This window comes from Megalobrama amblycephala, linkage group LG15 (genome assembly GCF_018812025.1).
Source record: "Megalobrama amblycephala isolate DHTTF-2021 linkage group LG15, ASM1881202v1, whole genome shotgun sequence".
Classification (NCBI taxonomy): domain Eukaryota; kingdom Metazoa; phylum Chordata; class Actinopteri; order Cypriniformes; family Xenocyprididae; genus Megalobrama; species Megalobrama amblycephala.
Window position 1 is genome coordinate 25,611,645 of NC_063058.1, and position 115,191 is coordinate 25,726,835.

General features: G+C 37.5%; 3 protein-coding genes across 4 annotated transcripts; 2 read left to right on the top strand and 1 right to left on the bottom strand.

Moving 5' to 3' along the window:
• Window positions 1-18,005: 18,005 nt before the first annotated feature.
• LOC125247888 lies at window positions 18,006-19,852 on the bottom strand. The gene has a single exon (XM_048159428.1). It carries the CDS (start codon window positions 19,732-19,734, stop codon window positions 18,079-18,081), a length of 1,656 nt encoding a protein of 551 aa, XP_048015385.1. The 5' UTR covers window positions 19,735-19,852; the 3' UTR covers window positions 18,006-18,078.
• Window positions 19,853-47,743: 27,891 nt separating this feature from the next.
• LOC125247569 (NACHT, LRR and PYD domains-containing protein 12-like) lies at window positions 47,744-103,352 on the top strand. Its single transcript, XM_048158934.1, has 5 exons — window positions 47,744-47,993; window positions 48,080-48,253; window positions 57,514-57,687; window positions 87,589-87,635; window positions 100,799-103,352. The coding sequence occupies exons 1-5, from the start codon at window positions 47,908-47,910 to the stop codon at window positions 101,314-101,316; spliced, it is 999 nt and encodes a 332-aa protein (XP_048014891.1). The 5' UTR covers window positions 47,744-47,907; the 3' UTR covers window positions 101,317-103,352.
• A 6,081-nt stretch (window positions 103,353-109,433) lies between these two features.
• On the top strand, window positions 109,434-112,375 carry LOC125247577 (voltage-dependent T-type calcium channel subunit alpha-1I-like). 2 transcript variants are annotated; one of them, XM_048158947.1, is made up of 3 exons: window positions 109,434-110,309; window positions 110,613-110,702; window positions 111,806-112,374. In XM_048158947.1, exons 2-3 carry the CDS (start codon window positions 110,664-110,666, stop codon window positions 111,998-112,000), a joined length of 234 nt encoding a protein of 77 aa, XP_048014904.1. In that variant the 5' UTR covers window positions 109,434-110,309; window positions 110,613-110,663; the 3' UTR covers window positions 112,001-112,374. The 2 variants fall into 2 exon arrangements, with proteins under 2 accessions (XP_048014904.1, XP_048014903.1); XM_048158946.1 differs by lacking the exon at window positions 109,434-110,309 and having other exon boundaries at window positions 110,362-110,702; window positions 111,806-112,375.
• Window positions 112,376-115,191: the final 2,816 nt, after the last annotated feature.

Sequence of the window (115,191 nt, forward strand, 5' to 3'; positions counted from 1 at the left end):
CTGAAAATCCATGTTTCTCTGCTGGAGTCGAGCTGTTTCTGTGAATTGCAGTGATCCATTTGCTTCTTTTTTCTGTAGCTTTCGGCAGTCTTTAAATGTATACCTCCGGTTTTGTGTCAAATGTGTTTTGTTTGTTTTTCGAGGCATTCACACTGAAAACCAATGCTGCCGCTCAGTCTTTGTGCCACTCAGTGGACGTGACCGCAGTCGTAATGGTCGACGGTGACGTCATGTGCATACCCTCTACATAGCTAGCCACACCCCTCAATTCGTAACTTTACTCCCTAGATGTCGCCTGCCACATACATGTAGATAAAAAATTCAATATACAGATAATTTAATTTGTGATCCAAACTTTATGTAGGGTGGTCACAATATACTCTATAGGAGACCATCTTACTCCACGACCTCGACAAATCAGTGTGGAGGTTGGAAAAAAATCAGCAAGCCCCGACATGGAGGTTCAGTTTTGTGACACACTTCTTGTCTCTTGGCTGGCCAATCGATGTTTAACTGGGCAACAGCATGAGTTATGACCTCCATAAGCTCCTCGTATGCTGGAGTGTGAAGTGGCCAGTCTTCAGCATCTCCAGGATCCACGTTACAACGTCCAGTTCCTCAGAAGCAGATAGTAGAAGCACGGGTGTTTCATACAGGACAGAAGAACCTGAAATGCCTGCTTCCAAATCCCAAGAAAAAGCACTGGATCCAGCAGGTTACGGAAAAGATAACCAGAACTAACTACTTATGTTAACTAGAACTAAATTTAATACAGCACAATCTAGTTAAATTTAATTAACTTAAAGTAAAATACATTATTATTATAATACATAAAATATGTTAAAATATATTGTATTATTTTATTTCTGTTAGTTCTCACTGTTCTCAAAGTGATGACTGTCATCTGATCGTGTAAGTGATCAAGAGTCATCCTAGACCTGTGATTTTTCATGTTCATAACATATAGTTTTGTGTCAACAGGAGCTCACTACACCCCAAAAGAGTATATACAGGTGTTTGTATACTTCAGATTTAAGAATATTCTGCAGTCATGTGGAAAAACATAGATTTGCTTGTGGAAATGAGCAATGTCCTGCATCCCACATGCACAGGGAACACAGACATTGTAAGCCAGAGAATAAAAAAACCTCAGTTCAGAGGTACACAGTAAAGTTACTCAGTGCACCTTTAACATGATTGTACATTCAGGAAATTAATCTAATAAGGAACCTGATGTACCAAATAAGTACAAGTCACTTATTTGGTATTTTAAATTCAAAAGCATTTACGTAAAATATTCAAAATAAAGATTTTTGTCAAATAAATAGTGTAAAATAAAATGGAAAAATTACTGTAAAATTATTATACTGTATACTGAAAGTTGTAGTAAGAGTATTGTACTCTAAAATAAACTGCAGTAAGGGCATCATACTGTAAAACATTTACAAGTGGGCAGTTACAATATTGCTGCCAATAAGTTACTGCAAATATACAATAAAATGTCTAACAGTGTAGGTAAAAATAACCTTATAATTTATAATTTATTGACTTATAATTTATTGACATTTTATTTCATAATATTAACTTCTTGTTTATTGATCTGTATAGGCTAAAATTAATGTCACATTTGCAGAAAAAACAGCACTCTTGCTCGTATTATTAAGACAAAATATCATAAAGGGGCATTTTCCCCCTATATCTGGAACTTTAGGGGCATTAAAACTGCATTCTAATAGGGTTTTTGTTTGTATGAATTATATATATATCAGACCTGCAAAATGTTCAGGAGAAATTTTTGACCATTCTACTTTAACCCTCTGGAGTCTGAGGCTGATTTGGGGCCTGGAGAAGTTTTGACATGCCCTGACATTTATGCTTTTTTCAGTTGTTCATAAACATATTAACCCTTTCGCACGTAAGTTTCAAATATTCTGTCTGACCCCCCAGCGTGAGTTTTTTAAGGCGACCGTTATTTAGAACGTATCACTTTATGGTTTCCATGGTGACGCGTCATTGCTTTCATTTAATTATTCATTTTTTATTCAAAATATTCACAAATTTGTTAACTATAGCATGAAATATCTAATATTCCGATTGCCAAATATGTGCAAGTGAATGTGTTTTGCTGTTTAAACACCTTTATAACGATCGCGTTAGTTGAGCCATATGAGCGATGGGCGCTGCCATGTTAGTTTGCGCCGCACAGAGAATCGGATCTGTTGGATTTACAACCCGTGAATTTATCCACTTCTCCCGAAATACATGAAAGTAAGTGTGCCGGTGAACTGGGGAATAATAGAGTAAGCTTTTAAGTTACTTTCACAATGTGTATCTGATATGAATTAAATGTGTTGTCAAGTTATAATGGAAAGGGTTGTTATTTCCGCTTCTATAGACATAATTGTGTATTTTACAAACTCTAAATATATTGTTTTGTTAGTACTCATGTGCATTTAAATGTCTGAAACCTGAAATGAACATTATTTGGTTGAAAACACTGCATATATGTGATATATGAAAAGCGCTGCGCGCGTCCATCTCTGGTTTAGCGCCAGTTAAAGCGCGCACGCACATTTGAATTTGGCAGTTGATCACGTAATGCACTGAACGTTCTAATCACACCGGTGTGATCGTACGCTCCTGGGGCCAGCCAAGACTGATCACACCGGTGTGATCATACGTGTCAAAGGGTTAAAGGAAAAAGTGTCATTACACTGTATTCAGCACAAACTAGGCTACCATAATAGGTGAGGAACATGTATGTACATGTTTGTGTTCTTGAAGGAATAACGTTTATGTGTGGTTATTGAAAAAACAAAAAACTTAAGTCTGAAATGTGAAACTGAAATAAGGCCAAAAAAAATAATATTATATATGTGTTCACAAGACTTCTGGGTATTGGAGATTGTAGACTAGAGTTTTTGCTTCAAAATTATGTAAAATTATCCTGTCTACTCCTTCATATAAAACAATAGAGAGATTTAAATTTTCTAAGACACTTTTTGTCAAGAAACACAGTATGCGTGGAGGCGTGAATCATCATGAATAATGCTGTAATTTACACCTGAGAAGACAAAAGAATCGCATAATGAGTTGTAATGACCTGCATAAATAACAAGGCCTTTCAGTCAGGTAGGCTGTGAAAAAACCCTCTGTGATCATGTCTCATGGTGTATATCAAACATACAGAAAAAACAGCAATACTGTGAAATAATATTACAATTTAAAATAATGGTATTCTATTATATTCTTTAAAATACAATGTATTTCTGTGATGTAAAAAAGTGTCTGAACAATTATGTTACCTCTATGGCGTTTCATATAGGTTTTTAGCTTAAAAGCATGCACATTTGGAGAAATATTGATGGATTCTCATATGTTTGTCAATTTTTTATACAGAGGAGTAATATTTATTCAATATTTTTTGTCATGACTATGAGTGCTGGATACTGTGTTTTCAATTCATACTTGCAGCCGGAGGGCTTTCTGTACACCTTTAGTCCACAAATGCCTCCTAAAGAAGAACAGGCATACCATGTGACATTCCAGGAACTAACAGAGGCTTCCAGATATCTCTAACTATGGCTATGAAAAACACTTTTGAAGATAATAAATACACCATTGAGACGATGTATGCATGTATTGACTGAATTTGCGTCTGAATAGCACTGGCTCCAAGGACGTGGCCACATTAGCGGATAATGAGCTGAATCACTGACATGGCTCTCTTTTCATACAGATTACATAAACAGAGAATATTTGTTTTTGATTTGACTTAAACAATTTAAAACCTGACATTTCAACGTTTCTTTAGACATAAGTGTAATTTTTGTGTCATTAGTATTCACTAAGTTACAGTTCATTGTCTGAGAACTATCAGATTGGACTTCATTCAGAGGGAGACGAGAGATCACGCATCATGTTAGTTTTCTTTATTTTGCAAAAAGCACAACATTTTGTTTTTACTCTGAGTGTACACAAATAAAAGAAGATATTCCACAGATTAAAATGGTGTATAACTCTTTTGTTTACATAGTCTTGCTTTAATGGACATTAAAGGTGCTCTAAGCGATCCTGGGTGGAGTAACTTCCTGTTGACGTTCGAAGTGTTGTCAAACAAAACAGAGGCTAGCTAGACCCTCCCTCCTCCCCCTCCTCCCCCTCTTCCTAGACAATATCTACATCATTATAAAATTATTCTTACTGTAGTCAGATAATGAGTCGCTAGCTGTCAAAAGCCATTTTTTGTGTTGTGTTGCAGTCCAAGATGGAAGTAATTGACTGTTGTCACTATGACAGTCGCATCAGCACCAAGCTTCAGACACGCCCTCTGTCCCCGCTGTCATCGTGGTAGAGAATCGCTATACTGTTTGGTGTTACTGTAACTAACCAAGTGTATTATGGGGCACTGATTTTTCCTTGTGTCATTCAAACTATCACTTAGTCCCAATTCGTATACTATCCGTCCTACATTGTATTCGAAATTAGAATTAGTGTGTCCCAAATCGTAGTATGTTGAAATGAGTATCCCAAAGATACCTGGATGGTCTACTTTTTCCAGTTAGAATCGAAGTGCAGACCTGTGCACGCTCTAATGGCTAATATTGCCCATAACACATTGTGCTGTGGACGAGGATTCAATTAGAACTACAAATACGAATAAAAAGAGTTAAAAAATTACAAACATGATGGATGTGCGAGACTAGGGATGGGCAGATTGATATGAAGTATTGATATATCGATACTGGCGTTGAGTATTGAAAGTATTGATACTCAAATTAAAATATCGATACTAAGTTTTTGTGTTTTTTTTTGTTTTTTTTTACCAGTGATTTTGTTTAACAATAAATTTAATGCATACAATATGCATTGAATTGAACAAATAACCTATGTTAGCGAATAATTTGTAGTATTTTCCTGCTCATCTGAACACATGAAAATGCTGCAAGTCAGAACCAACCAATTACAGAGAGCATTCGCTCACTGCCGACACTATATTCAAACAGGGCTGCGTTTAGCATCATAAGAAACCACTGATGCTTTTGGGAATTGCAGCCCAGAACAATGCTTAACAGAAGACAGAAAAATATAATATTATTATTATTAGTTATTTCACAATAAAAAAGAGTAGCCTACATAGTTTGTGCAATTATATTAATTTAAATTGACTGTTAAAAGTTCATATTGATGTTCTGTCAGAATACAAATGTTTAATTTTATGGGTGCAACAGCCTGTCATTGGCAGCTTATGAAAATGAACCATTACTAGAGTGATCATAGTTCAGCTAGGCATATAGTAGGCTTATTTGTAGATTTTCCATGGTTTACCAAGTAAACATTTTAACCATGTGTAAACTAAAATATAATCTAATAAACTGCAATTAAGGCATATTATATGTTAAAATGCCTTTCAAATATAATGTTAAGTTGGTATCATAACCCATTTTACTCTTAGTAATTCAATAATTGAATAAATGTTAAAATCTAAGTTCATATTAGAGGTATCGATATTGGCCTTGAAAGTAACAAAATAAGTGGTATCGCCCATCACTATGCTAGACCAATGGTTAAGCAGATAAATGGGTTTGAGAGATCAATAATCAGTATCTTAACCTGATTAAAAGATATTCATTAAATGTTATCCACATTATATTTCATCATCGAAAGCATTGTGAACTTGGTCATTAACTTTTAAATGCATCATTATGCAAAGATGACCCTATGGAAAAAAACAGCATATGCTGGTTAGGTATGATTTGAAGCATGGAATGTGGTTTGAGCTGGTTTATGCTGGTCCTGAGCTGGTTTAGTGCTCAAGGCTGGAACTAGTTGCTTAGGACCAGCTTTTGTCTGTTAAAGACGAACGCAATTATGACGAAGTAGTATGTCCCAAAGCTTGCATACTCTTCTGCTACACACTCAAAAGTATGTACTTTTTCTTCACAAAAACAGTACACACTTTTAGGGCATAGTATATGTAGGCGAATTGGGACGCTGACACGCCCTCTGTCCCCGCTGTCATCGTGGTAGAGAATCGCTATACTGTTTGGTGTTACTGTAACTAACCAAGTGTATTATGGGGCACTGATTTTTCCTTCGTGTCATTCAAACTATCACTTAGTCCCAATTCGTATACTATCCGTCCTACATTGTATTCGAAAGTTAGAATTAGTGTGTCCCAAATCGTAGTATGTTGAAATGAGTATCCCAAAGATACCCTGGATGGTCTACTTTTTCCAGTTAGAATTCGAAGTGCAGACCTGTGCACGCTCTAATGGCTAATATTGCCCATAACACATTGTGCTGTGGACGAGGATTCAATTAGAACTACAAATACGAATAAAAAGAGTTAAAAAATTACAAACATGATGGATGTGCGAGACTAGGGATGGGCAGATCGATATGAAGTATTGATATATCAATACTGGTGCTGAGTATTGAAAGTATTGATACTCAAATTAAAATATCGATACTGTTTTTGTGTTTTTTTTTGTTTTTTTTTACCAGTGATTTTGTTTAACAATAAATTTAATGCATACAATATGCACTGAATTGAACAAATAACCTATGTTAGCGAATAATTTGTAGTATTTTCCTGCTCATCTGAACACATGAAAATGCTGCAAGTCAGAACCAACCAATTACAGAGAGCATTCGCTCACTGCCGACACTATATTCAAACAGGGCTGCGTTTAAGCATCATAAGAAACCACTGATGCTTTTGGGAATTGCAGCCCAGAACAATGCTTAACAGAAGACAGAAAAATATAATATTATTATTATTAGTTATTTCACAATAAAAAAGAGTAGCCTACATAGTTTGTGCAATTATATTAATTTAAATTGACCTGTTAAAAGTTCATATTGATGTTCTGTCAGAATACAAATGTTTAATTTTATGGGTGCAACAGCCTGTCATTGGCAGCTTATGAAAATGAACCATTACTAGAGTGATCATAGTTCAGCTAGGCATATAGTAGGCTTATTTGTAGATTTTCCATGGTTTACCAAGTAAACATTTTAACCATGTGTAAACTAAAATATAATCTAATAAACTGCAATTAAGGCATATTATATGTTAAAATGCCTTTCAAATATAATGTTAAGTTGGTATCATAACCCATTTTACTCTTAGTAATTCAATAATTGAATAAATGTTAAAATCTAAGTTCATATTAGAGGTATCGATATTGGCCTTGAAAGTAACAAAATAAGTGGTATCGCCCATCACTATGCTAGACCAATGGTTAAGCAGATAAATGGGTTTGAGAGATCAATAATCAGTATCTTAACCTGATTAAAAGATATTCATTAAATGTTATCCACATTATATTTCATCATCGAAAGCATTGTGAACTTGGTCATTAACTTTTAAATGCATCATTATGCAAAGATGACCCTATGGAAAAAAACAGCATATGCTGGTTAGGTATGATTTGAAGCATGGAATGTGGTTTGAGCTGGTTTATGCTGGTCCTGAGCTGGTTTAAGCTGGTCAAGTGCTGGAACTAGTTGCTTAGGACCAGCTTTTGTCTGTTAAAGACGAACGCAATTATGACGAAGTAGTATGTCCCAAAGCTTGCATACTCTTCTGCTACACACTCAAAAGTATGTACTTTTTCTTCACAAAAACAGTACACACTTTTAGGGCATAGTATATGTAGGCGAATTGGGACGCGGCACATGTCTGCTTTTATTTCTATTGGTAATAGACTCTATGCACGATCACTAACAGGTTTTGTCTCAGCCAGCTCAGTTACATCCGGCACAGTGCCAGAAGCCGTTTTCATAAAGTAATTTACATGTTTACATTATCTACGTGTACAAATAAATGCATATTCGTCCATTCACAATTTCTCTAGTAAATATTAATTTAATCAATACATTGTGCTGTTCTTTTGTGAAAGTGTGAATGCACTGAGGAATAGCCAAGGGTATAAAACCTACAGGGATAAATTAAGTCTGTCTCCAGTGTTTACTCCAATATTTTTCCCATGCATTTATTAAAGGTATATTATATAAATATTTATAAGTATATTTATATAAATCTCATTTGTTTAAAAGACCTCTGAAGAACAGGCGAATCTCAACATAACACCGACTGTTACGTAACAGTCGGGATCATTAATATGTACGCCCCCAATATTAGCATATGCCAGCCCATGATCGAGGCATTACACAAGGGCAGCCAGTATTAACGTCTGGATCTGTGCACAGCTGAATCAACAGACTAGGTAAGCAAGCAAGGACAATAGCGAAAAATGGCAGATGGAGCAATAATAACTGACATGATTCATGATAACATGATATTTTTAGTGATATTTGTAAACTGTCTTTCTAAATGTTTTGTTAGCATATTGCTAATGTACTGTTAAATGTGGTTAAAGTTACCATCGTTTCTTACTGTATTCACGGAGACAAGAGAGCCGTCGTTATTTTCATTTTTAAACACTTGCAGTCTGTATAATTCACAAACACAACTTCATTCTTTATAAATCTCTCCAACAGTGTGTAATGTTAGCTTTAGCCATCAAACTCATTCAGAATCAAATGTAAACATCCAAATAAACACTGTACTTACACGATTAGACATGATGCATGACGGACACTTTGTAAAGATCCATTTTGAGGGTTATATTAGCTGTTTGAACTTTTTTTTATGTTGTTTAAGGCAAGCGCGAGCTCTTGGGGTGTGGAGCAAGAGATTTAATGGGCCACACACCCTGAATCAGCGCATTTATAATGATGCCCCAAAATAGGCAGTTAAAGTACACATGAAATAAAAATTTACCTTATTTATTTTGTTAGCTCATTTTGCTAGTTTTGTGGTGAACAATTCATCCGTGCAAGTCAATCCACACAAAAAAAATTGTTTGACTTCGTAATATTTAATCAAAATCTGAAAATGCTCCTCCCCTCTACAACGGTGCCCCTTCTCTGATGACATCAGTTTGACGGCTTGGGGTCTAAATGATGGCTCGCGTTAAACCACTCCCCTCCAGCGGTTAGTCTGCTATGAGCGAGAGATGGAGAGGAGGAGCGCTAAAGTAAAACTCTGCCCTCTATTCAATATTCTGTTTCACTTGGAAAAATACGTCACTACACTGGTGAAAAGTCGTTTGCAACTTCCGCGGACTTTAAAAAAATTAATAAAAAAAAACTATGGCGTATTTTGAGCTGAAACTTCACAGACACATTCAGTGGACACCTTAGACTTATATTACATCTGTTGAAAACATGTTCTTTGGCACCTTTAAGGGCATTGTGCTGAAACGAAGTAGATATTCTACTAGAATAAGGTGAGTAATAGCCCCTTTCGCACAATGAGGGACAGTAATGTTTGGCGAAACTACCGTCTTCCACTGTTAATATTTAAACTTTAATTAAGCAATATTTTATATTTTAACAGTATATTTATAACAATACATATCTAGAAAATACTTGCATAATTATTATTTATTTATTTATTTGTACAATATATCAGGAAAGAGCACTGCCGCTAGTACACTTGCTATACAGAAGTGAAGTCGCTGGCTGAGATTCTACCAGAAATATGTTGCAGTGTTTGTACATAGTCTATTAAGTATCATTTAATGTGAAATTCATTTATAATTCTGGTTATATGTCATTTTAATGGGACTGTGAAGTACTGAACAAGTAGTTTAAGGGTGTTTTCACACCTATGGATCGCTTGTTTTGTTCCGAAACAGGGACTAAATTTGTTACAATGTTGCATTTCTTCTTGGTTCGGTTCGCTTTCACATGGCAACATTTCAAAGCGTACCAAAATGCGTTTAGGCAAGTCACATGCGAGTAAAACTGTCCTCTTATTGGTCAGAGTTTTCTTTGCGTCATCCATCAAAATAATGATTGACAAGTTCGCTCCATGAGATTAGTGGCTTTATTTGTAACTGTCGAGACACACGCAAACACTTTATAAATGTAGCCGTCTTTCCTGCTGTTAAATTATATAACGTACTACATTCATATTAATACTGCGGCAAATTCAAACGCGCGCTCTTTGTCTCTCTCGGTCTGTCTCTGGTTTCCCAGTGCTGTGTAGTAAGCAACCTGTTGTCAGCGTGTCGAGAGAGACTATATACATTTTATAATGAAGCAGAGCAGGAAAAAGGCTTTGTCGGGACAGCATTCTCACACGGAGAAGTGCAGTTACACAACAGAGGCGCTCGTTGGTTTACATCTGTGGTAAATAATGTGCTCACTCACAGAATCAGACACTACCACTTTTTATATCACATTTTCCGTTATGAATTATGATGTCATTTGGTTCGTTGGTCCGTTAACTGGGTCGGATTGCTTTCACATCTCAAGCGAACCGCTCCAGAGTTCGTTTGAAAGCGTACCGAGACCACCTCTTCAGCAGGTCTCGGTACGCTTGTTTGGTCCGCTTTTGGTGCGCACCCGAGTGCGATTGCTGCTTTCACACCTGCCCAAACGAACCGCACCAAAGGAGAAAACGAACTCTGGTGCGATTCAACCGAACTAAATGAGGCAGGTGTGAAAGCACCCTAAGGGTGCGTTCATACTTGTCATGTTTGGTTCGATTAAAATGAACCCTGGCGCGATTGCTCGGTTAGGTGAGGTTCATTTGAACATATGTGAACGCTGCCATCCGAACCCTGGTGTGCACCAAACAAGTGGACCTGAGACCACTGAAAAGATGGGTCTCGGTCCGCTTCCAAACGAACTCTAGTGCGGTTCGAATGATATATGAACGCAACACGGAGCAAAGACATGTAAACGAACCAAAAACAGGAAGACGAGACCCTAAAAAGGACAGAATCCTCACGCATGTCGGTTTTTCTTGTCATAGTCGCGAGTTTGCCCATCACAGGCATCAGACGCGCGTCTCCATGCAGCAGATCATTGTGTGTGTGTGTGTGTGTGTGTGTGTGTGTGTGACGGATGGATTCCCGCCGCTGTTTTGACTCCTTTACACATTTTATAAGCTCTTAAGAAGTTCCCAGCTGGCCAAAATACCATCACATGCAGGCTATGCACCGCTACGCACACACAACGAGCACATTTACCTCAGCAAAACAGCATTGTTTTGGATGTTCGGTAAGTTCCGTCTCAAAATAGGCAATACGTCATAAAATCTGACCAATCACGTTGTGAATGTATCCCTCAGCCTTAAGGTTCGGTATCTTTTGGTTTGGTGATAAAATTGCCAATCTGGGGTGAGTTTCCCGAAAGCATCGTTAGTGAACCATGGTCGTTAGTCCCATTGAACTCTATTGGTAACGACGGAACTTGCGACCATAGTTCGCTTTGGGAAACGCACCCCTGAACGCTAATCGGACCAGAACTAAATGTTTGTTTTTCTTCTTTGGTCCGGACCAAATGAACCAAACGAACCGAACTACAAGTGTGAACGCACAAGAGGTATTTATCATAAGTAAAATACAAAACAGACATTTTGATATTTCATTCCAGTCTTTATTGATACATATAATTAATTTCATTTCCCCCCCCCCTTTTTGTTTATAAATAAATCCAAATGTTAACTTCCTTGATTTAAGTTTTTCTCTTTTTAGTTAATTTCCATTCTGTATACACTGCAAAAAAATGCTGTTCTTATATGGCATTTGACTTGGTTCTAGTCCAAATATCATACTTCCAAACATTTGCAGAAAAAAAAGAAAAAATATCTTATGTCATTTTACTTATCTAGTAAAAGCACCTGGGTATTTACACTGTTCAAAAAATGATCATGTTGGATATCTATACTGATATGGACTGGGTAATGTGTTAGGAATGAAAGGATGCCACATCGTCTGATGGAAATGAAAAATATCACAGAGGACTGAATTCAAAGACCCCCCCCGAAAATCAAAGTGAAAAAATCATGTGGCACCAGGGCCCATATGTATAAAGCCGCTCAGAGTAAAATTTTAGTCTTAAGTGTGTCAAAATTCTAAGAATGACATAATTTTACTTTTAAATTTTACAATTTATTCTTAGACTTTGGAACCTTTTTGAATCACACTTATTCTAAGTGTCAAGACTAGGTCTTAGCTCCTAAATTATTTAGGAGAGCTGGAGAGGTGTCTTAACCTAGTTAAGAGTAACAAAATGGCAGCAGAGAGGAGACACACGCTTTCCAATGAAGATATGATGTATTGGAGTTATATGATGACATGGAGTTGATATTATGATATAAACTTGATTGTCAATTCTTTTTGTAACTGACCTAATAAGAAATGTAATAACTTTAAAAATAAATGTAATAAATATCACTTAGACAATAATTCATATGTTTAATGCATTTTAATACATTTAAAGGTGCTGTATGTGATTTCTTAAATTCGTTGTTGAACACTGTTGATATTTGAAACCAACCCAAAACACAAAACAAACACACCCATCTCTTCATTGCGCACCTCCAAAACTCACACTCCAATCCTAACCACCCTGCTCCGGTCTCGAACCCCAGCCCGAACGCTGCTGGCATGTGAGACGAATGCACTACCAATGATGTTTAACACCTCATTTTACCTGCAAAACTCTCAGAGTCTGGCCTCTGTTACACAGGTAATGAAAGTGGGTGTCTATTTATCACAGCTGACGCAAAACAAAATGCTTCACGAAAAATAAAGCGCAGATGATGAACGAACGACAAGGAAGCACAAAAAAATGAACATGCAGTACACACGAGTAAATACAAATGAGTTTCTTGTTAATCACAAACAATTTTGCTTAAACCATCAAAATATGAGAAAAAATATTTTTATTTTTATATTATTTGAATGTTTTAAAATATGACATAATCAGTTTTTAATATTTCATTGGTTCTCTCTTGTTTTTGCATGTGTTCATAATTTCTTTGCATGACAGCCTGGCCAAAAATAATTTGAAATAATTTGAAATTTCATTTCATTATCACACATGAAACAACTGACTCCAAGCACAGCTACACGATATGCTTACATCTTTTAACACATTTTTTCAAATATTTGATTTAAGGTTGAAGATGTCAGTTTTCATATGGCTGGACATCACAGTTGGTCACTACTCTATGGCAGTTCATTGACTTTTCCAACTGACCATCAAACCATGTGGCAAAAGCAAACCACTTTTATGTTGACTGTGGGCTTCCCTGCAGTTGTTGGAGCCGTTGATGAACTCATGACACATCATTGCTCTGTAAATACTAACTGTAAATAAGTAGACATATATCAATAGAAAAAGATTCCACACCATCAATACTAATTAGTGACAATGCAAAATGCACAATGCACAATGCAAAACTATTGCTTTTAAATCAATTTAAATATTAAAACATTTGTGGGGGGTTTTTTTATTATTGTTTTTATTGGGGTTTTTTTATAATAACATTAAATGACTGGTGTTGTGCTGCTGTGACTTCACCCTTCCAGGCTCGCTATCAGAGGTTGAGGGCGGCCATTTTGAGTTGACATCATTGTAGTCCTTAGTTCACAACACTTCAGTACACTTTACTAAAAGTTGCTTTTAGCTTCTTTATAAAAGTCTCCTAATTTTAGAAAACTCCTACTCTTTACTAAGAATTTTTTGACACTTAAGTCAAAACTTAGTACTATTCTTAAGAGCATTTCTGAGAAGTTTTATACATACGGGCCCAGATCTGGACCAGGGCATCATTGAGCTTCTGGACAGTCTGAGGTGCAACCTGGCGGCGTTGGATGGACCGAAACACAACGTCCCAGAGGTGTTCTATTGGATTTAAGTCAGGCAAGTGTGGGGGTCATTCAACAGTATCAATTCCTTCATCCTCCAAGAACTGTCTGCATTCTCTCGCCACATGAGGCCGGGCATTGTCGTGCACCAGGAGGAACCCAGGACCCACTGCACCAGCATAGGGTCTGACAATGGGTCCAAATATTTCATCCCAATACCTAATGGCAGTCAGGGTACCATTGTCTAGCCTGTAGAGGTCTGTGCGTCCCTCCATGGATATGCCTCCCCAGACCATCACTGACCCACCACCAAACCGGTCATGCTGAATGATGTTACAGGCAGCATAACGTTCTCCATGGCTTCTGCAGACCCTTTCACAACTGTCAAATGCTCAGCGTGAACCTGCTTTCATCTGTGAAAAGCACAGGGCGCCAGTGGCGGACCTGCCCATTCTGGTGTTCAATGGGAAATACCAATTGAGCTCCACAGTGCCGGGCAGAGACATTCACACCAGTGTCCTGTTTTGGGGTTCGTCTCATTGTTGTCCATCTAGTGCGCCTGTTGTTAATTTCATTAACACCAAAGCAGCTGAAACAACCCCCTCTGCTCTTAACTGAGCAGATCAATATCCCAGGAGTTTAACTGACTTGATGCTATTCTCTGATTAAAAAGTGTTCCTTTAATTTTTTTTGAGCAGTGTCTGGGTTACTGTAGTCAAATAGGGTTATAGTAGGGATACTCTCTCTTTATATATATATATATATATATATATTCAGTTTAAATGTATTTATTGGCAATACACAATGTTTAGATTAAAGTAAGACTACTAGCATGTTTTTTCTTGTCCATGCAGAATGAATAATTAGAATAAATTAGAAAGTAAAATAACATCATCCCAAAACAGCATTCTCATGTAATCAGATCATTTGTATTCATACATTAATATTTTTTCATGTAACAAGCTGTTATAATACAGATATGTTGTACATCATGCATAGAATGAAAACCATTTTTTAAATTCAAAGTATTTTAAAGGTTCATGAAACCCTAACCAAATTCTTCTAAAATGTTAAAAGAGTTAAGTGTTGAAAACCAATAGAAGTCAATGTTACCATCCATTAATTTTGATTGTAGGAAGAATTCTAGTTAATTTTAAACCTTTTTGTGCTATTTTCAACTTCCGGGTTTCCAGGTCTTTGTGTCAACGTCAAAGGATGTGACGTTTTCTTGTACTACAGTACATCAATGACTTATCGGTGTCTCTTAATTATTCATGAGACTGCGAGTCCTTATCCTATGAGAAGACACCTTGGATAATTATTCATGACAGCACACACTGATTTCCTATGATAGATGCTTCAAACAGTGAGATCGCATACAGTAAGTGAGAGATGCTTTAAAGCAGTGGTTCTCAAACTTTTCTGGTCGTGCCCCCCTTTAAACCTTTAAAAAATCCCCTCCCCATAAACATATACACACCTGACTACCAAATAATTTCACTTAAATTATAGAAATGCAAGAATTGAAAAACGTAATGAAAAACACCTGCATTTGTTTCACTTTGTGATGTCATTCAATCATTGAAAAACATAACAGTAAGACAAAATAATAAGATCAGAATTGTTAATTTAAATACATAAAGTAAATATTTCAGTGATGCTTTGGATGAACAATATATAACATTTTTTGACAGTGCCTCAAAAGCTTAGCTTCTTGTACGTCTACCACTGTAACGCGTACAGCAGCGGAGTTCCGTCCGCTCGAGCAGTGCCCCCCCCCCCACCTATATAGTATCATTATACAGTGGGTACAGAAAGTATTCAGACCCTCTTAAATTTTTCACTCTTTGTTATATTGCAGCCATTTGCTAAAATCATTTAAGTTAATTTTTTTTCCTCATTAATGTACACACATCACCCCATATTGACAGAAAAACACAGAACTGTTGACATTTTTGCAGATTTATTAAAAAAGAATACTGAGCAAAGGGTCTGAATACTTAGGACCATGTGATATTTCAGTTTTTAAGTAGAAGCACCCTTTTAATCTAATACAGCCATGAGTCTTTTTGGGAAAGATGGTGAGAAATAAGATTCTCTGGTCTGATGAGACCAAGATAGAACTTTTTGGCCTTAATTCTAAGCGGTATGTGTGGAGAAAACCAGGCACTGCTCATCACCTGTCCAATACAGTCCCAACAGTGAAGCATGGTGGTGGCAGCATCATGCTGTGGGGGTGTTTTTCAGCTGCAGGGACAGGACGACTGGTTGCAATCGAGGGAAAGATGAATGCGGCCAAGTACAGGGATATCCTGGACGAAAACATTCTCCAGAGTGCTCAGGACCTCAGATTGGGCCGAAGGTTTACCCTCCAACAAGACAATGCCTCTAAGCACACAGCTAAAATAACGAAGGAGTGCTTCACAACAACTCTGTGACTGTTCTTGAATGGCCCAGCCAGAGCCCGACTTAAACCCAATTGAGATCTCTGGAGAGACCTAAAAATGGCTGTCCACCAACGTTTACCATCCAACCTGACAGAACTGGAGAGGATCTGCAAGGAGGAATGGCAGAGGATCCCAAATCCAGGTGTGAAAAACTTGTTGCATCTTTCCCAAAAAGACTCATGGCTGTATTAGATCGAAAGGGTGCTTCTACTTAAAAACTGAAATATCACATGGTCCTAAGTATCAGAGATGTATAGTAACGAAGTAGAACTACTTCACTACTGTACTTAAGTACCAAAAGGCGGTATCTGTACTTACTAGAGTATTATTTTTTCTCCTACTTCCACTTTTACTTAAGTACATATTTCGATGAGTTTAATACTTTTACTCCGATATTTCTTTATGTGCTGCATCGTTACTCGTTACAATTATAAAAATGTTACGAATCATTCCATTCCAAACCACATTACCACTGCCAGAACGGTGGATGGCAGGTTTGATGAAGCTGGCACGTCATTGAGCGAATCAACGATTAAGAAGACTGCGCGTGCTCCCGTTCTGCCTTTTGATCAGAGCGTGTTTTATAGGTTAATGGTAGTATAGATTTACACTGACATAACTAATGCATTGAAATGTTGTTGGCGGCCGCCAAAGCCTTATTTGTTCGGTGAGTGATGTAGAATAGAATGACTGCTGCGCTTGTCAGGGCGCAATAAGAACGAGCAGCGAGAGAGAGAGAAGCGCCCCGGCCGCGCGCGCGCATTCACCGTCTTAAAACAACACGAGCGCTGTCTTGCTCTCAAATTGCTCTCTGTTTGTTTACATAGTTAATGTGCACTGTGAAGTAACATATACAAACTGAACCTGTATTTTTATTAACTAAGATTAACAAAGATTAATAAATACAGTAACAAATGTATTGACCATGGTTAGTTCATGTTGGTTATTAGTCTAGCCTAATACATTAACTAATGTAATGTTAACAAATCAAACCATATTATAAAATGTTACAAACAAATCATTTACTCAGAACACCTCTTGAAATGAGAATATAAGTGTGCTTACCCCATTTTTAAATAAGAGTGGTTAGTAAGATTTAATCTTAATGAACTACAGTATTTCAGGTTATTTATATGACAATGTGTGAATTGACTACCTAAACCCAATTGAGCCAGTTTAGACTGGAGAGACCTAAAAATGGCTGTCCAGTGCAAAGCAACGTTGTTGTTAGCTACATCCTGTTAACCTGATTCAGAACTAGAGAGGATCTGCAAGGAGGAATGGCAGAGGATCCTTTTGTTTTTACATAAGAAATACAAATCCAGGTGTGAAAAACTTGTTGCATCTTTCCCAAAAAGACTCATGGCTGTATTAGATCATTTGAAATAATAAAAAAAATGATGTTCAAACTTTTGACTACTTTCTTAATAACTACATAACACAATACTTTTACTTTTACTTTCAGTACTTGAGTAGTAAATTTTTCTACTAAATACTGTTAAACACTTTAGCAAAGGGTCTGCACTTCAACTTCTACTCAATACTTTTTTTAGCACTTGTACTTTTACTCAAGTCTGGGTCTCTAGTATTTTATACATCTCTGTGATTCAGACCCTTTTCAGTTTTTCTTTTTTAATAAATCTGCAAAAATGTCAACAATTCTGTGTTTTTCTGTCAATATGGGGTGCTGTGTGTACATTAATGAGGAGAAAAAATGAACTTAAATGATTTTAGCAAATGGCTGCAATATAACAAAGAGTGAAACATTTAAGGGGGTCTGAATACTTTCCGTACCCACTGTATGTAGTAGCATATAGTATCATATATGCTCTGCATGCATATATGACACTTAAAAATATGAAAGTATTTTTAAGTATCATATATGCATGCAGAGCATCTTTACAACAAAACCAAATGTTTAGTTTATAGTTACAGTAACTGTAGATAAAGTACTAAAGATGTAATACATTGCACACTTTTTCTTGAAACGTAGATGCTGTTTCTTGAAAAAAATTCTTTGCCATACCTAACAGGACTCTTGCATCAAAGGCTGTTTCTTTGTTTGTTATTTCAGGTTTGTACATTTTCAAATCCTCTGGAAGCACTTCTCCTTTGTTAACCTTACTGATGATCTCTGCCTTCTTCCTGACGTCTTTTAGAGACCGAATGCGATCTAGAAATCCAGGTTTGGCTTCTTCTTTCTCAGACTCAATCATCAGATCAATGTAGTCAGGGGTGGACAGAGGATTGGGCTTGAGGGCAATTTCCTGCAGATGCTCCAAGGTCTTCTGAGATTTTTCTATTAGTATGGCCACAATATACTGGACAACCTGAAACTCCTTTTCAAGCTCTTCAAAGATCTTTTCTTTTGACATGACCTTTCCATGTGCATCCTCATATCGCTTTTTTAAATCCTGATAAGTTTCCTTTGTCTTTTCTGTGACATAATTCCATTTGTATTTCTGATTATAGTGAACACTCCAAGCACACTTTCCAGGACAGACCGTACACTTTCCATCTTTCATGACTTTGCACAAATACTTATCTTTGTCATCTGCACGACTGCATGCCCCATGACATGTGTATTGACACATTTGGCAGTTGGTTAAGTAGTAGCCAGTGTTGTTTTCCATCTTTTTGGGGACAGTTACTTCTAATTCATATTCAAAATTCTTGTTAGCATCCATTTCTGCTTTGTGTTGCTCCAGAGCAGCTTTTGTCTTCTTGATTTCATCCAGTTTTGTCAGACCAACATTGATTTGGGGCGTGAGACCTTCCACAAGCACTTCCAGCTGTTGCCGCTCTTTTAGGACCTCGCGTGTCAGAGACAAGCTCTTGGTTTCCAACTTGTTGAGGGATTCGAAGAATTTTTTCATGCTAGAACATCCCAGCTTCCAGTACATTTGGTCAAAGTTGTCACAGTCATCTGCTGCAGATTGATTATTGGTAGCAAACACAGCAGAGTTGTTGAACTTGAAGTGAAGAGGCTCTCCAGAGTTAGTGGTGGAACAGGGCACCTGGGAGACTGTGATGGCCTCAAGAACTGGAGGTGTTTTCCCATCTGCAAAGGTGACCATCACAAGGATGTTTTCAGCAATATCCTTCCCAAATATGGAAAGAATGGAGTCAAAGATGTATTTCTGTGTGTGTGTCAGACGGGCAAGAGAAGCCTGTACTACAAAACACACGGCATCAATGCAATCGATCCCTCCATGGGCAGAAAACAACTCATGAATTTGCTTTGTGATTTTCTGGTCATGTGAAATTCCTCTGGTATCACCAAAGCCTGGTGTGTCCACAATAGTCAGAGAATACGGAATCTGGAAACCATCCATGTAATTGATTTGATATGCCGTGATCTCTGAAGTCTGACTTTCAGCCTGAGATTTCTGCTTCCCTTCATCTATTAACACAAACCGGAAGTCATCTTTCCATTGCATTCCAAGAATGTAGTTGATCATGCTGTTAATTAGAGTGGTTTTTCCTGCTCCTGTGGCTCCGATCATCATAATGGTCTTGTTCTCTTTTACTGTCTTTTTCCCAAATGTGCTGCTTCTGCAAAATCCATCACTGTTCTGCCATGTTTCATCCAGGTTGAGTTTAAACATTGGCAAGTTTTCATTGCTTCCATCGTCTATTTTTCTGCTCCAATTGTTCTTTATAGTATTTGCAACACTTGAGCCCTTTCCATTGCTTTGGTCTTTTTTCGTGGCTTTACTGCTTGTGCTTTCTCTTGCTATTTTTTGATTGTTGTTAACAGCAGACTGGCACAGTCTAGTTGTCTTTTTTGGACTTTTTTCCACCTCTGCTGGTTAAAGGAAAAAATTGTTTGTACATCCAATTATTAATACAATATACAAAAGAAGTGAGTACAACTCTGTGCAATATCATTAAAAATGTCAAATAATTCAAAATAATATTACCTATCAATGAGAGTTCTAATTCTGGAATCAGATTTTAAGGTTAGGAATATGTTATAAAATTAACATTTCTGTTCTGCTTATCGATTCCTGTGTGCCTATTTAAATGTGATTTTAAACCATTTAAGCACAAGAAGATGTGAAAAAGAACTCAATTCAGCTTAATGCCAGCTTCGACTCCTTCCCTCCATATGCCAATTTGATGTATCCCAGTCTTTAAGCAGAAGAAACTGAATTAAATTCTGAATTATATCCATCCACATTCTGCCTTGTGCTGCAATTAAACCACACCATGTTGGTTCATCTGAGCAGAGGAAAACTGTCCCCTGACTGAGCCTAGTTTTTTGTCTCCATTCTGTCTTCTGATGGAGTTTGGGTTCCTTGCATATTTTGTTACCAGGTCAAGAATATATGATTATATAAAGACAATTCTATTATCTCGATACCTATCGGGCAATCAAAAGTTCGACATACATTTGCGGTCTTCACGCCTACTTGAACACTTGAGCCAAATACAGGAAATATGTCATTTAAGTAGACAAGTAGTCAAGTGCAAAGACTGCAAGTGTGGCTATTTGGACAAGGCTTAAGTTTTGATGGCTTAACATAGTAATAACATAGTGAGGCAAAATCTCACAATAAAATAAAAATTAATAAAAAAATTATTGTGTTTTTATAATACCCCAACCCTAAAATTATAAATAATTAAATGACGCAATATTAATGTAAGCATGCCCAGTAGCCATAGCTGTATTTCCTGTTCTAGCTCCACTCGCCCCTTAAGTCTGCAGCCAGACCCTATCAGCTTATAGTGGTCCTAAAAGCAACTGACAGGCAAGTGTGTCAGTATGTATGTTATAACTATAATCATTGGCTTCTGGTAACGGCCATACGCAAGTCTAGTTCCAGTCAAAGAGTGACGGCTGAACAGACAAGTAAAAAATAAATTAATAAATAAAAAATTAAGAGATTGTTCGTTAAAAACAAGCAAAATTATCTGCCAATGGGGTAAGAACAAAAACAATCAATTCAAATGGAAACAAGATTATTTCTCTTACCCCATTGGCAGATAATTTTGCTTTTTTTTTTAAGTGAAAACTTTTCTTTCTTTCTTTTTTTTTAGAAAACAAGATGTGATATCTTATATATCTTGACTTTAGATATTTGGACTGGAAACATGACAAAAATACAAAAAAAAAAAACTTGTCTTTGTTTACTTTGTGTCTGTTCACATTGGGATTTAATAAATACTGCACATGAGTTCAACTCTGCTCGCCTTCAGTGGACTTTGATGACAATACACTACTGTTCAAATGTTTACCATCTTTTTTAAAAGAAGATTGTTATATTCACCAAGGCTATACTGTTATATTGACTTATTTGATCAAGAATAAAGTTGAAAACAGCAATATTATAAAGTGTACTTAATGTAAAATAACTGATTTTGTGTGTATATATTTATTCCTTTGCCTTTAATGAAATTCATCACGCTTAAAGTTCTAAATAAACTAGTATATATATATATATATATATATATATATATATATATATATATATATATTAGTATTTAAATATATTTTAGTCTAGACATTCTGATAATGTACTCACCTGGATGATGTCCTGTTTTTTTCTGTGTTAGTGGCCAATGGCTGTTTGTCTTGATTAATGAATTAAAAGGAAAGGTTTGAATATTAGTCAAATGAATAAAACCCCAAAAAAGTATGTGTCACAAGTCTGTTCAATTTAGCTTCATTTTTATGGACTTTCAGTTTGTTTTCATTGACATCATGTGACCTTTTGTTCAGTTTTCCCACACCTCATTTGTATTCATATGTGTCAACTCTCTTTGATTAATTATCCTTGTTTGTGCTTCCTATTTAATTTAAACACTCACATTCAATCTCTGTCCGGTCACGTTTATGTAAAGAGTGTGTGTTGTTCTGCTTCTTGTGCTCTTCCTGCCTTGTGAGTTTTGCTGCCTGTTCACCTATCATTTGGATTATAATCATTAAAGGGGTGGCTGATTATGATTTCACTTTTTTAACTTTAGTTAGTGTGTAATGTTGCTGCTTGAGCATAAACAACATCTGCAAAGATACGACGTTCAAAGTTCAAAGCAAAGGGAGATATTTTCTTATAAAGAATTCACTGTTTAAGGACTACAACAAATGGCTGGTAGAAACTACAACAAGCTTCTTCCTGGGTTGGTGACATCACTAACCCTAAAATTTACAAACTCCACCCTCGAGAACACACAACAAAGGGCTGAGGCCATGTTGGGCTGCTTTAGAGAAGAGGAAGAGTTGTTGTAGTAGAGTGTTGTTGCCATGTTAGCACTGTGTGGTAGTATGTTTGTATATTTTATTCTTTGTTGATGTGTTTTCCATTAATAGTTTCTATAGTTATTTTTATGTTGTAGCAAAGACATAAACAAAGGGCAAAGCTGTCTGGCTCCAATAGCCAGTTACCTAATTGCTAATTCAAACTATAGTTTCAACCCTTAACACTCTGGAGTCGGAGGTATCACCAATTTTTTTTCTTACCAGCGTGAAAGAGACTCAAAATACTCTGTCAATGTTGCACATACAATTAAGAGTTATACACCATTTTAATCTGTGGAATATCTTCTTTTATTTGTGTACACTCAGAGTAAAAACAAAATGTTGTGCTTTTTGCAAAATAAAGAAAACTAACATGATGCATGTTCTCTCGTCTCCCTCTGAAGGAAGTCCAATCTGATAGTTCTCAGAAAATGAACTGTAACTTAGTGAATACTAATCACAAAAAAATTGAGACTTCTGTCTAAAGAAACATTGAAATGTCAGGTTTCAAATTCGTGTAAGTCAAATCAAAAACAAAACTTCTCTGTTTATGTAATCTGTATGAAAAGAGACACATGTCAGACGTCCGTGAGCCAGCTCATTATCCTGCTAATGCGGCCACGCCCATGGAGGGAGCGCTATTCAGACGCAAATTCTGAGGCAATACATGTGTACATCATCGCAATCGTGTATTTATTATCTTCAAAAGTGTTTATCTGCATATTATAGCGATCTCTGGAAGCCTCTTTTAGTTCCTGGAATGTCACATGGCCTGTTCTTCTTTAGGAGGCATTTGTGGACTAAAGGTGCACAGAGCGCCCTCCGGCTGCAAGTATGAATTGAAAACAGTATCCAGCGCTCACAGCGATGACAATAAATATTGAATAAATATTACTCCTCTATATAGAAAATTGATATAAACATATAAGAATCCATCAATATTTCTCCAAATGTGCATGCTTTTAAACATATTAAGAAATTATGGTCAATATAAGATTTTAAGAGTCAAAATGTGAAGCTTGAGTCTTAGCTCTTTTTAATGATGTATAGTTTGTGAACCGCACATTAACATTTAGGCTATATAATATAACAAATATATTAGCCTATATGAAATGCCATAGAGGTATGAATGTTCAGACGCTTTGCATCACAGAAATATATTATATTTTAAAGTATATTAAAATAGAAAACCATTATTTGGTTAGAGACTTAAGGCTTCTTTTAAAAAAATGTGTCCAATCTTTTGACTGGTACTGTTTTTTTTTGTCAAGAGTGGACACTAATCCTCTTATCAGCATGATCACAGAGGGTTTTTTCACAGCCTACCTGACTGAAAGAGCTCATTATTATGCAGGTCGCTATGCGAATCTTTTGTCTTCTCAGGTGTGAATCACAGCATTATTCATGATGATTCACATGCCTCCACACATACTGTGTTTCTTGACAAAAAGTGTCTTAGAAAATTGAAATCTCTCTGTTGTTTTATATGAACAAGTAGGCAGGATGATTTTTACATCATTTTGAAGCAAAAACTCTAGCCTACAACCTCCAATACCAGAAGTTGTGTGAACACAGATTTAATATATATATTTTTGGCTTTATTCCAGTGACTTAAGTTTTTTGTTTTTTCAATAACCACCCATTAACATTATTCCTTCAAAAACACAAACATGTACAAACATGTTCCTCACATATTATGGTAGCCTAGTTTGTGCTGAATACAGTGTAATGACACTTTTGTCATTAATATGTTTATGAACAACTGAAAAAAGCACAAATGTCAGGGCATGTCAAAACTTCTCCAGGCCCCAAAAATCCTCAGACCCCAGAGGATTAAACTCAATCTTCTTTTTAATCCCACCAGCTAACTTGGCGTTTATGTGATCATTGTAAATTGTTCTTTGATTAGAGCTTTGATTAGAGTATTTTAGTTTATTTAAGTTGATTTGGCTACAGGCATGCTTATCATGGTTCTTTACTGTAGTAAAGCCATGGGTTAGTCTTTGTAATGTGCTCATATTTCTGGTGACAGATATTTGGCTACACTTGTTGTATAAAGACAAAACTAACGGTGCTATACAGTCATTAGCGATCACTACAGATCCACAGTCTGTAATCAAATAATCCGTTTGGGGAATCATTTGTTTGAACGATTATATGAAATAAATGGATGAAACTTTGTTTCTGTGGTCTTCTGATTAATATCCAGTAATTCAGTTTGTTTATTTTATTTTTTTTAAATAAAAATAGCGTGTGAGTACACTGCTTTGTTAATAGACAAACCAAAAAAATGAATTGTTACTGTTATAAATTAAACAATTACTCTACAAATATGCTACAACACAATCATGTATTCTGCTGTACTAAAGCTTTATTAAGGATAAAACCGCATATTAAAACCTAACATAAACAGCAGTATTTAGGAATAACAATTATCTAAAACATATGAGGCAACTACAAACAAAACAAATATACTATTCTGAGACATCCTGTAAGAACTGTGCTTGCACAGGTTCTGCTCGATCTTCTTCACTAATATTCTCTGAGTCTGATTCAGGCTCAAATTTATAAGGCAATATTGACGCCATTGTTTACAATACACCGGAGCACATACAACTGTAATGGTAAGGGACATAAAGTTTCCAGGCAACGTGCACTATGGGGTTAGCAAATCACAACACATTTGGGCCAGCTAACCAATCTGAGCCCATTGCTTATTTCTGAGGGAGGGGTTTCATAGAACCAGGAACTCAACAGAGCGTTTTTAGGAGAAGGGAAACAGTGGTGTAGAATAAGGGTAAAATAGAGGTAAAATATGTGAAAAATTAGTTTTTTTTAAAAAAAACAAAGCATGAACACATGTGACAGTGCACCCCATAAACACAATCAAGCCTTTGAAAATAGCTGATCAACCACCCCTTTAAAAATTTGGGTTAGAACTATAATCTTAGTCCACCACCATGACAATGTATATTGTTTTTTGTGCATTCTATATTATACTTTACAATTTGGTCTTTGATTCTTCAGCCTGCAACTACTGCTATATTGTAACTTAATTCAGTATACTTTTCTTAATTAAAAATTTTGTTAGGAAAAACATTTAGAATTTTTTCAACTTTACTATACAATATGTTAATCAGACTTTTTGGATTTGGACATTTTTCTTATTTTTATCAATGCAGAATCAGTGGGCTCTATGTTTAAGGAGACAGATTTACTCACTTTTGTTTCTGTTTCACAGTTTAGTCCTGTGCCAGATTCTCCTCCACTGCGAGGTCTCACTGTGGTTGACAGTCTCTGTCCTCCTGTTCTCCTGTCATTGCTCAAGTGCTGCGTCGTTTTGCTCATCCTGTCTTGAGTTCCACGATTAGCCATAGTCTGTAGCTCTTGGTCTTTTGTCAAAGTCCAGTTCGCTGGCAGCTCTGCTTGCAGTGTTTGTCTTCTGTTTTTACATTAAGCCATTGTCAAACTACTTGCAACAGTTTGCAAATTTATTGGTGTTATACTAGGAAATACACAGTATAATTTATTTATCAGTTAAAAGTAAGTGAATACTAGTTTTTATTTATTCCTAAAATCCCTTAATTCAACAAGGACAAAACAAAGATGAGTGTCATCCATACACTTTTTTAAAAATATATATATAATTGGAAAAGTGTATATTCTGAGTATCTAAAGTTAAATGACGAGAAAAATACTTGCTGTTATTTCAGTTTCCTCTTGAATCTGCTCTTCATCCGTAGCTGCATATAGCCTCTGCATTGATTTTATATATTTATATATATAGTGCTCCTCCCCATTAAAAAACAACAACAACAACACTAGGCTTGGAAAGTTTTACTTTCTTTTCTTTTTCCCCCCCCAGGAACTATAAGGCTTTATAAGAATTGGCCTGGTAACAGCAGACTGCTAAAAAACTTGTGTTAGAAAATTCTAACTAGATGGGATTTATTAAATGTCATCACAATTCAAATGATAAATTAATTAAAAATATTACTGTGCAAAATATTACTAATTTAAGAAATATATAGAGGTGCAGTTCTAAATATATTGTAGAAGGAATGAATGTGCTTAGCAAAATTAAATGATACTTTGTCACAAGTCAGTGAACTGTGTCTTCAGTTGCAATCCCCATTTTGTAAAGGTTCTTGTTCTTTATGTTCTATAAATGTTATGCACATTTATAGAACATAAAGAACAAGAACCTTTACAAAAGGTTGCTTTTCCTCAATGTTGTGATTGCATGACATCATTCATTATTGGAAGATGTTTATTCAAAATTCATTCCTGATTTTTTTAAAAAAAAATTTATAATGGAACTGTTACAGAAGTAGACTCAGACATAGAGATGACCATAAACAGGAAGCTTTATTGACAATAGAACTGATTGGGGAATGCAGGTAAGTTGGCAGTCAATAGATACTTTATCTGAGATGGATAGAGTGATAATGTGGATGCTTTTCTCTTAAATGACCAAGATATCGCGGATTGACAGAAGGAAGGCAGATTGGAGGCACACACCTTGCTGGATGAATGGTGCAAATAGAATACAGGTACACACAGGACGCTCGAGGAAGGGAAAGATGCTAGAGAGAGTCACTGGAGATAACGTTTGAGAAAATACTGGAGAAATATTTTCTCATTTTATCAGCTCCTGAGCTCGTGAATCAGTATATCGTGTACACAAATTCGGGCACTGGAAAGGACAGTAAAAGATGCTGGTTCACTACACATTACACTTATGACTCTATTTACGGTGACGTGACAACGTCCTCATTGTACAACATCAATACTGGTATTATGAACAGCAGCAGAGCTGACATCTTTCTGACATTATTTGTAATGTTATTTAAAGTACATTATGAGAAATTCTTTGCTTGTTACATATATGTGCAATATTTCAGCTGTAAATTATAAATGTTAGCTAATTATGTTCATTACATGTCTAGCGATGTATGTTTATTATGGCTGTGAATCTTTGGGTAGACAGTGAATCGATTCGATTCACGATTCATGGGTGTTTGACTCGATTCAAGAATGATTTTTGAAAATTCAGAACGATTAAATTCTATTCACATTAAAATTCAATGTGATTCGATTTAATTGGATTCTGCATTTTTATATGCAGAATCGGCATTTTTATATGCATTCATGTGAAAGGTGTGAAAGTTTCGAATTTGACCCAATTCAAAACTTTCACACCTGCTCAAAAGCATTTTTTAAATTCATGATTAAAATTGCATTGCATAACGTGTGCTTATACAAACTGACAACCACAATCACCTTCAATTATTTAATAATTTATCAACTAAAATAATTTTTTTGCAATTTCAAGTAGGCTACATTTACATAATACGACTAACATGATGGTTGTATAGATGTTACGATTGGATCCCCTGGACCAGATCTTTCGGGCCACCAGAGGGAGCCCTCGCCCAAGTATTAGTGTCTTTTGGACTTCATTTCCCATACACCCATATTTCCCATATACCTGGGACTGATCACACCTGCACCTGCCACCAATCACCTCATTACCACACACTATAAAACACGCACTCACACGCAGTTCATTGCGAAGTCTTGATCAGCCATGGTTATCATTTCTGAGCGTTTATTCCTGATTGTTTGCCTGTTATCGATTGGACTGTTATTCTGGACTGTGATTCTTGCTGCCTGCCTACTTACCTGCCTGTTACTGTTTATCCCTGTCTGCCGCCCGCCTCAACCACTTGCCTGTTTTCTGGTTTATGATTGCTGTACTGCCCTTGTTGTTGAATAAACTGAAAATGCATCAATACTCTTCTGAGTCGTTACAAAAACTTTGTCTAAAATTAAGAAACACTTAGAAAACAGTAATAACATTGAGTTTACATGTGATTCATTTAAAATACTTAATTTATTATTCCAATATCCACATATGATACTAAATCCAACAGAAAAAAATGTTTTCCATTTGTAACATTTTTGCATTTGATCACCGCACATTATAAACAAGACACGATTCACTGAATAAACCTTAGCCAACAATACAAACATATTTATAGAAAACAGTTGACAATGAATGGAAAGGACCCATAAGAGCAAAACGAATCGCTTATTCAAGAATATCAAGCGGGTGGATAATTCAAAATGTTTTCTGACATTTTGGCAAAAAAAAAAAAAAAACACAAGCAAGAACAAATTTTAAACCTATCATGTCAATTTTCATTTTACAATAATCTTCCCTCTCTCTCTGCGCATGCGCGTTTGTGTATGAGAGAGAGCAAAGAATGTACACTAACAAGAAGCAACACTCAATAGAAATTTCCATTGCAATACCAGCGCCCAGCAGCAGCCCTGCGTTTCCTCCATTTTGTGATGAAAGCGAGTTGGCAGTCCACTAGTTTCTATGGCAATATCAGCTGCTTTGTTAAAAAAAAAAAAAGTACATTAAAGCTGAAATCCAACCTGAATGATGATAACACAGAATAAAATACTATGAATAGTGATCATCAAATCCTTTTAACAGTTTATTTTACAGAGTTTGTGCTTAAGTCTTCCACTTTTTCACAAAACCTTTGCTCTCTAGAAACACATTCAGTTTGGGTTAAAATTCTTTGAAGTTCAAGTATTAGCATTATAAACACTGAATTAATACCAACATATGAAATTAAATTAAGGACATGCATCAGAAAAATTGGGAATGTTGGACAATAAATATATGACTATAACAGCTTGATTTTGCAGTGTTGTCTTATGTTCGTTAAAGCAAAAGTGTCCAAAAATGAATTATGGGATAATGGACACAGCAATGCATCATGTATTATAAGATCATTATGTTTGTAGTGTGATCCATTAAAATGTACAATATAGCCAATGTATATACACAATATATATTTCAATTCAGACCTAGATATTATTACTATTACTCCACTAGGTCTGAAATATACAGGGAGTGCAGAATTATTAGGCAAGTTGATTTTCTGATCATATTTTTTTCCCAAGCACATTTTACCAATTCCAATCCACATCAATCTTAATAACTACTATTAATATTGTTTTTAATCATTTATAAGTGATATATAATTGTTCATGAAGGCTGGAAATGAAAAATGCCTTATATTCAGGTGTGCAGAATTATTAGGCAAGTTTTCTTTTACAGGCAAAATGAGCCAAAAAAGAGATTTAACTCAGACTGAAAAGTCAAAAATTATTAAATACTCATGAGAAGGACGCAATACTAATGCAATACTAGAAATTGCAAAGTTAAAGCATGACCAAGGGACAGCAAAATGCTCATTGGGTCAGCGGGGTCAGACAAAAACAGGTGGAAAAGAAAAGACACGTTAACTGCAAAATAATTAAGAATTATGTGTGAAACCATCAGGAACCCTTTAGTCTCCAGCGCCACCATTTTCCAGAGCTGCAACCTACCTGGAGTCTCCAGAAGTGCAAGGTGTTAGGATCTCAGAGACTTAGGTTAGCTAAAGAATCCTAAAAAATGACCTGCACTTGATAAGAATCACAAGCTGAAGTGTTATAAAATACATGAAGACTGGGTTTTAATAGGGCTTATAGACAGACAGCTTGAGAATGACTCCTGATGGACCAGCACCACATCCTCTTGTACCACTGTTTGAAGAATTTATCCAGAATCTGGCAGTAAGGTGTTTGAGTTCACTTTTAGTCCATCTCTTATCCTGAAATGTCTGTCTTGCAGAGATGGACTAAAAATGATCTTCCAAAACTTACTGCCAGATTCTGGAAGATAAATTCTTCAAACAGTGGTACAAGAGGATGTGGTGCTGGTCCTTCAGGAGTCACTCTCAAGCTGTCTGTTTATAAGGCCTATAAAAACCCAGTCTTCATGTATTTTATAACACTTCAGCTTGTGATTCTTATCAAGTGCAGGTCATTTTTTAGGATTCTTTAGCTAACCTAAGTCTCTGAGATCCTAACACCTTGCACTTCTGGAGACTCCAGGTAGGTTGCAGCTCTGGAAAATGGTGGCGCTGGAGACTAAAGGGTTCCTGATGGTTTCACACATAATTCTTAATTATTTTGCAGTTAACGTGTCTTTTCTTTTCCACCTGTTTTTGTCTGACCCCGCTGACCCAATGAGCATTTTGCTGTCCCTTGGTCATGCTTTAACTTTGCAATTTCTAGTATTGCATTAGTATTGCGTCCTTCTCATGAGTATTTAATAATTTTTGACTTTTCAGTCTGAGTTAAATCTCTTTTTTGGCTCATTTTGCCTGTAAAAGAAAACTTGCCTAATAATTCTGCACACCTGAATATAAGGCATTTTTCATTTCCAGCCTTCATGAACAATTATATATCACTTATAAATGATTAAAAACAATATTAATAGTAGTTATTAAGATTGATGTGGATTGGAATTGGTAAAATGTGCTTGGGAAAAAAATATGACCAGAAAATCAACTTGCCTAATAATTCTGCACTCCCTGTATTTTTCGCTGCAAACATAATGATCTTAAAAGTATTAATTATTAATTTACTATTAATAAATGAGTAAAGTTGCATAAAATGGAAATACTCATTTATTAATAGTAATACTGTTAAAATAAAACATATATAAGACAATACAACATTTACTGTAGGAGCCATACAATTTACTGGTGACTTAATTAAAAAAAAAACTGTTCTATTGCGCTCCTGATTTGGCACTGAAATTCACCGATTTTGAGTGCGTAAGATGTGAAGGATTCTATGGTTCAGTTAGTATTTTCAGCCCATAATAGAGTACCCCAGGGATGACATGTTTTTGTAGGCCAACCCGGAAGTTAGCGGAGCACGGGTTCCCTCGATTGAAAGCCTATGCATTTTTCCCATAGGCTTTTGGAAAATCGCAGAAAATAAGCTCTGTGTTTAACAAAGGGTTATGACACTTACACGTTTTGTCTATCAAGATAATCTAACACAAAACACATAAAGTTAACACAACATTTATAGATTTTGAAACCTAAATAAAGTCGTCAGACATAAAAGGCTATAAACGGACTACAGCACACCATGGTCGAAGATCAACGTCGTCACCACCAAGCTTCCTCAAACTTTTATTTAGAAAACAACTTCATTTAAAAACATGCTCGCTGATTATGATCTGCACTGTTATTAATACTTATCCACTTTTTTATGAGGAATACTGTCCAAATGTCCCGTTTTTAATGATGACGTCTAAAGTCCCCGCCAAAGGAAGTAGTCCCTTTTAGCAACTTGTTAGCAACCGCCGATTTTAAGACACAGTAAAAGTTTAAAAAATCACAAGTGGGTTATAACTGGTGTGTTTTATGTCATAGATCAAAACGTGAAAGTATTTAGAGGCTTTGTTAACCACAGACCTTATTTCAGGCGATTTAGCAAAAACCCATTCAAAAAAACCCATAGACTTTACGCCGTTGGAACCGGAAGTCTTAAAATGCTAACTCGCTTCCGGGTTTTGCCTACAAAAATGCGTCATCCCTGAGGCACTCTATGGCGGACGCGCTACCGGAGCGCCATCTAGTGACTGTTACCCAAAAAGTATTAAAGTGTCGCCTCTTAGGTTCTGAGCTCTTTGCTGAGACAATGGTATGCATAAGTAACTAGCGTGCTAGTTTTCATACAAAATAATTAAGCTATAGCTGTGTCTCATTTCGAAGGCTGCTTTCTCCGGAGGTTGCATACGTGATTGAGGCTGTATCATTTCAGAAAAGTAAGTAGGACACTCCGAACGTGACCTTCAAATGTGTCCTTCTTTCACAGGAATTCAGAGGATGCATAAGGTGTAGATAACTGCTGTAGATAACACCAGATGCAAAGAATTGTGGGCTAACATTCGTCATTTATTTGAAAAAAATAAAAACTAAATGGCAGCGTCAGCAAATGAACATACAAGCGAAGATGTGTTTAAATGTAAGAAGTTTCATGCTTGTTTTTGTTTTAAACTTTGTTCTTCTTAATATCCTCCTCCGTCTCTGTAACAGATATGTTGTACATAAGCTCCTCAAGCATCAACCATAATAAAACAAGTAAATACATTTTCTTTTCAAACTACTTTCCAAATTTATAAATAATTTTCATTCATTCGACCGTTGTGAGAGCGCAACGATGCTGCCGTGAACACGCTGACATACCAACATGATACTTCCTGTTTACTTTCCTTGCGAAGGACGTCTCGTTTAATTCTGGTTAAAGACACTCCGTAAACCGCATCCTTCACAGGATTCATCCTCTTGAGGATGCAGCCTTCGAAATGAAATGAAATGAGACACAGCAGTCTCTTTTTATTGACAGGCGTATGCATTTGTCAGTCATCCCCTCTTGCTTTTTGGGGAAATGAACCCAGCACTACGATTGGTCGAACTCTTTCTTTTGCTGATTTGAGTATTATGTGTGCACAGAGTAGTTTAGAGTGACAAATCGTACCAGCGTACTTTGAGGTCAAAATGCGTACCCGCTACACAAAATGCGTATGTGTTTGCAGGTCTGCTATCGGTCTTTGTAATGTGATGTCACACTCATGAAAACCGAAGTGCATTATGGGTGTCGCCACCATTTGTAGGGTATCAAAACAATACCTGTATCAGAGCAGAGTTGTTGTTTTTTCCTTTCATTGGAAAAATGGCACACTTTTGTTGTGTGAAAAGCTGCAATGATACGTCACATGATAGAAGATGTCAGAAATTTACTCCGAGACAAGATTTTGTTGGTTTCCTACTTGAAAAAAGGCTGTATGGACAGTATATAGAGGCAATAACAGAGGCACCGGATGGCGCGGTTGCAGCGGTGAGATGCAAAAACATCACTTTCCCCAAGATATCTCCATTTGTGTATGCTTGCTCTCTACATTTTCACAAAGGTAAGTTAGTATGGAGTTATCTTACTGACAAATGTTGAGAGCACATTATTGTGACATGAGAGCACATCAATGTAATGCGCGAGAGCAAATCTCTCTGCTTGTGCACGGATTTCCTTTGCTCTCAAATATACAGTGCTCTCTTATATACTGCCTCTCGCCAGATACTGCGTGCTCGCAAATCTCTTCGTGCTCTTGCAGAAATTAATTTGCTTCTGGATTAAACGCTGTCAAAAGTTATCAACCAATCAGAATAGACAACTGATCCATGAAAATGCTATGTGGAATCTTATTGGCTGAGAGTGAACTGCATTAGAATAGACATTATAAAGCTGTTCTGAGAATGTTGTTCTAAGAACGTTTTCTCTCAATGTTATGAGAATGTTCAAGTAAAAATAACATTGTAAGGATGTTCCATGAACGTTATTCTCAAAATGTTTTCTCTCTATATTACGAGAACATTAATTTAGTACAAATTACATCATAATTTCATGAAGGTTTATGATAACATTATGAAAACATTCAGCAAATAATAAAAGGATGTTCCGGGAATGTTATCCTAAGAACGTTTTCTCTCAACATTATGAGAACGGTTAAGTATAAAATAACATTATAAAGATGTTACAAGAATGTTATGAGAATGTTTTCACTCAACATTATGAGTATCATCAGTCAAGTACAAATAACATCATAAGGACGTTCCAACAATGTTGTTCTAAGAATGTTTCCTCTCAACGTTACGATAATGTATTTTGACTATGAAAACATTATTTCAAGAATGTTTTTTTTTCTAACATTTACGTAACTTTTACATAACATTAGTGAAAGTTATGGGAATGTTCCCTGTTAGCTGGGAGTTTGCAGTTTCATCAGCAGAAGTCAACTTCAGTAATCACATGGAGTTTGTTGGCTGCCCCGCATACACATCCAATACACCAGCAATTATACTTTACACAAGTCAAATACATCATTACTTCAGTTTAAAAGGATCCTGATTGGATTGAAGAAATAGACAAAATTAGAAGTTAGACATAAGCATGACATAAGCATGTCTCCATAGATTATACAAATGACACTAAGACCCTGAATTAGGCAGAAGTAACCCGAGGTCACAGAACTGCATTGAAGCAGCACTGAACTTCAAAATCCACCCCCTTAAACCCTCTTTTAGACCAATGTGGGATCCCATACAGAACATCTGGTCAATCAATTTAGGCCACTTCAAAGTGTTACTTGTTTTAATTTTCTGATAAAATTGACAAATGTGTGTAATGGTCTGAAGGTCAATAGCACAGGATATTCTGTTCCAGTTAAGTGCTTGAAGGGAAAACATATTGTCTGTTTATCCAATTATAACATGATAGGGGAGCATGGGTCAGTATTATAAGCAGGGCTTGACATTAACACCCGCCAACCCGCCAAATGCGGGTAGATTTCATCTGTGGCGGGTAAGACAGCCACTCCCACTAGCCACTTTGGCAGGTTGAATATAATTTCAGTTTACAGCCAAATGATTGTCGAAGATCGTCGTAGCACAAAATTACAATCCAATCACACAATTCGTTATTTACGTGCAGTTAGTGAAGGAGGGATAGGCGGAATTGCGCTGAATGACACACAACAAAAGCGTTCTCCTCGCGCCTGAATAGTCAAATACACGTGCATACAGATGTCTAAATGTCCATCGTATGGAGTATCTCGCGTGAATACAGTCGGTTATGGCTTAAGTGGACGTAAACAGGTGGGTAATAACTGGATATGCGTCAGTTACGTCCATGCATTCAGCAGCCCAATTAAATACCTGTCTGTCATTAATGTTAATCAAACAACAAAATATGTTAAATAAATGTAGGCTATATGTTAAATAAACCTACTGTATCTGAAAAAAGATTATTTTTAATGTACTATTGTTTTTGTAATTTGCTTCTTTGTTCTTTTATATAGCCTAACACAAATAACTTATCTCATATTAGCCCATGCTCATATTGTCCACCTCTTGCCCACCTGTACATACCAGCTGATATACAATGTAGTCTTGATTTGGGTGGTCAATCTGCATTTAAAAGTTTGAAAGGGTTTTAAATCTTCTAAATCAAGTAAAATGACTCAAAATCAAGTAATTTAAGCATAACAAAGTCAACTTTAATCATATAAAATGTAATTTACCAACATCAAAATTGTGGCCAGTGAAAATGCTGAGTGGCTAGTAACTTTGGAAAACCTACTAGCCACAGTGGCTGGTGAGCAAAAAAGTTAATGTCAAGCCCTGATTATAAGACTTTGAAACAGCCTACGAACTCCTTTTGAGTGTTGAAGCTGACTTCTACTGATGAAACTGTAAGCTAATCTTCTAAAATTTTCTTCAATTTACTTATTTTAAACTCCACCAACACCGGTGGGCCCAGGTCGGTGTCATTCAAGTCGCTGAGAGTCATTAAAGGCAGGAAGCGCATTGTGTGTACTTGAGTTAATGTACGCAGTCTAAGTGTGACACTGAATTAGTTTTTGGTGTGCAAAACACCCTTCATGCAGTTGAATTGGAACACTGAGTTAGTGTTTGGTGTGCAAACAACCGCACAACAGTGAAGAGACACTAGAAGGGGCATGTCTAGTGTAAAGTCACAAACCTCACTCTTCATTTCTTCCACTCCAGATAGGGGTACCCCGAACTTAGTGATTCAAACAATTAGGGATTTAGATATGTGTTAAGATAAATAGAATTAGGGTTGGTTGGTCAAGGATGCACCAGGAACAACCCAAAAAATAAAGTTGTGACCCTAATTGGCTTGGACTAGTATATGTAACTTTGTAGCATACATTGCAGTTTCATCACACAGAAGCCAAGCTGTGTTGTTCAATTATTGCAACATCTGCCTCTTGCTGTTATGATTTCAGATTAGTTTCAACTGTGATATGGCTGACAAATTGAGTAACTTTTGCTCAGTCCTGATACAAATAATGAGACGTAACGCTGTAAGCAGCTTTGCTCTGAAGCCCTCACTTCAAAGGCATTTGCATAGCTTATTAAGGGAATTGTTAATATGGGTTTTAATTCTGATTGGGAAGTTAAACAACAACCTGACTGGCTACAAAAAAAAAAAAAGGAAGTGACACTTCGAAGTGAAATCAGCATCTCCGTAAAGCTTGTCAGCAGAAGGAAGCATGAAGTGCTCTAAAATTTCCTGGTAGATCGCCTCTCACAAATGTCTCCATGGTTGCAAGGCACGCTCCCTGTGCAAACGGGGTCACAGACGCTGCGTAATATCATTGAGCCTGCTGCACCCATGATACGGCAGCAAAGTTCCTTGATTATTACGCCACAATGAGAGTATAGTTCCTAGCCATATCGGCCTAGGAAATCGCAACTTTTCATTTTCCGTTCGGTCTTAGTACACGATGTAACTACAGAAGAGTCAAGTTTTAAATAGGAAAAATATCAAAACTCTTTGGTCATTTTTGAGCGAGATGCTAATGGTCTAATCAGATTCAATGAACTATGCTAAGCTATGCTAAAAGTGGTACCGCCAGACCCAGAGATCGGCTGAATGGATTTGAAAATGGTAAAACTCAACTGTTTAACTCTAGGGGAGTGGGAAAATGAGCCTATTTTCAAAAAAAATGATGTTCCTTTAAACCATTTAAAGCCAGTATGGTGTGCTGCTGATGATAAACTACAGTTTGTTTATAAAACTGGTGTTAAGGTAGATGATGCACTTATCTATCTCTTGCATAAATCATAAAGTCGCTGGACAGCACAGTCAGAATTACGTTCTTTGACACTTCTTTAGTCTATTTAATCCTATCCAGGCTTCACTACTATGAAGTAAGATGGAAAATGCTGGAGTACATCAGAGTATGGTTAAATGGATAACTGATTATCTCTCTAATAGATGTGGGACTGTGTGTCTCAAGTAGTGAAGTATAGTACTGGAGTCCCTCAAGGAATGGTTTTAGCTCCATTTTTGTTCACTTTTTATGCATCAGACTTTCAGTATTAATCCGAATACGGTCATCTCGATATTTTCTGATGATTCAGCAACTGTTGGCTGTATAACGGACCATGATGACAGTGAATATAGGGAGCTATCAAAGAGTTTTGTGATCTGTTGTGAGATAAACGGTCTCAGTCTAAATGCTAGTAGGACAAAGGAAATTGTGGTTGATTTTAGCAGATTTCCTCAGCAAGTGGTACCAGTAAATATATGAGAGTCAGAAATTGAGATTGTAACAACTTGTAAGTATCTGGGTGTATATTTGAACAACAAGTTCGACTGGTCTGACAACACTATACAAGTCTATAAAAAGGGTCAAAGTCGTATTCATTTGTTAAGGTGACTGAGATCCTTCGGTGTATGTCATGTACTATATAAGACCTTCTATGACTCTGTAGTCTGATCTGTGATCTTGTCTTCTGTCACATGTTGGGGAGGGGGACTGCTGGAAAAGGAGAAGAATAAGTTAAACTTATAAAAAAGCCAGGTTCTGTTGTGGGGAGTGTGTTACCACATTGCAGGATAGAATGATTAGGAAACTGTTTTTTTATGATGAATCATGGTTGTCATCAGCTTCATGAAACAGTTTGAGCTCTTGTGAGTACTTAAAGGAACACTCCACATTTTTTGAAAATAGGCTCATTTTCCAACTCCCCTAGAGTTAAACAGTTGAGTTTTACCGTTTTCGTTTTCCATTCAGCTGATCTCCGGGTCTGGAGGTACCACTTTTAGCATAGCTTAGCATAGTTCATTGAATCTGATTAGACCGTTAGCATCTCACTCATAAATGACCAAAGAGTTTCAATATTTTTCCTATTTAAAACTTGACTCTTCTGTAGTTACATCGTGTACTAAGATCAACAGAAAATGAAAAGTTGCTGAAATGAAAATACTCTCATTCCGGCGTAATAATCAAGGAACTTTGCTGCCGTACCATGTGTGCAGCAGGAGCAATGATATTACGCAGTGTCTCACAAATTTCTCCATGGTTGCAAGGCATGCTCCCTGTGCAAGCAAGGGGTCACAGGCGCTGCGTAATATCATTGCTCCTGCTGTACTCACGGTACTTGATTATTTTACAAAGTGTCTTGATTATTACGCCAGAATGAGAGTATAGTTCCTAGCCATATCTGCCTAGAAAATAGCAACTTTTCATTTTCCGTCGGGTCTTAGTACACGATGTAACTACAGAAGAGTCAAGATGTAAATAGAAAAATATTGAAACTCTTTGGTCATTTTTTAGCGAGATGCTAACGGTCTAATCAGATTCAATGAACTATGCTAAGCTATGCTAAAATTGGTACCGCCAGACCTGGAGATCGGCTGAATGGATTTGAAAACTCAACTGTTTAACTCTAGGGGAGTTGGAAAATGAGCCTATTTTCAAAAAAAGTGGAGTGTTCCTTTAAAACTCAAGATTGAAAAGAGTGTTTTAGGAAGTCCTTTTTACCAACTGCTATTAGATCGTACAACCAGCGTTATACAAGATGATAGACTATATTCTAGGATTACTTGGTTGTATGTAATCATAATGCTTTGCGCAAAATTAATACTGGAGAATAAGTGTTGTTGCTTTTTTTGAAGTACCATTGTGTCTTAATATGCATTTCATTTTTAAACATTTAAATTGAGCCTATAATATTGGTTAACCATTTGACTTTAGGAAACCACAAACAATGCAGAAAGAATATTTTATCCCTGACATTTACACTATTTTTTTTATAATGGCTAATGTGTAATGACTCTGTATTCCGCACAAACTGTGCTATAATATTATGTAAACAGCATGTGTACAAGTTTATATTAAAAAAAAAAGATTTTTGCTTGGTTAGTAAAAACATTTTTTTTACGTCATTCGAAATAAGGCCAGAAAACACATACTAAACATATATTTCAGTACCAGATGTAGTAGACTAGTGTGTTAAATACAAAATTATTGAAAATCATCCTGCCCACTCATATAAAACATGTCAATGCCATGAATATTCACACCTTGAAAGAAAAAAAAATACTATTAAAAAAAATTACTATTAATGTGGAATGTGACTGTGGGACAGGCAAAGAAGAGTGAGAGGAGATTAAGAGAATGGGTATTTGTTTGTTTTCATTTTATTTACAACATTTTCCACAATATAATCCAACTATAAATAATGAAGGTCAAAGGCACATTGAGCACACTGATCTGACTGAACACAGAGACTTAACAGTTACATACCTATGTGCCATTCCTGGATTCAGTTTCTGTTTAACTATAGACACAAGTAAACCATTACTGGCATTTCCAAGGTGTTTTCCCATTTCCCAGACATTTGCGTTGTGGCACAGAGCTGGTACAGCGCTCTCAGAGAAAAACAGTTTGAAAAGACTCATAGATAGCAGGACTCATTTGTGCTCCAGATTCAAGTGCAGGCAGGTATCTGGTCAGTCTAAAACAAAAAAACAAAACAAAAAACAACAACAACATAAAGCAAACAACTGAGCATGATATCAATGATATCATGATATCAATAATGTAACACCTACAGTGCCCTCCACAAATATTGGCACCCTTAGTAAATATGAGCAAAGGTGGCTGTGAAAAAAAAAATCTGCATTGTTTATCTTTTTGATCTTTCATTCAAAAAATTCACAAAATTCTAACCTTTCATTGAAGGAAAAGAATTGAAAATGGGGGGAAAGCTCATTATGAAATAAATGTTTTTCTCCAATACACGTTTGCCACAATTATTGGCATCCCTAGAAATTCTTCTGAGTAAAATATCTCTGAAGTATATTCCCATTCACATTTACTTTTTTTAGCACACCAGGGTGACTAGGAGCATGAAATTGTGCAGCCATGACTTCCTGTTCCACAGGAGTACAAATATGTGTAAACAAAAAGGCCAAATCCCCTTAATCATTCATCACAATGAGAAAAAACAAATAATATAGTTCTGATGTGCAGCAAAAGATTGTTGAGCTTCACAAAATAGAAAATGGGTATAAGAAAAAAGCTAACGCATTGAAAATCCCCATTTCCACCATCAGGGAAATAATTAAGAAGCTTCAATCAACTAAAGATGTTACAAATCTGCCTGGAAGAGGACGTGTGTCTAAATCGTCCTAATGTGCGGTGAGGAGGAAAGTTTGAGTGGCCAAAGACTCTCCAAGGATCACAGCTGGAGAATTGCAGAGTCTTGAGTCTCAGAAAGCCTAAAAAAATTACCAAACAGCACCTACATCCCCACAAGTTGTTCGGGAGGGTTTCAAGAAAAGTCCTCTTTGCTCATCCAAAAACAAACTCCAGCATATTCAGTTGTCAGACATGACTGGAACTTCAAATGGGACCGGCTTCTATGGTAAGATGAAACTAAAAAAATAGCTTTTTGGTAGCAAACCCACCAGATGGGTTTGGTGCACACATGGATAAAAAGTACCCCATGCCCACGGTTAAATATGCTGCTGGATCTTTAATGCTGTGTGCCTGTTTTTCTGCTGGAGGTCCTGGACGTCTTGTTCAGATACATAGTATCATGGATTCTATCAAATACCAACAGATAAAAACTCAAAACCTGACCACTTCTGCTAGAAATCCAATAATGGTCAGTGGTTGGATTGTCCATCAGGACAATGATCCAAAACAAACATCAAAACCAAAACAAAAATGTGTCACTGAGCACAAAATGAAGCTTCTGCCATGGCCATCCCAGTTCCCTGACATGAAACCTAAAGAAAATGAGTGGAGTGAACTGAAGAGAAGAAGTACCAACATGGAGCTGGAATCTGATGGATCTGGAGAGATTCTGTATGGAGGAATGGTCTCTGATCTCTCCTCAGGTGTTTTTCAAACTCATCAGGCATTATATAAGAAGACTCAGAGCTGTTATCTTGGGAAAAGGACATTGCAATAATTGGGTGCCAATAATTGTGGCCAACATGAACAAGAGAAAAACATTTATTTCATAATGAGCTTTTCCATCCATTTTCAATTGTTTTACTTAAATGAAAGGTTAGAATTTTGTGAATTTTTTTAATGAAAGATCAAAAAGATAAACAATGCAGATTTATTTTCACAGCCGCCTTTGCTCATATTTCCTAAGGGTGCCAATATTTGTGGAGGACACTGTATATTATTAAAGGGTTAGTTCACCCAAAAATGAAAATTATGTCATTGTTTACTCAACCTCATGTGTGGCAAAAAAAAAAAAAAAAAAAACTTTATTCAACAGTATCTAGTGATGAGTGATTTCAAAATTTGAAGCTTAATGAAGCAGTGTTTTGAAATCTCCCATCACTAGATATTGTTGAATAAAGTTTTTTTTTTTTTGCCGCACAAAAATAATTCTTCACAGTTTTGAATGGTGTCTTACTCCAATCTGTACAATCAAAATGATGGAGTATTTTAAGTTCCTGTTATCAGGACAAAAGAGTGAACACACCTGTGCATTTGTCGACCCCAGAGGGTTAAAGCTCAAAGGCCAGATTTACTAAAAGCTTGTGCCACCGCAAACCCTCTTTTGCCGTTAAAAAACTGTCAGGATTTACTAAAGACATGCAGTGTGAAATTAGTGCTGAAGAGGCAAGGACACGGATATTTTTGCGGCTGAACTTATTGCCTATGCATTTGTAGTTTTCCTTTTTTAGACACAAAATTTATGGAAGGAGAGTATTTAAATGAATCACGCAAGGTGACTTACTAAGATAAACCAGACATTAACCAACAGATTGCGTTGGTCATTATGGAAATGATCCAGCTGTGTCTGTGTTCTTTAATTTGCACGTTGTCAGTAGATCACAGGCAGAATTTTCCACTCCCATCTGCCCTTTTTAGAATTGCGCTCTCACGCTAATTTGCCCTTTTTAGTAAATCTGGCCCCTAATCTGCTACTGCATTGCTGGAGAAAAAAACTTGGAACAGTTCTCAGCTATTAAGAACAAAGAGATTTGATGATGCCGTTCCTGTCATTTACATGTCCAACTGTCAAGTAATGAACTCCATGAACCCCTGATCAACTGAGCGCTAGAGTCTCTAAAATTATACTGTGTTCCAAATTATTATGCAAGTGACATATCAGTAGAATTTCAGTACAATAAACATTCAGATTTTATTTTTTTTAAGAAAGTATTTGTTTGTTTATTTATCCATGTCTTTTTAGATAACTGGTATCAATCTCAGACAAAATAATTTGCCAGGTGTACTTAGTTAACACTCTGGAGTCGGCGGTATCGCCGGTGATACCACCTCGTTTTTTTTTTCTTACCAGTGTGAAAGAGACTAAAAATACTCTGTCAATTTTGCACATACAATTAAGAGTTATACTCAATTTTAATCTGTGAAATACCTTCTTTTATTTGTGTACACACAGAGTAAAAAGAAAATGTTGTGCTTTTTGCAAAATAAAGGAAACTAACATGATGCGTGATCTGTCGTCTCCCTCTGAACGAAGTCCAATCTGATAATTCTCAGAAAATGAAGTGTAACTTAGTTAATACTAAAGACAAAAAATGAGGCTTATGTCTAAAGAAACAGTGGAATGTCAGGTTTTAAATCGTATAAGTCAAATCGAAAACAAAAATTCTCTGTTTATGTAATCTGAATGAAAAGATAGACATATCAGATGTCTGTGAGTCAGCTCATTATCCACTAATGTGGCCACGCCCATGGAGCAAGCGCTATTCAGAGGCAAATTCTGAGGCAATACATGTATTAGAGTCTTAGATCTTTTTAATGATGTATAGTTTGTCAACGGCGCATAAACATTTAGGCTATAGCCTATATAACAAATATAATAGCCTATATGAAATGCCATAGAGGTAGGCCTAACATAGATGTTGAGATGCTTTGCATCACAGAAATAAGAATTATATTTAAAGTATATTAAAATAAGAACCATTATTTGGTTTGAGACTTCTTTTAAAAAAATTATAATAGTAATGCGTCCAAACTTTTGACTGGTACTGTAATTTAACATAGGCCTATACAAAATTTTCTTTACATGATTTTCAATAATACATGCATGCATGATATCATAAAAATCATTTTTTTTGTCAAGAGTAGACATTATATTAATGTATTCCTGTTATCAGCATGATCACAGAGGGTTATTTCGCATAGCCTACCTGGCTGAAAGGGCTCATTATGCGGGTCTTTGTTTTCTCAGGTGTGAATCACAGCATTATTCATGAAGATTCACGCTTCCATGTATACTGTGTTTCTTGACAAAAAGTGTCTTACAAAATGTATATATCTATATTGTTTTATATGAATGAGTAGACAGGATAATTTTTACATCATTTTGAAAAAAAAAAAAAAGTCTACAACCTCCAATACCCAGATGTCTTGTGAACACATATTTTGTATTTATTTTGTGCCTTATTTCAGTGACTTAAGTTTTTTGTTTTTCAATAACCACACATAAACGTTATTCCTTCAAAAATGTACATGTACATACATGTTCCTCACATATTATGGTAGCCTAGTTTGTGCTGAATACAGTATAATGACACCTTTTCCATTAATATGTTTATGAACAACTGAAAAAAGGGCATGTCAAAACTTCTCCAGGGCCCCAAAAATCCTCAGACCCCAGAGGATTAAATGGAAACCCTAATTAAAGAGGTTGTTCCACATTATTAAGCAAGTCACAGTTCTCATGCAATATGAGGAGGAAGAAAGATCTTTCTGAAGATGAAAAGCATGGAATTGTGCTGATATTGTGTGAAAACTGAATGGAAATTGAATTATCATAAGATCTGTAAGTGATTTAGTGCACAGCAGAACTTGGTCAGATAAAGGCTTATTAACCTGTTAGCCAGCACCCCTGCTTTTGGAAAATCCCAAGAAATGACATACCAAAACTAAAACAGATACAGTTCATGAACCCTTTGCACTAAAAGCATAAGTAAGGTCTCATTTGAAAGCAGACACTTTGCAGTTCATGGTAAACTCATAATTAAGTATTAATTATAGTTAAAAATAGCTTCAAAGTTTTGAAAAGTTATTAGAAATTTATTTTTATGAAATATATTTATGAAAATAAAAGTGAAGTTGGCCTTGTGGCAATCTAGAAATGCACTGCAGCTGAAGCCACATGTCTGACCATGTTACATTTCAAATCTGAAGATGACAAGTTTAAAACTCTGAGTTTTATTACATGTTTTTCAAGACCATGTCATGACCACTTTATTTAGAAAAGACTCTAAAATGTTAACTGATGTTTATTGTCATCTATTCAAGTGTATTGTCCATATTGGGTTTGTGGTGCTAACTGCCCCATTCAGTTTCAGTCTCCCCTGAACACATTCACACCTCTCCATCCTGCTTATGGCTCTAATTATTCTTTTCTTTTGTCTATATTATAATTACTGATGTTCTATTCAAGATGATTTAATCCCTCATTTCATTCACCAAACTTCTCACTTCACCTTCTTTCAAACTGTATCTAATGCCCTTCGTGGAAAAAAAGACAGAAAAAAAGTGAGCTTTACGATTCAAAATGATTTATTTGCATTAGCTCAGAACAGGTGCATCCCTGGGCTCGTAAGCATGTTAGCTAACACATCTTAGCACACCAACAAAACACGACAATGTATAAGATTAAAGCCACATTTTTACTCCAAACTTACTAGGTTTTAAATAACCTTCTGTGATGTGATGTGGCTTCGGATCAAAAATCAGACAGAAAATATATCATTGTATGCTATTCTGCACAATGAGAAAAGCTATCTTGATTAGCATTGCATTATATAAATAATCTACTATTATGAATACCTGACATGGCGTGAAGAACACAGATAAACCACATATCGTCACAATCGTGTATTTATTACTTTCAAAAGTGACGTTCTGTATGTTTATATCAATGATTATAGAGATGTCTGGTAGCCTCTGTTAGTTCCGTGTATGTCACATGATTGCCTCTTGTTCATCATGTGTTATTTGTGGACTAGTGTGCACAGAGCGCCCTCCGGCTGCAGGTATGATTTGAAAACACAGTAGTCAGTGTATACAGCGCTCATATGATGACAACAGCATGTTTTGGGTAAAAATTGAATAAATATTACTCCTCTGTATAGAAAATTGACATAAACGTATGAGAATCCATCAATATTTATCCAAATGTGCATGCTTTTAAGCTAAAAGCCCTGAGGGATGTTATTTTGTGGAGTATTTTCATGACGATCTCACAGGAGTTTTTTTTATCAATGGCTGAGGCTGACGCTCATATTTCAATAAAAAGGTAACGACTCCGTTTCTCATATTCATAACTCCCAACGCATATTAACAAATAACGGTCACTATATGATGTTGAGAGTAAAATAAAGATTAAAAATTGAAGCTCGAGTCTTAGATCTTTTTAATGATGTATAGTTTGTCAAGGTAATTACATTAAATCTAACAGTAAATTTGAGCTAATTTAAACAAAGAAGCTTTGGTGTGTCGGCGCACCAGTACAGGTTAAGGAAAGTTCCTGTCAAAATATTAATTGTATTAAAAGGGCAGCTATAAAAAAAAGCCAGTGTTGAGCAGCAAACAGGTATTTGAAGCTGCTGGTATCTCTGGAGTCTTGAGAACTTCTCCATGCAGGCTGGCAGTTGTGCATAAAGACGCATTTCAGCCACCACTAGCCAGAGCTCACAAAGAGAAACATTTACAGTGGGTTTAGAAATACATGAAGACTCATTTTTGAAATAGTTTTATTCACTGACGAATGCCGTACTATAATGGATGGTCTAAATGGATGGATTTCTTGATGGTTGGTGAATGGCCACCATGTTCCAACAAGACTGCGACATCAGCAGGAAGCTTGCGGGTGATGATTTGGGCTGGAATATTGGGAGGTGAGATGGAAGGTCCCTTTAGGGTCTCTGAGGGTGTCAAAATGACTTCTGCAAGGTATGTGTCGTTCATAACTGGCCATTTTCAGCTATGGTATAAAAAGAAGGATAGTGCCTTCTGAAATACAATGCACTATGCACTATCCCATGATGCAAAAAACACCACAGCAATAAAAATTGTTTGAAAATGTATTTCTACACCCACTGTAAATGTTTCTCTTTGTGAGGTTTGGTTAGTGGTGGCTAAAATGCAAGGTTCTCAAGACTCCAGAGACACCAGCAGCTTCAAATACCTGTTTGCTGCTCAACACTGGCTTTTTTTATAGCTGCCCCTTTTAATACAATTAACTTGTTTGACGGAAACTTTCCTTAATAAGCCTTTATCTGACTGAGTTCTGCTGTGCTCTAAATCACTCACAAATCTTATTATATTTCAATAATCTGCATTCAGTTTTCACACAATATTAGTTTATGCCTTTTGCACAATATTGCACCATTTCATGCTTTTCATCTTCAGAAAGATCTTTCTTCCTCCCCATATTACATGATAACTGTGACTTGATTAAAGGATTAGTTCACTTTTAAATAAACTTTTGCTGATAATTTACTCACCCCCATGTCATCCAAGATGTCAATGTCTTTCTTTCTTCAGTTGAAAAGAAATTAAGGTTTTTGATGAAAACATTCCAAGATTTTTCTCCATATAATGGACTTCAATGGGCACCAAACGGTTCAAGGTCCAAATGACAGTTTCAGTGCAGCTTCAAAGGGCTTTAAACGATACCAGACGATGAATAAGGGTCTTATCTACCGAAACGATCTGTCAATTAAAAAAAATAATAAAAAAGTTTAAGTTTTATAAGCACAAATACTCGCCTTGCTCTGTTCTGTGATGCGCCTTCATGACGTCACATAATATCTTCGTCTGCCCGATGCTTGAGAGGTGTGTGTCGCCGCAGCAGTTTCTTCCTCTGTGTATTTCGGTTCAAAAAAGTAGGGCAGGGCGAAAAACTCATCTTCTCCTTGAAGTTCAAAAGCGTCCAACATTGTTGTTTTACCTTTTTTTGTAAACAGCGTTTGACTTGTAAACACTCAGTACTTCCGCCTACGTCAAGCGTGACCTTTTCAATGTAATTGCGTATTAAGTGACGTCACAAACGCGCATCGCAGAACAGAGCAAGGCGAGTATTTGTGCTTAAACTTTTTTTTTTTTTTAAATGACCAATCATTTCACTAGATAAGACCCTTATTCCTCATCTGGTATTGTTTAAAGCCCTTTGAAACTGCACTGAAACTGTCATTTGGACCTTGAACCGTTTGGTGCCCATTGAAGTCCATTATATGGAAAAAAATCCCGGAATGTTTTCATCAAAGACATGGACATCTTGGATGACATGGGGGTGAGTAAATATCAGCAAAAGTTTATTTAAAAGTGAACTAATCCTTTAATAATACGGAACAACCTCTTTAAGTAGGGTTTCCATTTACCTAAGTATACCTGGCAAATTATTTTTTCTGAGATTGATGCCAGTTATCTAAAAAGACATGGATAAATAAACAAACAAACACTTTCTTAGAAAAACTAAAATGTGAATGTTTATTGTACTGAAATCCTACTGATTTGTCACTTATGGCACTTATTTGGCACAATAATTTGAAACACAGTGTAGACGCATTACCTGTCACCACACCAATTAACATCCTCTCAGTCTTGATCAGAAGAACTTCCTTTTAGGATCTGTTCCAGGTTATAACCCCTACCTGATTTTAAAAATGTAATACCATTGTTTTTTTTCCTCTACACAGGCTACATAGCTGTAATCTCACTGCTCAGTCCTGTGAAAATGTATCATCAGCTATACAATTGTTAAACTCTGTACTGAGAGAGCTAGACATGACTAACAATTGCCTGAATGATTCTGGGATAAAGCTTCTTTCTGATGGACTGAAGAGTCCAAAGTGTAAACTGGAGATACTGAGGTTTGAGTTTGAATGCTTTCATTAGTTTTTTAAATCACTTCTAAGATTTATTCTGTATGAAATTATTTAGTTTTTTTTCTTTTCAGATTTCCCATATGTAATCTCACTGCTCAGTCTTGTGAGAGTTTGTCATCAGTTTTACAATCCTCAGTCTCTGTTCTGAGAGAGCTGGACCTGAGTAACAATGACCTGCAGGATTCAGGAGTGAAGCTGCTTTCTGATGGACTGAAGAATCCTAACTGTCAACTGGAGATACTGAGGTACTAAAAATATATCTTCACCTGATGAAGGTCCAGTTACCAAAATTATGTTTTTAAAGATATATATTTTATATGTGACCCCTCACGGAAACCAGGGACACAAGTCGGCAGCACAACTATTGCGCAAACTGAGAAAGAAGCGGGTTTTTTTTTTTCAAAATTGGTGATTTTAGTTTTTTTGCAGAATCTGTTAGTTGAGATCACGAAGAAGCATCTCTGTGTTTTAGGTAGCAGTATTGGTTTATTTAAAAGCGTACATTTTGAGGTTGAAATCGGCTTGTTTTTCTGGGATTCTATCTCACAGTAGGGGCGTGTCATTGTCTGTTTGTATTTCCATACTGGAATCGGATACGCCAGCTTTTGTTTCTTTTGTTATTGCCGCCGCCCTCCAAGGGAAGCGTGGCTACTTATTTATGCAGCGCTCTGGCCGGCTCTAGCTGATATCAAAATTTAATGAAGATGGACGCCGCAAAGAATTTCGCAGACGAGCTGAACCGTGGCCGTTACACCAAAAATGTTTTGAAGTACAACATACGGCTGGATTCTTTAGCTGTGGAAAAAAGAGTGTCAGGACATGCGAATTATTGGACATTTAGAGGCAAACAGACGCATAGTAGTGCAAACTTCAGAGATGGTTACATCCACAAAGAAGACCCCGACAAAGAGAAAGTGTGCCCAAACAACTTATTTCATTGGAGGCAACGAGATCTTTTCTGTTTCTTATGGGGTGAGTTTCCATAAACATCAAAATTTGTCGTTTTGTGTTCATTCTAAGAACACGTAGGCTACACGTTATCTCATGTGTCTTTTGCTATTAGCTAGCTCAGGAGTTTCGTTTTAATTGTAATCGTTAGCATCGTATCACTTGCCAAAAACCCCCATTACTATAATGGGCTTTTAGATGGTAATGTTAGCATCTGCTATTAATTTGAATAACGCTTCAACTGCTTGAATTGACTGGTGTGAATGACTTAGCTCATGTAAACCTTACTATTCTTGAATTGAATGTGACGCTAATAATTTTAGCCAGTTACTACTTAATATTCTTAACAAGGATTTAGTAATGTAATAGTAAATGTATCAGATTAAATTCCTACGTAAGTAAAAGTATAAAGTATCCGTAGCCGTAAAATGTGCGTTATAAGTCAAAAGTAAAAGTATTTATTGAAGAGTTTGATGTACAGGATTTTTTTAATCCTTTGACTCAAACCAGGTCTAACCACTAACTGAGGTCTAAACCAGGACTATACAGTTATCACAGAATCCTGTTAAAAAAGTCCTAATGTCAAAAAAGATAAATTACTGACATTTACAATGCACATTATCCTTTATTATTAATAGTATGCGGTCCGATTTTTCCCGTTGCGTCTGTTGTTGCTATGCAACCATGCAGCTTTACAGGGGGTATGGCTTATCTAAATGAGATGTAAATGAGCCCTTTTGTCACTCCCAGCAGGTGAGAACAGGCGAGAACTGCAAAATTAGAGGTCATTTTCTGCCCTTTGAGCATTTTTGAGTGCCTACCTTCAAATGGCCACAACTTCTCCAAATATTATCAGATTTCCATGTGTTACACATCGTTGGAAAGGTTGGAGACTACACTTTCAAAATCTGTGAATAACTCAAAATGCCCCAGAACCGACTTGTGTCCCTACTTTCCGTGACTGGTCACACATGCTAGTTCTAATGTGCGGGATCCTTTTTCCTCTTTTTTTCATAAAAACTAACAAAATGCAATTACTATAAATTATTGTTACATTTTGCCACCGTTTGTGGCATCTGCTCTCAATTGAATGCCAGAAAAGACAAAAACAACATTTGCAGGCATGATTTTTTTCCCATATTATTTTATTAGGGGTGTCACTGTTAACCCATTAACTCATGTGATTAATCACTAACATGTTAAAATATTTTAACGCAATTAATGCAAATAATGCAAATTTGCTTCTTAAGACGACAAGTTTTTTCAGCCCTAGTTAGTGGAACAAAATCATGAAGAGGATGTTCATTCGGAGCCATTTTTTGTATTAATTTGATGGTGGATTGCTCTCTCCTACTTTGCAAATCAGGTAGATGTACTGATGTTTTTATAATAATTCATGCTCACTTTTGCATGATTACCAGTAAAGCTGCTTGTTCTTTCATACAACCAACTAACAGCACATTTGCATACTCTAGACCAGTGTTTCTCAACCCTGGTCCTGGAGGACCCCCAACACTGCACATTTTGAAAGTCTCCTCTGTCTGACACACTCATTTCAGGTAGTAGAGTTTCTTCTAATAAGCTGATGAGTTGAATCAGGTATGTTTAATTAGGGAAAAAGACAAAACCTGCAGTGTTGGGGGTCCTTCAGGACCAGGGTTGTGAAACACTGCTCTAGACAGTGTCTTATCACAGAGCAATACATACTGACTAGATGTAACGTAACAGCATGACAACAGCGTTGGAGATCCACTTGCAGGCTTTATTAACAAATGTAGTCAGACAAGCAAGGTCAACACCAGCAAACAGTAACATTACGGGCAAGACAAAAGAGTAATTCACAATACAGGTGAGGGTCAGGGCAGGGAGCAAAAGATCAAACAGTGGGAAATCAGTCCAGAGGTCAAAAACAAGAACAAGCCAAGACAACTGGGTAAATGCTTGGTAGTGCAGCACAGGCTTACAATACTTCGCCGTGTGTGCGTGAGAGAGTGCATCTTAAATAGTCTGTCTGATTGGTGAGTGACAGGTGAGTGACTAATCAGTTCCTAGGTGAGGGATTATGGGAGATGGAGACCAGTGGGTATCTGGTGTTGAGTAGGAGAAACAACAAGGATTGGATTCATGACAGAGCCCCCCTACAATGCTACATTAATATTTTTATTATCATTACCAGCCATTTGTTTCATTATTTTAACTTCATTTATTACTGTAAATATCCCAATTTCAGCCTTACTGGCCATTGACAATTGGCCCTTGGCCACTGAGTTGTATTTACCGTCACATCCTTGTGGCGGTGGTACACATGGCAGTAATAGGCATTTTGGTTGACCACCTGCTGTGCCATGATTAATTGGGGGGGACCTAATGCTGATGAGGTCTAATGGAGTTTTTGAACTACTGCAATGTGGTCTTTCTAACTTTGTCTGTCTGGAAACAGCTGCTAAAAATCTACAGGTTGTGATATAGACTTCCGGTATGGCGGCGAGCTGAGTGAACGCACGTTAACCTGCTCTCCTACCCTGTTGGCTAATTCCTTCATAAATATTGGACTTGAACGAGTACAATACCTCTATTTCGATAGATAAGCTTAGGGGGATGCCGTTGTCACAGAAGAAAGTCGGTCAGGGGCGAAATAAAACTCTTCAAGCTAAATTGTCGGACTTTACGACGGCTAACTCTAGCAAGAAAGCCTCAGCTAACTTCGAAGCCATGGATTCCGACGAGGTTAATGCTAGCTCGACTCCTGAGGATAAATCGTCGGACAGAAGCAATGACACGGCGGAGGGAGAGTCCGGCCATATGGCAGCTACCATTCTGAATGCTATTAACGACATGAAAACGGAGTTTTCCACCAAGTTTGATGGCATATTGTCTGCTATTGAAAGTGTCAGGAAAGACATCACTGACTGTGCAGAACGAGTCACGGAGGCAGAAACAAGGATTTCGACAACTGAAGATAATGTCGCCGCGCTCCAAACAAAAGTAAGAGTCCTAGAAAACAAAAACAAGGACATGGAGGAAAAACTACTGGACCTGGAGACGAGATCAAGGCGCTCCAATTTGAGGCTGGTCAATTTGCCTGAGGGAGCGGAGGGTGACGATGCGTGTGCCTTTTTGGAGAACTGGCTACCGGACGCGCTGGAACTGCCGCTGGGGTGTACAAAACTAACTGTGGAGAGGGCTCATAGAATCGGACCAGGAGCACACAATAACCCCTCACCCCGAACGCTGATAATGAAGTTTCTGAACTTCAGGGATAAAGAACTGGTGACGAGAGCAGCCAAGACAAAAAGAGAAGTACGTTACAAGAACCATACAGTGAGATTTTACCAAGATGTGGCGGCAGGTGTTCACAAGAAGCAAAAGCAGTTTGACGAGGCGAGACGGCAACTTCGTCTAATGGGGCTCCGATACGGCATCATCCCTCCTGCCCGACTACTAGTGACTTATAAAGAACGGTCGCACATCTTTAACAACCATGTTGAGGCAGAGGACTTCATCAAACGGATCAGGTCAGAAGAGGGACCGGTCTGAACTATTAGAAAATGACTTGGAGCGTCGCGGTTTACAAACAGTTTACAAGATTGAGCCGATTATAGTATGTTCAAGGTTTTTTTTCTCAGAGTTTATAGTGACTGTTAAAGCTATGTCACTCTCCTTTCTCCGAGTCTAAGCTCTATACGTATTTCTTTTTTTTTTTTTTTTTTTTTTTTTTTTTTTTTATAATTTTACTCTTTATAAACAATAGTTAAGAGGCAAAATGTATCTTTGGCAATTGCCACTGCGTTAATTTTAAAGTAATTGGGGTTATACTATCGTACTTCATTTGTGTTCGGATTCTCTTAGAATAATATAGGGCCTTCAGTTTATGGTAAAATGAGGTTTATGAAAGAAAATGTATAATGTTCAATTATGGTAACTTGGGAGGGTAAGGTTAGTGTTATTAGTTAATCATCGTTTGTTAGCTCAGTGATACTGTCTTAACCTTAGGTTAACAGTTAACAGCTTTCTGGAAGTTTTAAGATTACAAGGGGAAAAATTCAGGCTAAGTGTCCTGAATATGGGTGTTGGGGGGTTATAGTGTTCATCAGTAGTTTTATTGATTTTAGTCCCCTTTTTTTTTTTTTTTTTTTTTTTTTTTTTTTACAGGCTCCTAAAATGTTTGGAGATTATAACTATACAAACTATGCAAAATGTCTAGTGAGATAAAAATTAAAATTACATCATGGAACTGCAGGGGGTTACGAAACCTTAAGAAAACCAAACAGGTCATGAACAGGATAAAATCAATGCAGTCTAATATTGTGTTTCTTCAAGAAACACACCTGATGTACAATGAGGATCTGAAAATTAGGAGGAGGTGGAGAGGCAAGGTCTTTTCTGCATCGTTTAATTCTCAGGCTAGAGGTGTCACTATGTTGGTGCATGAGTCAATACCACTCCAGGTGAATAAGGTTATCAAAGACAAATTTGGACGATATCTTATCATTCAAGGAAATTTACTAAAAGAGCAAATTATCTTGGCGAATATTTATGCACCAAATACAGATGACCCCAATTTTTTTCAAAACCTATTTCTTATTTTGTCCACTCTTCCTGGTAAATGTGTGGTGGCGGGCGATTTTAACTGTGCATTAGATCCGGTGAAGGATAGGAGCTCTGGAGCTGTAGAGTCTCACATTCGTAGTAGGGTAACGATATATCATTTCATGAAAGAATTGAACCTAATAGATATCTGGAGGGAAAAAAACCCTGCCGATCTAAAGTTTTCGTGTTATTCCAGTATACATAAGTCCTATTCAAGAATTGACTTCTTTTTGATATCTGCAGAGCTAAGGCACAAAGTCAAGGATTGTACTTATGATGCTATCCTAATTTCAGATCACGCTCCCAACTCATTGGTATATCAGGACTCAAAGCTAGTGAAAGACGCTAAGATTTGGCGTTGCAAACAAAAGTGGCTGACTGACCCCGGTTTTGTCTCTTTTCTGGATGAACAAATCAGGTTCTATTTTGAAACTAATACAACAGAAACCTCAGCAGGCATGAGATGGGAGGCGTTCAAGGCTTATATTAGAGGCCAAATAATCAGCATCACGAGCTCTAAAGCTAGACTGACTTTTGAGAAGGCAAAAAATTTAGAGACAAAAATAACAGAAATGGAAAATGAGTATTATCGAACAAGGTCAACAGAATCTCATCAAAATCTATAGCTGCTTAGAGCACAATACAACGAATTATCTGCATCAAAAGCGGTAGCCAGTCTGTTGCGACTTAAACAGTCCTTCTATGAGCAGGGTGAAAAACCTGGGAAAGTTCTTGCATGGCGTCTTAAGCAGCTACAGAGTGAAAAAGTTATAACCTCACTGCAGAGCGATCAAGGAGAAATATCGTAGATCCAACAGAAATTAATGAAACCTTCAAGAAATTTTATGAGGGTCTCTATAGTTCCGAAATGATTAATGCCAATTCAGAACTAAAAGTGTTTTTAAATAGTATTAATATACCCAAGATACCAGAAATTCTTAGGACGAATTTGGAGAAAGATATAACAGTAGAGGAACTATCTACAGCAATTGATAGTATTAAAGCAGGGAAAACTCCTGGACCTGATGGTCTCCCAATTGAAATCTACAAAAAATGTAAAAATAAATTGTTGATTCCAATTTTAGAAATGTTTACAGAGTCCTTCCGAAACGGTATCTTGCCGTGGTCTTTAAGAGGAGCATTAATTACTCTGCTTCTGAAGGTAGATAAACCAACTAATAAATGTGAAAATTGGAGACCTATTAGCCTGCTAAATGCAGATTTGAAAATACTTTGTAAGGTTTTAGCAAAAAGAATTGAAGACATAATAACTACGATAATTGGGAGGGATCAGAATGGGTTTATTCGTGGCAGACAAGGCTTCCACAATGTCAGAAGGATCTTGAATATTCTTTATCATCAAAAGGGGGCCCCAGACACTGCTTTACTGTCACTCGATGCTGAAAAAGCATTTGACAGAGTGGAATGGTCTTATTTGTTTGAGATTCTGGCACGCTTTGGTTTGGGGGAGACGTTTTGTAATTGGATAAGATTACTCTATAAGGAGCCATATGCACAAATTTTGACTAACAGTAATACCTCAAAAAGTATAAAAATAAAGCGAGGGTGTAGACAAGGGGACCCTTTGTCTCCATTGTTGTTTATTATGGCAATTGAACCTTTGGCAATTGCAGTGAGGTCACATGATAGCATTTCTGGAATATCCATAGGACAGACGGAGCATCGTTTAGCTTTATATGCAGATGACATAATTGTTTTTCTCAAAAATACCAACAAATCCATCCCGGCCCTGCTAGACTTGATTAGGAAGTTTGGCGAGATCTCAGGATATAAAATTAATAAGTCTAAAACATCCATTATGTTACTAAACCAAGTAGACAGGGAAAATCCAACTAATGTACTTGCACAATTTAAGGTCGTCAATCGCTTCTCTTATCTAGGTATTCAAATTGTTCCACTGCTTAACAATATCATAGAAATTAACTATAGACCAGTTATGCAAGGGATCTCAATTTCTTTAGATAGATGGGCTGCTCTACCAATGTCGTTAATGGGGAAAATAAATACTCTCAAAATGAATGTACTTCCTAAACTGTTGTATTTGTTTCAAAATTTGCCTTTGCCACTGCCAAGCAATTTATTTTCTCAGCTGAAGACACTTTTCATTAAGTTTCTATGGAACAATAGACGCCCCAGGCAGCGCCTATCACTGTTGTACTTGCCGTATGATAGAGGAGGGCTTAAATGCCCAAACCCACTTTGGTACTACTGGGCGGCGCAACTGAGAACAATGATGTTCTACTTCTCTGAGGAGAATGTGCCACTGTGGAGAGAAATGGAAGGTGATGCATTGAAGCTGCCTTTGCCCATTTACCTGTACTCAGCTAAGCTATACTCAAAAATAACACAAAGAACCCTATGGCCAAAAATATGATTAGCGTGTGGCAACAGGTTAAGAAATATCTCCAAGTATCTGACTCGCTCTCAGTATTCAGTCCGATATGGGGAAATGACCACTTCCCCCCAGGAAGAGGTGAGGGGGAGTTTAAAATTTGGGCGGAACAGGGGTTACAAAAAATAGGAGATCTTTATAGTCCTGATGATACACATCTGATGTCTTTTGATGAAATTGTTGTCAAGCACGACATAGCTCGCAGTCAGTTCTTTAGATATTTGCAACTGAGAGATTTTATTAGAACTCAACAAAATCAGTCCCTGTCTATTCCTAGTCTATCAAAGCTCGAAGAAATGATGGTGAGAGATTGCCAGGAAAGGGGCATAATTTCCAAAATATATAATGAACTGGTTGGTGAATCTTCAGAAACGTCAGTACGTAAACTTGAGTCCTGGAGAGAGGACTTACAGGAGAATATCTCCATTGAAGAGTGGGAGAGGGCGTGTACCAAGGCACAAATACAAACAGTGAACTCCCGTTTGAAACTTCTGCAGTACAACTGGTTAATGCGTTCGTATATGACCCCAGTTAAACTTAACAAATTCAATAATGACATACCAGATGTTTGCATAAAATGTGACAAGGAAAAGGGCACACTCTTCCATTGTCTGTGGCAGTGTTCTCAAATAAAGGATTTCTGGGGAGAAGTGAAACAGTGTATTGAGGAAATATTAGAGATAAAACTACATTTAGAACCAAAAATGTTTCTATTGGGTATCTACCCAGCTAACTGTAACATAAGAAAGAAGCATAGATTATTTTTAGATATAGGTCTGTTGTTGGCCAAAAGAGTCATTGCAATTGCTTGGAAAGAGGTGGATAGACCAAGGATAGGTAGATGGCTTTCAGAATTAACAGCAACTCTGCCCTTAGAAAAGATCACGTATACAATCAGGGGAAAGCAACCAATTTTTGATAATATCTGGGGCCCCTTTAATAACTTCCTTGCTAATAAAGACTTGTCTTGTTTGGGGGAGATATCTGGGGACGATCCATAAGTAACCTCCTGCAGTTCATTTGGGGAAAAGGTGTACTGTCTGATTTTTAATTTCTGATTCATGTGTAGTGCACACTGGTGAGAGTGGTTGTGCACGGTAGGTTTTGTAATTTCTCCATTTTGATTTACTTATGTAGTGTTTGTTTATTACTTTATTGTGTATTTCAATTTCCTTTGTCTTTAGTTATTTATATTTATTTAATTATTTGTGTTGTGATGTCATGTTTTGGTCAGTTGATGGACAAGGTTCCGCGGGGTTTGGGGCAAGAGGTTTGAGTTCTAATGGCTATATGTAAATGTCAGGTTGTTTGAAAATAAATAAAGATATTGTTGGAAAAAAAAAAAATCTACAGGTTGTTTTGTTGGTTTACTTGTCCAGATAGGGGCCCCAAAAGGGAAAACATCTGTGGGCCTTGCATGGACGAACACATATGGGTTTAGTGTGGGTCCGCACAGCCATGTTGGCTGGGTAACAGCTACTGCCATTGACTGTGATGATGACATCTGATTGCCAAACTAATATCATGTGGACTGTTGTCTGTGTTTGTCTGTAGATTGTCTGGCTGTATGGTGACATATGAAGGCTGTCATTATGTGTCTTCAGCTCTAAGTTCTAACCCCTCACACCTGAGAGAGTTGGATCTGAGCTACAATCACCCAGGAGATTTAGGAGCGAAGCTGCTCTCTGATGCACTCAACCACCCAAACTACACTCTGGGCAATCTCAGGTATGCTGAGCAGGAATCTTCTTTTTTTTTTTTTTTTTTTTTTTTAAGATGTACATATTTGTCTAGTTTACTCATGAAACTCTAGAGGGTGCAGGCTGATATGTCCTTTACATGTAATCTGCAAGCAACCACATCATTACTACAAGACACAAGTTGATTGGCCTTTTGCTGATCCTGCAGCCAATGAAATTGCTTAAATAGTATTTTTCAGTGTTTGCTGCAATCTAGTCCTGCAGAATGCTTTCAGATTTCCTCCACCTCCCCCAGCTCCACCTGCCTAGATCTGCTATGGAATTTATGCATGTCTATTTATGTAGCACATATCTTACATGCTCACAACAGTGTCTGTGTATCTATTAGCAGTAGCCAATCTCTGTCTTTCTCTGTAGTAGCAATAATCATCAGCAGCATAACAGATCTAGTCTGCCAAGACGCAATACATTAACATTGCCAAACTGTTACATGTTAAACAATGTGCTAAACCTCAAGAGTTGTCATGACTGATATGAAAACAACTTGTACTGACAGATCTTAAATATGCCAGTGTCATTGTTTTGTCTCAAGATACACACCAGTAATGTTTTTTTTCTAGTGTATATTTATAAAAGATACTTAAATATCCCTATTGAACTAAGGCCTAATTCTGGCTATATGACTATATCTGACTATATCCGTTTTTTTTTTTTTTTTTTGACGACCCGCTTACATTATCTTTTAAAAGTGACCCGTATCAGACAACATTATTATACGTTTTGCTTTTTGCACTATCTTTAAAGGTCAGCAAAACATTGCTTTCGTAAGGTGGAGAAAAAAGAGTAGAGCCATTAGTGTCATGTGATCGCAGTTCGTGTCCACCTGAGTTGACGTCATTTGCCTCCGTCCCTTTTTCAACGACATACGACTCACATTTACTGGGGAATATCTGATTTGACCGCTTACATGGCAGATGCAAATGCACATATCAGATTTATTTCCACATACGAGTGAGGCCTGAAACCGATCAGAGAATATCAGAATTCATGCGTTTTTTTCCTGCTTACATGTTCACGTCATATCCGATCTGTGCCACATGAGAGGAAAAAAAATCGGTAATGTACACAGGTTTTTTAATAAAAGTATATTATATAAAATTATATTTCTTATAATATATTTACAGATTACCTTTTAATACCAACACAATATTTAAAATAAAAATAGTAGCAACAACAACCAAAGAAAGTCAGTGGGGAAAACATTAAGCATGCAAGCAGGCTAACTTCACGTTTTGATCAACTTTAGTAGGCTACAACACTTCGGAGGGGTGCTGACACAAACGCATCGTCCTGGAAGAACACACACACAGAGCCGCGCATCCCTTGTATTGTGTGGAAGCGGGTTTTTAAAGGATGTGATGCCAAGAGAGGAGCCAATCCACTTTCCCAGGTGATTAGCTGCTGGAATCTGGAGCAACAGAGTGAGAGAAACTCGAGAGGGAAAACATACCCACAAATCAGAGTTTAATATTATATATGCCCGAGGACGTAAGATCACCCCAATAAGAAACAAACTCCAGTGTTATTACAAGGAAACAAAAAAATAAAGAAAAACTATATCAGCCATCAATGAAAAGTCACACACCAACTGACTGGGAAAGAACATCAGCAATAATATTGTCAGCTCCTTTCTTGTGCTGTAATTTCAAATTAAATTCCTGCACAATCAATGACAGTCTCATCAGACACTAATTGTGATTTGACATGCGTGAAAGAAAAGTCAGGGCATTATGATCCCTGAACACTTTAATTGGAAGAGAACTGCTGCCCACATAAAAAAAAAAAGTTTAAGTGCTAATAGTAAGCAAGCGTTTCTTTTTCAATAGTACTGTAGTTTTGTTGAGGTTTTAAAAACTTCCTGGAGAAGTAACACAGGGGGTGGTCAAATTCCACTGGTCATCATCCTGTAACAGCACTGCTCCAGCTCCTACAACACTGGCAAATACCTCAAGTTTAAAAGGGCAAGTGAATTCAAGGGGTGGCCAGAACAGGAGCAAAACACAACAAATCTTTTGCCACTTTAAAATCATTTTCACATTTTCACCAGATAAAGGTTCTAAATTAACTCAATAAGTCAGTAATTGGAGACATGACAGAAGCAAAATTCTTGCAAAATGCTCTGTAATAGCCTACTATTCAATATATGCAGTCTTCCATATGGGGCATGTGGAAGGAATCAGGTTTTGTGACACTGTTAACCTTGTGGTAGTTGTTACAAATTCTATTGGTACCATCCAGGGTTAGGTATAAGGATACAAGGTTAGCTGCATGGGCTGGAGCTGGAGACAGCAAGCCCCTGATCCAGCTAAATACTTCACCTCCTCTTTCATAATCTCCCATTTTTACAGGATTTACACGATATAGTGATGTTGACGTATGGAAGCTGATCCCTCAATTTTTAATAATGTGCACTATCACAGTAGTCTGAGAGGGAGTATCTGCCAAACAAAGAAATTATTCTTTAATCAACAAAATAATATCTCGACGTTGCTGATCAGGAAGATAAGACAACATTTATTCGATGTTTAACAACATTACTGAATTTCAGTCTTGCAATTCGTTCAAAATTGTTAACTGCATCATCTTTTTCGCCGCGGCCAGTGGGTGTTACTACGGTAATAGATGGGACATCAACATCCTCAGCAGCATGAGCTCTCTTATAATAAGGCTTCAGCATATTCACATGACAGACTCGTGTTTTTCTTCTGCAATCTGGAGTACGCACAGCATAATCAGTTTCACTAAGATGACTCTATTTCATAAGGGCCACCAAATTGATGATTCTCACCTTATTGATGAACAGGAATCGTAGTTTGCGAGTAAAGCTGCAAATTCCTCCATTAACGTCAGCTGCCTTTGTAATAATTCCTCTGATACGTGCTATTGAAAATCGCTGTGTGGCATATAAATAGCCTATATTAGGCAGCATCTTAGCGAAAGTGCATTTCTTCATGTTTTCTTCCATTCAGAAAGCTGCATCGTATATGATGCAAGCATGCTCCGGCCCGGAACGTTAAGTGCAGTATGAGTGCAGGCAAGAGGGGGAGTGGGGAGGGGGGACAATCGGGCTCGGGCTCGGGCTCGGTTCAAGGCAACCGTGCCTAGTGTGAGTACACCCTAAACGAGAAGTACAATAAAAAAAAAGATAAAATAAAATGCATTCATAAAAGTGGGGCATTCAGATATACAACAAAAATATAAAACATGTTATAAAAGCAGTTCCATAAGTAAGTGGTATAGAAAAAATTAGAAGTAAATCAAATAAAAGCTTCCCTAAAAAAATATGTTTTAAAGCCTTGCAAAAAGCAGTGCGCACACATCTGAAACAGTGTCTGTTAGATCACAACACTGGGAATAGAGTGCTATGAATCATTCTTCACACACACAGTAACTGAAATTTAAAACTGTTTAAAAAAATTGCTCAATAAACTGTTGCATAGGAGTGACTCTGTGTTGCTTTAAGCGCATCATTCTGCACACAGGATGTGCATAAGTGCCACTCTGTGTTGGAGCCTTTATAATACTTTTGCACAATGAAAGAATAGTAATAGTCTTTTGTCCTGCCTATAATGTTGTTGCTTCATTAAAAAGTTGTGCTATACAAATGTTTTTAATTGTGTTTTAATTGTGTTTAATTGTGTTTTAAGTGTGTGTGTGTGTGTGTGTGTGTGTGTGTGTGTACACTACTCACAAAAAAATTAGGGATATTTGACTTTCAGGTGAAATTTCAGAATGCACCTAAAATGCACTATAACCTTTAAAGGTGAACTTAATTTGACCTTCTCTAAACTTTTGAATGCACATGTCCAACTGTTCAATGTTTTAGTACTTCTTGCATAATATGCTGTTCTCTAACAAGGTGATTAACCGCAAAAATCACAACAACTGTCTTGATCCATGAATCGAGCACTAAATGTTCCGGTTCAATGAAAATTTGTATTTAAACAGTCCTCTTCATCATGCTGTTCACATTTTGACATCATGAGACCAAGACGAGACTTAACAATTGATCAACAGTACCTGGCCATTGCGAGGCTTCAAACAGGATGTTCTCAGAGAGAAGTTGCCACTGAGCTTAGTGTCACAGAGTGTCATCAGCAGGTTGCAACAGAGAAGCAGAGAGACTGGAAGAGTCACAGAAAGGCATAGAAGGGGCATCCTTTGGCCACATCCCATGCTGATGACCACTTCATTGTGAATAGTGCCCTGCAGAACCAGATTATGAATGCCACTCAACTCCAGGCAAGTTTAAGGGAAGTGAGAGGCACCCGAGTGTTCACGTCAGACCATTCGAAACCGCTTGCATCAGCATGATCTGGGTACTATACAATCTGCAAGGGTACCTGACCCAGGGCCGGATTGGGACTCATTTTCAGCCCTGGAGTTTCATGCCTTAGACCGGCCCACTTTAATTCACGACTGACTATATTAAAATAATGCAATTAAAACCTCAGTATATAAGTCTGCAATAGTGCACTGTTCTCTACAGTAAATAATTGTATTTTTCAAAAATATCTTCAAATACCCATGATAGTACAAATGATAGTACAAAAAAATGCTAAAATTTGATATAGAGTTATTTTTATAGTTATAATAATTATTTTATAATGTGAACCATTGATTAATTCTATAGCCATCTAGTGGCTGTAGTTAAAAAAATCGTTATTTTAATTTTAATTTAATTAAGTGTTTGCTTTCCAGTAGATGGCAGTAATCGTCCACTAAAACCAGGCACATTTTTCATGTCTATCACTATAAATGAAATTTAGAAATGTAGATCTTTATTAAAGTGGATTTAACATAAAATGCTATTTTATATAAATGTATATACTTAAATTATTACAAACTGAGGCACAATAAATAACACAAAATACCATAAATCCTACAAAATTGCACAACTTTACAAAATAAAAAAAATATTAAAGTAGGCTATTACGTTTGTTTAAAAAAAAGTTACATGTTACAAAATTACATTTTACTGTCTGGTTATGTAAGCTAGTTGGACAGAAAAATGAATATTGTTGGCCAATGTGTAATAGCATAGCAAGCAACATAACATAAGTGATAGGCCATATTTTATTATTTGCCTACTATTATTACAATATGAGTAATAGCTGCATACATGCCTTTATCTTTTGCATGTTTTACCCACTTCCTTTTTATTTATTTACGTTACTTAAATCGGCCACCATAAGCATTGGTCTCCCTGAGCATTGGTCCCCCGCCGGACACCACAAAAGCCTCCCAGTCAGTGCTTATCTTTCCTCGTCCGGCAAGGCTTACCCGTCTGATGCAATGAGCATTGGTCTCTCCCTAGAGCATTGGTCTCCTCAGAGCATTGGTCTCCCCCTAGAGCACTGGTCTCCTCCCAGAGCATTTGGTCTCCTCCCAGAGCATTAATCTCCTCCCAGAGCATTAATCTCCTCCCAGAGCATTGGTCTCCTCCCATAGCATTGGTCTCCTAGAGCATGGGTCTCCTCCTGGAGCATTGGTCTCCTAATAGAGCATTGGTCTCGTCCCAGAGCATTGGTCTCCTCCCGAAGCATTGATCTCTTCCCGGAGCATTGGTCTCCTCATGGAGCATTGGTCTCTTCCTAGAGCATTGGTCTCCTCTCAGAGCATTGGTCTCCTCCTAGAGCAGTGTTTCTCAACCACGGGTCCATGGACCCCTAGTGGTCCTTGACATAATGCCAGGGGGTCCTTATTAAATATCTGAATGACTTTTATATATTTTGACATTTGACATGTTCCCATAAATGAAGGTATGTCAACTAATGTTATAGTAAATTACAATCGATTGCATTTGTTCATCACAAAGACATTAATGATACCAATGAGCCAATTTTATTCCGGAATCCTTGAGGACGGTTCCAAAGATGACGGGGGTCCATTACTCAGAAAGGTTGAGATTCACTGTCCTAAAACATTGGTCTCCCACGATACCCTCTCAGTACGATGCTGTGAGCATTGGTCTCCCAACGGATGCTGTGAGGGCTCTCCTGGCTGGCCCTTACAATTCCCCTCACCCAACCATCGACCAATAGGACTCACTCACCCGTCACTGGGAGCTGCTCCTGTCGGCTGAGTGGGCCCCTTCGGTCGGTCGTTCCTGAATCACACTGCCCCTTGTCTTTCGGTCAGTAGGGCTAACTCATTCAATGCCGTGAGCATTGGTCTCCCGTCAGATGTAGCCAGAGCCCTCCTGATCGGGCGCTCCAAATCACGTGCTCCCTGTCTATTGGCTGGTTGGGCCCGTCCACCTGGCGATGTACAATCCTGTCAGAGGAAGCACGGACCCCCCCGGCCGGACAGTTTAACTCCTGCTGCGCCCCAATTATTAGGTGGTAGGGCTTTACCCATCCGATGCCGTGAGCATTGGTCTCCTGGAGCATTGGTCTTCCATCAGATGCTGTGAGAGCTCTCCGGATTGATCGTTCCAAATTCAGCATCTCCTTGTTTGTTGGCCAGTAGGGCCCGTCCGCCCGGCGCCGTGAGCTGCTCCTGCCAGAGGCAACAAGGGTTCTCCTGGTCAACTGACCAGGCTTCTTTTTAACATGCCAGCCTGCCAATTCTCACCATCTTTTGGGAGTCTTTAGTCTGGCGGCTGTCCTTTGCTCTCTTTGCTTTTTGGGGGAGTACTCTGGGTTCGGGCCGCGGGACCCAGCACAACCGAGTGCGGCGCGGGACAGTTTTGATGGGTGAATGCGGATGCGGGCGGCAGATATTATTGTGTGCGGGTGGGAAAATAAAATCATTTGCGGGACCCCGCAAAGTGGAAATATCTAACAAAATAAAATAACTAGAAACAAATAAACCTGATTTACAGGCGCAGGGTCGGAGTTAACTCTCGCATGGTTCATAGCCAAACAGCTATTAGTAAGTTATTAAAGAAAGGAACATGCAAAACTAAAAACCAAGCAAAGGAAAATTGATTTTGGAAATGTTTTTCAGTAGTATGCGACAGCGATGGAAAGCACCTCCTTTTGCGAGTTGTGACAAATGCAGAAAATACTCACATACAGCGGGCACAAGTCTGGAACTTCAGGTCTGAAGCGTATGTGTGCACCGTTTTGAAAGGCCAAACATCCCTGAATTAGCAAGTCAGTCGAAAGTGTCAAGTGCACTAAAAGATATAACAACAGAAAAATGTGTTGACTTCGTTTGTGCCGACATAAGACCTTATGACACCGTTCTGGCCAGGGTTCCAGGGTTTACAATGCAATGTATTTTAAAAAAACAACCAATACTTATACGTTTACCCGCGGGATTTTGCGGGCGGGAGCGGGAGAAACTTGTTGTTTGCGGGCGGGAGCGGGAGAAAATAAATATATTTTTGCAGTGGGCGGGAGCGGGACACAATTTGCGGGACGGGCGGGAGCGGGACGAAAAAATCTCCCGCGCAGGTTCATTGGGTTCGGGCCAATATTCTGAGTGGGAGCCCTCCCCTTGGACAGCACGCCAAACACGCATAACTTTTGTTATATTGAATTATATGTACATGTGAATTCTTGAAATTATGTTTTATTAACAAAATTCAGGAGGAGCAGGTAGATAATTAACTAATTAGCCAGGTGGAGAGCATTCAGTTAATCAACTCAACCAATGACTAGAGGTATAAATACCAGACTCACTTTAATTTGAGAGTACTAGTCCCTCTACCCCATCTATTTTTACTATTTTTGCACCAGGGGGAGTCCTCTGGGTTCGGGCCAATATTCCGAGCTCAGAGCCCTCCCCCTGGACAGCACGGCAAATACGCATAACTTTTATTATATTGAATTATATGTACATGTGAACTCTTGAAACTCATGTGAACATGTGAACTCAACTTTTTGTGAGTAGTGTATGTATATATATATATATATATATATACATACACATGTATCAGAGGTCGCGTTAACCGAAATTTTTTTTGCAGTGACGGAAAAAGCTGAAGGCTGTCTGTCATTTTGACAGATTACACTGAGGCTAATGTAATTTGTAACTGTAATTCCCACCCCTGTCGAGTTGGTGGCGAGTCCGCTCCAGTGTGGCAGCAAAGCGCGAGTTCAGTCTCCAGAATAAAATGAAAACAATGCGTTTGATTATACACAGGCGAGCACCTAGTTTAAGTCTATTTAATAATAATAAAGTTATAATCCTTTTACTTGCATAATAAAGTTTCTAATCCAGTTTCTTTTGTTTTAAATGGTTCATTTTTTTTTTTTTTTTTTGCTGACTATCAAGTTTATGGTCAACGAATGGCTTTTCTGAGGTATAATGTTACATGACATTGTTTGCAACACTGATTGAGCTGATTAAGACGTGATACAGATTTCGGTAAAAAGCTACCATCTTTAAACATTTTCTGATGTTCATTCATGTTTATTTCGTTCTGTAAAATAGTAAAGAGAAAGGGATGATCACGTTCACTCACGATCCACGAAAACTGAAAAGTGATGCACAGTCTTTGTTCAACTTTCTTTTCATAATATAAATAAATGCATAGCCTAGACCTATTTGCTTATTCTGTAAGCTCGTGAATAAAAATGAAAATGTGGACAAAACAGAAACTATTAAATGTCTTATTCAAAAATAAAAATAAAAATGACGGGTAACAATTGATTATGACGGAATTTTTACGATCCTGCCTGGAAAATCCAGCCTCACCACTGTACCAGCGGATGAGTCTGGTCGGCCATTGAATCAATTCGATTTCTAGGGCAGAGCAAATCCGAGCAAACAGGAAGCGGAGTAAACTAATCAGAGAAGGGCGGATATGACGTTAGCAAAGCGACAAGAGAGTCAACAGTGAAAAGTAAATAATTAATGTGTTTTTGGTCATTTAAAACTGAATTCACGGCTGAATAGAACAAACTCTCGGGTCTCCCGTGTGCAATCTTTGTTGATATTGAAGGGACTTTCGCCACACTAGAGTGACGCTGTTTGCACGGTACGGTTTGGAGTTGACTCGAATCGCGACGGAGGGCGGACTGATCAGACTGATATATCTTGTAGAAGATATATCAGTCTGGCCTTGCCAGGCAACACTGAGTCCGAAATTTTCGCATGCGTTTTTTCGTATTCGTGACAGAGACCTTTCGTATTCATGCACAGAGACCTTGCACACTGAGTCCGATGCGTATTAATGAATCTGTTGTGAAAAAAAAAAAAAAAAAAAAAAAAAAAATCGCAAAACAATACAAAAAAGAAGTCTTCAAGCAGCGAGCATGATTTAGTTGTCCTCTCTCTTCTTTAAAAGAGAAAAAGAAAGAGGAAATATTGGGTCCATCCAATCCCGAGATTGCATAGAGAGAAAGGAGGGTTCACCTCATCAAGGAGCTGCATGATTATCCCGAGTGTTTCAAAGTTTACTTCAGGATGTCAGTGGCTCAGTTTGATGTTTTGCTACTGGCACAATCTGAATTTATTTTCTGTCTTTGTATTTCGCACATTGTTTGTCATACAGTGCTACTGCTTTGTGCTGTAGATGACGTGGATCAACTTGATCAACTTGTCAGATGGCATTCTGGATTTTTGCATTTACGTACAGTGGCTCTGAATTGTCAAAACATCTCTCAAAATGCGTGCCACGGATGCGAAAAACGCAGAAAATCTAACCTGATCCGAATATTTTTATGACAGACGAAAGTTTCGGAGGCAGTGTGCAAACGTTAACTATACATTTGATTGACATAACGTGAGGTCGAATTTATTTTTTGACGCGTGAAATTTCGCATGCAAATTTTGGACTCGGTGTGCAAAGGCCTTTAACCTCACTGGATAGTTTATTTCTATATATGGCTCCCTTAGAGCTTAGAAACTGCCACTAGAACTGGCGCCACATGTCTTTCTGAGTTGTAGGCCCTGCTTGGGCCTCCTTCAAGACCATGATGGCATAGGTTTGTACTCGTCTTGCTTAAAGAGTAAAAGGTGTTTTACTGAGTACATTGCCAGGTGGTATGGTGGCTCAGGTTGAGTTAAACTAGTTAACCTCACTGGAGAAGTTTGGTTATCATATTTGTCTCCCTTAGAGCTTAGAACACTGCCACCAGCTGACGCCACGTGTCTGTCTGGAAGTCGTAGGCCCTCTTTTGGGCCTCCTGCAGTGCATGATGGCGTATGTTGTACTCCTTATGTTTTAGAGAGTAAAAAGTTTTTTTTACTGAGTACACTGCTTGTTGGATTGTGTTAGGTAGACTGTTATGTGGGCACTCTACAGTCTTATCTGCTGGTTTAACTCGGTTTCATTCTGAAAGAGTTCCATGTTTGTGGGTTTTGCTTATCAGCAAGCAAGCTGCTCTGGGTGTGCGGCCTTCACAGGCCTCTAAGCAGATTGAGCATGTAGTTCACATGTTGGCCTTTAGCAAGGCTGCTGGGATGTATTTCTACACAATGTAGAATTTGTGTCATGTTGCAGGCCCCTTTTTGGGTCTACAGTACAGTTTATCTGTTAGGTTGAGCTCTGTACTCCCCTCATTTGAGGGTTGTCCTGCATAGTACTTAGCTCCTTAACTCTCTGGAGTCGGGTAACGCGCCGGCGCGTTTTGCAGGATTTTTTTCACATTGCAGCAAAACAGACTTAAAATACTCTGTCATTTCTTGTCATAGAGACATAAGTAATATATCAATTGAAACTATATAATGTCTTCTTTTATTTGTGTACACTCAGAGTAAAAACACGATGTTGTGCTTTTTGTAAAATAAAGAAAACTAACATGATGCGTGATCTCTCGTCTCCCTCTGAACGAAGTCCAATCTGATAGTTCTCAGAAAATGAACTATAACTTAGTGAATACTAATGAAAAAAAAATAGACTTATGTCTAAAGAAACATTGAAATGTCAGGTTTTAAATTGTGCAAGTCAAATCGAAAACAAACATTCTGTGTTTATGTAACCTGTATGAAAAGAGAGCCATGTCAGAAGTCCATGATTCAGCTCAATATATGAGACATGATCACAGAGGGTTTTTTCACATAGCCTACCTGACTGAAAGGCCTCATTAATATGCAAGTCATTTCAGGTCATTATTTATGTGATTCTTTTGTCTTCTCAGGTGAGAATCACCCATTATTCATGATGATTCACACCTCCACGCATACTGTGTTTCTTGACAAAAAGTTTCTTACAAAAACTAAATCAATATATTGTTTTCTATGAAGGAGTAGGCAGCATAATTTTAACATAATTTTGAAGCAAAAACTCTAGTCTACAACCTCCAATACCCAGAAGTCTTGTGAACACAGATTTAATATACTTTTTTGCCTTATTTCAGTGACTTAAGTTTTTTTTGTTTTTTCAATAACCACACATAAACATTATTCCTTCAAAAACACAAACATGTACATACATGTTCCTCACATATTATGGTAGCCTAGTTTGTGCTGAATACAGTGTAATGACACTTTTGCCATTAATATGTTTATGAACAACTGAAAAAAGCACAAATGTCAGGGCATGTCAAAACTTCTCCAGGCCCCAAATCAGCCTCAGGCTCCAGAGGGTTAAGCTTGTCAGTGATTGAAGGCCTCTCTGAGGCCTCCCTATTGAGGATCAGCCCCCAGGCTGGTACTCCACTTGTTGGGTTCCTTTGGAGTGCACAGCCTCCTCAGTGCAAATAATCAAGCGCTGAGTAGATCCTAGGATTAAGCAGAGTGTTATTCCCCTCATTGGTAAGGGTAAAAAGCGCTAAGCTGAGTCCTGCTCTCCAGGATGCCCCTCTCTTCACTCTGGTCTGAGTTGGTTACTGCCTCTTTGCAGTCACTCTTAGTGGATATCTTCTCTGAAGAATGTGATTTGAGACTCTGTGATCAGACAGGTTGTTGGCCAAGACTAGGTTGCTTTAGTGAGACCAGGTCAGCCTCCCTGGTGGCATTCAGGGTTGACTCTGTTTCCCCTGACAAGTGACTGGCTAGGGTTTCTTCGGGCCCCCTGGCTACATTCCCTTAGAGGTACCCTCTTTTCTATGAAAAGAAGTTTGGTCCCAGAAGACTTTGAGCGGCCTTGGTAGGCCTTCTGTGGAAGGCCTCTTTGAGGCTTATAGCTTGGGCTGTTGGCCATAGGGAATGCTGTCACTGACAGCCAATGTATGACGTAGGGGGAGTGGTTCTGGCATTTTAGTTGAAGCTGCTAGTTCTGATGTTTGTCTAGCCATTTTTTGGCATGCACTCCCCTCAAGCATGGCGGCGTGGGTATATCGTTCCCCATATGCGTTTCAAACGCAGTGTAGAGTTCCCTTTCGAAAGGGAACGTCTCAGGTTACGTATAGTTGCAAGAATAAGTATGTGAACCACTTGCAGAATCTGTGAAAATGTGCAAAATTTTAACAAAATAAGAGAGATCATACAAAATGTATTTTATTTTTTATTTAGTATTGTCCTGAATAAGATATTTTACATAAAAGATGTTTACATATAATCCATAAGACAAAAAAATAGCTGAATTTATTAAAATGACTCAGTTCAAAAGTTTGTGAACCATTTATTCTTAATACTGTGTGTCATTACCTGGATGATCTATGACTGTTTTTTTGTTGTGTGATGGTTGTTCATGAGTCCTTTGTTTATTCTGAGCAGTTAAACTGAGCTCTGTTCTTCAGAAAAAATCTCCAGGTCCCAGTTTTCCACCATCTTTTGCATATTTGAACCCTTTCCAGCAGTGACTGAATGATTTTGAGATCCATCTTTTCACATGGAGGACAACTGAGCGACTCAAACACAACTATTAAAAAAGGTTCAAACATTCACTGATTCGCGTCTTAAACTGTGCTTAGTTTAAATGGAAAAGAGTTAGATAATTCTGAATGAGATATTAGATTAATAGGCATAAGTTCACTTTTCTGTAGATTGACTTTATATCCAGAGATTTTACCAAAGACATCTAACAGTCCAATCAGTACTGGTAAGCTTGTAAGTGGGTGAGACAAGTATATAAGCATATCATTTGCATAGAGAGAAACTTTGTGTTCAATACCTCTTCTATAAATTCCTTTAATGGCAATCTGCTCATGTATAGCTACAGCTAGTGGTTCAATTACTAACGCAAACAAAAGGGGTGACAATGGACAACCCTGACTTGTTCCACGCAGTAGAGAGAAAAAGGGAGATAAGTTATTATTTGTACATATTGCCGCAAGAGGGGATGTATAAAGAACCTTAAAGGGCACCTATTATGCCCCTTTTTACAAGATGTAATATTGATCTTGGGTGTCCCCAGAATGTATTTGTGAAGTTTCAGCACAAAATACCCCACAGTTAATTTATTATAACCATTTGAAAATGTCATTTTTGGGGCCTGTTTTAAAAAGAGCTGTTTTGGTGTGTACCACCTTAAATATAAATGAGCTGCATATCCCCGCCCTGCCTTTGGATGAGGGCGTAACTTGCATACCTATGGCAATAAACAGAGGGTAGAAGCAGAATGGCTGAGAGTGAGAGACCCGCTGTTTTGTATGGCATTCAGCCGTACATGTATGAACCGGAATCAGACCCAGATGATGAAGAGACTCCGGCAGAAGAAACACAATTGAGAATGGAGCAGGACGTCTCTGAATGGTTATTTGATACATTTATGTACTTATAGAGTTTTAATCGCGTCCCCTTTGCAATTATGGATGTGCAACACACACACTGTGATAACGTTCGCGCAATTTTTTGAAACTACAAACACAAATACTGTAATAACGTTTGCTAAGTAAACATACACAGTTTTTAATACAATATCTTTAAAAAATATATATATATACGTGTGGATACATACTATACAAACAAGGTTTAAATTATATACACAGACATTCTACGACGACGACGAACAACAACTTTAGACGCATTTGTTATTGAATTGGCTGACATCCACTGAAATGACTATTTGCTTCAAAAAACATTAAATACACTTATTCTTCTGGAGGTGACGTTGGATCGCGAACAGTAGGCAACGATCCACACTTGAGGATTAACTTTGAAGCAAGACCTGCTTTGAATTGACCCTCGTTCTCAAAACAGTCAGTCAAAAAATGATTCGCGCAAACATAAACGTATTTTGGAATTTTGAGTGGCGCCTTTCCTTCGTAAATAAAATTCATCCACTGCGTTTTCAGTGGCTCTGATGTCGGAAGTAAGTGTAAACTACTATATTCATTATTACATCCCACAACAGAACACTTATGTTTCTTAGGAGACATTACCGGCTGTCGTTGAAACAATGGAGGATGGTTGACAGATCACCGAGGTCGGGGTCTATGCCAAAACCAGATTGTCAATCAAACCACGTGGGTGGGGCTTAGCGCAATTCTACGTCACAGTGAGAGCAATCTTAGAACAGGGCGTTCTGAGACAGTGCTTATGAATTATTGAGATTGTAAAAAAAACACTGGGTGGATTTTTCTCATTCTAGGGTGGTTTTGCTCACACACTGCCAACACACATTTATGGTCAAACACCATGTAAAAGTGAATTTTGCATAATAGGTGCCCTTTAATCAAATGAGTAAATTTTGAAACAAACTCGAATTTCCTCAAAACATAAAACAGATAGTCCCACTCCACCTGGTCAAAAACTTTCTCAGCATCAAGTGATAGAAGTACTTCAGGGACATTAGATGGAGTGGGGTCATAAAGAATATTTAAGAGTCGACGTATATTAAAAAATAATTAAATACATTTTTGATAAATCCAGTTTGATAATTGCATATAATAGAATGCAGAACAGTTTCTAACCTATGGTCCAGCATTTTTGCCAGGATCTAACTGTCCACATTAAGAAGAGAGATAGGGCGATAAGAGCTACAATCAAGAGGATCTTTGTTTTTCTTGAGAATGAGCGATATGACTGCGTGTTGCATAGTTGGAGGTAGGGTACTAGAAGAAAAAGATTCCTCAAATACTCTTAATAAAAGTGGAGATAATTTATTCTTTATTCAGCAGATCACGTGCAAAACTTGCCACTCCCATCGGCGCGTTTGTGGAATTGCGCTCTCACGCTAATTTGCCCCGTTTAGTAAATTTGGCCCTTAATGTGTTAAACTATATAACATGATGAGGTTTCTGTCGATGAATGTATCCAAACAGTTGCTCCCCTGTCTAATAAAACACATAATATACAGTACTAAAGTGTCTTTGACGTTTCCATGGTTTCGACAAAATAAAACCGGAAATTGAGGGTAATGATGTCATTGATAGGTGACACACGGACATGGTCTGTGTCCTGGTTAAAATTTACGGTGACCGGGAGGGGACATGTTCGGTTCACTTAGTTTTGTCGTGGCCACGACATATAAACTCGTGGGAACGTGATAATATGTCGTGGCCACAAGATATTAATTTGTTGGAAAGTGATAATAAGTCGTGGCCACGACATCATTTTGTCGAGGTAACGACATCCTTATGTCGTGGCCACGCTATGTAAAATCTTGGCCTCGAGATCATATGGTGAGGGAACGAGATATTTTTCTCGAGGCCATGACTTCATTATGTTGAGGGAACGACATCTATTTCTCATGGCCACCAGTTAAATGTGTAAACAACCTGTGCTTCCATAGCAACCTGGAATTAGGAATGATAAAATAAGGGCGGAATTAAGAAATTATTATATTAATATATTATTTGAATGCTGTCTATATAGTCAACATCGCGCGCAATGTAATAAGCTATAAATAGCCTATTGCGCGTGATGTTGCCACTATAGCATTCAAATGAAGTTTGATATTATCAATTTGATAACAAACTTCATTTAATGATAAAAGAATATGTAAGAACATTAAATAATAAAGGCCCATAAGAATACATTTATCCATCTTATCTCACAGCCTTTTAATCTGATCGTGTCTTTATTATTATTTTTTTATGATTTGTACTTTATTGATTTTCTTATTTGCAGACAGATGTGGTATAAACAATCAAGTACGAAACATATAAACAATCCACAAACACATACATACAACAAAACAAGCGATAAATTGTAACAATATAAAAATAAGTAAATACAACAGTAAAAAGAAAAAAAAGAAGAGAAAAAAAAAAAAAAGGCAGGGGTATAGACAACACCATAAGTTTCCACTATAAACTAAATCATATTCACCATGACCATTGTCTTGTCACATGCTTGCTACTACGGATTTCAGAAATTCAAAAATTTCCCCCATTTTTCAGAATAAATTTCGATCCTCCCGTGTAGACTATAGGAGAGTTTTTCAAGGGCTGCCACCCTTCCTAAATCCGAAAGCCACTCTAAAATCGGAGGCCTTCCAGAAGATTTCCAGTTTTTTACAATCACACGTCTGCCCAGCATGATGCAGCTCTGTATCCATTCTGATTCATTTTTTTTAACATGACTTAAAGGCTGAGGGTCACCAAGAATATATAAACTAGGACAGAGATCATACTGGGTCTGTGATATCTTTAAAATATAATCGTGCACCTCCCTCCAAAAATACTGGACTTCTGGACATTGCCATAAAACATGAAATAGGTTGCCCTCCTCTCTCTGGCATCGCCAACATTCAGGATTATCCTTAAAACCCGCTCTAAACAGCCTTCTGGGTGTCCAATAGAATCTGTGTAAGATTTTAAATTGTATGAGACGTGTTCTAATATCTCTGGACATCAATTTTAAATTCCCAGTGATCCTCCCCCATTCTTCATCCTCAAATGTGCATCCCAAATCTTTTTCCCAAATTATCTTAACCGCAGAACTAATATTTTGGCCCATCTGACTAATAAGTAAGGAATAATATTTAAACCCCTCATGGCCAGTACCTACAATCTTCTGGATCATCTTGAGAGTGTTTTTACCCCTGGGAGCATATGAGGGGGAGGTAAAGATACTTGTGAGCATATGTCTCATCTGTAGATATCTCCAGAACTGGTCGTTAGACAAGGTGAATTTTTGCTTAAGTCTCTCAAAAGATATTAAAGCATCATCCTCATAAAGATCTTCCAGAATATTTATATTTTTATCTATCCATTTCTTCCATAACACGGGTGTTCCACCTATTAGCAACTTTGGATTGGCCCAAATAGCAGATGAAGGGCTTAAAAAAGGGTCAACCCCTAGAATACGACAAGTCTTCTTCCAAACTGTTTGGAGATGGGAAATAATTGGATGATTATGCACTGGTAGTGGTAGTTTTGTTATCAATATGGACTCAAAAGGTATAAGCGGACAAGCAAATTTTTCCATAACTAACCATGGGGGAGCTCGTTCTGGAGGTAAATCCATTGTCCCAGGTGTCTCAAACCAAATGAATAATGATACAGAGATAACTTGGGAAGACCTAATCCTCCCCTCTCAACTGGAAGCTGTAATTTCTCTGTCTTTATTATTATTACTACAAACCCGATTCCAAATCTCATAAACTTATATTTTATTCACAATGGAACATAGATAACATCAAATGTTGAAAGTGAGACATTTTGAAATGTCATGCCAAATATTGGCTCATTTTGGATTTCATGAGAGCTACACATTCCAAAAAAGTTGGGACAGGTAGCAATAAGAGGCCGGAAAAGTTAAATGTACATATAAGGAACAGCTGGAGGACCAATTTGCAACTTATTAGGTCAAATGGCAACATGATATAAAAAGAGCCTCTCAGAGTGGCAGTGTCTCTCAGAAGTCAAGATGGGCAGAGGATCACCAATTCCCCCAATGCTGCGGCGAAAAATAGTGGAGCAATATCAGAAAGGAGTTTCTCAGAGAAAAATGGCAAAGAGTTTGAAGTTATCACCATCTACAGTGCATAATATCATCCAAAGATTCAGAGAATCTGGAACAATCTCTGTGCGTAAGGGTCAAGGCCGGAAAACCATACTGGATGCCCGTGATCTTCGGGCCCTTAGACGGCACTGCATCACATACAGGAATGCTACTGTAATGGAAATCAAAACATGGGCTCAGGAATACTTCCAGAAAACATTGTCGGTGAACACAATCCACCGTGCCATTCGCCATTGCTGGCTAAAACTCTATAGGTCAAAAAAGAAGCCATATCTAAACATGATCCAGAAGCGCAGGCGTTTTCTCTGGGCCAAGGCTCATTTAAAATGGACTGTGGCAAAGTGGAAAACTGTTCTGTGGTCACGAATCAAAATTTGAAGTTTTTTTTGGAAAACTGGGACGCCATGTCATCCGGACTAAAGAGGACAAGGACAACCCAAGTTGTTATCAGCGCTCAGTTCAGAAGCCTGCATCTCTGATGGTATGGGGTTGCATGAGTGCGTGTGGCATGGGCAGCTTACACATCTGGAAAGGCACCATCAATGCTGAAAGGTATATCCAAGTTCTAGAACAACATATGCTCCCATCCAGACGTAGTCTCTTTCAGGGAAGACCTTGCATTTTCCAACATGACAATGCCTGACCACATACTGCATCAATTACAACATCATGGCTGCGTAGAAGAAGGATCCGGGTACTGAAATGGCCAGCCTGCAGTCCAGATCTTTCACCCATAGAAAACATTTGGCGCATCATAAAGAGGAAGATGTGACAAAGAAGACCTAAGACAGTTGAACAACTAGAAGCCTGTATTAGACAAGAATGCGACAACATTCCTATTCTTAAACTTGAGCAACTTGTCTCCTCATTCCCCAGACGTTTGCAGACAGTTATAAAAAGAAGAGGGGATGCCACACAGTGGTAAACATGGCCTTGTCCCAACTTTTTTGAGATGTGTTGATACCATGAAATTTAAAATCAACTTATTTTTCCCTTAAAATGATACATTTTCCCAGTTTAAACATTTGATATGTCATCTATATTCCATTCTGAATAAAATATTGAAATTTGAAACTTCCACATCATTGCATTCTGTTTTTATTCACAATTTGTACAGTGTCCCTACTTTTTTGGAATCGGGTTTGTATTATTATTATTAATTATTATTATTATGCCTATTAAATCTAAATAAAATGATGAACAAAATTAAGTTTTGTCTAGGCTATATCAGTGAATGGATTTTTTTAGCTTAAATATTCTTTTAACATATAACCAATTAATAATAAATTATTCGAACTTCATTCAAATGCTAACAACGCTCATTTATCCTATCATTACAGCTACAGTCAATACAATCATAAAGTCACATTTTATTGGCATGAGCTGGCATTTAAAGTATTTACAAAATATAGCTAACATAATATAGGCCTACATAAAGGATACACGAAATGAAGGGGAAAATAAAGCAAATAGGGCTACATAACAATGAATAAAAAAATTAACCAATAATGATAGCCTAATAATAAATAATATAAAAATATGAAATAAAAAATGAACAATCAGTGAATGGATTTAAAAGACTGTTGGATGTGATAAAAACATACATGGCATATTCTAATATTTATTGATAAACTTCATTCGAATGCTGCTGTAGGCATCGCACACAACACAATAGGCAACATGTTAATATAATCACTTCTTAATTCCGCGCTTTTTCTTAATTAAAAATAAATATTATTATAATCTTATCCATTTCTGATAGTTCCAGGTTGCTATGGTAGCGCAGGTTGTTTACACATTTAACTCGTGGCCATGAGAAATAGATGTCGTCCCTCAACATAATGAAGTCGTGGCCACGACTTATCACGTTCCCACAAATTAATATCTTGTGGCCACGACATATTATCACGTTCCTACGAGTTTATATGTCATGGCCACGACAAAACTAAGTGAACCGTGTAAAATAATGCGACTGACACAGAGCTTCAGTAACGAGACATACTCTGTATATGCACTGCAGTACCCAGTAAACTAAGTAGGAGGAGTCATAGCATCGACTACGGAGGCCGGAGCGCCACTTAAAGAAACATTGTCAAAATGACAATACATTACATCTCCCCTCCTAAGCATGAAACAAAAACCATGCTAACATAATCACTTTGTATACATACAAGTCATTACAAGTATTAAACATTGCAGTATTTGTTCTTTAACTCTGGAAATTGCATAAAACTTGCATGTCCAAATATTAAAGAGATGTTAGCACATCATGTATGCAACCTAGTCAATGACACAATCTATCAAGCAATGAACTGATGAACATAAACATGTGTAACTAGGAAGGAGAGGTTGCTAGCACATCACTTCCACAAGGCGTCTTTACCACGCCTTTCCCTGACTACAAGCAGAGCCTGTCAGGAGGCTTCACCACTCTGCCTCGTCTGGTAGTGTACTGCCCAGTTGACAATGTCTGCTTAGCAGTCCTGAGTTCTTTAGGTGATGCTTAGGATGAACTAGGATGATCCACAGACTTTGGCTCCTCGACACTCACTGGCTCTGATGTCTCTGTCCACTGAGCATCGTTAAGCCCGTGACGGGACTCATTAGCAGCTGCTGTGCTCTTGCGAAGATGCTGAATGTTGCGACGGTACTCTCTACTTCCACAGTCAACAACATTAGCTCTCAGTGTGATCTCACAACAACTCCAGGAGACCATTTGGGACTGCCAGGATATGGTTGCATCCTTACTTCATCTCCAGGCTTCAGCGCAGCACGAGGGCCACTTGCCCTCTTGCAGTCGTAGTAAAACTTCTGAACACTTTTACTTTTGTCTAGTTGCCGTTTAACTTTGAGGGGGTCGTACGCTGCTGATGTGAGCAGCAGACAGGCAGCAGGCAGGTTGTTGCGGGGACACCTGCCCATCAGCAGCTGAGCTGGTGAAAGGCCTACTGACTCCAATTGCGTTGTTCTGTAGTCAAGCAGTGCAAGATGTTTGTCTGGTGCCTTACACCAAAGTTTTTTAACAGTCTGGACTGCGCACTCAGCCTCACCGTTGGAGTGTGGCGTATGTGGGGATGATGTTTTGTGAATGATTCCATAACTTTGACAGAAATCCTTAAACTCATCCGCTGAATATTGTGGACCATTGTCTGTTCGAAGGATGGTGGGGATTCCATGTCTGCTGAATTGAGCCTTGAGCTTTTCTATGACAGCACGGCAATGTAAGCTCTTCAGCTTCTCCACTTCAATGAATTTTGAGTAGTAATCCACCAGCAGAACATAATGGTTTCCTTCAAACTCAAACAGGTCAGAAGCTACTTCTTCGAATGGAAGATCAGTCGTTTCTGTTGGTTTGAGTGGTTGTCTAGGTAACCGGTTCTGAAAGTCTGCACACTTGCCACAGTTCTTCACCATTTGCTCGATTTCAGAACTCATGCCTGGCCAGTATAGGACCTCGCGAGCTCTCTGCTTGCTCTTCACTATTCCTAAGTGAGACTGATGTATAAGCTTCAGCATATGTTCTTGCATGGAAGGGGGTACGACTATAGGCAGGCCTTTATAGACAACACCATCAGCAACAACAAGTTGGCTTTGTGAGTCCCAAAATGGCTGAACTGCATTAGGTACATCACGCCTGTGGTCTGGCCAACCCTGTCGAATTGTTTGTTGAAGACAGCTGAGCTCCTTCTTTGTGCAGTCCTGGAGCTCTAAATATTTCTGCTCACTTACATAAACAAAGTTGAGCATGGAGACACACTCAAAGCCTTCCATCTCTGGCTTGTTTTCAGGTAACTGGGCTCTAGACAGTGTGTCAGGCAGTTCCATATCCTTTCCTCGTCTGTACTTAACAGTCAGATCATACCACTGCAGGCGGAGGCGCATTCTCTGTATGCGTATGGGGGTAGAGAGCAGTGGCTTTCTGAAAATATCTTCCAGAGGCTTATGGTCATTGTACACTGTGACATGATTTCCAAATATGTAATTGTGGAACTTGACACATGCATGAACTATTGAGAGCATCTCTTTCTCAATTTGCGCATAGCACGTTTCTGTATCTGTCAGTGACCTGGATGAGAAAGCCACTGGATGACTGTCCTGTAGTAAGACAGCTGCGAGGCCATTGCTGCTGGCATCACAGAAGATCTCAACAGGCTTGGACGGATCAAAAAAATGTAGCACAGGGGACTTCGTGCATAAGTCCTTGAGTTTGTCAAAGGCTTGCTGTTGTGCTGGTTGCCATGCAAATTCAACATCCGCTTTCAGGAGCTGCCTTAGAGGTGCGTCGACTTCGCTGAGGTTTGGCAGGAATTTTGACATAGGTGACGAAACCTAGGAAACGACGAACACCTTCTTTGTCTGTTGGTGTTGGCATGGACTTGACAGCCTCTATTTTCTGCCTTCAGACCGTCTGATGTTATCAGGTGTCCTACGTAGGGCACAGAAGATTGCTTGATATGGCATTTGCTGAAATTGAGGCTCAGATTATAGCTTGTTGCTCTTTGAATTACTTTGCAGAGGGTCTCATCATGTTCCTTTACTGAGGGTGCTGCGATGAGAATGTCGTCCATGACACTTATTGCTCCGCTGATTCCCTCAAGCATCTCATCCATAATACGCTGAAAGATTTCTGGTGCGCATTTTAGGCCAAAAGGTAGCCTAAGCCACCTAAATCTACCAATGGGCGTGTTAAAGGTTGTCAAAAATGATGATGCTTCATCTAGTTCTATTTGCAGGAAACCAGATTTTGCATCCAAGACCGAGAAGACTTTAGCACTAGGCATTGCGGAGACTACCTCTTCGATGGTTCGCATTGGGTAATGTTCCCTCTTTATGACCTTATTCAAGTCGCTTGGGTCAATGCAGATCCTTATCTTGCCATTACGGACAGCTGCTACCATTGAACTTACCCACTCGGTCGGTTGGCTGACTTTTGTGATGTATACATCTTTAACCATCTCATGTAGTTTTTCTATTATTTTCTTTTTCAGTGCAGCTGGTTGACGGTGGACAGGATGGACTACACCTTTTGCATCAGGATCAATTTTAATTGTGTATTTACCTGGTAAAGTTCCAGTAGTGTGAGTCAGCTGTGGGTAATCGTCTAGTCCAGCTGGCACATTTTGTTCTGTTGTCGTATGACCGTAATGTGTCTTATTTTCTTTGTTAGTAGGCTGCAATGCATCAAGCCGCATAACTAAGCCTAAGGCTTCTGCTGTTGCACCGCTGAGCACATTTTCTTGAGAAATGTCCACAATCTCAAATTCTGTTAATATCTCAGCATCCTTATATTTAGTCAGAAGGTCAACCGCAGCTATAGGCTTCAGCTTGTGGTTAGAGTAGGACTTCAGCACTCGATTAGAGCATTTAAGCTCACCATCATGCAGGAGTGCCTGATAACTACTTAAAGTCAATGTGTTACATTTTGCACCAGTATCAATTCTGAATGGCACCTTCTGAGACAGAATTCCAATGTCTGCTGTCCATTTATCATCACTGTGCTCATGTGTTTGTGTGATATTTATGCTCAGCATCTCCTCATCTTCTGTTTCTGATTGCAGTTGCACACTGACTATGTTTACCGATCTTTTTCGGCATACAGCCACCCAGTGGTTCGGTTTGTGACAGTATGAGCATACAGAGCCTTTTGCTGGACATTTTCCTTGATTCCACTTATGTTGTGGGTCTTTGCCGCAACTTGGACAGTTTTTTGGTCGGTTTACATGCATTTCTTTCTGCACAAATTTTGCCTGATTTTTCTGAAAGGTTTTCTTGTTTGCAGTTTGGTATTTCGTTTTCACCTTTACTGCTTGCACTTGAGATTCTTCTTCTCTGACAATTTTAATTTGCCTCTGACAGTTCAAACTGCTGGGCGATTTCAATTGCTTTTGGTAGCGTTAAATCTTTCCCTTTGTCTAACAGTCTCTCTTGGACGCGATTTTCTCTGACACCGCTATTATCGCATCGATCAACATATCATCTGGATCGCCATACTCGCAATCCATGAGCAGGAGTCTCAAATCCTGCACAAATTGATCAAAACCCTCCCCGACTCCTTGTTTTCTTTGTTTAAAATGGTGTCTGGTTATTCTCTTATTTTTCCTCGGCATTATATAGTTGGCGAACTTGTCCAGGACTTTAGACGGGTCATCTTTCTCACCTTCGCTCCACTGCAGCGTCTTATATATCTCTCTGCCCTGCTCACCGATCCACGTGCCCAGCCAGCCTGCACGCTGCTTTGCTGTTCGCTCCAATAGCGGGCCGTCGAAGACTAATGTGACGTGGCTCCGAAATCTTTCAAACTCTTGTTACAAATCTGGAGCATCCCAGTCGATCTTAGGGTGATCAAACTGTGATGATGTCATACTTTGCTTATTATCTGTTCCTGACAGACTTCTGACACCATGTAAAATAATGCGACTGACACAGAGCTTCAGTAACGAGACATACTCCGTTTACTGGGTACTGCAGTGCATATACAAAGTAGGAGGAGTCATAGCATCGACTACGGAGGCCGGAGCGCCACTTAAAGAAACATTTTCAAAATGACAATACATTACAAGCCGAACATGTCCCCTCCCGGTCACCGTAAAAATAGCTTATTTCTCTGGATTTAAAGGTGCCCTCAATGAAAAATTGAATTTATCTTGGCATAGTTAAATAACAAGAGTTCAGTACATGGAAATCACATACAGTGAGTCTCAAACTCCATTGTTTCCTCCTCCTTATATAAATCTCATTTGTTTAAAAGACCTCCGAAGAACAGGCGAATCTCAACATAACACCGACTGTTACGTAACAGTCAGGGTGTACGCCCCCAATATTTGCATATGCCAGCCCACGTTTCCAACATTATAAAAAGGCATTAGACAAGGGCAGCCAGTATTAACGTCTGGATGTGCACAACCAAATCATCAGACTAGGTAAGCAAGCAAGAACAATAGCGAAAAATGGCAGATGGAGCAATAATAACTGACATGATCCATGATAACATGATATTTTTAGTGATATTTGTAAACTGTCTTTCTAAATGTTTCGTTGCTAATGTACTGTTAAATGTTGTTAAAGTTACCATCGGTTACCCGTTAGCCACGGAGTGCTATCAAACTCATTCAAAATCAGAAGTAAACAATATAACAGTATACAATACTCACATAATCCGACGCATGCATGCCGCATGCATGATGAACACTTTGTAAAGATCCATTTTGAGGGTTATATTAGCTGTGTAAACTTTATTAAGGCACTGTTTAAGGCAAGCGCGAGCTCTGTGGGCGGAGACCACGGGATTTAAAGGGGCCGCTGCATAAAATCGGCGCGTTTATAATGATGCCCCAAAATAGGCAGTTAAAAAAATTAATTAAAAAATCTATGGGGTATTTTGAGCTGCAACTTCACAGACACATTCAGGGGACACCTTAGACTTATATTACATCTTTTAAAAACATAATCTAGGGCACCTTTAAACATTCTTGTGTAGTGATTTTTACTTTGTCCATCCTAGGACACAAAGTAAAATAGGGATTGGTACTCTCGTCACCGCTGACGTTGTGATTTTAGGATCACTCGTCACTTAAGGTGTGATTATGAGTACATCAGATGACCACTTCCCCCTCTTTCCCTAGTTCAGGGCACCAGTCAAGGTCTGTTACCTTGGCAGTATGAGAACACTCCCAACAGGGGCTTTCATTCATTTAGAATTAATGTAAAGTGGTCAGCTGATTTATCTGAAAGATTGGTAATATTGCTAACTTGTAGAACCTTTTCTGTATTATCAGCACAAGGAAGACACAAGTGTAATAAAATAAATTTTATTAACAAAAAGATAAACGAGAATAACTAACACAACTACTAAATGAATACCATGAATGATAAAGGAATAAAGTGCATAAGCTACGTAGAATACAAGTGATTAAGTTGGGTGTGGCTATGGAAGAGTTACGCTATCTTATGGAAAGATAAACTGTTTCTCTGAAAATAATAAGGTGGAGAACCTTATTATGCACCAAACAAATAAACGAAAGATTATTTGCTATTAACTAACATCAGCTATATTACATCTAATGGAAATTAGGAAATTATATACTGATAATATACAACAATGCCAAGGTCTCTGGAAAGAGGTTTGGTTAAGTGATATTTACGTTCCACTTGGTCGAGTCCGATGACGGTGACGTCTTCCACTGGTTGTGCTGGGTGACAGTACAGTGGGGAGAGGAGCCAGAATCTGTTTCAACAGTCTTGAACACGAAGCTCTGTGGGATGCTGATCTCCTGGATCACCAAAGGGTCCTAAAATCTGGAACACGCAGATGAGGCCCTGGCGTAGGTGCAGAAGGTCCTTAACAATCTGGAACACGCAGACGAAGGTACCTTGAAGTGATGGTTTGCTCTCCTGAGCTTAACCTTGTTGCAGATGTCGTCACTGTCTCGCTGGATGGAAACTCTGAACGTAGTGTTTGTCAATGTCTCTTTCCTCACAAGCTGGAGGCTTAGAACGGGGTCGACTCTGTTGCTGCCTCACAAGCTGTAGACTCAGATCACAGGATCTGTTGTTGTCTCTTCTGGATGGACCAGAGGCTCAGAACGGTGTTGTATCTGTTGTGTCTCACCCGATGGGAGACTCAGAAGAATATCTGTTAATGTCTCACTCCTTACAGAGTTGGGACCCAGAACCGTGTATCTGTTGTGTCTCACCCGATGGGAGACTCAGAACAAGGAGTGTCTGTTGAAAGGGTACCTTTATCCCTTTCCGATGAGGAGATTGCATTTTGGCGCTTCTCCATTCGAGTGCTGTGATTGGCTGCTGGCATCAGAGGGGACACACAGAGTGTGGCCCACCCTTCTTTCTCCTGTGGAACTCATTTGCATAAAGCACAAAGTTGGAAGTCTTTACAGTGTCTTTAAAGTTTACCAATGCATTTCTCACTTTCCAAACCACCACCAGAATACCTTTGGCAATATTCTAAACAAATAGAGACTAAACATGATGGAAAAAGATTGAACTGTCATTCAATTGTACATTAACAGCTGTATTTGTATCAGATGTTGCACTACAAATGGCTGTCACTGAGAATACTTATTTCTGTGAATAAGTATGAAATGGATGTGTAGTTTGCATCAGTTCTAAGGTTTTCAAACATAGTTTTGAATGGATTTGGATGGATCTTTGCGATCTCTCTTTGTTTCACCCATTTCTGCTAAGGTCCTGAGGAATTTTTATGGCAGTCTCTGGCCAACCTTAGGAAGTAGTGTCTAGATGGGTGAAGGGCAGTAACTGCCTGTGGACCAATGAGAAGTCTTGTCCTTCCCAGGCTTGGTACAAGAGGTCTTCTTCTTACCCTCTAAGAGAGGTCTGGATGTTGTCCTTACATCTTTATCTGATGGTGTTGGACAGTTTGTTTGTGTTAGTCCACCAAGATCCAATCAAAATGTAGCAAACCTTTGTCCACTGTTATGGACAGAGAGGGGCCCGGCCATAAACTGGGCCCTAGAATGTGCTGTTCACTAGACTTGGAAACATTTGGGATAATGAAAGTACACAAATCAACAAAATATATAATATTGTTCTAGTGGTTTTTGGATATTTTAATCCAAAAATAACAAGAGTTCAGTACATGAAAAAGTTTCAAACTCCATTGCTTCCTCCTTCTTATGTAAATCTCATTTGTTTAAAAGACCTCCGGAAAACAGGCGAATCTCAATATAACACCGTCTGTTATGTAACAGTCGGGATCATTAATATGTACGCCCCCAATATTTGCATATGCCAGCCCATGTTCAAGGCATTACACAAGGGCAGCCAGTAACGTCTGGAGCAGCACAGCTGAATCATCAGACGTTGTGCAGGTAAGCAAGCAAAGACAACAGCGAAAAATGGCAGATGGAGCAATAATAACTGACATGATCCATGATATCATGATATTTTTAGTGATATTTGTAAATTGTCTTTCTAAATGTTTCGTTAGCATGTTGCTAATGTACTGTTAAATGTGGTTAAAGTTACCATCGTTTATTACTGTATTCACGGAGACAAGAGAGCCGTCGCTATTTTCATTATTATACACTTGCAGTCTGTATAATGCACAAACACAACTTCATTCTTTATAAATCTCTCCAACAGTGTGTAATGTTAGCTTTAGCCACAGAGCACAATCAAACTCATTCAGAATCAAATGTAAACATCCAAATAAATACTATACTCACATGATCCGATGCATGCATGCAGCATGCATGACGGACATCTTGTAAAGATCCATTTGAGGGTTATATTAGCTGTGTAAACTTTATGCACTGTATTATAGTCGAGAGCTCGGGGCGGGGAGCGCGAGATTTAAAGGGGCCACAGCCTGAATCGGTGCATAGTTAATGCCCCAAAACAGGCAGTTAAAAAAATTAATTAAAAAAAATCTATGGGGTATTTTGAGCTGAAACTTCAGACACATTCAGGGGACACCTTAGACTTATATTACATCTTGTCAAAGAACGTTCTAGGGGACCTTTAACTCCCTTGGGTCAGCAGTCACACCGGCGATACCACCGCGGTTTTTTTCTTACCAGTGTGAAAGAGACTCAAAATACTCTGTCAATGTTGCACATACAATTAAGAGCTATACACCATTTTAATCTGTGGAATATCTTCTTTTATTTGTGTACACTCAGAGTAAAAACAAAATGTTGTGCTTTTTGCAAAATAAAGAAAACTAACATGATGCGTGATTTTCTCGTCTCCCTCTGAATGAAGTCCAATCTGATAGTTCTCAGAAAATGAAGTGTAACTTAGTGAATACGAATCACAAAAAAATGAGACTTAAAAAAACTTTGAAATGTCAGGTTTTAAATCAAGTCAAATCGAAAACAAACATTCTGTGTTTATGTAATCTGTATGAAAAGAGAGCCATGTCAGAAGTCTGTGATTCAGCTCATTATCTGCTAATGCGGCCACGCCCACGGAGCGAGCGCTATTCAGAGGCAAATTCTGACGCAATACTTCTATGCATCGTCTCAATCGTGTATTTATTGTCTTGAAAAGTGTTTATCTGGATGTTAAAGCCATGGTTAGCGACCTCTAGAAGACATGCTGTTAGTTCCTGGTTCCTGTTCTTCTTTATATGAATTTGTGGACTAAAGGTGTACAGAGCGCCCTCCGGCTGCAAGTATGAATTGAAAACACAGTATCCAGCGCTCACAGTGATGACAATAAATATTGAATAAATATTACTCCTCTGTATAGAAAATTATGAGAATCCATCAATATTTCTCCAAATGTGCATGCTTTTAAGCTAAAAGCCTATATGAAATGCCATAGAGGTAACATAATTGTTCAGACACTTTGCATCACAGAAATGCATTATGTTTTAAAGTATATAATAGAATACCATTATTTTAAATTGTAATAATATTTCACAGTATTGCTGTTTTTTCTGTATGTTTGATTTACACCATGATGAGCTTGAGACATGATCAACAGAGGGTTTTTTCACAGCCTACCTGACTGAAAGGCCTCATTATTTATGCAGGTCATTAGAGCTCTTTATGCGATTCTTTTGTCTTCTCAGGTGTAAATGACCCATTATTCATGATGATTCACGCCTCCACGCATACTGTGTTTCTTGACCAAAGATGTTTTAGAAAATTTAAATCTCTCTATTGTTTTGTATGAACAAGCAGGCAGCATAATTTTTACTTCATTTTGACGCAAAAACTCTAGTCTACAACCTCCAATACCCAGAAGTCTTGTGAACACAGATTTAACATATATTTTTTGGCTTTATTTCAGTGACTTTTTTTTTTCAATAACCACACAAAAACGTTATTCCTTCAAAAACACAAACATGTATTTATTTATTGCATGACTCTGGCAGAGAAAAGCTGTTGCTATCAAACACTGTTTACTTAATAAACGTCAGTGTAACGGTGAAGGGACAGATCAAATAGGCCAAATGATGGAAGGTTTGTGAAGAAATTTCATGCTCCCTTGTAAAAGTATTTTTAAAATACAAAAATACAGTAGTTTATTTTGATACATGGTTTGGCTGCTGTATTTTGTAGTTTATTTTGATACACTTAAAATTAAGGTATTTGTTATTTTATTTTAAAATACATTTTGATGTATTTTTGCCCAACCCTGAATGTGTGTGTGTTTTCTGATTGATGTGATGGTAACACTGTGTTTTTTCTAGTGTGGATCATGGAGGAGAATTCAGGATTACAGCAGGACCACACAAATGTACGTCCACATACACTACACAAACTCTCTCTATCTCTTTCTATCACACTCATACACACACACACACACACACACACACACACACACACACACACACACACGCCTATATTACAAACAGGGGACTATCACTCTACACCCGCCAAGAGGGGACTAGGGTTTCTGGTCATTTTGAAGAAACAAAAATGACATACAAAATTTTCTTTTAAGGTCTTTTTTCATAATATAACTTCAAATTAGCATTTTTTAATTTTTTAAAAAATATGCCAAGAGGGGACCTGCAACTCTGACCGATGTCTACCTATCCAACAGGGGACCTCCATAGCCTGCAATGGAGCTGTGTGTGTGAACAGTGAACTGGCAGTGAAGTCATTATGTAACTTTATAATTATGTAATGTTCACACAGGCATAAGGGATCACAGTAGGCATAAACATACACAATATACAAATAAAAAAAAAGAATGACCAAACCATCAGTTATTAAAAATTTTAAACTTTGAATTGCTTGAGGAAAAACCATTTGAATCAGTTTTAAATACAACGGGGGAAAAAATACAGTCAGTCAGATGGCAACAGTTCAAAAGCTAATGTTTTGGACATTACAGAAGAGTATTTTCTTTAAGAAATGTATTCTCTGTTGTGGCTTCATACAGTATATGATCAGTCCACATATCCCATTTAAGCTTATTGTCAATTATACCAAGATATTTATAATTTTGGACTGATTGTACTGGCTGCCTATTAATTAAAAAAATAATTTATGCTCTCTAAAATTAATAGACATTTCCTTTGTTTTGGAGATGTTTAGAGTGAAATTTGATTTCTTGCACCAATTTAAAAAGATTGAGGACTGGACTGTGTTCCTCCTGCCCATCACTAGCCATGTTTCCACTGTTGAGCCAAAAACTTCAAAACTTGCTGCATTAAAAAATCCTCAGTTGGCTCAATTAAATTATGTGAACTGAACACTGGCACTTCATTTCTTAAACCAACAAAAGATTTTCAATGAAACAATCAACATAAAATTAATTTTGATCTAAAAAAAAAAAAAAAAAAAAAAAAAAACTACAGTGTATTTTTTATGGCAAGAAAAATGGAAGTTCAAAAGTTTAAATCTAGCAGATACAGGTATAAGGTAACAATTGCAGGTCACCATTTTATCAGGTTAGTGATTATATTAAACAAATGGATACTGGTCCCCTGTTAGATGGTGTGAAATGATCTGGTTGCTTTGCCAGTTCTTCATTTTCATTCATTTTGACCTTAAAAATCTTTTTACAGTGTATTTTAATAACAAGAATAGGTGTTTTAGTGTTTTTATGAACATTGCTGCTACATTCAAAGATATACAGAATACAAAATATTGCTAAATATAAAGGTATAAATATAAAAATATTATTTAACATCACTGAACCAACCTACCAATTTCAACAAAACTAGGTTTTATGGATTAAATCAAGCAGAAATAGCTCTTTAAGGTAACAATTGCAGGTCATCACTTTATACAGTGAAATTTGATTTGATTAAACATGCCTTTGGTCCCCTGTTTGATGGTAAATTGCGACATCTGTTTGGTTGCTTTGCCATTTCTTTCCATCACAAACACACTCAGATCTCAAAATTTTATGTTAACTCTCTGCATTACTGCCAAATTGTCAGATATCTCAATTAAATTATGTGAACTTAACTGACACTTTAGCTGAACCAACTGAAGATTTTCAATGCAGGAATCATCATAAAACTGAGTTTTGTCCTTTAAAATCGTTCTACTGCGATGAACATTATGAACATTGCTATTACATTCAGAGATAGTCAGAATATGAAATATTGCTAAATATAAAGGCAACCAAGCAGGTGTCACTTTACCATCTAACAGGGGACTAGTGTCCTTTTGTGTAATGAAATCAATATAACATGCACATTTTGCTGCTGCTTAACTTCACCATGTACACTTTAACTTGTGTGAAAATGGGCATGGAATGGTGAATAAAAAATGGTAACCTATTATGGTAACCTGTTATTATAATGGTGAATTAGCTAATTTTGTTGATGTCAATTATTAAACCTTACTGAACCAACCTGAATACTTTAATTTATAACAACAAAACAAAGTTTTATGGGTTAAATCAAGCAGAAATAGCTCTTTGAAGTAATACCACTTTATACAGTGAATATTGATTCAATTAAACAAAATGCCTTTGGTCCCCTGTTTGATGGTAAATTGTGACATCTGTTTGGTTGCTTTGCCATTTCTTACCATTTACCATCACAAACACACTGTAAAGATTTTGGAGGTCAGATCTCAAAATTTTATGTTGACTTAATTGAAATATATGAAGTATGGATGTTTTTTAGGTGGTTAATCTGCATTTGAAAGTTTGAAAGGGTTTTAAATCTAGCTAATCAAGTAAAACTACTCAAAACTACTTCATGTTTACATTAGTGTACAAAATTATTTCTTTATTAAGTTTTAAGTTTCCCCTTTTGTATAGATGATGAAAATGATGAAAGACTGACATGTAACTGTTCAGCTACACCTAATAGTTTTGATAGTATTTCATTTTTTTTAAGATTTGGAATATATTTCAATATGATACTACTGTAGAAGTGTTGCAAATTTTTGTCTAAATAATAACTGTGCGAATAATTATGAAATGTGTCCTATAGTGATTGAAAAAACTGTAATAGCAGCTGTAAATGTGGCCTTATTTATCTTTCAAAATTAGTGTTAAACACATTTACACAAACACATGTAGATGGTCAAAGTATCACTGCCTCTATAGGATCGTTCACACCACCAATGAGTGACTAAAGACACAGAATGATAATATGCAGTGAGAAAGTCGCAGATACTAAAAACTTAATGAGTTAAACTCTTTTTTTAAAGATATAATTTAAAACCGTGGTCTAAAGATTGAATGATTTGGCCATAACTCATTATTATCCTTGATATTCTAAACATAGGTAATTTCGTGTGTATTTAGAATTGAGCTTGCGGCACTAACCCCCACTGACAATTTACATTTCAATAGGCTTCAAAAACCAGTTTTGTCACAGGTGAGGTACAGGCCAAAAGAGCTTACTAAGTACAAATACTTTTACCAATGTCTAAGAATCTGTGGAACTTCACAAATAAACTGAAGAAGATTCTGGGATTTACCCAAATTAAATTAAAAAACAGTTTTACCACCGCTAGGATGCATTTCTGTTTAGGATAACTGAGTGAAGAGTTTTGAAAAATTACCTAACCAGCTTCACAGAAGTTAATTTCACATTCAAAATGCACTAAACAGAAGTTAATTTCACATTCAAAATGCACTAAAACTACCAAAAACACTTAATTTATGTCTCAATTCTTCACAAGACTAGCAAAAGTCCCCCCCCAACAAACACACTTTGTCACTCATAAAACAAAACAACAACAACAAAACAGGAGCATTACACAATGTTTTCTTTTGTACTTCTTTACAAAACAAAAATAACATTATCTACTGTTTATAATTCACAGTAGTTTATGTTACATAATCCATGTTAAACTAGATGGTGATGAAACAAAGACTAAAGCCCTATTCGGACGGGACTAGTTCACAGGGGGACGTTAGAGAAATTTCTGTTTCACAGACGTACTTTGAGATTTTAATCCCGTCCGAATCTGCCATGTCTGTCTTTTTCTCACACGACCTCTGTAAAAATTCCAGAGCAAATTACCTACTGTTTTCGTCAAACTCGGCGGTCCTCAGAGAAATCTAATCCCGTCCGAATGCGAATGTCTGTGATTTCCGAAAATGTTTTTTCCAAAACGCTTTTTCTTGTGTCTTTTGGTCAACGTGAACTACCGTACAATCTCTCGCTATCGCGCCGGTATTCAAGTTTCTGCTTTTTGTGCACCGATAATGGATGTAGATGTGTTTGGTACACTGCGAAGAAATAAAAAAAAGTAAATCAACAAGAAGAGCCAAATCACGTAAACTGTTAAGACTGGCTACTGTAATATCAGTTTCAGGTAAGATTACTTTCATTTCTGCACTTAATTACATAACGTGTAAATTATATAAGTTAAAACTTTTTATTCCAGTGGGTTTATTATAAGAACCCAGTTCTATTAAATCATGATGATAAATGTATGTTTAGTTCATATGACCATACGCAATCCACGCATTCTGAACACGTGATCTTCTGAAATTCCCACATGTAAAACACAGACACTCCTACCTCGGTAATAAACACGGAGATGTTAGTCCCGTCCGAATCCGTACATAAAATCACAGACGTAGGTTGATAAGAATTGTTACTCAGACGTCGTTTGGAAAACTAGTCCCGTCCGAATAGGGCTTATCACTTGTGTAGGTGTTCAGCTTACATATAATTATTTTGATTGTATTTGTTGTTTTTTAGATTCAGAACATATATCAATATGGTGTTACTGTAGAAATGTAGCAAATTTCAGTCTTACTCGTTTTTGTGTTGTGTTAGGTCTTGAACTTATGTTGAACAGTTTTGTAAAGAGTATGTAAGCATGTGTAAACTGGCCTGTATAGAACATGCTTTGGTGATGTTTGTGTCTAAGTGAGAAATGAATTGCATGTTACATGACAAAAAGTTATTTGTCATGTAACAAACTGCAGTGAATTATAAACAGTAAAAAGTGTCAATCTTGTTTTGTAAAGAAATTTTACCAAAAAAATACATTGTGTAATGCTCCTGTTTTTTGATAAAGTGACAAAGTGTGTTTGTTGGGGGAAACCTTTTCTAGTCTTGTGAAGAATGACATGATTTGACACATAAATTAAGTATTTTAGTAGTTTTAGTGGATTTTGAATTTGAGATTAACTGTTGTGAAGCTGAAAGAAATATGTCCTAGCGGTGGTAAAAAAAAAATTAATTTAATTTGGGTAAATCCCAGCACCTTCTCTTGTTTATTTGAGAAGTTCCACAGGTTCTTCTACATTGGTAATAGTATTGGTAGTTAGTGAGCTTGTTTGTCTGTACCTCACCAGTGATAAACTGGCCCTTTTGAAACCTAGTGTATTGAAATGTAAAGCGGGGGTAGCGGGGGCAGTGGGGGTAGTGCACTCAACACAATCCAAACCCAATCCTGAATACACATGAAATTACCTATCTTAAAATATCAAGGATGAGTTATGGCCAAATCATTAAATTTTTTTGACTACAGTTTTAAATGGTCTTTTAAACAAAGAAAGTTTGCTCATTATTTTTTTTTGTTTTGTCTGTGTGAATTTCTCACTGCATCCAAACCTGTAAGTTGATTTGGAGCTTTTTCAAAAATTATCTATGCTATCATGTCTGCTATTTCATAAAGAAACCTTGCTGCCATTTATGCAGCACTGTAACACTACAGAATTTATAGTGTCTTATTCACCCAGTACACCAAACCAACTTTTTAGCTTCACAGCGATTAATTTCATATTCAAAATGCACTAAAACTACCAAAACACATAATTTCTCAAATCAAGTCATTTTTCAAGAACACTAGCAAGGGTTTCACTCAACAAACACACTGTGTCACTCATAAAACACTATCGACAGGCATTATACAATATTTGTTTGCTATTTTCTGCTGTTCAGAATTCACTGCAATTTTTTACATGATGTTACAGTAAAATTGTTCCTCCTAGGTTTCCCGTTGTGTATAGACAGTGACTTAAGAAAATTTTCTAGCCATAAATGTTTTTTTCTGGCCATGAAACTGTTTTTGCCAAAACAAGCAGTAATGACACCAACATTTTAGACACCAGAGAAGATTTAAAATTCTCTATTTCAATTTCAAGACCACATCTAAAACCACAAGCCTAATTGATATAGATGTAAAACATTAAAGACAAGTAAACAGTCAGTAATAAAATTATTATCCAAATGATACAAATAAAATGAACCGTCCTTTTCAGGTTTTTCAGGTAGGTCTAACAGTAGTTTTCAGATACAGGAATTAAATAAAGTAAGGAAATGTAATATAACACTGCATAGCCTTTACTGTAAATTAAACATCTTTATTAATGAATACTTATTAAAGTTACAAAAGTTATTCAGTCAACAGAAGTGAGGGATAATTTTCTTTTGCCTTTGTTGTTTGATTAACATTAAAAACACAGACAATACATGGATCTAAGATACTGATACTATATATTAAGACCTAACCAACTATGTTTACTGGGATACTCACTATTTTTTGACATATTTTTTATTAATCTGTCCACTTAAGAGCAAAATGTCATGCAAGACAGCTCAGAGATACTGATTTTTGGGCATGCGCTTGTTTGCGCACACAAAACTTTTCTCACAGCACACAAAATGAGCTCCCTTTTGTGCCTTCTTGCACTTGAAGATTTAAATGGTCAAGGCTTAAACTCTCTTGATGATGCAGCGCTGACCCATCAACTGTCCCAATCGTTGTTTGTTTGTTCATGTTCATGCTTTGTTAGAATTCATAAAAATGCTACCAGCCAACTGGCGTGTGACACCGTTTTATACGCTCGCCAACGCCAATTTTTACTCACATTTGGCGGTTGGGCAAGTATTAATATTAGGCCTTGTCTATATGTACATGCTTTTTTTCAAAACTGTTCAACTTAGGTTCAAACCCGAACATAATATTACATTAAATAAGACATCAGTTTGATATATTTCTTTAGTAATATCATACTGAAATATATTTTCAGAATCTAAAAAATGATCTATCAAAATACTATCAAAATAATTAGATGTTGCTGAACATCAGTGATAATGTACTCATGTCCTCAGTGATAATCTGATAATATTTAGTTTATCTAGTTGTCATAAAACCAGACAATACATAAAGCCTGCTGTTTAAAAATCTAAATTCTAAGTTTTATGTTGATTATTGCATCCAAGTCTTAAACAGTTGGCTCAAATTAAATTAACCCTCTACCGCATAGTGTTGCCATATGGCAACATACTCTTTGTGTTCATTTCCTTGCCACTATCTCTTTAAGAGAACATTCTTGTTTTTTTGTTGGTAAGAGAAGACCTTAGTTTAGCCAATGATGTGCTTTGGTTAAGTCACATGACATGCAATTTTTTCTGTGGCACGATTTTCTGACAGACTGCCGACTCTTGTCGGTAGTTGCTGAAAGCAAACTAAAATGTCAGTAACAAACAAGGACCCGCCCATGTCACATTCACAAAATTGTTAACATCATCTCAGGTAAGTTATGATGACATATTCACCACTCAAAAAAGTTTATGAAATTAGTTTCTGGTAAATCGATAAAATGTCTGTGTTGCCATATGGCAACACTGCGCAATAATGGAATGATTTTATTATAATAGATTAGCTAGCTAGCAAAGGCCAGCTGCAGTCTGTTAATATGTAACAATAAATTATTGTTAAATTATTAAATAAAACATTAATGCTAGTGATATAATGTTGATTAGTCGTATGTTAAGGACTGCCGTGGCATTTGTATTATGGATTAAATCAACATCAAAGACCTGCAACCACAGCCAGTACTACTGGCCCAGACCTACCACTGTCCTACCATGGTGTCTCAAAAAGGCAGGTGCAAGTGGATGTAAATGTATTGTTAGGGTGAAATGCACCAAATATGATGTGTACCTGTGTCTCACCTCTGAAAAAAAATGCTTTTTAAAGTTTTGTACAGAAAAAAGGTGAAGTTTCAAGGATTATGGGGGATTTATGTTCATAACCTTCCTCTCATAAGATTGCGTAATGTTTTTGGTTTTATGTCAGTGTTTTATGATACATGATGAACAGTATTAGACTTGTTATTAACTGTCTATATTTGCAATTTAAACGTAATGAAATTCAAAGAATATAAAGCATTATTCTGCAAAAGGAGAATAGAATAAATAAAAGCACAAGATGTTGGAAAATAAGTATAAGGTGATGTTTATATTTACTGCTAAAGCTTATAATAGCACCAATTGATTCAATACGAACAACATTTCTGAGGAAAAATATTAACTATATACACTTACACTTATTCTAATTTACTTCCACTATTGTACGTTGTTGCCATATGGTCATAAAGTACCTTAAAATAATATTTTTTTCCAAATTTTTTTTACAGCACTTTAAGTTAAGCCATTCTAAGAAAAGAAAAAGAGTCAAATATTTTTTTTTATAGATTTATCATAATGTGTGCCGTAGAGGGTTAAATTTTAAAGTTGATCTGAAACTAAAAGTTAATGAGCCAACTGACAATTTTGCAGCAATGCTGAAGTCAATATAAAATTTGGAGATCTGACCTCCAAAATCTTTACAGTGTGTTTGTGATGTCAAGAAATGACAAAACAACCATCGCACTTTACCATCTAACAGGGGACTCTAACAGAGTCAATTTGTTTAACAGAATGACTGTTCATTATATAAAGTGATGACCTGCAATTGTTACCTTAAAGTGCTATTTCTGCTTGATTTAACCCCTAAAACTTTGTTTTGTTGGTATATACTGATGTTTGTTCATTGGTTTATTGACCACGGTTAGTTTGTTGATGTTAAATAATATTTTGATGTGAAAAAAAAAAGTTAGTTTACCTTTTTAGGTTATCATTTTTTATTCATCATTCTATGCCCAATTCCACACAAGTTAAAGTGTACATGGTGAAGTTCAGAAGCAGCAGCATGTGCATGTTATAGTGATTTCACTACACAAAAGGACACTGGTCCAACCCCTGTTTGGTTGCCTTTACAACCTTTATATCCTTGCCCTTATTTTGGATCAAAATTCAGTTTTATGTTGATTTCATTGAAAATCCTCAGTTGGATCCTCAGAAAAAAAAAAAAAGTTCATATTAGGGATGACCATAATTAAACTACAGTAAGACTTTTGACCAATTAATACCTGTAGTAAACAATTTAAGTAATTTTTAAAGTAATATGCTACACATATCAGTCAAAATTGTGTTTTTTAAGAGGAAAAAAAGATAAGTTGTCTATGTTATTTTAACATTCAGAAATGTAAAATATGTATCATTTACAAATGAACACCAAACAATATGCTATTTTATAAAATAAAAAAGAAAATGTGCTGCTTTATGCTGCTATTTGCACATGCAAAACTAAACTTGTGGTATTTTAATGGGTCACAGACACTTATCCATTATAATTTAATTATAATTTAACCTTCTAATCTTTTCGGTTAACAAATAATGATCAGTTAAAGGGCATCGGCTGTCAGTCAGGAAAAAAAAACATCCAAAATGAACATCCCTACTTCATTTCAATTGTCAAAAAAAAATGTTGAAATCTGAACTCCAAAATCTTTACAGAGTATTTGTGATGGTATAAAATGCTGAAGCAATGAAACAGATGTCGCAATGCACAATCTAACAGGGGTCCAAAGGCATTTTGTTTAATCATATCAATATTCACTGTATAAAGTGGTCACCTGCAATTGTTACATTAAAGAGCTATTTCTGCTTGATTTAACCGATAAAACTTTGTTTTGTTGTTATAAATGAATGAATTCAGGTTGGTTCAGCAAGTTTAGTAACTGACTTAACAAAATTAATTAATTTCCCAATAACAGGTTACCATATTTTTTTATTCATAGTTCCGTGCCCGTTTTCACACAAGTTAAAGTGTACATGGTAAAGTTAAGCAGCAGCAACATGTGCATGCTATAGTGATATCATTACACAAAAGGACACTGGTCCCCTGTTAGATGGTAATGTTTGACACCTATTTGGTTGCCTTTACATTTAGCAATATTTTGTAATCTGATTAGTTCTGTTTGTAACAGTAATGTTCATAATAAAACTAAAACACCAGTTCACAAAATTTAATTGAGATAACTGACAATTTTGCAGCAAGTCAACATACGATTTTGAGATCTGACCTCCAATATCTTTACAGTGTGTTTGTGATGGTAAGAAATGGCAAAACAACCAAACAGATCTGGCAATTTACCATCTAACAGGGGACTAAAGGTTGCCTGGAAAATCCAGCCTCACCACTGTACCAGCGGATGAGTCTGGTCGGCCATCGAATCAATTCGATTTCTAGGGCGGAGCAAATCCGAGCAAACAGGAAGCGGAGTAAACCAATCAGAGAAGGGCAGATATGACGTCAGCAAAGCGACAAGAGAGTTAACAGCGAAAAGTAAATAATTAATGTGTTTTTGGTCATTTAAAACTGAATTCACGGCTGAATAGAACGAACTCTCAGGTCTCCCGTGCGCAGTCTTTGTTGATATTGAAGGGAGGGCAGACTGACCAGACTGATATATCTTGTAGATATATATCAGTCTGGCCTTGCCAGGCAAGACTAAAGGCATTTTGTTTAATCAAATCAATATTCACTGTATAAAATGATGACCCACAACTGTTACCTTAAAGAGCCATTTCTTCTTTTTTTAAAACAAAACTTAGTTTTGTTGGTATAAACTTATGTATTTAGTTTGGTTCATTGATGTTAAATAATATTTTTGACTTGAACAAAATGTTAATTTAGATGTTATTATTTTTATTCATCATTCAATGCCCAATTCCACACAAGCAGAAGTGTTCATGCTAAAGTTAAGCAGCAGCAGCATTTGCATGTGCAGTAGTGATTTCACTACACAAAAGGACACTGGTCCCCTGTTAGATGGTAAAGTACAATTAGCAATATTTCATACTGTTCATACTTACTGTTTACTGTTGTATCCCATATAACTAAATATAGTATATAATAATAATGCTATCCATACAAACCCAGACACTTAAAACAAACTTAAAAGACTTCTATGTCAAGGTCAAAGTTCAAAATTTTAGGTTGACTGTTTTATTGAAATTTTTCAGTTGGTTCAACTAAAGTGCCTTTGTAAAAAAAAAAGACATTCAGTTCACATAATTTGATTAAATCAGCTGAACATTTTCAACGCAACAAGTCGATATAAAATTTTGAATCTTCACCTGATATAGTGTGACACCTATTCAGTTGCTTTGTTTTTTTTTTTGTTTTTTACTTTGGTTGATGACAGTTGTTTAATTTGATACTGGATGAGTATATATTTTGAAATACTATTTAAAATGTCAATTTTAAATTCACGCAACAAGTCGATATAAAATTTTGAATCTTCACCTTATATAGTATGACACCTGTTCAGTTGCTTTGTTTTTTGTTTTGTTTTTTACTTTGGTTGATGACAGTTGTGTTTAATTTTATACTGGATGAGTATATATTTTGAAATACTGTTTAAAATGTCAATTTTAAATAAAATTTAATATTAATGTAATGCAAAGTTTGAAACTAGTAAGTTTTAGGCTTTTCCCCCCTTTTCTTTTACAAGGTCCCAGTTTGCAAATGTGTTAAGCCGAGTTCAGACTGCACGATTTTCAAAGTAGTCGGGTCACTGTTCTTTTCACACTGCATGACTATCTTGGCCAGCATTCAGTCACTGCTGTGTTCAAACTGCACGATGGATCGGCGACAGAGGGTTTCACACTGCATGACTTTACAATAGGAAGAATCACCGACAACTCTGTCTGGCACGCAAACTACGTTTCACAACCAAACACGCGCGAGACGTGACAAGGAAACAACGCGGGCAAGACCAGAGTTCTCACGTGAGACTGGCCCTGCGTCTCAAACAGCTCCCTAGCTCCCTAGGTCGTGAATCAGTATATAATGAAAGTGAATGTGGCTGATACCCTGATCAGTGCCCTGACTACTGAACTAGGGAGCTGATTGAACACACGGTGGGATTATTATTAAAAATAGTAGCCCGCATGAAGCTTGAAATACGAATTGCCTGTGCACTGATTTGCAACGAAAACAATACAAAGAAAAAAATATGGAGCAAATGTTTGGGGAGACGCGAAGAACAAGGATTGTGTGTTCTGCAATGACAGTTGGAGCTAAATAAATAACTTTTCAATGTGCTGCTGTTGCGGATGGTCAAGCAAATGTTTGTGCTTTGTTTTTGTTTGATAGAATTGTAATGTTTATGTGAATGAAGCCATGCTTGCTGATATTGTGGTCTATAACTCCTCCCCGAACTCCCCGCTGCTCTGTATCTTGCTCTCTCATTGGCTGTCAGTCATCGCCGATGTAGTTTTCAGTCAGAACACTTTTCACACAGCAGGATTTTGAATCGTCGACAGGTCCAGATATTTAGCATGCCAAATATCTCACGGGCGTCGGCGACTCGTTGGCGATTCTCTCAGATCGCGTCTTTGCTCATTCACACTGCGTGATTGTCACTCACGTGAACGAGCACCGATTTGCCTGTGATTTCGGGCATTTGTCGGCGATTTCTCAAAACCTGTCGGCGAGCCAAAATCGGGGCTAAAATCGTGCAGTCTGAACTCGGCTTTAGTGGCTAAATTGGTCAAATATTATCCAGATGTAGAACGATGCATAAATGATTTCTATATTAAAAAACATTCAGCATTCTGAAAATTCAGCTTTGCCAACACAAGAATAAATTACATTTTAAAATATTTTCAAATAGAAAACAGTTATTTTAAATTGTTTCACAATATTATTGTGTTTACTGTAATTTTAATTAAATAAATGCAGCCTTGATAAGCAGATGAAACTTTTTTTAAAAACATTAAAAATCTTACAGATCCCAAACTTTTGAACGGTAGTGTATAAGAGATATAAGGATTTTTTTGTAGTATATAATATAGTCAATAATAAAGTGTATAATGTCAATAAAACAGTATACAGCAAATAAAGAAGTAATGTATTAAATAATAACAACTACCCTCTAAACAATGTTTTGTTCCGTATCTCAAGAACCAGTTCCTTAAGCAGCCTGTTAAACAGCAGCTCAGTCTCAGACCCTCTGTAGGACAGCAAGCCATTCAAACAATAGAGGAGTGTGAACGACGTGTGTTTATGGGCCATTGCAGTTCTTGCTCCAGCCTACAGGGGTGCTGCTGAGTATGGGCTTAAACACTCACACACCTGTAGGTCCCCACTTGGTCAAAAATGAAAAAAATTCACCAGAGCGTTTTTTACTTGATTTTAACATGATTAAAGCATGACCAAGTGGGGACCTGAAAAATGTCCCCTCTCTTTGCTCGGTGGTCCCCTGTTCGTGAATGTGTTACGACACCAATGTCCCCTGTTAGATAGGTAGACAAGTACACACACACACACACACACACACACACACACACACTCCTTTAATGATTGTTGCTGTGTAATAAATGCCTCTCTTTCTGTGTTCAGATGCCTGTTATCTCACACTGGATTCAAATACAGCAAACACTGAACTCAGTCTGTCTGAGGAGAACAGAAAGGTGACATACGTGTTTAAGTCTCAGCCATATCCTGATCATCCAGACAGATTTGTGTATTATCCTCAGGTGTTGTGTAGAGAGTGTGTGTATGGACGCTTTTACTGGGAGATTGAGTGGAGTGGGAGTGTGTGCATATCAGCATCATACAAGAGCATCAGCAGGAAGAAACGGGATGATAAGTGTTTGTTTGGACGTAATGATCAGTCCTGGAGTTTGGACTGCTCTCCTTCCAGATGTTCATTCTATCATAATAAGACAGTGACGGATCTCCCTAAAGTGTCCTTCAGAAGTAGAGTAGGAGTGTATGTGGATCAGAGTGCAGGAACTCTGTCCTTCTACAGCGTCTCTGGAGACACAATGAGCCTCATCCACACAGTCCAGACCACATTCACTGAGCCTCTCTATCCTGGGTTTTATGTCTATAATGGATCAGTGAAACTGTGTTGATGTTTCAGTATTGACTGTAGAGAGATTCTACTAATAATCATTTGAGCTGCTTCCCAGCTAACAATTGAAGCAACTGCAGTAATTCAGCAATTAAGTGATTAAGTAAATGATGATTGGGCAATATTGATGAACACCTTTAACTGCTACTACTATAGAGAAGAACAGTTAACCAGTCAGGTAACACTTTCTATAAAGACCATGCTTATAATGAAATATAGCTCCATTTATACTTATTTATAAGTAAGTATTACTATTTTATAAATATAATTATAAAGACTTACCGCATTATAAGAACAGTTATAGTTACGTTTATATTATTTTTTACAATTACTTATAAGTCATGCATTTGCTTTTTCAATGCCCATGCTCATAATCTATTATACACTGATTTATTAATTAGTCAGTCATATGGTTCCCAGAATGTATTATACTACAGTTACAATGACATTTTATTCATATTTATTTCTGTCAACTTAGTGAATATATTGTTATTAATAGCTGTGTTGTGTTTTTATAAATGCTTATTGTAATAATAGTTACTAATCTCTATAAATGCATCATTGTTGGCTTTAAATAAATTTTGGCATTGTTGGCATTTCAAGTTGTATACTAACTTGTAAATGTAACTAATGAACTATAATTATTGTTGTAAAATAATGGGGGGAAAATCAGAAATCATTAATACAAACAGTTGAGAAAAAAGTATCTTTTTTTAAATGTTACATACTAGCAAAACACTGCAACAATATTTTTTAAAGTATAATTCGAAACTGCTATAAGCAATACCATGCATATGGCTGAGGAGATATTTCAATTTCAATTTATTTATAAAGCACAATTAAACACAACGACCGTTGACCAATGTGCTGTACAAAGTAAAAACAACAAAGTCACAGATAAATAACTACAAAACATCAAACCAGGACAACTACATCACCAGTCATATAGTATAAGACAGATCAAATAAAAAAGTTTTTAACTTAGATTTAAAAATGGACAGAGTAGGGGCAGTTCTAATATCAGTAGCAAACTGTTCCAGAGTTTTGGTGCCGCTATGGAAAATGCTTGATCTCCCCTAGTCTTGAGCCTAGATCTAGGAGCCACTAAGTTGCCTCAAGTTGGCAGACCTAAGAGCTCTTGTAGGTTGATGGACTGTCAACAAATCAGAAAGGTAAGATGGTACCCATTTAACGACTTAAAAACTAATAAAAGAACTTTAAAATGTATCCTATAATGCACAGGTAGCCAATGGAGTGACTGGAGGAGAGGAGTTATATGTTCCCGTTTGCAAACTCCTGTCAGGGCTCTGGCAGCAGCATTCTGAACCATCTGAAGGTAATTTATGGAAGACTGACTAATCCCCAAATAAAGAGGATTGCAATAATCAGGCCTTGTGGTGATAAAACCATGTATTACTCTTTCAAAATTTGTAAATGAAAGAAAGGACTTCATTTTTACCAGGGTTCGCAGCTGGTAAAAGCTGGACTTCACAACTTGGTTGACCTGTCTATCAAGCTTTAGGACACTATCCAACACCACGCCCAGGTTTTTCACACATGGCTCATCATAAGGTGCCAGAGCACCAAGATTTACATTAACTGTACCATGTACATCAGAGGGAGTAAACACCATAACCTCAGTTTTACTCTCATTCAAACTTAAAAAATTCAGAGACATCCATGCTTTACCTTCCAAAAGGCAAGCGGCAACCTGTTCTACACCATTCTTATGTTTAAGAGGAAAATATATTTGTGTGTCGTCTGCATAACAATGATAATTTAGGCCATACTTTTCAAAGATAGTACCAAGAAGGGAGCATGTATAGAGAAAATAACATAGGAGCTAATGTGGAGCCCTGAGGAATCCCACAGGTCAATGGTACAGAAGAAGATCGAAATTTACCAATATTGAGAGAAAAACTCCTGTTTGTCAGGTAAGACTGAAACCAATGTAAGGCTGAACCTCTGATGCCCACTATCTGTTCTAAATGGGACAGCAGAACATTATGGTCTACTATGTCAAAAGAAGCACTTAAGTCTAAGAGTACCAATGCTACTGCATCTCCAGAGTCAGTGGCTAGAAAGATGTCATTAAGCACTTTTAAAAGAGCTGTTTCAGTGGAGTGAAATTTTCTGAAACCTGATTGAAATATATAAAAAAAATTTGTATTCTGCTAGGAACCTTTGGAGCTGACACAAAACTACTTTATCTAAAAATTTTCTTAAAAATGAAATTTGATAAATTAGAGGAATCTAAATTAGGCCTCTCAAGTCTGGGTTGAACTGAGGCATGTTTCAGATATTCAGGAACGACTCCTAACTCAAGGCATTTGTTTATAAAATTTAAGGTCGTCGGACCCATTACATTAAACACTTTTTTTAAATAACCGCGCAGGGATTATATCTAAAGGTGAACCTGTAGGTTTGAGCTGCTTCACAATGTCATTTAGAAAAGACATTGAAATAGGTGTAAACTGACTAAGCACTCCTATATATTTTAACTGACCTGCAGGATCACCAACGGCCGATTTGATGTTATGTCTAATTCCAGAAATCGTATCTATAAAAAACTGGCAGAACAGCTCACACATAGCTACTGACTCTGTTGGCTAGGTACATACAACAGGGTTTAGTACAGCATTAATAATATTAAAAAGTATTTTTGGATTATCATGATTCTTGTCTATAAGAGTAGAAAAATAGTCTGATTTGGCCACTCTCACTGCATATTGATACTTAAAACTGGAGTCCATAAGCATCTCATCAGAGATCTGAAGTTTGTCCTTTTTCCATTTCCTCTCGGCCCTCCTACAGGCCTGTCTTGGTGTCCAAGTGGTATTATTCACCCATGGCTCGGGGGGTGACTTCTGGTGTTTAGTCCTCAGTGGAGCGACATCATCTAAAATTGTACTGCAAGCAGAATTAAAATTGTAGTGCAGTTCGTCCGGGCTGAGCTCTGGTGAAGAAAGATCAGGAGAATGGGAAAGCTCCTCAAACACTGAAGAAAAAGTAGCAGAGGTAGCAGCTGTGATGCTCCTCACCACGTGGGCCATTGTATGGGGTTTCATAGTTGGGGTTTCAGTGTGTTTTTCCATAGTATGGGGTTTCAGTGCCAGTGGCATATTAAAGATAATAGGATTATGGTCGGAAAAGCTATGATCGCATATCTCAATGTCACCCAACAAGATTCCATGGGACAATATAAGATCGAGGAGGTGTCCCTGTATATGTGTAGGTCCTGTAACCAGCTGCACCAAGTAAAAGCTTCTGCTAGGTTGATGAAGTCTTTAGCAAGTGAATTTTGGGGGCAGCATATCTTGATATTAAAATCCCCAATAATTAAAAATCTTTCAAAATTCAGGATAATGCCCCCCAAAAAAATCACAAAATCTTTATGTGGCTTTGGAGGCCTATAGACCACAGCAACAGCTAGTGGAGTGTCAGAGTCCAGCACAAGCAACTGCAGTTCAAAGCTGTTATATGTGGTATGTGTATATGTGTATAGTCTGACATTGAAAGCAGTCCTTAAAAATTGTAACCAAACACCAACCCCTCTTCACAGAACAGGGGGAATTAAAATATTTACAACTGGATGGTAACAACTCCGAAAAAGGAGTTAAATCTCCATTCGAAAGCCACATTTCAGTGATAAATAGAAAGTCCAAAGTTCGAGAAGTAAAGAAGTCTCAAAGAATAAAAGTCTTACTTACCACAGACCTTGCGTTGACCAAAGCCATCTTTATCTGCGTTGAGTCTTCAGCCTGCTGCGATGCTCTGCGCAGTGGGCGAAGTTGATTTCTCGAGACTCCGCGACGGTGGAGATGAGGTGAGAGGTGTAGAGGCCATTGATACCCATGCTCAGTAGAATGGGTACATTCCAAGCATTGGCACCCAAAGTTGAACGGCAGACGTAGGAGCGGTTACAATCACCTTCCCTCATAGATCGACCAAGCCTAATATTCAGCTCATAAATTTAGAACGTTTTTGCGAGTCGCAAAATGCGTACCAATAGGTACATATTGTAATATGCGTGTTGCCTACCAGGTGAGGGCGCTAACTGTTAAGACTCCACTGGAGTGGAGCCGAATAAAGTTCAGTTGTTACTGACAAACATGGCGTGCAGACTCGTTTATAACATGGTGTCAGAAGTATCAAATTCAAGCCAAATATGGAAGGATTGAAGCCACCACAACCACTGCAATTTGAAGGCAACACGGCAGAGAACTGGAAAAAATGGAAACAAAAATTTGAACTGTACGTGACTGCATCGGGCGTCGAAATGAAAGATAAGAAAATACAAAGCTGCACACTGCTACATGTTATTGGTGTCAAAGCCCTAATCATCAGTAATCATCGGAGGAGTCCTTGAGGTAAGCATAACAGGTAAGTATGTGTTAACGAGACCGGACAGTGACTGTGTGTGCTGCTGTGTCTTTTGTAGTGCCTGTGATGATGGTGCTGATGCGTGACAGATGTGGATGATTAGTACTCTGGTGAGGGAGTGCGCTGTGATTAAGTGACTGTGGAGCCTGGCGTGTCTGTGACAATAATGTACACAATTGTTGTAGGCATTCGCGATGATGCAGTCAGGGTCAGGCTGCTAAGAGAAAAAGATTTAGACTTGCATAAAGCCATTCAAATGTGCCGCGCTGCCCAGGCAAGCTCTCTCAAATTCATGTTACAGGAGATGCAGAAGTTGATGCGAACAAATGCGAACAAGACACGGAACACAATCCAACGATCCAGGCATGTCTCGTTACATCATACGGAACTGTAAATACTGTGGAAGGAATCACAACAAATGTAAATGTCCAATATACGGAGAAACCTGCAAAAGATGTGGGAAAGGGAATCATTTTGCTAGTAAATGCATGACAACCAGGCCTCAGAAAAATATAAATACTGTATCTGAAGAGACTGATTCAGAAAACTAATTATATGTGGATGCTGTAAATGCAATAAATGGAGAGGACTGGATGGTAACATCAGACTGAATGGCCATAACAAAATTAGAAATGATCATGAAAAAACCCTAGCTGAGACTCCTTTCAGATTCCAAGAAATGCTCCTGAAACATCAGAAATTCAACATGACAGTGACATACAGTGGGTACGGAAAGTATTCAGACCCCCTTAAATTTTTCACTCTTTGTTATATTGCAGCCATTTGCTAAAATCATTTAAGTTCATTTTTTTCCTCATTAATGTACACACAGCACCCCATATTGACAGAAAAACACAGAATTGTTGACATTTTTGCAGATTTATAAAAAAAAAAAAAACTGAAATATCACATGGTCCTAAGTATTCAGACCCTTTGCTGTGACACTCATATATTTAACTCAGGTGCTGTCCATTTCTTCTGATCATCCTTGAGATGGTTCTACACCTTCATTTGAGTCCAGCTGTGTTTGATTATACTGATTGGACTTGATTAGGAAAGCCACACACCTGTCTATATAAGACCTTCATTAACATCTGCAAGCAGCAATTTGCTAGATACGGTAAACCTGAAGTGATAATAACAGATAATGGCCCAGCTTATGCATCAGCTGATTTTATTATTTTCAGTCGGTCATATGAATTCAAACACATTACATCATCACCAAGGTACCCACAAAGTAACTATTCAAAAAAGCAAAGGCAGACAGACAAGACCCATACATCATGCTCCTAGACTACTGAAACACACCCATGGAAAACCTCCCATCTCCGGCACAATTGTTAATGGGGCGTAGGACTCAGACACAGCTACTCACTGCACAAGCACTGCTTACACCGCAATGTATGACTGGCATACACAGACAACTCAAAAGCAACCAGCTCGACCGTGACAGCAACGATCGATCATGTAAACGATGATCGAAATGTATTTTTTCTTTTTTCTCCTGATTGGTTATACCAGCACTTTGGGCAGCGCCCTGAGCTCCGATTGTTTAGCTTTCCACAGCATGCGTCAAAAGACGTGAGAATAGAGAGAATGGCCTCGAAGTCATGTAGTGATGTCTAGTTTCACTTTGACAAGATAGATGAAAATACAGTTCAGTGTAAGCTGTGCAGCGCCAAGCTTTTATCTTGTGCTAAAAAATCATTTAAATTCAATTAATTTAGCAATAATCATTAGTGATTTTCATACTGTAAAATAACATTTTGGTTGATCAGAAAGTGCAAATTGAATCCAAAATATTGCTGAAATATTAGTGACACTTCTTAAAGCGCAAACGGAGTTAGACTTTCGGTCAAGCTCACATTTCCATTCGCAAACCTTTTGCAGATGAAAGTTGTAATAGCTACATCTGATTAATCTACTATAGGATGCATTGGGTTGGGATATCAACATTTATTAACATGCTGAATATCAGTGTTTAGTTTCATGCTCAAATGCAATGCCCGATATTGAGTTATTTGAGATGGTCATATTACTTTTAGATGTTTCTTTTAAAAAAATAAAAATACTGATGTTATAATAATGCAGCAGTGATTTTTTCGTAATATTTATTCAATGGCATAATTCGCATGGCTTCGAAAACTTGCAGGCGATTTATGGAATCACTTAATAATGTGATTAAAATAAAGCACAGATCTGCCATAAACATGGCATTATAATGAGAACTTTATAGAAATCTACAGTAATGTCCTTGCCTGTGTTTCAGCGCGCTGTCGTGAAAGCGCATCACGGTGCAAGGTCTCTCTACGCTGCATTCACACGGGGCATCAGCATCAACGATTGACGGATTGACGACTGCGTTGGCGCTTGAAAAGTTGAGAAATCTTCAACTTCTGCCGCTTGCAATGCGAGTGAAGCGACGCAACGGAACCCACAATTCAGTTCGGCAACGCATGACGTCACCAGTGTTGGGCACATTACTTTAAAAAAGTAATTAGTTATAGTTACTTGTTACTTCTCACAAATACAGGTGCTGGTCATATAATTAGAATATCGTGAAAAAGTTCATTTTTTTATTGTAAATTATTTTAAAAAATGAAACTTTCATATATTCTAGATTCCCTACATGTAAAGTAAAACATTTCAAAAGTTTTTTTTTTTATTTTTTTATTTGTTGATTAGAGCGTACAGCTCATGAAAGTCCAAAATCCAGTATCTCAAAATATTAGAATATTTACATTTGAGTTTCATTAAATGACCATCCCTACAGTATAAATTCCGGGTATCTCTTGTTCTTTGAAACCACACTAATGGGGAAGACTGCTGACTTGGCAATGGTCCAGGAGACAATCATTGACACCCTCCACAAAGAGAGCAAGTGACAGAAGGTCATTACTGAATGGGGTGGCTGTTTACAGAGTGATGTATCAAAGCATATTAAATGCAAAGTTGACTGGAAGGAAGAAATTGGGTAGGCAAAGGTGCACAAGCAACAGGGATGACCGCAAGCTTGAGAATACTGTCAAGCAAAGCCGATTCAAACACTTGGGAGAGCTTCACAATGAGTAGAATGAAGCCGGAGTCAGCGCATCAAGAGTCACCACACTCAGACATCTTCAGGAAAAGGACTACCAAGCCACTTCTGAAACAGAAACAACGTCAGAAGCATCTTACCTGGGCTAAGGAGAAAAAGAACTGGACAGTGAACAGTGGTCAAAAGTCCTCTTTTCAGATAAAAGTAAATTTTGCATTTCATGTTGAAATCATGGTCCCAGAGTCTGAAGGAAGACCGGAGAGGCAAAGAATCCAAGCTGCTTGAAGTCTAGTGTGACGTTTCTGAAGTCAGTAATGATTTGGGGGGTCGTGACGTCTGCTGGTGTTGGTCCATTGTGTTTTATCAAGTGCAAAGTCAATGCAGCCATCTTCCAGGAGATTTTGGAGCACTTTATGCTTCCATCTGCTGACAAGCTTTATGGAGATGCTGATTTCCTTTTCCATCAGGACTTTAGCACCTGCCCACAGTGCAAAAACCACTTCCAAGTGGTTTGCTGACCATGATATTACTGTGCTTTATTGGTCAGCCAACATGCCTGACCCCTGAATCTATGGGATATTTTCAAGAGAAAGATGAGAAACAGTCGATCCAACAATATACAGATGATCTGAAGGCTCAATAGTGCTTCAGCAGTGCCACAGGCTGATCACTGGGGCTAAGATCCTGGAGGTCCTGAGGGTTCTCAGGCTTCTTCGCACACTGCGCCCCCTCAGGTACAGCAAGCAGTTGCAAGCATTTTTGTGGTGTTGTCCATCGTATGCTTGGTTTACAACTCAGATGCAGATGAAAACTCTGCAGGTTATCAGTCGGGCTCCTGGACTCAAACTGGTCGTGGAGACTTTGATCACCTCTCTGAAGCCTATAGGAAACATAGTTCTCATCTGCTGTGCCTTTTTAATCATATTTGGCATCCTGGGAGTCCAGGTAAAGAACATGGGCTCTCTCTGAAACATAATGCCTATTCAGTGTGCTACCTGAGATTTTTCATGTATACTTTACCAGTGCGATAACATTTCTTACCTCTTAATTTTTTTTCTATTATTATTAGTTCTTTAATCTTGCCTAGGGCACCAAGTAAGCCTGCCACTGCAGCAATCTCAAAAAAAATCTGAATGCCTTTTATCTTTTTTTCCTTTTCTTTTCTCAGATTTTCTGCTTAATCTTACTATCACACCCTTTTTGTCTTTATCACCATTGCTTTCTTTTTCTTTTCATTTATTTGTTCATTATTTGTTCTGATTTCTTTTTAGTGCCATATCTTGTTCTTTTCTTCATAGAGAATGTTTTCTTCTATTTTCTCATGGTCTTCTTTCATAACACCCTTTTCTTTCAAATACCCCACAGTACTCTGACAGTTTTATTAAAGAGATGTTGGAGACGTGGCATTGAGTGACATGAAGTGAGTGCCATTTCTTTTGTCTCAACAGCTGTTCAAAGGCAAGTTCTACCATTGCTTGGGCCTCGATGTCAAAAACATCACGAGCAAGTCCGACTGCCTCTTGGCCAATTATAAGTGGGTCCGTCACAAGTATAATTTTGACAACTTGGGGCAGGTTAGTTTGTTCTTTGACAAATTACATGACAGATCTGAGCAACTCAGTGTGTTGCTTTGTCTAATCTAAATTCATTGATGTATACATACATTGTGTGTTCGTGTGTGCATCTTTATCAGAATTACCTGTCATCGTTTTTGTTGTTTTATTTTTTTGCATTGCATATGGTTGTCTATCTGTCCTTGCACCTTGTCTGTTCAACCCTCATCTATCTTTGTTTGTCCCACTCGTCTTTCCATCCATCTCCATACTTCTGTTTGTTCTTGTTTGTGCTCATATTAATGTGTGTCTATGTTTTTACAGGCTCTGATCTCCCTGTTTGTGCTGGCATCAAAGGACGGCTGGGTCAATATCATGGATCATGGTCTGGATGCAGTGGCAGTGGACCAGCAGGTAATGTTTCCTGTAACATGTTCACTGATGTTCCCATCCTGCCATCCTGATCATACTGACAGGGCGAATATAAATGGTCATCTTTCAATGTCTTATGGACTTTGTCATAAGTTTGCATATTGATATTACAATGAACCTTAACAGCCAGTCCTCTGTTTGAAATAAAGCCTTTCTCACAGTAGCCAGCTGCACCCTCAGTGAAAAAAATATTTTCTATAGCTAGGATACCACAAGCTTTAATAACTTTGTATAAAATGTACTTTAATTTTAGAATTAGTTATTTTCATACTTAAGTGTTAAAAGATTTCTGAAGCAAACATAAGTTACCTTTTTCAAGTAACATAAAGATCTATAAGGAATAAGCATTCAACAGTGAATATTTAATCTTCAATACACACAATCAGCTACATGAATACCAACAGGTTTTGGCTCTGAAGCTGAAAAGCAATGACTTTCAAGAGTCCTCGATTCAAAAAGCAGTGAGCTTGCATAGGTTAGAATGAGCCAATTTAGACTTTAGCATCATTGTTTTTCTCTAACGCTGCTGCTAAGCAACCGAGTAAAAGCTGCACCTAAGTTAATTTTACCATAATTTGACCAATTTCCCTCAAGCTCATAAGTGTCTGCATGTTGATTTTTACTCAAGGCTGTGTTGAATAAGCTTTGTTATTATCATTCCTCATTGTTCTGATCAAAACTTTGATGAAGAACCAGTCCTGACCGGTTTGTGCTACAGAAATTGAAATCTCAAATAATGTAACTTATTGAGTAGAGGTGGACTTATATTTGTATTAAAAATGGCTTTACAATTGTAACCTGGCAAATGACAGGTGAACATCTTTAGCAGCAACTACAAAGCCCTAGCAAATGCCTAGCAACACCCTAGCGACCACCTAGAACACAATAGCAAATGTCTAGCAACACCCTAGCGACCACTTAGAACACAATAGCAAATGCCTAGCAACACCCTAGCGATCACCATGAACACCATATTAAACGCATAACACTCTAGTGACCACCCAGAATAGAATAGCAAATGACTTGCAACACCCCAGTGAGTCGTGACTTTCATCCACCTTTCTTTCTGTCTCTTCATTTATCAGCCCATAACCAATAACAACCCCTGGATGCTGCTGTACTTCATCTCGTTCCTCCTGATTGTCAATTTCTTCATGCTGAACATGTTCATTGGAATAGTGGTGGAGAACTTCTACAAGTGCCAACTGGACCAGGAGGTGGAAGAGGCCAAGAGGAGAGAGGAAGAGACTGAAACGCATGGAGACAAAGAGACGGAGTAAGGAGGAGAAAAAGTGTTTTGAATGGGTCAATATTGGAATAATAACAGTGGAATAATAATAACCTCCTGTTCAGTTTAATATTGTCTTCAGTTTGAGGAAAACTATATATATTTATTATACTATACTATTTATATATAATCTTGTTAAAAATAATGCAGTTACTGATATTAGACATGCTGAAGTATGTAGGGCCACAGCCCTACTGGCCATACTGGTTTCACAGACAGGAGGAGGAAATCTAGGGATGCACAATATTATTGTCTTGTCTCCAGAATAGGCCGACAAAAGCTTAAAACGTAAACATCAGCAGATATTAAAATGTACATTACATTGTACATGTTATTGTTATGTCTGTTCCAGACACATCTTCCACCTGTAGTAAACCTCTGCGTTTTGCTGTTGTTGTTCTTGTTGTTTTTGTTTGTGCTTTTGCTTTGGACAAAAATTGATTAAGAAAATTGTTTTTGCAATGTTTCAAACCAAAATATATGGACATTCTTAAAACATCAAATATATATTTACTTAAGAAGCAAAATTGCATAAAATAATGGGAAAGTATGTCTTGAATTAAATTTATTATTCTTAACCCATTCGCAAATATTTTCTTTTAGCTTGAACCATAAATATAGCAAAAGTTAGTAAGGTTTAAACATAAAACATGGGGAAAATGCTTTTTTTTAAGGCACTGTAAGATTACTGTGCTCTTTTACTTGGAATTGTAAATGATCTTTATAAACTATAAAAAAATAATAATTAATAAGAATTTTGTCATGAATAATGGACAGCTCTGTTTAGCTATACGATTACAGAGATTTAGTGCAAAACTATAAACTTTTGTCCACAAATGTTTTACTTTAGCTTAATGGAGATTGTGGTACTGCTCTTGGCTTTTGTATAATAATTAGGGCCCAAGCGAATTAAGCGCGCAGGGCCCTCTTGTTCTTCTAAGGATTATTATTAGGGCCCAAGCGAAAATTCGCGCAGGGCCCTCTTGTTCTTCTAAGGATTATTATTATTTTTTTTTTTTTTTTTTTTTTTTTTTTTTTTCCGTCTTCCGGGGCTTTTTGGGGGCCTTAACATGCTCAAAAACTCTTGAAAATTGGCACACACATTGGAATCCGCGGCCAACAGGACGCCGGAGAAGCTGGTACCCGGGCGTGGCAGGGGGCTCGAACAGCGCCCCTTGAAAAAAGTCTGAAAATTTGGTCCATATATTAAACACGCTTGCACGTATTAGTCTGAAACTCGGTACACATATAGACCTCATCGGGCCAAACAACTTTCGTGCTCTAAGTTAAACACACGCCAACAGGAAGTCAGCTATTAAGGGTTGTTTGAAAAACGCATGCTCTGGAATTTGATATACTCCTCCTAGACGATTAATCCGATCGCCACCAAACTCGGTCAGCATGAAGTCAAGACACTGATGATTAAAAATTGCCAGGGGATTTTTGATATCTCGAACGGTTTGGCCGTGGCGAGGCAACGAATTTATGGCGAGAAAAAGGAAACAGGAAATGTGTTATAACGTCTGCATACATATATTGATCTTTATGAAACTTCACAAGTGTGTTCGTTATAGGAGTCTGATCACATGTATGTGACTATTGTGAGTCAAAGTTATAGCGCCACCAACTGGCAGCAGGAAGTGTATCACTTTTTGAAATGTTTTGAGATCACCCTCTTATTTTTACCTGATTTGCTTCAAACTTCATCAGTGTAATGTCAATACACAGCAGATGTAGACCTATGACAGGATTTTTGATATTTGAAATATTGTTGCCATGGCAACAGGTCAAACTGTAATAATATTCTTGAGTGTTTTTGAGGCTCTTAACATGCTTCAAATTGCATGAAACTCGACACACACATCAATATTGTCAACCAGTAGACATGGACAAAGCCATAGAAATGGGCGTGGTGGAGGGGCTCAGTAGCGCCACCTTTTGACAAAAGTGGGGGGTTTGTTTTTCCTACAGTCACCAAACTTGGTACACATATTGTTCTCATCAAGCCGGACAATTTTCTAATTTACATTCATTAGCTCCGACCAACAGGAAGTCAGCTATTTTGGTTTGAATGTTAATTTTTTGAAAAAACAGGCTATGAATTTTATACTACTACTCCTACAGGGTTTATCCAATTTACACCAAGCTTTTTTTAACTTGTTGCTAACACATTGAAGTTGTTTAATTGCAAACGGATTTTGGATATCTCAAACGGTTTGGCCGTGGCGAGGCAACGAATTTATGGCAAGAAAAGGGAAACAAAGTGTTATAACTTCTGCATACATTAATTGATTTTGATGAAACTTCGGCTTAGTCTTCGTTGTACAAGGCTGATCACATGGATGTGACTATTGTGATTCAAAGTAATAGCGCCACCAACTGGAAGCAGAAAATGTGTCACTTTCAGCATACATTGAGATCACCCTCTTATTTTTACCTGATTTGCTTCAAAATTCATCAGAATAATGTTAAAACTTGGCACATGTAATCCTTTGAAAATGGGCAGGGAGGAGGGGCTCTATAGTGGCACCTTGTAGTGCAGTAAATGTGGAGTGAATTTGACATAGTCCTTTGATGTTTAACCGTTTTAAGTGCCTATTGCCCGCTGTGCACAGTTGCCCTGAAGCCACCGGGGTGGCGGTGCCACCGGGCTTGGGCCCGCCATCGCTGCTCGCAGCTATATTTAGGGCCCAAGCGAAAATTCGCGCAGGGCCCTCTTGTTTTTCTAAGGATTATTAGGGCCCAAGCGAAAATTCGCGCAGGGCCCTCTTGTTTTTCTAAGGATTATTAGGGCCCAAGCGAAAATTCGCGCAGGGCCCCTTGTTTTTCTAAGGATTATTAGGGCCCAAGCGAAAATTCGCGCAGGGCCCTCTTGTTCTTCTAAGGATTATTATTATTTTTTTTTTTTTTTTTTTTTTTTTTTTTTTTTCCGTCTTCCGGGGCTTTTTGGGGGCCTTAACATGCTCAAAAACTCTTGAAAATTGGCACACACATTGGAATCCGCGGCCATTAGGACGCCGGAGAGGCTGGTACCCGGGCGTGGCAGGGGGGCTCGACAGCGCCCCCTTGAAAAAAGTCTGAAAATTTGGTCCATATATTAAACACGCTTGCACGTATTAGTATGAAACTCAGTACACATATAGACCTCATCGGGCCGAACAACTTTCGTGCTCTAAGTTAAAC

Bases quoted from the DNA above. Each gene is read 5' to 3' on its own strand.
- LOC125247577 (XM_048158946.1), top strand. From the start codon at position 110,601: ATGTTTTTACAGGCTCTGATCTCCCTGTTTGTGCTGGCATCAAAGGAC. The intron at 110,703-111,805 runs GTAATGTTTCCT...TTCATTTATCAG, and splicing joins CAGTGGCAGTGGACCAGCAG to CCCATAACCAATAACAACCC.
- LOC125247569 (XM_048158934.1), top strand. From the start codon at position 47,908: ATGACTAACAATTGCCTGAATGATTCTGGGATAAAGCTTCTTTCTGAT. The intron at 48,254-57,513 runs GTACTAAAAATA...GTTTGTCTGTAG, and splicing joins TGTCAACTGGAGATACTGAG to ATTGTCTGGCTGTATGGTGA. The intron at 57,688-87,588 runs GTATGCTGAGCA...TGTTTTTTCTAG, and splicing joins TACACTCTGGGCAATCTCAG to TGTGGATCATGGAGGAGAAT.
- LOC125247888 (XM_048159428.1), bottom strand. From the start codon at position 19,734: ATGTTTAAACTCAACCTGGATGAAACATGGCAGAACAGTGATGGATTT.